Raw genomic sequence first — 144,179 nt, forward strand, 5'->3', positions numbered from 1 at the left:
TTTTAACTTACCTGAATCTTTATATTTAAAATACTATTTTTGTAAGCAGCATTGTTGAGTCTTCCTTTTTAAAAATCCAATCTAACAATCTCTGCTATTTAAATGGGGTATTTAGACATTTATAGTTAATGTAATTAAAGATATAGTTAGCTTTAAGTCTACAATTTTGCTATTTGTTTTCTACTTTTTATATTTGTTCTATATTATTTTCCCCCTCTTTTAGATTGAGTATTTTTAGTATTCTATTCTATCTCCAGTATTGTTTTGTTAACTGTACCTCTTTGGTTTTTTTTTTTAGTGTTTTTTCTAGCATTTACAACATTCATCTATAACTAAGCACAGTCTACCTTCAAATAATATTGTACCACTTCACATATACTGAAGAAACTTATAAGACTACACCTCTGTTTCCTCCCTCTCAATCTTTGTACTATTGCTGTCATATGTTTTACTTTTACATATTATAAACTTCACAATACTATTTTTGCTTCAAAGAGTTAACTGCTTTTAAGGAAAAATTTTTAAAAGAAAATATTATTATATATTTATCCACATATTTAGCTTTTCTGAGTTCCATCTTGTATAATCTTCCTTTCTTATTTCTTGTAATGCAAATTTTCTAATGACGAATTTTTTTCAACTATTGTTTTAAACATTTTTATTTCATTTTTAATTTACTGAAGAACACTTAAATGAATATAGCTTTCTAGGTTGCCTTTTTTTCTTTCAGCATTGTAAAATCCATTTTTTTCTACCTTGAATTGTTTCTAAAGAGGTCTTAAGCTTATTCCTCTATAAGTAATGTGTCTTTTATTCTCTGCCTGCTTTAAAGATTCTTTTCTTTATCACTTGTTTTCAGCAATTTTATCTTTATTATAGCTGCCATCTCTCTCCTCATTATATTCATGTTTTTCTTTAAACTCTTGAGCATATTTAAAGTAGTGCTTGAAAGTACTTATCTGTGAATTCCGTCATTTCTATCATTACTTGATCTTTTTCTATTGATTCATTTGTCTTCTGGTTTATGTATTACCTTTTCCTGCTTCTCTGCATGCCTAGTAATTTTTATTGGATTCTGAACATTATGAATTTTAGGCTTCAAATGTCTGGATTTAAACATTTTTCTTTAAAGAGTGTTGAGTCTTGTTCTGAAGGAAGTTAACTTACTTGCAGGTTAGGTTGATCCTTTTGAATCTTGTTAAGCTTCATTAGAGTCGATCTAGGGTAATTTTTATTCTAGAGCTAGTTTAACCCTACCGTTAAAGAATTATCCTTCTGGGGTCTCCACCAAGTACCTCAATGTTCACCGAAGTCTCTACAGTTTGCTTGGTTGGAAATCAAATGTCTCCCTGCTTTGCATGAGCTCTGGGAACTTTTCAGCTTATTGCTTTTGAGTAGTTTCTTAACCAGCCTTGTGAAGTTTCCCCCTATGGATTTTCATCTTAGTATTCAGAAACAGACTCAAGGAGACTTCTATGAAGAATTCTTGAGCTTTTTTTCCCCCATAATCTTTCTTCTAAGTTCTTTGCTTCACAAATTCCAGCTGCCTCGGCCTCCTCCATCTCTGTCTCCTCAGAGACTACCTTGCTCTGCTTGGATTCCGTCTCCCTACTCCATAGTCAGGAAAATGCCTTCAGAAAAACAGCCAGAGTGATCATTGAGCTTAAATAACTTGTCTCCTTTCTTTTAGGATTTACAAACTTTAACACTTCCTATCATTCAATGTCCTCAAACAGATTTCTTATATTTTGCCCACTTTTCTAGTTGTTTGCAATAGGAGGACAAGTTCGGCACCATTTACTCCATCGTAGCGTCAGAGGAAGTTTCAGTTCCAATAATTATCTACTCATGGCCAACCTTATTTTGTCTATACCTCCACCTCCACTCCCACCCCTCCAATTTTAAGTTGATGGTGGATGGGACAATTCCAACCACAATTATGAGTAACTAAAATAGGATTACCACTTGAAGGTTGATGTTGTGCCACAGATGCTAGAATGTACAGTGTGAACATTGGAACCTTCATCTTGACTTCAAATCCATGGTTCAGCTTATAGTCAATAGAGGTATATTTTGGTTTTTGTTTTTAAGTCATTTGAATTCACAATTCCAATATCAGTTATTGTGAAGCAAATTTATTAAAGTGACATTTATTTAGTTCTTCTTTTAGAAAGCCAGCATACTGGATATGAATTACAGATTCTTAGCACAAGTATCAATTAATGATTATCTAAATGTTATATTCTTGTTACTTATTCATATAGCTTAATTGGTTAAATAGTTTTTAGGCAAGAAAATTTAAAAAGCTAGTAATTCATCATTTTGACATCTGTTCTTTGGATATTACCCAAATTAAGGCATTTATTAGGTAATGTTCCTTCCTTAACCATTTTAATCACCTACAATAAGTGAACTAAACATTTCTACATGTTAAAATTTCCCAGTTTCAGAAGGCTGCAGAATAAATACTGTTAAGTGGCAAAAAGTCTTTAACACCCCAGCCAAAATGCTGACCAATTGTAAACACCTTATAAAAATACAAGAGACTTGTATTTTCTGTCAGTGGAAGTGACATTTTAGTACACTTTTCTTCTAGGAAACAAAAGCAATTTTTTTTTTAATTCTTAGTAAACTCAGGAGGTAGTATAATGTGAGTCCTGGTATTTTATTTTATTTTACTTTATTTTATTTTATTTTAGAGTTGTAATATAGCAATGAATGGAAAAGCTTAAGAATTCACAGCATTCTTCCATTGAAGCACAAAACTAGTGAGGCAGTATGGTGTAGTAAATGTTCACTAGAATTAGTGGCTAGGTTTTAATCCTAACTGCCAGTAACTTGCTGGCTTTGATTGAGCGGTAGTTCATTCATTGTCATGAATCCTATTAAAAAATAACTTATATCTCTCCATATATCTGACACTATTCACAGGAGAGTGATGAGAATGAGTAGGTCAATCACTAGAGATGTGAACTGTGGGAGCATAAATGTCATCAGTGTCTATGGCCTAGTTCAGTGGTTCTCAACACTAAGACCCAACACTACCATTTAAGTTGCTTTATTTTCTGTGTTTCGTTTGTGGGTTTTTTCCCCAAGTTTTTAAACATTTAAAAAATTATATACAGTAAAATTCAATTTTTTTGGTACACATGTCTATAATGTTTGACAAATTCATGCAGTCATATAGTAATCACTACCATAGTCAAGATTCAGAACAGCTAACATTGCCCCCCAAGGAATTCCCTCATGATGCCTTGTTGTAATTAAACCATCCTGGAAACCCACGGCGTTTGGTAACCATTGATGTATTCCCTGATTTTCTAGAATGTCACATAAATGGAATGACATAGTATATAGACTTTACAGACTGACCCAAAGCTGCCTTCTGTTTTTCCCCCTTTATGATCCTTTAATAGAATCCAAATGGATGCTTGCACCTACTTTAATGAAAAGTTTGGTTTCAAGGGAAGTAAGAAGATCAGAAGCTATTATATATAAAAGTACAGGAAAATGAGAAAAGCAGAGGTGTGATGTGATTTTTCCAAAACGTGGATAATTCTTGGTAAAGATCCAAGCAAAACCAAGTACAAACTTACTCTTCGCAGAATCTTACTATTGCCAGTAGTTGCATTTCTGGAAAATTCAGTGTATATTAAAAACTGTATGTTTATATGTAAAATGGAGCTAGGTTTCTAGGTTCATATAATTATAAACAGGTTTTCATCTACATGAATCTCCAATGGGGTCATCAAAAGATGTGTAGACTGTGGGACAATTCATGTGTGGTCCTGTCTCGTGCATAGCAAGACATCTACTATCCCTGCCCACAGCCTGTAAGAGCCCAAAGTGCCCTCTAGTCGTTGTAACAACCAAAAATATCCCCACAAGGCATTTCTAAAATGCTTCCTAACAGGTGGCAGTTGAAACTCACTGGCCAATATGAAGTAACTCTCATGCCATCCAATACTGTCAACTGGGATCAATGTTCACCAATCTTGTGATTACCAAGTGAATTCTGCAAGATACCTTCATACCTTCATAGGAAAGGAAGTCTTGGAATGCTGACTTTTGTATTCTAGTTTCCAAAATAGATTCCGCCTGTTAGAGATTAACAAATTATCATTTTGGTTTATCCCGCTCTCTGTTTTGAGTTTATCCTGAAACAGTCTCTGAGGACCTGATCAACTTGAAAGTGACAAAATTGAGATTTGTCTGCCCCAAATTAATTTCCTATTTTGTGTTAACTCTGCCAAGGAATTTTTCCCTCATTAGGTCTTACTTTCACAATTAGCTGATCTCCCTTGAAATTTTGAATGTGTCCTTTCAAAAATTCACAAGTGCATATTTTTAAAGGTTACTACAGGCCAAATGCTGTTCAGTATTTTACCTAAATGAAGCCAGTCACATAAACTGGCATTGTTTGATTGTGATTATTCCCATGAATGGAAAGAATATGTATCATGTTCAGATGGTCCAGAGAAAAATGCCTCGGGAAACTTGGGTATTCTCAAGAATGAGTGCAAGATAGAAGAATTCAACCCTCATTGTGATTATCAGTTATTAATAAGGCAACTTCCACAATATATTTTATAAAAGGCCTTGGGAAAGTTTTTTAATTATAAAGATAATTTTTTCATATGTGAGAAGAGTTTTTAGAGTCACAGTGTTTTCTAAGATGCTAGTTGATGCTGCTAGGGTTTCACAGATGATGAAGCTAGACCTATGCCCCCCATTGTCTATTAATGGTAGTTTTTATTGCCATAACCAAAGGGCAGAGCAAAATTTCCTCTTGGGCACAAGTTATATGGCTTCATGTAAATTAATGATAAATATTCAAGGCATTTGTGCCATTAGAATAAACTCTGTTAAGAGTAAATTTTTGCAGACAGCCTGTAGTAACTTGGAAGAAGCTAGTAATTTACAAGAGGGAACCAACCATAGCCATGTGGATCCAAATATTGCATTAAGTCTTTCAGTGTATATTTTGCAGACGTTCATGAAGTACCTATTGTATTTCAGACGTGTTAAAGTGCCAGAAGCATTCCTTAAACTAAATCTGAGTTGAAGTAGCTAATCAAACAAAGTGTCCTCAAATATTTAATTGGTGGGGTGTGGAGAAGTGAGGAGGCTGTCTTGTTTCCACAATCCACATTTTTTCCATAGCTCTACATTGCCTCCCAAGTGGCACTGAAAGCCCAAAGGAAAGGTGAAATTTTGTGGGAACTATAAGTATATTGTAAACAAGGCTCCAAACAGCATGTAATCCCTTGGTATTCTTGCATAAATGAGAGTGGTCTTTGTAAAACCTGATTTTAATCAAGATTGTTGATAGCTAACCTCACATAATGCTATGGCAGACTCCAAAACAGTCATCATTCATGGAGGTACATGACATTTTGATTCAATCTCTTTGCTTGAAAAAAAAAGCCATTAAATATTTTTCAAACACAGTGAACTAGCTTTACTACTTTTTCTTATTAATACAGCTTTATTGTAAAAGATTTAGGTAATACAACTAAACAAGATAAAGTGAAAATCTGTAGTAACGTAATCATTTAGAGTTAATCACTGTTAACATAAGTAGTGTCCAGATGTACACAGATATGTTAACATGCATAGACATATTTTAAACCATTCTGTAATTATACTATTGATTATACCATGATCATTCATGCTTTTTTTCATTTAAAATAATGAGGATTTCTTTTAATGTCAACAAATTCCATTTAGAACCCATTTCAACTTACATCGTGGCATTCTACTGTTTGTACTTGTTTGTTCAGTTTTTGATGGGACTTATTTCTAATCTTAATATAGTAAAGTTTGTCAAGAACAGTTCTTGTTCATATACATTTTATGCATATCTATATTATTTCATAAATCTCAGAAGTAACATTTCTGTTAAAAGTATGCATATTGGGACTTCCCTGGTGGTGCAGTAGTTAAGAATACACCTGCCAATGCAGGGGACATGGGGTTCGTGCCCCGGTCCGGGAAGATCCCCACGTGCCGCGGAGCGGCTAGGCCATGAGCCATGCCCGCTGAGCCTGCACGTCTGGAGCCTGTGTTCCGCAACGGGAGAAGCCACAGCAGTGAGAGGCCCGCATACCGCAAAAAAAAAAAAAGCTCTATGTCAAAACTGTCTGCGTGCTTTTTTTGAGGCTCATTCTGAATGTATCCTCCTTCACATAGTATTTCTGTTACCCATAGAATTTTCCATTGCTTTAGGAGTCTGTGTTCTAGGATGTCTGTGTCTGTGATGACTTTCTGGCTGTAGGAATGGGTCAAGGACTGGAACTCAGATTAGCAAATAAGCTGGAGTAGAAGAATCAAGGGAGGAAGGTTCATAGTGTTTCTGGAGACTTCAGAGATCAGTGATCACAACAAGAAAAGCCTCCCACTCTCTGTCCTGAGGACGGCCCTCAGACATAGAGGTGATGCGAGCAGCTCACACCCAGGCCTTGAGTCTTGCCCTATTCAGACCACTGCTGCTGGAGCTCATAAAATACCAGCTACGAGTGGGGCTTTGCAGGTTACAAAGTGCTTTCACGTGAACTATCCAGTTATTGTTGAAACAACATATTTGTATTCTGAGTTCCTTTTCAGCAATTCTGTCTCTTGCCTGAGAAAATTACATTCCTGGATGGGTCCAACCTTTCTGTCCATCTCTCAGTCAACTCCCAGCTCCTACTTCATATCTCAATGCCTTCGTTCCTGACACAATTTCTCATACAGGGAATGTTTTCCTAGACTATCTGGGAGGAATTTTAATTAGGAATTTCATTGGGACCTGACTCTTTAATAATTTAAAAGGCCACAGTCATAAGCTGTATGTGTCATGGACACAGACTTGGAGTTAAACTTGCCTGAGGTATTTCCTTAGCTCTGCGGAGTTTTAGCTGTGTGACCTTATACACAGTTACCTAACCTCATTGAGCCTCTTATATGAATATGCATAGTGACCCCCTGACAGAACTTTTGTGAGGAGTAAATTAATAAAACCAATGCCTCTTATATAGAAGTGACTAATGTGACTGTCAGTGTCCTTCATTCATTTCACAAGAGTCCATATCTACTATTTTAGCAATAATTTTCGATACATAAGTAACTTTTTTGTTATAGAAATGTTAGAAAATAATGACGAGCAAATAAAATTAAAACAAGCAAAAAGAAAGTAAAAATTAGAGGAGAAAATAAAAACTCGAGATAGCTACTATTAATATTTTAAGGTCACATTAAATATTGAAATATTCACATTGTTTTGCAACCAGCACTATCCACGTCCAGAACTTTTCATCACCCCAGACTGAAACTCTGTACCCATTAAACAATAATCCCTCATTCTCCCTCCCTTCCTGGTATCCACTGTTCTACTTTCTGCCTCTATGGATTTGCCTACTCCAGGAATATCATATTAGTGGAATCATACAATATTTGTCCTTTTGTGTCTGTCTTATTTCACTAAACATAGTGTCTTCATGTTTCATCTATGTTGTAACATGCATCAGAATTTAATTCCTTTTAAGAAATTTGTTAATATTCCATTGTATGTTAATACCACTTTGTTTATCCATCGAAGGACATTTGGGATATTTCTACCATTTGACTATTGTGAATAATGCTATAAACACTGGTGTTACTGTTAACATTTTGAAGTATTATCCCTGCAGTCATGTATTTTCACACACACACACACACACACACACACACACACACGTTCTAAGTAGGTTCCCACAGTACATAATATTTTTAATGTGATTATTTTTCATTCAACAATATACCATAGATGTTGTTAAATGTGATTATGTAACTTTCCAATACTCCTAACTGTGCATAGTTTTTTTTAAATTTGTATTTAAACTAAAACTGATGATTGGACGTTTAGGTGGTTTCTAGTTTTTTACTACTATATGTAAAATAGCAGTGAACATTGTAGTTAAGTTTAAACATTTTTCTCTATGCTTTCTGCCTTCAATTCCTCCTTTTCTCAGGTAAATACTAACTCATATTTTTTTCTAGTAATTTTGTTTCCTCTTTTATATTGAAATATATATAAATATTTACATTTATACATAAATATATGTATAACCTATCTGACGCTTATTTTGGAATGTGGTATGAAATAGAGATCTTTTATTTCCCAGCAGAAACCAGTTACCTCAATATCATTTATTCAATATTCCATGGTTTTCCTGCTGATATTCTGAGTGTCTGTCTCTAGTCTGCCTCTCCCTACTATATACGTACAGGATGGTTCTGGTTATTCCATTGGGGCAAGTTTCTCATTTCTCATTAACATTTCAGAGCATTTTTACAATTATTTTTGTGTGTTTATGTTACACATAATATATTACACAGAAACATTCTTTTCTTGGGGTTTTCTCATTCAAAATTATATTATGAGCTATCAGAAAGTATTTGGAAATGTCATTTAAAAAAAACATTTCTTAGACTTTTATTTTTGAAAACAGAAAAGCAAAGAGAAGAAAATTTAAATGGCTCATAGCATGTTACCTAAGTAATTTCTATTAACATTTCAAAAAGTAGAAATCAACTATATGTCTAAAAAATTGCAAATAATAGAGAAAAATAGAATTAAAAAATCCTCTCTCCCCAAACTCTTCCTAAACCATAGTTCTTTTCACTAAAGGAAACTAGCATCAAGTTTCCTATGTATTTTTCCTGCAGATAAATGTATGTGTGTGTGTGGCAGACTGTGTGTGCACGTGATGATGATGTCTGTGTTTTTGTATGTACACGTACATCTGTGCTTAAGTGTTTGTGTGTGTATTAATTTTTTATGTACACTAAGGAACACATACTACAAACACTGCTTTGCATCTTGCTTGCATCTTCCTCACTTCATAATGAATCTTGGAGAATTTTCATAATCAGCACAGAGTTTCTTTTTTCTGGATAATGGCTGCCTGATATTCCACTGAATACTGTACCATAATTTGTTTGACTACTTTCCTATTAATGGATCTTTAGATAGTCTCAAGTTTTTTGTGTCTTTGTCTTTTACCATTACAAAGAGAATATCTTTGTAAATGTATTTTGGTGGTGTTTTTTCCATGTATAGTCATGGAATAAGTTCCTAACAGTGGAATTATTGAGTCAGAGAATATATGCATTTTGAATTTTTGATGGATATTGGAAAATTAGAAATTATTCTCCCAAACGGATAAGTTGATTAACACGTTCGTTAATAATATATGAGAGTTTCTGTTTGCCTATTTCCTTGACTATACTTTATATTCAGTTATTTAAAATTTTATCTAATTTTTAATTTATCTAATTTTATATTTGTCAATTTTTATATTTTTGACATCAGTAAAATAAAACAATATCTCATTGTTTTGGTTTGCACCTCTTCCATTATGAATGAAGTTAAGCACCTTTCAGCCTTTTGTATTTCTATTTCTGTGAAACAGAAATCTATATTGTTGTCCATTTTTCTACTAGCTGATATGGTAGGTATAAGCATTATTGGTAAGGATAAGCATTTTCGAAATTTGAAAATTATCCGTCTGTCTGTCATATATTTGCAGATATTTTCCCCAGTAATCTGTTTATGGTGTAGCTATTTTTATATTAATTGCTACATAGCTATTTAAAACATTTTTTCCGGCCAAATTTATTTATCTTTTCTTTTATAGCTTTCAAGTGTCTTGCTTAGAAAGGTCATTCCCACTCTAAGCTTATACATACATTCACCTATGTGTTCTATCTTTTATAATTTTGGTTTTTATATGATATAATAATTTTTAGTAAATTATTGAAATATACACATAGAAGAGTGAACAAATCATAAATTCGTTCAATGTAACGAATTTTCACAAAATAAACATTCCCATGTAGCAAACATCCAGATCAAGAAACAAAACATCCGGCTTCCCTGGTGGCGCAATGATTGAGAGTCCGCCTGCTGATGCAGGGGACACGGGTTCGTGCCCCGGTCTGGGAGGATCCCCCATGCCGCGGAGCGGCTAGGCCCGTGAGTCATGGCCGCTGAGCCTGCGTGTCCGGAGCCTGTGCTCCGCAATGGGCGGGGCCACAGCAGTGAGAGGCCCGCATACCGCAAAAAAAAAAGAAACAAAACATTTCCAACACCCTGAGGCGCCTTTTACATCCCCTTCCAGTCATTACTCCGCTCCAAAGGTAATCCCTTCATTATCTTAACTTCTAATATTAGTTTTTCCTGTTTGGGGAATTTTAGTAATGGAATCATGCAGTATGTACCCTTTCGGTTTATTTAGCTCATCCTGATGTCTGTGAGAGTCATCTGTGTTGTGTGTAATTGTACTTTGCATATTCTCATTGCCGTGTAGTATTCCATCATACCAATAATAATAATTTATTAATTCATTCCACTGTTGATATTTGAGTTGTTTCCATTTGGAGGCCAAGATAAATAGTGCATGTCTTTGGATGGATAGGTGCACATTTTTTTTTCTTGGGCTTATCCATAGGAGTGCAATCACTGAGCTTTACTAGCTATTTCCAAGCAGTCTAATTTACACTCTTGTCAGCAGTATAGGTTTCACTTCTTCACCACCTTCATATAGTCTTTCTTTTTTAATTTTAAGCATTCTGAATGCAGTGAACTGGTTTCACTGTAGTTTTAGTTCTGATTGCTAATGAAGTTCAGCAGCTTTTCATGTGTTAATTGGCCATTTAGATATGCTCTTTTGTGAAGTGCTTATTCAAGCCTTCTGCCCATTTTTCTACCAGATTGTTTGACCTTTTTCTTATGAATTTATAGAAATTCTTTATATATTCTGGATAAGAGTCCTATATGCCCAAGTATCTTCCCCTACTTTATAGCTTGTCTTTTCATTCTCAATGCTATCTATTGATTTTAAAAAGTCTTAATTTTAATATCACCTAATTTACCAATTTTTTCTTTTATGGTTAGTGTTTCTTGTGTCCTGATGAAACATCAGTATTTTTTATTTCTTAAAAATTTTTTAAACAGATTTAATTAAATGCAGTTGCCATATAATAAACTGCACATATCTAAAGTATATGATTTGTTCAACTTTTGGGAGTGATGGAATGGATTTTATCTTGACTGTGATGATAGTTTCATGGTTGAATACATAGGTCAGAACATTAATTTTAATAGTTCAATAATAATTCATCTTATGAAAGTGTTCTAATTTGTTTTCCATTTCTCTAATATTGGGCAGTACAACTGTTTTCCTTTTATTCCCAATTATAAAAAAATAGTGCTGTTAAATGTCATAGGGATGAAACAGCATGGATGAACAGAAAATAATGGGTATGGTTTGTGGAAGACAAGATATGCTAGGTTGCTTGGCAATGCCATCATGTGAGGAAAGAAGAGCAGAAGTGTTACATGCGCTGATGAGGAACCCTCAAGCTGTGCTGTGCTTCAGTAATGAGCTGTCATGTGTTGTGATGTACAGTTCTTAAGTGATAAAGTATGCAAGCAGCATAGCAAGAAGTGCTGGACTAGGGTGGTGACAGCTGCCTACTTTGAGAGAAACTGACTGAGCAGGAGAGAAACAACCTTTCTTCCTCGAAGTGGTTTTTAATTACAAGAGCATCTGCCCATTAAAAAAAAAAATCAGAAAATATTTATGCATAAAGTGAAAAATAATTCCCTCATCCCAGTCTCACTCCTCATAGGTTACCCTTGGAAATATTTTGGTATGTAACCTTTTAGACATTTTCTCTGCATGGTTTTATATACGTATTAACTAGATAGATAGATAGGCAGATAGATATTGTGTTTGGTTTTTAAAAACAGGGCTGCATTAAAACAATGCTTGGCAAGTTGCTCTCTTTACTTGCTATCTTGTGTCTTGTGTCTCCCTTTCCATACCAGTGTGCTACAGGGCTGCCTGCTCCCCTCTTTCTCCAAACGCAGCTCAGGGTGCCGCTGATATACCCTAGTCTCTGTCCCAACACCTGTCGTCACCAAAATAGCTCTGGCGGAGACCACAAGGCAGAGTGGTCAGCAGGATGGCAGTTTGCTGGGGTGAACGGGTGGCTGGGCAGTGACAAGATCCTCCTCTACAGCAGGCTTTGTCCTTGTTCCCACACAACTGCACTTCCAGGCTAAGGGATGGCTCAGCCCCCTCAGGCACCTTCCCACTCCCTGTCCCATGGCCTCTCCTCCAGGCCATGAGTAGCGAGTAGCAAACTTCTGGGCCTCCAGAAGCCCAGCAAGTCAAGTAAATGAGTGGAGTAGGCTGGAAAGAGGAGTATTGTAACTGTACTTACAGCACTACTCACACACATCCTCTTGGGAGGGAATATTGCCAGATGTCTCAGTTTTACTTGAGTAAGCCCCAAGAAGCCAAAAAAAAGCCTCAAGAACCTGAAAATCCAAATTTTTATGAAAAATCCTTTGATTTTCAAATGTCAGCACTTTAGTATTTTTGTTATTGGAATATAGTTGATATTTATATTCCAATGTTGTGTTAGTTTCAGGTGTACAGCAAAGTGAATCAGTTATACATGTACATATATCCACTTTTTTTTTAAGATTCTTTTCCCATATAGGTCATTACAGAGTATTGAGTAGAGTTCCCTGTGCTATACAGTGGATCCTTATTAGTTATCTATTTTCTATATAGTAGTGTATATATGTCAATCCCAATCTCCCAATTTATCCCCCTTTGCCCCCCAGGAACCATAAGTTTATTTCTACATCTTTGACTCTATTTCTGTTTTGTAAATAAGTTCATTTGCGGTACGCGGGCCTCTCACTGTTGTGGCCTCTCCCGTTGCAGAGCACAGGCTCCGGACGCACAGGCTCAGCGGCCATGGCTCACGGGCCTAGCCGCTCCGCGGCATGTGGGATCTTCCCAGACCGGGACACGAACCCGTGTACCCTGCATTGGCAGGCAGACTCTCAACCACTGCGCCACCAGGGAAGCCCACATGTATCTTTTTGAAATATGTTTTTTTCCAGATATATGGCCAGGAGAAGGATTGCTGGATCACATGGTAATTCTATATTTAGTTTTATAAGGAACCTCCATACTGTTCTCCATAATGGCTGTACGAATTTACATTCCCACTAGCATTGTGAGAGGGTTTCCTTTTCTCCATGCCCTCTCCAGCATTTATTGTTTGTAGATTTTTTTTTTTTTTTTTTTTGTTTTTTTTGTGGTACGCGGGCCTCTCACTGTTGTGGCCTCTCCCGTTGCGGAGCAACAGGCTCCGGAGGCACAGGCTCAGCGGCCATGGCTCACGGGCCCAGCCGCTCCGCGGCATGTGGGATCTTCCCGGAGCGGGGCACGAACCCATGTCCCCTGCATCGGCAGGCGGACTCTCAACCACTGCGCCACCAGGGAAGCCCCCTGTTTGTAGATTTTTTGATGATAGACATTCTGACCAGTGTGAGGTGATACCTCATTGTAGTTTTGTTGCATTTCTCTAATAATGAGTGATGTTGAGCATCTTTTTGTAGTATTTTAGTATTTTTGAATGTATCTAGGTCTACCATTTATTTTTAAAATAAACTTTACTTTTTAATTTTTTTTAATAAACTTTATTTTTTAGAACAGTTTTACATTTACAGAAAAATGGCAACGATAGCACAGAGAGTTCCATAAATCCCGCACCCAGTTTTCCTTCAATTAACATTTTACATTAATATGGTATATTTGTCACAGTTAATGAGCCAATATTGATACATTATTATTAATAGTTTATTCAGATTTCCTTAGTTTTTATCCGATGTCCTTTTTCTGTTCCAGAATCCCATCCAGGATACCTCATTACATTTACTTGTCGTGTGTCCTTGGGCTCCTCCTGGCTGTGACCATTTCTCAGACTTTCCTTGTTTGTGATGACCTTGACAGTTTTAAGGATTACTGGTTAGGTATTTTGTAGAATGTCCTTCAATTGTGTTTTTCTGATATTCTTCTCATGATTAGACAGAAGTTATGGGTTTTTAAGAGAAGACCACAGAGGTGAAGTTACCATTCTCATCACATCTTATCCAGGGTATATACTATCAACATGACTTATCACTGTTGATGTTGACCTTGATCACCTGGACAAGATCACCCATGTCTGTTAGGTCTCTCTGCTGTAAAGTTACTCCTTTTACCTCTTTCCATATGGAACTCTATGAAAGGAAGTCACTATGCATAGCCTACGCTTAAGAGTGGGGACAGCCATAAAAAGAAACGAAATTGAGCTATTTGTAATGAGGTGGATAGACCTAGAGTCTGTCATACAGAGTGAAATAAGTCAGAAAGAGAGAGACAAATAGCATATGCTAACACATATATATATGGAATTTAAGAAAAAAAAATGTCATGAAGAACCTAGGGGTAAGACAGGAATAAAGACACAGACCTACTAGAGAATGGACTTGAGGATATGGGGAGGGGGAAGGGTAAGCTGTGACAAAGCGAGGGAGAGGCATGGACATATATACACTACCAAATGTAAGGTAGATAGCTAGTGGGAAGCAGCCGCATAGCACAGGGAGATCAGCTCCGTGCTTTGTGATCGCCTGGAGGGGTGGGATAGGGAGGGTAGGAGGGAGGGAGATGCAAGAGGGAAGAGATATGGGAACATATGTATATATATAACTGATTCATTTTGTTGTAAAGCAGAAACTAACACACCATTGTAAAGCAATTATACTCCAATAAAGATGTTAAAAAAAAAAAAAGAGTGGGGAGTTATGCTCTACCTCCTTGAGGACAGTGTCTCTCCATAAATTATTGAGAATTCTTCTCAGCACAATTTCTATAACCAACTCCTACTTCCCTTTTTGGCTTCATCCATCCCTCTCTCCCCCACTCCAGGCTCATCACATTGCAGATCAGTACATTCAGGTTCTGGATGGTACCATTCCTTCTCTCATCTCTGTTCTCACTATTGCTGGACATCCCTTGTCTCTCTCCCTTACATGTTCAATTCCCCTTTAACCTTCAGAACTGCTTACTCAAGTACCCTGGCCCCTAGGAAGTCTTACCAGAACCCAGTCTGCATCAGGGGACTTTTCTCCCAGTCCCAAAATACCCTGTGCACATCCCCATCCTGGCATTCATTCTTCTTTATTGTTCATTCTTAACAATCTCCCCTGTTAGACCGAGAGTTCAAGAGCAGGGGCTGTCTTTTTATTTGCCCTCCTATCCCCTGTTCCTGTACAGTGCATACATCAGACACACAGTCAGTGTTTTTTTTAATGAATGAATGAATGAACTATAAAACTTTCAGGATCCCAGATATGAGATTTCTCCTTTGAATTTCCAGTCCTTTTGTCTTATCAACAATCATTGTATTCTGCCTTGAATTACGGTTACTTGGGTACTTATCTTATTCATTTAAATAGCTCCAGTGGTCTTCAAGGGCTGGGATCGTGTTTTGTTTCTCATGTAGTTTCGTGATATTTTTCACTGGCTTTGCCTCTCCTGTTGTTTCTAGGACAGTGTCTTGCACAAAATGGGTGTTTAATAAATATTTGTTGAATGAGTGAATGAGTTAATGAACAAATACATGAAGTTGCCTACAAATGTAATTCACAAGAATTAATTACACAAGGAAAGGAAGGATAATGGACTGGAAAAATAAATGGTCGGATTTTCAACTAAATGAAGTTAACTCCCAACACCTCCTAGCATATTATTTCCAACATTTTATCATGTGCAAATATTGTTGCATTTCTATTTGAGCAGAGAAATTTTAAAACATGACTTTTTTTCTGAATGAAAAAGCCTCTTTGCTCTTTAACAATAGAAGGGAGAGTCCAGCCTGATTCAACTCTTAGGTGGACCTTCCCCCCAAAGATACACCATATTACTCTTGAAAATAGCTGACTGGTTCCTTCCTTCCCTTTAAAAACCAAAAGAGCCCAAATCCAATATTTTTAAATAACACTTTTCTCTATCATAAAATGTAATTTTTCTAAGTGTCCACTGCTGGGGAGAAGTGAACAGAGACCCGTTGTTCTGGAAAGAAAAATTCCTTACAGCACGATATACTACCAGTATCACCAACACCAAATTCAACTGTTGCAGAAAGACCTCACTCAGGGGAAGGTGAATTAGGAGAGAATTTAGTCCCTCTTTTTCTCTACATAAAAAGTAAATTTTATGAAGGCTATTATTTCTCAGTTAGTATTTGATTAGAACAACCTGTAGAGGGCGTCCTTGCATCAAGAGCCGTAGGGGTTTGAACACTACTGAGGGAAAAATATATTTTTAATTAAAACGACAACTTTCTGGAGTAAAGGAAGATGTCCACTGTGTTGCAAAAGGATTATCTTTAACTGGGGGACAACTGGCATTACAATGCTAAAGTGCTTTAAGGGTTTCGGAATGTATATGAATACATTACATAAATGAATATTCACTGAAATAAAAACTCATGAAATCTTTGAAAAGAGGTAAATGTTATTGTAAAGAAGAATGGCTGTGAAGCTTTGGATGCAGACAGACTTAATTATGATTTACTTATCAGTGGAGGTATAGTGGTTAAGAGAATAGGCTTTGAAACCAGAGTGCCTGGAAATTTGAACCCTGACTCTGCCTCTGACCCGGTAAGTAACCATAGTTACCACTGGGTAACCACAGTCAACTAACTTACTGGATCTTTTTGAGCCTTGTTTCCCCATCAATAAAATGGGAATAATAATAGTACCTATTTAAAAGACTTGTGAGGTTTAAGTAAGCACTTTAAAGTACTTTTACAATTAAAACACAAAGTTCAAATCCATTGTAGATTTCGTCTAGTTCTTTCCAAAGATCAACAGTTGCACGGTTGAAAATATTTCATAATTGGAAATACACATATTCTGTTCTCTTTAGTAACTTCTCATGACCCAACGCTTAGCTGAATTCATGCACGTGTTCCGCTTCTCTTCCGTTGTTGCCGGTTTGCTCCCCTCTTGAGGTATCCACTTCTGCAAGGGACTGGGTGAAACAACATGCCCTGCCCCAGATGCTCAATCCTTGGGACATTTGTCCAGCATTCGGATGCCAAAAAATACAGAAGTAAACAACTCTTTTCTGAGTCTGAAATCTAAGTTAAAAAAATTTTAAAAACCTTTGCTTCCGTTTTCATTGCTCATCCAAGGGATTAGGCAGGAGGCAAAACAAATCCTCTCTGCTGGGGTCGAGTCGGTGTGGCTGGGCTGGAGCCCACTGCCAGCCAACTACTCTTCCCACAGGCAAGGCCAGATCCTTGGTCTTGCTCCAAAGTGCCTGCGATTTCAGTACCAGCGCGGCACGCCTCCAAATTTCTTAAAATACCGGCAACTATGAAGATATTCACAACTTTTGGGAGCCCTACCCCAGCAGGTCAGGTAAGCCTGTCATCCAGAGCTCAGGGAACTCTTCCAAGTGCTTCCGGTGATCAGGGAGAAGAGCCTCCACAGCTGTTAAAAAGCATCCTCCATGGTGTCAGGCAAGTGAGCAATGAAACCCCACGCCCCCGCCAACCTGAGCGCCAGCCATCAGGGAACCACTGGACGGTCGAGTCTTGGGTTTTAAATGGATGGGAATGCGCCGTGTCAGCTTAGCGCGGATGGATGAGGATAGGGTTTGCAGGAGGAATGACAGTAGCGGAAAGGGAGAAGTGGAGGAATATGCGCCTTCATTTAGCCCCGGAGTACAAATGGGAGTTATCATCATCATCACCTGCGCTCAGTCAAGCCCTGTGAAGTCAGTTCACCCCACTTCCCTCCATTCATGCCTCGTCTGGCCAGAGGCAGAAGCGAGGGACGTCCCAGAGGCGCCTTTGAGCGCCCTTCTCCGCAGCTCCCTCCACCACGTGCGCCTTTCGTGCGTGCTCCCACGCGGCGCACAGCGGCGTGGACGCTGCCTCCGGGGTCCCGTGCCGCCCCACCCCCGTGCGTCTCCCCAGCGCCGCCCAGTGGCGGCCGACTGGGCCGAGTGCCTCCTCGTTCGTACCGCACTTGCGCCGGCCCTTCCCGCTCTTCCTCTCCCGCTGTATTTAACCCTCTGACTGTTGGCCTCGCTCGGCGGGCTGGCATCTCCTGCTTTGCCAGTCTTGCGTCTCTGCTCTCCCCTGTTCCTCCTGCGCCCCCGCCCCCCACCCCCGTCTTGCCCCGCTCTCGCCGGTTCTTCCACTCCCTTCTCCTCTTCCTCCTCGCGCTCACCCGGGCTCACTCGCATCAGAGCCGAGAGGCTACACGCCTAGCTGACTACGCGGGAACGGCTCCGGTTGAGAGACAGCTTAACGGCTGCAGGTTGGGTAGGTGCGGCAGGAGTTTCAGCTGCGAGAGCCACCAGCCAGGAGGTCCGGAATAGTATGGCCCGGAGAGGCGCCTTCCCTGCCGCCGCGCTCCGATTCTGGAGCATCCTCCCGTGCCTGCTGGTGCTGCGGGCGGAGGTCGGGCAGCCGCCGGAGGAAAGCCTGTACCTGTGGATCGATGCTCACCAGGCGAGAGTGCTCATAGGTAAGGTTTCGCGCCTAACACGGGAGCTTCTGCTTCTTCCCCCTGCCTGGGTCTTCACTCTCTGTCCAGCTTTTCCATTAAAGGAGGAGAGATGCATACATTTAGTATGTTTTCAAAGCTTAATTTCCAAGGAAGATTGGTCTCCCCCTTTTAATTAGCTTTTTTCCATCTAAAAGCGTATAAACTTCTCTCTCAAGAAACCTAAGCTGATATAGTGTTCTGATCATGCTGTTGCTAGTTTCTACAATCCTGCGTTTTTAGGTGGACCCGGCATTTGCTAGCACCAGTTAACTCCACGTCCACTCCTTTTCCCCGAAAGCATGCGTCTTTGGCATCATTCTTATCACCCACAGGAATATCAGTTGGTACGAAGGCAGGTGCCTTGTGAAAAGAAATGACCCATTACTAATTCTTTGGTGTTCTTTTTGCGTGCAAGTTCTCATTTGGATGCTTTTAAGTCCAGCTAGTTTGATAGTTTTATTTGTTTTTTTTAAACCAGGATTTGAAGAAGATATCTTGATTGTTTCAGAGGGGAAAATGGCCCCTTTTACACATGATTTCAGAAGAGCACAACAGAGAATGCCAGCCATTCCTGTCAATATCCATTCCATGAATTTCACTTGGCAAGCTGAAGGGCAGGTGAGTTATGTTAACCAGAAAGGTTGAAGAAAATTACCCTTTAATATTTACAGCACCTGATGGCAGGTAGAAATAATACTACATAGTGTGTAGTCGGCTACATTTTTTTACAATTTTTAAGAGTGATTTCTCATCTAATTTCCAAAGCATATGAAGAGTTAACTCCCATTTATTTAAACATGTCACATAAATTAAAGATTCCCAAAAGAAAGGGGTAGGCAAAGTGCCTAAGATCACTATTTTGATAAGTCTCAATGTCTTCAGGCTGCTGGAAATATAATGACCTCAAATACCAACATTACTTTTTTTTCTGTGTTCACTGACATTGAAATTTAGCATAATATTTAAGACTTTTTTCTGTAATATATACCAACCACCTGTGACATTGTTTACAACAATGTCATTGTTTAGAACAATGTCACAGGTGGTTGGTATATACTACAGAAAAAACAAATTTTAAAGTCGATAAGTATTTTTGACATTGTGCCTTTGAAAAAAATTGGTATGTTGAGTGTTATTCACTGGAATGATGTGAACACTATATATTTCTGGCAAGAATTCACAGACTCAGAAAGTGTCATATAAGAATGTTTGTAACATATTGCAAGCTACTGTTTTTTAAATACTTTCATATGGAAAAAGAAAACTACACTATATTTTTATGAAGTGTTCCTTTTATTTCTTAGAACATCAGCATCTTTTGTATGTTACCTTTTGTAGAGGTTCAGTATTACATAAATGACCTAATTTGGGAAGGAAAGGGAGAATAAACATTATGTGAGTTTAGTTTCTTTTGTGCAGTTGGAGAATTTACTCTAGAGGACAAATGGTAAGTAAATTCTTTTGCTCGTTGGTTGGTAAAGTGCATCTACTTATGAAAATCATTGTAGTTATAATTAAAGTCACATTTTCAGGTCTTTTTATTCTAAAACTGTTTAAATGGATATCTTCATAAAGAATGTGATCCAGAAAACACTTTATAAAAAGTAGCTATTTTGAATTGAGACACCACTAGTGTTCCCTCTAATTACGTGTTGTAGTATGGGCGTGACCATTTTAGCTGCCTTTTTTCCTTCACGTCTGTTCTCTCATTTTTCCTTTCTAAAACAGATCAAATCTAGACCCTTCAAAACTTCCATTGTCATAAAGGGATAGATGTTTTGGATCCACCAAAGTTCCTAACAGGAAGGTCATCTATTCTAATACCCCCATTCTGCAGTTAAGTTCATTGAGGCTCCTGTTGCTCTATAGGGAGAGTATTCCTCTTTTTTTTTTTTTCCTACAGTTTCCTCTTCACAGATACTTTATGGACAACTAATTTTGAAATATTATGAAATCAGTAATAAATCAGCGAATGACCTTTTATTATCTCCTTTTCTTTTTCACCTGAATCTATTGCGTTTGACCACTTGTCAGCTGGGATCAATATTTTTAAAAGGAACATTTTCTTTACTTCTAAAGAAAATGGATTTGTAAGAACCATTAGAAGGTAGTTTGACTTGCACCCCTCCTTAGCTGAAAGGGTTCAGTAACTGCACTTGAAGTAGAAAATGTCAGTAGCTCCGATTGATTGATCAATTTATTTATTTTTCCTTTGAGTTTGTCTTCCGAAGAATGAAATTTGAAGCAAAGACTTAAGTTCCATGCTCTCTCCCCTTTGCAAACGTTGGCATATTGTTCAGTACAAAATGGATTGCATATCAAACAATCTCAGGACTATTTCTTGTAGGGGATTAGAGAAGATGGTAGAACTGGCATGGAGATGAAGCTTCTAGAATCTTTCCCTCTCTTGTTTAGGTGTTGATTACCCATGGGGATTATGCAGGCCAATATTAGCACCTCAGTTATCTTACTCTCTATGTCCAGTCTGCTCTAGATAGGTTACCACAGGTAACTGTGGGAAATCTGGTATGGTTTTTTTGGAGCAGTGTGGCGTACTGGGAAGGGGGAAAGGATCTACACAATGCCAAACAGCAAGATGTTTTAAAATATTATTTAAATTTGACTAATGCCAATAAAGTTCTGTGATTCCAGCACCATAATTTTTGAAATGCATGGAAATTTTGAATATGAGAAAAATGACTTCAGTGTCAATTAAGTATTTTGAAAGGCATCTTTGGCTAAAGCCAAACCACATCAAAATATCTACGTGGAAAATGAAAAGTTCATTCCATTATCTAGTTATTTCATTCAAAAGAATATCAAACATTTAGGGATTTCAACACAAGCAAAATACATAGCTGATTAATGAAATTTTAAACTTAATATTTAAGTGTTTTGGAAACGTGGGAAAAGTTAAAATAACTTTAGGATTAAGATCTAGCAGAGGCAGTAGGTGTTATCTACTTCCAATAAAGTATTGTCCAGTAACCCAAGGGGTCCTTGAAGCCATTTAAAATAACTTTCATGTTCTACTTCAAACAAATGCAAATAAAAAGTACAGTGAGAATCATTTCCTCACATCACATTGGTCAAGTTTTTTAAAAGTGTTTTTAGTATGTGGAGAATTATGCATACTTATTTGTAGCTGATGCGTATGTTAGCCTTTCTGCAGGGCAATTTGACTTTGATGGCAAAAGGCTTGACATAGATCCTTTGACTAGGAAATTTTACTTCCAGAGATTCCTCCTAAGGAAATAATCATGGATATGAATAAAGTTTTTGGTGCAAGCCAGTTCCTGGTCATGCTATTTATAAAAGTGAAAAACGGCAGAACCTAGAGGTCTGTGATAGTGGCAAGAAGCATTAATAAGAATATTCTAGACATCTACTCAATGCTATGGAAGGATGTTCATGACAAATTAAGTCAGTCGTCTATAACAGTATATTCTGTTTGGTTCCATTACAAAATATGTGGGCAGACATAGGAAAACATGTCTGATAAAGGTCTGATCCTCCAAGGTGTTCACATTAGTTATATCTACATGTATTATGTTTTGGTTTTTTCCACAGTGAATGTGTATTGGTTTGTAATTTAAAAAATTATTTTACATGAAACACATGTAAAAAGTTGTACTTTAGAGTTTAAAATTGTATGATGTTCTGTATTGTAAATAGTTTATTTCATTTATTATCCAGTATCATTTATCCACTACATATCACTCACAAAATGGTAAAAGAATTTGATTTCATGGCCGATTGTAACCTATGTAGCCCAAATTTGCTAATGTTTACCTTATTCTTACCTACCAGTTTCTTATGAAATCTTCAAAAATCTGCTTTGCAAAGCTTTCCTGCCTGAAATCCAATTCCCTGGCCTCTTCCTCTTGCTGTAATCCTCATTTTCCATGGACAACCCTGTCTCCTCTTTATCTCCCAAAATCTGCTTTGCAAAGCTTTCCTGCCTGAAATCCGATTCCTTGGCCTCTTCCTCTCCCTGTAATCCTCATTTTCCATGGAAAACCCTGTCTCTACTTTATCTGCAATTTAAAATATTCATTTTCTGACATGCTCCTTCTCAAGGCTTTTTTTTTGGCTGCACTGGGTCTTCGATGTGGCGTGTGGATTCTTTTTTGTTGTGGCGTGCGGGCTTCTCTAGGTGTGTCACATCTCAAGTCTTTTAGATTAGAGAAGAATTTCTACTACAGAGGCTGAGGCTTAAAGGATTTTTGGTAATTAAAGTGAAAATACTCTTTACTACTGTACATAACTTACAATAGTTGATATTTTTCAATGAGGCATTCCTTATTCTAATTTTCCCCTAAATTTGAGACAAACAACAAGGACCTACTGTATAGCACAGGGAACTATATTCAATATCTTGTAGTAACCTATAATGGAAAAGAATCTGAAAAAGAATCTATATATCTGAACCACTTTGCTGTACACCTAAAACTAACACCACTTTGCTGTACACCTAAAACTAACACTATATTGTTTTTTTTAAGTGTGCACTACAGTATTTTATTTTTTTTAACAGCTTTATTGGAGTATAATTGCTTTACAATGGTGTGTTAGTTTCTGCTTTATAACAAAGTGAATCAGCTATACATATACATACATCCCCATATCTCCTCCCTCTTGCGTGTCCCTCCTACCCTCCCTATCCCACCCCTCTAGGTGGTCACAAAGCACTGAGCTGATCTCCCTGTGCTATGTGGCTGCTTCCCACTAGCTATCTACTTTACATTTGGTAGTGTATATATGTCCATGCGACTCTCACTTCATCCCAGCTTTCCCTTCCCTCTCCCCATGTCCTCAAGTCCATTCTCTATGTCTGTGTCTTTATTCCTGTCCTGCTCCAGTTTCCTCAGAACCATTTTTTTTTTAAGATTCCATATATATGTGTTAGCATATGATATTTGTTTTTCTCTTTCAGACTTACTTCACTATGTATGACAGACCCTAGGCCCATCCACCTCACTACAAATAACTCAGTTTCGTTTCTTTTTATAGCTGAGTAATATTCCATTGTATATATTTGCCACATCTTCTTTATGCATTCTTCTGTCGATGGACAGTTAGGTTGTTTCCATGTCCTGGCTATTGTAAACAGAGCTGCAATGAACATTGTGGTACATGACTCTTTTTGAATTATGGTTTTCTCAGGGTAAAGGCCCAGTAGTGGGATTGCTGGGTCGTATGGTAGTTCTATTTTTAGTTTTTAAGGAATCTCCATACTGTTCTCCATAGTGGCTGTATCAATTGACATTCCCACCAACAGGGCAAGAGGGTTCCCTGTTCTCCACACCCAATCCAGCATTTATTGTTTGTAGATTTTTTGATGATGGCCATTCTGACTGGTGTGAGGTGATACCTCATTGTAGTTTTGATTTGCATTTCTCTAATGATTAGTGATGTTGAGTGTCCTTTCATGTGTTTGTTGGCAATCTGTATATCTTCTTTGCAGAAATGTCTATTTAGGTCTTCTGCACATTTTTTGATTGGGTTGTTGGTTTTTTTGATATTGAGCTGCTTATAAATTTTGGAGATTAATCCTTTGTCAGTTGCTTCATTTGCAAATATTTTCTCCCATTCTGAAGGTTGTCTTTTCGTCTCGTTTGTGGTTTCCTTTGCTGTGCAAAAGCTTTTAAGTTACATTAGGTCCCATTTGTTTATTTTTGTTTTTATTTCCATTTCTCTAGGAGGTGGGTCAAAAAGGACCTCGCTGTGATTTATGTCATAATGTTCTGCCTATGTTTTCCTCTAAGAGTTTTAAACTGTCTGGCCTTATATTTAGGTCTTTAATGCATTTTGAGTTTATTTTTGTATATGGTGTTAGGGAGTGTTCTAATTTCATTCTTTTACAGGTAGCTGTCCAGTTTTCCCAGCACCACTTATTGAAGAGGCTCTCTTTTCTCCATTGTATATTCTTGCCTCCTTTATCAAAGATAAGGTGATCATATGTGCATGGGTTTATCTCTGGCCTTTCTATCCTGTTCCATTGACCTATATTTCTGTTTCTGTGCCAGTACCATACTGTCTTGATTACTGTAGCTTTGTAGTATACTGTGAAGTCTGGGAGCCTGATTCCTCCAGCTCTGTTTTTCTTGCTCAAGTTTGCTTTGGCTATTCAGGGTCTTTTGTGTTTGCATACAAATTGTGCAATTTTTTGTTCTAGTTCTGTGAAAAATGCCATTGCTAGTTTGATAGGGATTGCATTGAATCTGTAGATTGCTTTGGGTAGTATAGTCATTTTCACAATGTTGATTCTTCCAATCCAAGAACATGGTATATCTCTTCGTCTGTTTGTATCATCTTTAATTTCTCTCATCAGTGTCTTATAGTTTTCTGCATACAGGTCTTTTGTCTCCTTAGGTAGGTTTATTCCTAGATATTTTATTCTTTTTGTTGCAATGGTAAATGGGAATGTTTCCTTAATTTCTCTTTCAGATTTTTCATCATTAGTGTGCAGGAATGCAAGAGATTTCTGTGGATTAATTTTGTATCCTGCTACTTTACGAAATTCATTGATTAGCTCTAGTAGTTTTCCGGTAGCATCTTTAGGATTCTCTATGTATAGTATCATGTCATCTGCAAACAGTGACAGCTTTACTTCTTCTTCTCTGATTTGGATTCCTTTTATTTCTTTTTCTTCTCTGATTGCTGTGACTAAAACTTCCAAAACTTTGTTGAATAGTAGTGGTGAGAATGGGCAGCTTGTCTTGTTCCTGATCTTAGTAGAAATGGTTTCATTTTCTTCACCATTAAGAACAATGTTGGCTGTGGGATTGTCATACATGGCCTTTATTATGTTGAGGTAAGTTCCCTCTATACCTATGTTCTGGAGGATTTTTATCGTAAATGGGTATTAAATTTTGTCAAAAGCTGTTTCTGCATCTATTGAGGTGATCATATTTTTTTTATCCGTGTTTGTTAATGTGGTGTATCCCATTGATTGATTTGCATATATTGAAGAATCCTTGCACTCCTGGGATAAACCCCACTTGATCATGGTTTATGATCCTTGTAATGTGCTGTTGGATTCTGTTTGTATTTTGTTGAGGATTTTTGCATCTCTGTTCATCAGTGATATTGCCATGTAGTGTTCTTTCTTTGTGACATCTTTGTCTGGTTTTTGTATCAGGGTGATGGTGGCCTCATAGATTGAGTTTGGGAGTGTTCCTCTCTCTGCTCTATTTTGGAAGAGTTTCAGAAGGGTAGGTGTTAGCTCTTCTCTAAGTGTTTGATAGAATTCGCCTGTGAAGCCATCTGGTTCTGGGCTTCTGTTTGTTGGAAGATTTTTAGTCACAGTTTCAATTTCAGTGCTTGTGATTGGTCTGTTCATATTTTCTATTTCTTCCTGGTTCAGTCTCAGAAGGCTGTGCATTTCTAAGAATTTGTCCATTTCTTCCAGGTTGTCCATTTTATTGGCATATAGTTGCTTGTAGTAATCTCCCATGATCCTTTGTATTTCTGCACTGTCAGTTGTTACTTCTCCTTTTTCATTTCTAATTCTATTGATTTGAGTCTTCTCCCTTTTTTTCTTGGTGAGTCTGGCTAATGGTTTATCAATTTTGTTTATCTTCTCAAAGAACCAGCTTTTAATGTTATTGATCTTTGCTATCATTTCCTTCATTTCTTTTACATTTATTTCTGATCTGATCTTTATGATTTCTTTCCTACTGCTAACTTTGGGGGTATTTTTTGTTCTTCTTTCTCTGATTGCTTTAGGTGTAACATTAGGTTGTTTATTTGAGATGTTTCTTGTTTCTTGAGGTAGGATTGTATTGCTATAAACTTCCCTCTTACAACTGCTTTTGCTGCTTCCCATAGGTTTTTGGTCATCGTGTTTTCATTGTCATTTGTTTCTAGGTATTTTTTTATTTCCTCAGTGATCCCTTGGTTATTTAGTAGTGTATTGTTTAGCCTCCATGTGTTTGAATTTTTTACAGATTTTTTCCGGGAATTGATGTCTAGTCTCAGGGCGTTGTGGTAGGAAAAGGTACTTGATACGATTTCAATTTTCTTATATATACCAAGGCTTGATTTGTGACCCAAGATATGATCTATCTTGGAGAATGCTGCGTGAGCGCTTGAGAAGAAAGTGTATTATATTGTTTTTGGATGGAATGTCCTATAAATATCAATTAAGTCCATCTTGTTTAATGTATCATTTAAAGCTTGTGTTTCCTTATTTATTTTCATTTTGGATCTGTCCATTGGTGAAAGTGGGGTGTTAAAGTCCCCTACTATGATTGTGTTACTGTCGATTACCTGTTTTATGGCTGTTAGCATTTGCCTTATGTATTGAGGTGCTCCTATGTTGGGTCGTAAATATTTACAGTTGTTATATCTTCTTGGATTGATCCCTTGATCATTATGTAGTGTCCTTCTTTGTCTCTTGTAATAGTCTTTATTTTAAAGTCTATTTTGTCTGATATGAGAATTGCTATTCCAGCTTTCTTTTGATTTCAATTTGCATGGAGTATCTTTTTCCATCCCCTCACTTTCAGCCTGTATGTGTCCCTAGGTCTGAAGTGGGTCTCTTGCAGACATGATGTATACAGGCCTTGTTTTTGTATCCATTCAGCCAGTCTGTGTCTTTTGGTTGGAGCATTTAATCCATTTACATTTAAGGTAATTATTGATATATACATTCCTATTACCATTTTCTTAATCGTTTTGGGTTTGTTATTGTAGGTCTTTTCCTTCTTTTGTGTTTCCTGCCTCGAGAATTTCCTTTAACATTTTTGTAAAGCTGGTTTGGTAGTGCTGGATTCTCTTAGCTTTTGCTTGTCTGTAAAGGTTTTATTTTCTCTGTCAAATCTGAATGAGACCCTTGCTGGGTAGAGTAATCTTGGTTGTAGGTTTTTCCCGTCATCACTTTAAATATGTTCTGCCACTCCCTTCTGGCTTGCAGAGTTTCTGCTGAAAGATCAGCTGGTAACCTTATGGGGCTTCCCTTGTATGTTATTTGTTGTTTATCCCTTGCTGCTTTTAATATTTTTTCTTTGTCTTTAATTTTTGATAGTTTGATTCATATGTGTCTTGGCCAGGTTCTCCTTGGATTTATCCTGTATGGGACTCTCTGTTCTTCCTGGACTTGATTAACTATTTCCTTTCCCATATTAGGAAAGATTTCAACTATAAGCTCTTCAAATATTTCCTCAGTCCCTTTCTTTTTCTCTTCTTCTAGGACCCCTATAATTCGAATGTTGGTGCATTTAATGTTGTCCCAGAGGTCTCTGAGACTGTCCTCAATTATTTTCATTCTTTTTTCTTTATTGTGCTCTGCAGTAGTTATTTCCACTATTTTATCTTCCAGGTCACTTATCCGTTCTTCTGCCTTAGTTATTCTGCTATTGATTCCTTCTAGAGAATTTAAAATTTCATTTATTGTGTTGTTCATCATTGTTTGCTCTTTAGTTCTTCTAGGTCCTTGTTACATGTTTCTTGTATTTTCTCCATTCTATTTCCAAGATTTTGGATCATCTATCATTACTCTGAATTCTTTTTCAGGTAGATTGCCTATTTCCTCTTCATTTGTTAGGTGTGGTGGGTTTTTGCCTTGCTCCTTCATCTGCTTTGTGTTTCTGTGTCTTCTCATTTTGCTTAACGTACTGTGGTTGGGGGTCTCCTTTTTGCCGGCTGCAGGTTCGTAGTTTCCGTTTTATTTGGTGTCTTCCCCCAGTGGCTTACGTTGGTTCAGTGGGTTGTGTAGGCTTCCTGGTGGAGGGGACTGGTGCCTGTGTTCTGGTGGATGGGGCTGGATCTTGTCATTCTGGTGGGCAGGACCGCATCTGGTGGTGTGTTTTGGGGTGTCTGTGACCTTATTATGATTTTAGGCAGCCTCTCTGCTAATGGGTGGGGTTGTGTTCCTGTCTTGCTAGTTGTTTGGCATAGATTGTCCAGCACTTTAGCTTGCTGGTTGTTGAGTGGAGCTGGGTCTTGGTGTTGAGATGGAGGTCTCTGGGAGATTTTCGCCGTTTGATATTACGTGGAGCTGGGAGGTCTCTTGTGGACCAGTGTCCTGAACTCGGCTCTCCCACCTCAGAGGCACAGGCCTGACACCCGGCCAGAGCACCAAGACCCAGTCAGCCACACAGCTCAGAAGAAAAGGGAGAAAAAAAGAAAGAAAGAAAATAAATAAAATAAAGTTATTAAAATTAAAAATAAAAAAATTAAAAAGCAATAAAAAAGAGAAGAGAGCAGTCAAACCAACAAAAAATCCACCAATGATAACAAGTGCTAAAAATTATGCTAAAAGAAAAAAAAAAAAAACGACAGACAGAACCCTAGGCCAAACGGTAAAATCAAAGCCTATACAGACACAATCACACAAAGAAGCAGACACAAAAAGAGAAAAGGAAAATAATATATATATCTATATGTAAAAAAAAAAAAAGCAACCAAATCAATAAACTAATCTACCAATGATAATAAAGTCTAAATAGTAAACTAAGATAAACATAACACCAGAAACAAATTAGATGCAGAAAGCAAACCCCAAGGCTACAGTTGCTCCCAAAGTCTACTGCCTCAATTTTGGGCTAATTCATTGTCTGTTCAGGTATTCCAGAGATGCAGGGTACCTCAAGTTTATTGTGGAGCTTTAATCCGCTGCTCCTGAGGCTGCTGGGAGAGATTTCCCTTTCTCTTCTTTGTTCACACAGCTGCTGAGGTTCAGCTTTGGATTTGGCCCCGCCTCTGCGTGTAGGTCGCCTGAGGGCGTCTGTTCTTCGCTCAGACAGGAAGAGGTTAAAGGAGCAGCTGATTCAGGGGCTCTGCCTCACTCAGGCCGGGGGGAGGGAGGGGTACGGACGCGGGGCGAGCCTGCAGCCCCATAGGCCGGCGTGACGTTGCACCAGCCTGAGGCGCGCCGTGTGTTCTCCTGGGGAAGTTGTCCCTGGATCATGGGACCCTGGCAGTGGCGGGCTGCACAGGCTCCCGGGAGGGGAGGTATGGACAGTGACCTGTGCTTGCACACAGGCTTCTTGGTGGCGGCAGCAGCAGCCTTAGCGTCTCATGCCCGTCTCTGGGGTCCGTGCTGATAGCCGCGGCTCGCGCCCATCTCTGGAGCTCCTTTAGGTGGTGCTCTGAATCCCCTCTCCTCGCACAGTGGTCTCTGAAACAATGGTCTCTTGCCTCTTTGGCAGCTCCAGACTTTTTCCCAGACTCCCTCCCGGCTAGCCGTGGCGCACTAGCCCCTTAAGGCTGTGTGCATGCCGCCAACCCCAGTCCTCTCCCTGCGCTCCGACCAAAGCCGGAGCCTCAGCTCCCAGCCCCCGCCCGTCGTGGCGGGTGAGCAGACAAGCGTCTCGGACTGCTGAGTGCCTGTCGGCACCGATCCTCTGTGCGGGAATCTCTCTGCTTTGCCCTCCGCACCCCTGTTGCTGCGCTCTCCTCCGTGACTCTGAAGCTTCCCCTCTCCACCCCCCACAGTCTCCACCCGAGAAGGGGCCTCCTAGTGTGTGGAAACCTTTCCTCCTTCATGGCTCCCTCCCACTGGTGCAGGTACTGTCCCTATTCTTTGTCTCTGTTTTTCCTTTTTTCTTTTGCCCTACCCAGGTACGTGGGGAGTTTCTTGCCTTTGGGAAAGTCTGAGGTCTTCTGCCAGCGTTCAGTAGGTGTTCTGTAGGAGTTGTTCCACGTGCAGATGTATTTCTGATGTATCTGTGGGGAGGAAGGTGATCTCCACATCCTACTCCTCCACCATGTTGAAGGTCTCCCCACAATATTGTAAATACACTGCACTTCACATTTTTAAAAAAGCTGAATTTGGGTGCTACTGACTGGAATCATTCACAAGGACACAACTATCCAGGCAAAGTTCTCAGGCTTTCCTTATACTTGATTTTGTATTATTATTGTTGTTATTTCTTTTTTTTTTTAACATCTGTATTGGAGTATAATTGCTTTACAGTGGTTGTTCTTGTTATTTCTGGCACTTTTCAATAATTCAAGAAGTTGTCTTTAATTGATAGGTAGCTAGTAAAGTTTATGAACACATTTAAATTAATCTTACATGTTGGAAAATATTTCACTTTCTACACTGTATCTTCAGTATATCTAATATTTTCTATTTTCAGTGATCACACATCGAACAAAGGAGCACGTTTCTGCAGTTTAACCCAATAAAGTCAATTGTCCACAGTATACATGTGTGTATCTGTATCCAAATTCAGTTTTAAAATGAGGAAATTACCACTGGAAAAAAGAAAAGTTAGAAACAGGCCATTTTGCCGACATCTGACTCACAGTTTTGCTAATTTTAAAAAAAAATAGAATCACTCTACTGACATGTACGTGTAAGATCAACTGGATAATCTAGTTTCGTCGGTCAAATACCCCTAAAGCTCCAGATAGCTTGTTTTTGCAACGTTGTGTTTGGTATGATGTAACACTGGCCCCCTTAAACTAGCTGCAGTGTGAGGTCTCAAATTTCCCCTTGGACTGGTTGAGTTAAGGAGACCTGTATTGAAATGGTTTTTTCCTTCCTTTCTTCCCTTGACAAAAATCAAAGAAAAACAATTGAGAGTGAATTTTCATTCAAGTACTTCCTCTCCGTCTTCAAAAGAACGGCCAAATGCCCTGAAACACCTCCTCCCAACTCTGAAGTTATGGTAACACTTATTATTTAAATCCCTTAATGTGTACTGTCCACATTTTTTCCTAATGGAGTTATGATTGTGTTGGTAGTTACAGCCGAGTAGTTGCATACCTTTGTACTCCTGGGGTTTGCCATCATACCTTTGCAGTGCTTTTATGTCATGAAATGGAGGAAATGCCTCGTTTTTTGACCCCTGTTCCATGGTTTCAAAGTGGGAATGTGAATATGTTTACATACTGTGAGCATGATTTTTTTAAAAGAAGGTACTTATATCAAAAGCACAGCTTTAACAAACCTCCCTTTTTTTTAATATATTTGATGCATTTTATTCCACTCGAATAAATCCATTTTCTACAAAAAAACAAAAGACCACAGCTTTAAACCTTTAGTGTTTAGATTCTGCTATGCTGTAGTATTTTGCATTGTGGTGTTGTGGACATGCCACAAGGGAATCAAAGAGTAATTCTGCAGAGGGCCCATTTCATTTAGCAAAGCAGGCATGTGTCAGCCATCTGTCATATCTGCTGATAGAAAACAGCAGTAAGTTTCTCAAACTTCTGCAAGGAAAAAAAAAAAGGCTTTATAGCTTAGAGGAGATGAGTTACAAGGTACCTTGTAAGCCACATCTGGTTCTAGAGCGATTTACATGGTATAAATGTAAACTGTGCTTTGTCTTCCTTACACAGTGGTGTAAAAGCACGTAAACAAACCATTTACCATTATCCTCTATCTTTATTTCTGATTTTTAAATGCTTGCACCAATAGAAATCTTTTAAATCATTGTGGTGAAGTGGAAAGGAATGATGTTCAATAAAGCATTTTGTTTTGGATTAAACTCATTTAACTTAAATGTCCCTAATGAACAGGATGGGTGTTGTGAGGAAACAACTTTGGGGATTGAGAGTATAGGGAAAATGCTTCTCATCCTTCAGCTGGATCTCTGGAAGAGGTATTGTCAGATCAGGGCTACTTTTGCTGCAGTTTTTTAGCCAGCTTTCTCCATTTGCCAACCTGGGATGAACTTGGTTACATTCCCCTGAACCTTAGTGGATGGGGAGTCATTCTCCCATGCAGGAGAACATGTTCTCTGCCTTCAGTACACAGTCAGTCAACAAACACAGACACTCAGTCAGTCACAGGAGCATACAAAGAGGAGTAAACATGGTCCCTGCCCTCAGGTAGCTTATAGTCTAGGAAACAGATATCCATCACACTCAGGCAAATGAGGTTAGAAAGTCTAGGACTGGCAGAGAACACAAAGAAGGCCATACTTTTCCCTGTCTGGAGGAGGAAAGGAGCCAGGAGCTGAGCATGTGATGTCCGAATTCATTCCTGCAGGATGAGTAAGCTTTCATCAGACCAGCGAGAGAGGAAAATGCCTTCCAAGTGAAGAGCTCAGGATGTTCAAGTGCATGGAGGTCTTAAAGGGAAGGCATGTTCTAGGTGATCATGATGGACCTTGTGTCTCATCTGCAAGGTAAGGGAAATTCAGTCAAGGGGATGTCAAGGTCCAACAACGGAGAAGTGTTTTGGGGGAGGAGAAGAAGGCAGAAACAATTCAGGGAGGTTTCTGTCTTCTCTGCTGTGGAGAATGGACCCAACATTTTGCAGCTTTGTCCCAGGGATGTATTAAGTAAATCTTTGGTTTCTCTGTTGGGTAGACAGTGGCTTTTCTTTTCTTTTTTGAAAATTTGTTCAAGTATAGTTGATTTACAATGTTGTGTTAATTTCTGCTGTACAGCAAAGTGGTTCAGTTATACATATATATATATGTATATACATTCTTTTTCATGTTCTTTTCCATTAGGTTTATCACAGGATCTTGAATGTAGTTCCCTGTGCTATACAGTAGGACCTTGTTGTTTATCCATTCTATATATGATAGTTTGCATCTGCTAATCCCAAACTCCCAAAACATCCCTCCCCCAACCCCCCTCCCCCTTGGCAACCACAAGTCTGTTCTCTCTGTCTGTGAGTCTGTCTCATAGATAAGTTCATTTGTATCATAGTTTAGATTCCATGACAGTGGCTTTTCTACAACCACCATTTAGCTCTTCTTTCTTACTAAACTTTTGGAAGAGTTTGCAATGATTAGTCTCAGCTCCAGGTTACATTTTTTTAGGTGATGAGGGCACAGAACTATAAAAAATCACTTATGTGAGTGCATAGGAAAAATTTTTTCTAATGGAATCTAGAACTTTGAACTTACTGTAAAAGGATGCTTGAGTAAAGAAAGTAATGTTAATTTGAAGAAGAATTGACTTAGCATCTGTTCTCAACTCCCATACTACCTTTCTGATTATCAAGAAAACTTTTTTAAGTATCAAGAAAAGTGTAATAAAGATATAGAAATTACACTTGGCAGGTGATCTTTCAGTTAAAATAATGAGAGGTCGAACACTGGAAATGGGTTAACTCAAACTAAGCCTGCTTCTTCAAGTATATGACTTTCTCTCAAAACCTAATAGTTAAAACTCTAAAGTCATAGGACAGGTTCTCTTCTTCCCTGTTTTCCTCAGGTAGAGATACGGCTGTCTATGCCTCTGCGCTGTACATTTTGTCTTCTTTTTGGATTTTATGGATGAATCTGATTAAAGAATCTTGGAAAATATCAGGCATCTTTTGAAACCCATTCCCCTGAACAGAATCTCACAGGGAAGCAGTGTGTTGTGGGCCTGGGACAACGGGACACATTTGGGGAGTGAGTTCTTACCTGGCAGTGATGAGAGAAAGGACGTGAACCCAGTCCTTGCGTAGCTGCTCTTTGGCCAGAACTCGGATCATGCACTGCGTGCAAAACATGATTAAGAACCAAGTCCGTGCCCTTGAGAAAATTAGAAGCTAACTGGAGAGGCAGCTATATATAAACAGATCATCTTAATAATTCCTGGTAAGTGGTATTGTAGAAGTACTGAGGCATTCCCAGGAATAAGAGTACACAGGAGGGGCTTCCCTGGTGGCGCAGTGGTTGAGAGTCCACCTGCCGATGCAGGGGACACGGGTTCATGCCCCGACCCGGGATGATCCCACATGCCGCGGAGCGGCTGGGCCCGTGAGCCATGGCCGCTGAGCCTGCGCGTCCGGAGCCTGTGCTCCGCAACGGGAGAGGCCACAACAGTGAGATGCCCGCGTACCGCAAAAAAAAAAAAAAAAAAAAAAAAAAAAAAAAAAAAAAAAGTACACAGGAGAAGTAACTCCGGCACTGGGTCTGACTATAGAGTTGGACAAGCACAAACATGGAGGAGGGGATGATTTTTAGGGAGAGGAGACAACGTCAGACAAGGCAGAGAGACCAGAGATACATTATCTGGGGAACTAGTACTTTGGTGTGGCTGGAGTGTATATGCAAGGTAGGGAGTGGAGAGGAAGGCAGGGGGTAGGTCTAGACGACTTTGTCCTTCATGTTAAGGCATCTGAGACTTACTCTATAGGCCGCGTTGAGTCAGTCTGTGAAAAAGTATAAAGCAGAGGACCACAGAGTCAGAGTTACAGTCTTTAGATCATCCTGTCAGCAGAATGGAGGAGAGCTTTGAGGGGAGTTGACAGCAAGGAGAGAAATCAGGGATAATGAGATACAAGATCAAGGATGAAGAGAAGGGAAAATGGATTGGGGAAACATTTAAGAGATAAAAATCTGAAAGTCTTGGTGCTAAGAGTAAGGAGTGCCTCATTTCCTCCACTTTCTGCTTCACTAACTTGGCAGTAGCCCTGTTAGCCTTTCTGTCCCCTACCCCCAAGCTTACCCTTCCTGCCTCAGGGCCTTTGCACATGAAGTTTGCTCTGCCTAGGTGCACTCCTGCCAGATTTCTGTGTGGCTTGTTCCTTCGTCTCCCCCATGTCTGATCAAACGTCACCCCCTCTAAGAAACTTATCCGACTCCCCCCTCTAAAACAAGAGCTACCCACCACCCAGCACTCTGAGTCTTCTGCTCTGCTGCATATTTTTCCATGGCACCTAAAATAATGATAATACTTGATTATATTGGACTTTAATTGTTTGACTCTCCCAATAAATGTAAGTTCATGAGAGCAAGGACTTTGTGTCCTATTCACCATATAACTCCAGGTCCTGGAACATCTCCTGATACACAATAGGTAGGCAATAACTATTTGTTGAATGAATGAATATACTATTGTTCCCATTTGATAGATAAAGCAACTGAGACACAGAGGAGCAAAGGAAACACAGGGAGCAAGGGACAGAGCTGGGATTTAATCCTAGGCAGGTGAGATCCAGAGCCCTTGCTCTGGTAAGTGCTAAATAGGGGTATGAACACACAGCGAGCTCTGGGAACACAGAGGAGGAAGGAGCTAGTTTTGGCTGAAGAAGTAGGGGAAGGCTTCACCAGAGAAGATACAGTAATCGAACTGGGACTTGAAGGATGTGCATGAGGTGGTTTAATCAGCTGAGACGGGAGCAAGGCACAGGAAGGAGGGCTGTCACAGGCAGAGGCAAAGGAGTTGTGCGAGTGCATTCTGGGAGAGGCTGGTGGTGCCTGAGACTGAGGGCTGATGAATGGAAGGGAGAATACTGGGGGCTAGGGATGGGGGGAGATGAGGCAATAAAGCTGGATATTTGGTAAGGGCCAGATGGAGAAACACTAGAACCCACGGAAAGGTCACTTGACCCAATTCTTAAATCTATAAGAAAAGCAGTTTAGATGACCTCTAAATGCCTTCTGAATTCTGAAATGTTGATTCTATGTCTTAAGTAGAACATCTTCAATCATTTAATATTAATGGTAATATATATTTATTTTTTTGCGGTATGCGGGCCTCTCACTGCTGTGGCCTCTCCCGTTGCAGAGCACAGGCTCCGGACGCGCAGGCTCAGCAGCCATGGCTCACGGGCCCAGCCGCTCTGCCGCATGTGGGATCTTCCCGGACCGGGGCACGAACCCGTGTCCCCTGCATCGGCAGGCGGACTCTCAACCGCTGCGCCACCAGGGAAGCCCATAATGGTAATATCTTTATACAAACTGTAACGTCTGTCTCTAGATTTTTTTAAATCAAGGTAGAAAGATTCTTCCTTCAAAATGATCTTGTTGTCAAATTTAAAAAGATTCTTCTGAGAATACTTTCTTTATCCTATGTTAATGATAACAGCCAATACTTACATAAAACATACTCTGAACTGGGCACTCTTCTAAGCACTCTACAGATATTATCAGATCCTCACAACAGTCCTGAGGTAGGTACTATTATTATCCGCAATTCACAGATGAGGAAACTAGGGCATAAGGAAGTCAAATTACTTGCCTAAGACTATACAGCTAAGAATACTTATGTACACATTTATATACTTCACAGATGTTTCTTTGATGATTTTTGGAATATCTTCTCATTCCAAAAAATAGCAATTCATAGAACACTCATCAATATTTACATGTCATAGGTTCTGAGAGTACAAATTTTGATTGATCTAACTGCCTTCTAGGAATTCACCAGCTGGTGGTGAAGACTGTGACATCAAAAAGGCAATCATAGGGCTTCCCTGGTGGCGCAGTGGTTGAGAGTCTGCCTGCCAATGCAGGGGACGCGGGTTCGTGCCCCGGTCCGGGAAGATCCCACATGCCGCGGGGCGGCTGGGCCCATGAGCCATGGCCGCTGAGCCTGCGCATCCGGAGCCTGTGCTCCACAACGGGAGAGGCCACTACAGTGAGAGGCCTGCGTACTGCAAAAAAAAAAAAAAAAAAGGCAATCATAATCATTGTGATAAGTTCTCAGGGCCACCATGTACAGCTGAACAAGGTTTTTCATTGCATGAGGGAACCTGACCAAAGAGGCAGGTTCAACCTGACCAAGCCGAAATCCAGCCCATGTTTCACTTGTCAGGTCTTATAGCCTGACACAAAGCTGCCTCTGCCCGCGGTGGGGGGGGAGGGCACTTATACCTAATTTGCACAGAGCCTTCATGTGGGCTAGCTGTAGCCCCCATTAACTGCCCTAAGAAAAGTGCTACTGGAGCATAAAGCCAGAGGATTTTGCCATTGATCAGGTAAATTTGCAGTTGCTTATATTCTGGAATAGACATCACAGAGGAGGTAACATCTAAACTGGGTCACAAAAAATGTTCGTTCAGTAGGCAGAGAGTGGCCAAGGCGGGTAGGGATTGGATGGGCATTCTAGGTCTGCTGAATGACCTGTGGGGAGGCACACAGGATTGAGAATCATTGGTGTGGTTGGAGAATGACAATTAGCTCAGAATGGTTAGGGTTTATGGAACATACCTGAAGAACATAGATCTAAAAAAGTAAGTTGAGGAACATTATGATGACTTCTGTATGCCACAGTTGTCTTGTAAAAAGTGGGGAGCCATTGAAAGTTTAAAAGTAGATGAAAATGTCGTATCTGTATGGAGGATAACTTCGGTGGCAGATGGAGGATAGATGATGAAGTACCTGGCTGAGGACAGGAGCCAGTTAGGAAGTTACTTAAGACACCACAAGAGGTGACGAGGATGTGAACTAAGGCAGGTAATTGGGGGAGAGAGGGAGGAGAGAGGAAGATACAACTGAGAGGTCTCTCTCAGTGTAATTGACAGGACTTATTGAATGTGGGTATTACGGAGATGGGGGAATAGAGGATGACTCAGATGGTTGGGCAGGTAATTATGTCTTAACTGAGAAATTAATTACAGGGGCAAAAGCAGAACAGTTTGAGGTACAGAGACAGTAGGGTCCATTTGAAAATTGCTGAACATGAAATTTCTGCTGAACCTTTCAGATGGCAAAGTCTGGTGTACATTTGAAAACTGGAGTCTAGAGCTAAGACTTCAGGAGTAGAATAGAAATACTGATTTTGGAGACTTTGGAACCTTCTATTCTTCCTCCCTTTCTTCCTTCTTTTGACCTCAACTCAATAAATATTTATTGAGGGCCTACCTAATGCCAAACATGTGTTGAATGCTTAAAAAAAAAAAGAGAAGAAAATGTGAATTGTATGTGATGCTTGCCTTCAAGGCGACTACAATCTGGTACAGAAACAGATACGAACCAAAATAACAATAATACAATATCAACCATGTAATAATGCAATATGAACAAGATTCTATGAAAGTACTGAAGAAGGGAGCATTACCTCTGTTGGGAGATGAGTGAATTACCCGCATAGGGTCCCCAGTGTTCTTCAGGGCATAGCCTGAGACCTGTGAAACTAAGATATGCACATTTGGAACAACTTCTTTGCTTAACTTCATGGCTTTTATGTACCTGAGATAATTTGGCCTAATGTATTCTGCCTTCCACTTGCCATATATATATATATTTTTTTTTTTTTTGAAATGACTACAACAAATGTCACTATACTGCAAGGTGATAGAGTAAGTCAGCTCTCCCAAATTAAACATTTAAAACTACTTTTAGGAAACTATCTGTGGGAGCTGAAGATACACCTGAATAAACCTCCAATGTAGGACTTGTTAGGATGCCTCATTTCAAAGGGTTATTTCAGTACTGGTCATGGATGCACCACTGGGAGGATTCACAAGTCCAAGTAGGACATCGCCTAATCAAGGCAATAACCAGACGGATCTCCAATAGACTTGTAAAAGTACTCTGGTATTTATTTGGCTTTTGAGTACTTAGTGAAGTCATCTGATCTCTATCATTTGTAAATTCAATCAATATTCCTATTTCCAGTTGGAATCTGATTAGGATTTGAGAGTGTATTATGTTGCCGTCACTTATAGCAGTAGCCAGTAGCCAGCAGATGGCGATGTAAAGGTTACTCCTTTGTGGAATTTTCCACCCCAATACTTTTAAAGGCTGTAAGGGTGCTCTCTATAACAGAGACCCATTTTGAGTAACTATGATCTTTATGTAACTCATTTCAGTAGATCTTTAATATATTCAGCAAGTGAGAAAACACCTTGCTCAAATTCAGTGCCCCTGAAAACATTAAAACTCATCCTATGTTTGAGAACTCATCCTAAATAACTAAAAATGTGCATGATTTCGTTATACACTGATTACCCATTTCTTCCTTTTAAACAGTTGCTCAATTTCAGGCAGGAGTCAAGCTTTGAGTTACGTGTCCGTGTTCATCCAATTTTTTCTTTGCTTTCTCTGGCTGTATCTTTAGATGTCACAGAATAGAGTTGGAAGAGATCTCAGAACTCATCCATCCCATGAATCCCACCCTTTCGTTGAAGCATCCAGGAATCGTGATCGCTCAACCTCTAGTTGAACGTGCTCAGTGGCAAGAAACTTATTAAGGCAGATTTTATTTAGTAAATTTGATTGTGTTAATTATAGAAAGTTGTTCTTCGTAATAGGCCAAAACTTGTCTTCCTGTTGTAACTTGAATATACCAAGACTCTACCAGTCTATGGACTCACATTTGGTGAGTCCTACTTTGCATTTACACCCTAAAATTTACTGACTTGTCCCCTCCGTTGCTGATGTAAGGCCTCTGGTTCATTTACTCCTACTTCTTCCCCAGCAAAGACCAACTATTTCTGTGAGTTCTTGGAAAGGCTCTACCCATGCCATCCTGGAGGGGAATGTCTTGACCTCTGCTACAGCAGGGCGGCACTGAGAGAAGTCTGCTTCTCAGGTCTAGGTTCAGCCTCTCCCTGCTCCCCAAGCTATACAGATTCAAGGGGTCAAGCTGGGCTATATTCTCCACAAGGCTTACAGCCTCAGAGCAGCTTGGTGTTCTGTGCAAAACTGAGGAATCTACCCCTGTCCACAGTTTGGCATTGAACTTTGTCACTTGCTACTTAATGCAGCACAACTTAAGACCCTGACATCAACTGAAGCCACCAATATCGAGTTCCCGCAGCCCATGTCATTTAGAGGGTCCTACTTTACAAGGCAAATAACAAATCATCTAAGTCAAGATCTGGTTCAGATGCCAAATAGCACTTGACTCCAGACTGGCTGAATGTCTTTGGTTCCCAAAGTTTGATCATTAAACTTATCTGATTTCTTGGATATCTGCAGCCTTGAGTGTGGAGAGTTACCATTGCATGTCCTATGTTGTCCATGGTTTGAGGAAACATTACTTGTTAACTGAGGGAGAGTGTATGAACTGATACAGCTCTCCTGAATTGAGGTAAGAGGTTGTTCTATCATTCTGCTAATAGTAGTGACACTTTTCTATATTGCACTTAATAGTTTAAAACATGTTTTCATTTATATGATCTCATTAGGTTCATTCAGTCCTCCCATAACTGTGAAAAAATCATGTATCAGTGAAACTGTAGATAACCAAATGTGAGGAATAACTATGATAATTTGCAATGAGTGGTCTTTAGCCAAAAGTAAAATAATTCAAACCTAATCTTCAATAGCTATGCATTTTTCTATAATACACAGAAGACTTGTGTGTTTGTGATTTTGTAGAAAGGCTTCTGCCTTTCAATAAAAATAAATGAGGCCCCATGCAATAAATACTATTTAAATTATAAGGAAACATTTTCAATGGAAAATGTAAGTGAGTTATCATTCCATTCCATAGTAAGTGTAGAAATAATTACCCTTCTTCTGTTTCCTTATTTGGTATTTCAGATATTTTTTGCTATCAATTCCTTGAGAAACTCTGCATACCCAAGACTTTTCTAGAATGGTATTTACGTGATTGTAGAAAGTTGTTCCCCAGTATAAAACACTTCAGTTTAAAAAAAGTAATCAAATCTGCCCTTTTGAGTGGAACATGGGGCCAGGACCGGGGCGAGAGAAGTAAGGCACCCAGGGTGCTTGTTGAACTTGGGTGAGTGCCTCCATAAATTTGTGCTCTGGGTGCCTTGCTTACCCGCCCCCTAGTCCAGGTCCTCAACATACTGAAGAATACGATGGATGATGGTTACTTTGATGTGTCAACTTGACTGGGCCACAGGGTGCCCAGACATTTGGTCAAACATTATCCTTGATAGATCTGTGAGGGCGTTTTGGATGAGACTGACATTTGAATCAGTAGACTGAGAGTGTGTGGCCCACATACATTGGGCCCATGTGTGTGGGCCCCATCCAGTCAGCTGAAGGTCTGAATAGAACAAAAAGGTTGACCCTCGTGAAGGAGTAAGGGGTAGGGGGAACACCTCCTACCTGCAGCCTTCAAATGCAAAGATCGACTCTTCTTGGGCCTTGAGCCCGCCTTCTTTCAGACTGGAGACATTGGCTGTCCTCATTCTCAGGCCTTTGGACTCTGGCTGGAAGAACACCACTGTCTCTCCTCGGTCTCCAGCTTGCTAAGTGTCAGCCTCCAAAATCATATGTACCATCTATCTAACTATTTATCCTTTTGGTTCCTTTTCTCTGGAGAACTCTAACACATCAGTTTTCTGTGTTAGCTGCCTAACAGTGGGAGAAGTTACCATCAAAGAGAGGCAAATGGCAGCCCGGGCCAAGTCTTGATCCCTTAAACTCCTGGGGCCTTGGTTTCTTCAAGTACTAAAAGAAAAGAATTAATTTACTTCGTACAGTGGCAGCAAAATGCAGTTACATAATGTGTACAAAGTACTTGACACATAGTAGACACTGAAAAAGTAAGGTCTTTTCTTTCCTTTATATTAATGAGCTGTTAGTGTGAAATGGGAGCCATGAGGCCAAAGGAAGGTAGTCGGTCAGATCCCAGGCAAGGGAGTGTACTGGCAGGATGCCCAAATGCCACTCCAAGTGATGGCGTCCAACTCTCTGAACCCAGAGTGTCACACTGAGCTAGACTTGGGAGGCCTGGCTTCCTGCCTGGCTCCTACACCATTTCTCTGGGACCTCAGACAAGTATTTCATTTTCTTTCTCATCTGTAAAATAGGAGGGTTCCTTTCAGTTCTGAAATGTCTGTGATTTATTATTTGTCATTACCATTTCCGCATTGTTCTTGGTTTTGTGTCTGAATTCAAATCCCAGGAAGAAAAACAGTTTGGACAGTATGGTTTATTGTATCAGAAAAATAAACTTTGAGCAGAATTAACTTTTCAAAATCCTGTTTGCCTTCATAAGGCTGATCAAATCTCCTAAAATTGACTTTAGACAATTTTTCTCTGGTTTTCTTATTAGCTTGGTTTCAGTCCATTCAGTTTGACCGACTTTTGGAGTTAAACTCTGAGGCAGGTAAGGCAGGACAGCTATGTTACTAATATTTATCCTTTAAGACCTTCTCCTAATTGTAGCTCCTTTCTGGATATTCATAACATTTATTCCTGCCTTGGCTCTTCACAAAGAAGCGAGGAATCAGCTCTGAGATCTTGTCTCTCTGTTACAAACTGAGATTTTTTTAAATTGCAAACTGTCTTTGTAGTGATTATAACTTGCGAAACCCACTACTCACTCAGGAGCATAAACTGAACTTCGTTAGAGTTTGTAGTACTTAATTTCCTGGGTATAACTGTTTCATTTTATGAATCCTTACAGAGTTTTATTTTAAGTTCATTACTTTTTTTCCATCATAAACCAGAATACCCTCTAAAAATCTTTGGAAAATACAGAAAAAGAGAAAGAAGAATGGGGAAGTCATGTATAGTTAAGAAATGTTAATATTTTGGTGTTTTTTCATCTAGTTGTTTGCATTGAAGTAATGATTTGTGTCCTTTTCTGTTTGTTGTTTGCTTAAGGACAGTGGGGCAGTTCCTCATGTTATTACGTTTATCCTCTGGTTTATTTAAACATTCTCCTATTTTTGATTATGTCTTTAGATAATTTTTCACTATATAAATAATACTGTGAAGAGCAACTTGATGAATAAAAGTTTTTCCATATTAGGATTAATAATATTAATAATAGTTCCTTAGGACTGAGTTCCACAAGTGGAATTTCTGAGTCGGAGTACCTGGGATCGTTGTACAGGCTCTCGGCACATACACTATTGCCGAACGGCTTGCACTGGCTACTCCATACTTCCAACAGAATTATGCAAGGGTGTCCTTTTCAGTATTCTTTTGTGGCTTATTTCTAAACCTCCAAATGAAGCTTTCCCAACGGTACTGATGGTTGTTGATTTGTGCCTGCATTTTGCTAAGTTCTGACTAGTTCATCTAGTGGGAATTTCATACTGTAGGGGGCAGTGGGGGACCAGTAAGTGGCTCTCGCTTCCCATACAGGGATGTTAAGGCCACCAAGGTAAAAAGCTCTACCTAGGGATGATTATTAATTGTGAAAATAGGACTCTTCAAATATATATTAATTATAAATTATACTTCTAGTCTACAAATACAACTGGTGGGCGATTTCTAAAGAATAAAACAGGTAATTCCTTTTTAACATAGCAACAAAACACATTTTCTACTAATTTTAAGTGAATGTGGATAAATATTTATGTTTCTCTTCGTGTTTCGTATACACATTTAGACATACCTACCCAGAAGTCTTTTGAAATAACAGTGATTGGAACATTTATTTTTGCATGTATACTCTTTAAAATTTTTTTAACATATTAAGTAATTTATTCTCCCAACACTCAGCAGTATAATTTTCTCACTCTTGACAGGAACAAGGCAAAGAGGGGATTAGCAAGTAGATCCACTTCAAAGCCTAGAGAGTTATTGTCATCAGTGGCTAGAAGATAGCACTTCTAAGTGCTATCTTTCTAAGAGGAAGAATGTTGTATTTTGCTACATTTATCACAATAAGGGAATTCTTATGGGTGTTCTGTAAAAGGGAGGACCTATTACTTTGTAATCAGAGCTGAACATCCAAGGGGGTAGAAGGGGAGAGTGGAGAAGGGGAGTATTTAAGAGAAAGTCCTCGAGCAGCTAAAGAGCTGGTTTCACTTGGTCCAGCAGTCTTGATATCTGAGTAAATACTCTGCATTTTAGCCTTTGAAGTGGCCGTTAACTTCCGCTGAATTTGCTCTCTGTGGAATAAAACGTTCAGGGGGGAACTAAAGCCTGGTGGGTAGACTCAAATTATTGTTTATAAACTGCTGACTTCTCTGCTGCTGAACATCTTCTGCAGCCACTTCAAAGGCAGGGCCCTCACGTGCTTCTTTGAGCGAGATCTTCTGCCGTGAACACGTGGTGAACAGAACGGAAATGGGCAGGTCTGATGGAGGTAAATCATTCTCAGCCATCCCACTGGCTTGCCCTAAGGAATCTCATCAATTCCTTCTCAAAACGTATCTCTGCACTTTGAAAACATCAGATATCGATAAAGACAAAAGTGTCATCCGAGGATGTCGCTGCGAATGTCCAGGTTTTCATATGCTTCTGAGATTACTCTAATAAGTAACGAGTCTCAGATCACTAAGAGCACAGATCTAATATGCCAAGACTTTAATATTGAGAACCAACTCTTTATTGAGCCCAGTTTTCCACCTGGTCATCTATGCAGAATGAACTCTGTTCTTCCCAAATGCTCAGACTCTATGTTAAACCTTAGAAGAATTTGTCAAGGGCTGCCTCCACTTAGAATTATAAACTCTTAAAAGGGAGGGAGTCTTAAAGATTCCTTCAGACACCTTCCTTTTCAGATAAGAAAACCAGAGATGATGACTGACTTTCTGAATATCACAGAGAAACCTGGCCACAGAACTGGCAAAAGAGCACGTATCTTCTGACAGCCAGAGCAGAGCTTTCCACTTTGTTTTAGTCTGAATGTTTAAGCTGTGAGAAGGTGTAGCATCACCAGATCACAATTCAACGGTCCCATAAAATGTGGAAGTAAAGAATTGCCTACAGTGTTTCTCCTGGAATGGAGCTGAGGAAGTCTGTTGATCTGTTCTTGTGTTTTCCAGTCCCATAAGCACGTGCGCGCCCACACACACACACACACACACACACACACACGCACTTTAATGTTCGATCTGGGGGCAATAGCTGGATGGGATGCTTATAGGCACCACTCAGTTCTGGCCATGGCATTTTTTACCCAGCACAGTGCCTAGGACATGGTAGATATTTAACAATGGTAGTCCCCCAAATCTCAGGCTAACGTCAGTGTGGGGTTTTCCCCTTTAATTTCGACATTAGGATAATGGAAATGGTTGGTAGGAAGGCAATGTGGTATTATGGAAAGCATGCTGGGCCAGACCTGCCTGGATGGGCCTTAGAACTATAACTTAACCTCCATGGCCTTCAGTTTCCCCATATGATCTCCTAGAATTTTCCAGCTCGAGAATGTCACCTTCTACCATTTTACCTTAGAGGGGCTTTGTGAAGCCTGATCTGTTTACAAAGCTCTCTGAGATCCCGAATTGTGGAAATCCCAACAGCATCAAAAGGAACTACAGAGACAGCTTTTTCAATGAGAGTTGAAAAGTGTTTAATAGTCAGATAATATATATCTTTAAAAATAGCACTGTTTTTACATGACTTTGAAAATTTGGCCTGGGTTCATAAATTGGCTTTGTCTTTTGTCCACTACCTAAGAAGGAGGAAAGACATTATGTTAGCACAACTTGTACTGACCCTTATGTTCTGTTGTCCTCTCAATTCATTTTAGAATGTTGGCTCTTTTTTGGGTTTAGTTCTTTCCCCTAGAATCCACTGATCTTAGAATTACAGCTTCTCTCCCTTTCCTTCCCTCTTCCATTTAATAAACATGATTTTTCCTCATGGTTTTAGAACTTCTATTACTTTAATTTCCTCTAATAGTATGAACCAAAGTGATATGGCACAACCAGAGAAAATTGAGGGAAAACACTAGAGATAGAAATACATAAGAGATAATGCCAAGGTGATTCTTTAAAAAAAAAAAAAAACTTGCTGATGGAAAGAGTTCTGTGGGAGGGAGATAACTCAGAAATAAATGTTATGGAAGGTTTGATTTTTTTTTTTTTTTTTAGAACAAAGCAATTTTGGAGGAATTAGAGTGATACAGAGTAGCATGAACAAATGATAAAGTTTGGGAGTGGAAAAAGTCGAAACAAGAAGTAGGCAAAGCACCAGTCCAGAGCATGAGGAGTGGGGAGGAAATGTTGACAGGGAGGCTGCTTGTGAATGAAGAGACTTTCAAGGTCAACTGTAGATTAGTAGAGCTGGAAGGAATCTCAGCCTCTCATAGGAAGCATGTAGGGCAGATTTTTAAGTGCCTTGTGTAAGAACTCACCTGTCAGTTTAGCTATCCAGACTTTCATCATGTTGATGGCCCTCACTTTCTATCCATCCAGAATCTTACTTGCTACAGTAAAATCTCATTCCTTTTTGTTGTTCCTTAAAGGACTTGAGAACAGCCATGTAGCAAAAATTCACTGAAATCAGAGACTGGTTTTCCAGACTGATATGTAAAACAAAAACAAAGAACAAAAGCAAATAAACAACAACAAAAACCTGCCAAGAATTAAAGACAAAAACGAAATTAGAAAAGTAATCAATCTGGATACTTAATTTTCAAAAACAGTCCTTCATAAGCCATTTTAAATGGTTTTAATAAGCTTTTGGTATGCTTCTCTGAATCCTTGGGATTCATTCATATCATTTAAAATAAATACTAGTATTATATCTAATACATGGCATGAAGGAAGGATTTTACACACAATAAGTTTCATAATCAAGTTGACTTTTTTCAGATAGCATAAAATTGCTTACTCAAATCCAGGTTATGATAAACTATGGTTTTCTAGATTGATTTGCCTAGTTTCAGTTGCCCCAGTATGCTTCAGTGGTTGGCATATTTTTTTTTAGTTTTAATAGTGTTGTATTTTAATTGGTTAAGATTTGGATATTTCTGTCTTCTAGTGTATTAAAATCTACTTAATTTAAGAAAGTCTACAGCTTTTGTGAGCAACTTCACATTTTGTTTATAAAAGTCACTAATAAGAATATCTAATAGGTTGGGTTTCCAAGACCATTCTGAATGAAACACCATCCAGTATGTAGACAAGGCTGACATAGGTTTATGCTTTGGGTGTGGCTCCTAATTTGATTGTTTCGTCATCCCGTAGAATGGTAGAAAGGCTGGACGTCCCATTGTGGGAAGGACTCAATAGTAATTTTGAAATAGAGGTGGACTCACTCCGTTGCTTCTTGTCCTGTCTTTTGAGGAAGGATGTCAATTTAGTCAGGCCCTGTTTGTGTCATGTGACTCTGTGTTGATGTTATTCTTTTAGGTATTAAAAGAGATATCGATGCTGACCAGTCTATAATTTCCAGAGCCATCCTTTTTTTCCCTCCTGAATACCGGAGACCCATTTCTTAGTGCTTTTTAATTTCCACATATTCACACAAATCATGATTGAGATCATATCAGCTCTGCTGACTTGCATCCATACAGTTTTCCCATTGGCCTATTCCTTTGCCTCTTTATGTAACGTGTTATTCTCTGTCACAACTGGGGACAAAACTAGCTCACTGATACTTTCTTAAAAAACAGTCAAGCTGAAGATGTTAATAACAAAAAAGCCTGATCCTTCTTCCCTCTGATGTTACTGGTCTTCTTTGGTCATCCCTTTGTGTGTGTGTGTGTGTGTGTGTGTGTGTGTGTGTGTGTGTGTGTGTACGCATGCACAGATATTTGAATTTACTTTTATAAAATGACATTGGACCATTGAAAAGAGATTGGTAAATAGTTATGGTCTCAGCCTCTAGGAATTATCATCAAATAGATATGAAGCCAAATATCACATTTCTCTGTAGATGGGTACAATGAATGCATTGTGAGTCAGTAATTCAAATTTTAATTTGAAAGCTGGTAACATATTTGCAAGTGGAGAAGTTCTATATGGTAACAGTAGAGTTACAAAGATTTAGCAGTGCTATTTTGAACTAAGGACTCTAAAGGCATATACATTTGCTGGAAATTAGGTTTCCAACTTTCAAATGTGTTCCAAAAGAAAAAAATCGTGACAACAGGTAACAAAACTGAATAGGTGACACAGGGGCAGGGGTAGTAACAGGTGTGAGGGAGGGGATCAAGATGCCAAAATAATTCCTTTGATGTGTCCTCTCTTTACTTTATATACTTATCTCTCTTTAAAGGTCTGGTATTTAGTACAAAAGGATGGGGCTAATCTTTCTGTGGATATCTTTTATTCTGTCATTAGGTGTTCCTTCAATTTAGACTTCTTCTTTGTCCCTTACAAAGATCAGAAAACTCTGTTTGGGTTTTTGTTTGTTTGTTTGTTTTTAGCTGCCATGGCCCTGGATTAGGTACTTTTCTTCCCAAATCTTCTCTTTTCTTGTGTGCTTACTGCCCTCCCTCCCAAAGTGAAGCTAATTAAGCTACACTCAACACCCACATTTTAAATTTAGTAAAAATGTAATTTAGTTCAACGAGAGAGAGAGAGAGAGAGAGAGAGAGAGAAGTAAATATAAATCTTAGATAATGACATAATGGCTTCCTAGCCCGGTCCCAGTCATTTGAGAACTTCACATGAGAGCATGCCTTTTGCTAAATGAATATATTTTCCGTTTATATTTTAACGGTGATTTGTTGGAAAAGTCTTTTATTCCCCTGATATATATTTTTAAAGCACACAAGTCATGCAATTAAGTAAAACGTTACTGGCTCTGATTAAATTGCTTTGCACAAATGAGTGTCTATTGGATTTGCGGGAAATATCCTTTTAAGCTTTCCAAAAAACCCTGCCGGTTAGGTACCCACACACTAGCTTAAGGGCCTGAAGAGTTCAAGGCTGAACTCTTTTCAGTAGCTGTGAAAAGTTTCATGGCCTTTTAAGAAAGTTCAATGGCTATGTTTGGGGAAGAGATATATGTATTATGCAAGACTGATAGCTAATGCAGAGATTGTAACATATGGAATTCATAAAGGTCCAATTACAGGACCATCACTGTTTGCCATGGTTTTAACTTATGTAAGTTATTGATTATACTTTCATGAGATCATAATCAAAAGGTTATTCTTTGGTAATGGTGTGTTAGAAGAGCTTTATCCTGAACTTCAAAGCCATCCTCTGAGCCCCAAGAACAAAGGCTTAGAAGTTTGAACCAGGCCCAGAATCAGTCTGTATGAGTTAACGATGTCCCAGACCATCCGGGAGCAGAATCGACCCATCCACGTGCGCGAACTTTCTCTCATCACATCAGATCAACAGTCATCACTAAAAGATGACAGTTGATTCAGCTTTAATGTGCCTTTTTTTTTTTTTTCAAATGAATCAGCTTGACTAACCGTGGTGTCTGCTCACATCCGCCTCAAACTGCTTAACTGTAAAGCACTGTCATTCACTGTGCCTTTGGAAAAGAGTGATTATCATTAAGTAGGTTTACCTCTAGGAAGAGGAAATGCAAGTACTAAATAAATAATCTACAGGAAATAATTTCTAGAAACGAGAAAGCGAATATGTAACGTAACCATTAAAGAGTAACAAGGGAAGGTTCAGATTGGCCCTAATATTCTGACATGTTTTAAGTGGGCAAAATAGAGAGGCCATGAGGTTGGCTAATATTCAGATGGAAAATATGCTGCCCTGTCTTTGGTTCTTAAAAATCCTCCTGTAAGAGTCTAAGGGCTTAAAACTATTCCACTAAATAAGCAAAACGCCACAGAACTATCTTTTTCACAACAGCACCTCCAAACTTACTATGCAGGCTTCTTTCTCCTGAGCCTTTGGATGAATCCTCAGGCAGATCCTGGAATTTCACTAGTCAGCCAGAGATATAAAATGTCCTCTGAGTATTTTCGTGCTAAGACTATTCTCATTTCAGTAATTAAAATATCCATTTCTGTATAGTAGTAAAAATTCTGATCTTTATTCACAGTTAAAACTCCTCTCCTCCCTTAGCTGTGACCTGGAAGGCACCATGGCTGACTCTTCTCACTAGACCACTTCCCACGCCTCCAAGGCTAGATTGGGGCAAGCGGGTACAGGCTGGGGCTGGGGGAGCATGAAGAAGTGAGAGGAGATAAGCAGCAGGGTGTGACGTCACCCACAGTGTTTAACTCTGGCCCCAGAGGATGTTTAGAGCTGATCTTGTTCTTACGAGCAGCTTTCCTGGGTTCCTCCACTGGGAGGATCTGACCCCTTTGCCTGTGACAGGGCAATGCTTCCCCTCCAGCCAGGTGCTCATAATCACAGTGCCCTATCCACTCTGGTCCTGCCACACTGGCCTCCGTGCTGTTTCCTGATTGTCCCCGGTACCATCCCACCTGAGGGACTTGGCACTAACTATTCCTTCTGCTGACTTGCTCTTCCCCCTAATATTTGTTCAATTATTTACAAGTTTTCCTCACACTCATATTCACCTACTTGTATTGATATAGAACCTTTTCTGACAAAAACAACAGATAAATTTTTTTTTAAGTACTGGTTTAAGTCAGTAGTATTTATTGCCTATATTGTCTAGTGTATAGTACAGTGTTAAACAAGGCAAGAGCTACAGAAGACTTAATTCTTGTCTTAGAGAAACTCTGATAGTAATACTATTTGCCTGAACTTACTTAAGAATATAAGAGTACCGTCATCCCTCGGTATCCACAGGGTATTGGTTCCAAAAGCCCACACAAATACCCAAATCCGAGAATGCTCCATCCCTTAGTATATAAAGTGGCTCAGTGCAGTGAATACAGTCGACCCTCTGTATCTGCGGTTTCGCATCGGCAGTTTCATCCAATTTGAATCCATGGTTGGTTGACCGACTGTATTTTCTTCTGCTTAAATTAAATTCAGTGTTTTATCCCATACAACCAATTTCCTCTATTACAGTTTGAATGGAAAGAAATCAGACAATAGGTAAAATGTTACTGTGGTTAAATTATACTGTGCTTATATTTCCAAAAGTATGTTTGATTTTCCTATATCTTGCCTTTTATCCTAGGGCTCAATTTCAGCCAACAGCTCTGATGATGGCAAAGGTTTTAAAGTAAATTAATTCCAATTAATTAATAAAAACGTTTCCAAATTGAAACATGGACAGAAGAATAGGTCATTGTATTTAGTGGATCTTTCTTTAGTTATTCCTTCTTTCATTTATCCTATGAATATTGATTGAGCACTTTCCATGTGGCAGGCACGGCTCTAGGTGCCAGGGATGCAGCAGTGAACAAAAGAGGTAAAGTGCTGGCCCTCATAGAGCTTACTTTCCATGTGGTGAATAGGAGACATAATTTTAAAAAGTTTAAATGGACATATATCAAGTGATGATAAGTGCTATGTGGAAAATTAAAGCAGAAAATAAGAATATGCATGGTGGGTGTTGCTATTTCAGAGACGATGAATGAGCGAGGCTGCTTGGATGACATTTTACTTGAAACCGGAATAAAATTCAGGGAGCAAGCTGTGCAGATATCTGGGGCAAGAGCATCACAGCAGAAAGAATAGTTAGTGCCAAGCTCCTCAGGTGGGAATATACCTGGCATGTTAAGGCAACAGCAGGAAGCTAGTGTGTCTGGAGCAGGTGGGGAGCCTTAGTTACAAGCATCCGGCCAGAGGGGAAGCATTGCCGTATGGCTTGGGATGTGTTATTCTCTGTGAATTGAAGGTTATCCAGTCAACATAGATGCCAGTGTGAGACTTCATTTGCTTTTTTTTTTTTTTTTTAAACATCTTTATTGGGGTATAATTGCTTTACAATGGTGTGTTAGTTTCTGCTTTACAACAAAGTGAATCAGCTATACATATACATATGTTCCCATATGTCTTCCCTCTTGCGTCTCCCTCCCTCCCACTCTCCCCATCCCACCCTTCCAGGCTGTCCCAAAGCACCGAGCTAATATCCCTGTGCCTTGCGGCTGCTTCCCCCCAGCTATCTACCTTACTACGTTTGTTAGTGTGTATATGTCCATGACTCTCTCTCGCCCTGTCAAAACTCACCCTTCCCCCTCCCCATATCCTTAAGTCCGTTCTCCAGTAGGTCTGCGTCTTTATTCCTATCTTACCCCTAGGTTCTTCATGACATTTTTTTCCCTTAAATTCCATATATATGTGTTAGCATACGGTATTTGTCTTTGTCTTTCTGACTTACTTCACTCTGTATGACAGCTTCTAGGTCTATCCATCTCATTACAAATAGCTCAATTTCATTTCTTTTTAAGGCTGAGTAATATTCCATTGTGTATATGTGCCACATCTTCTTTATCCATTCATCCGATGATGGGCGCTTAGGTTGTTTCCATGTCCTGGCTATTGTAAATAGAGCTGCAATGAACATTTTGGTACATGACTCTCTTTGAATTTTGGTTTTCTCAGGGTATATTCCAAGTAGTGGGATTGCTGGGTCATATGGTAATTCTATTTGTAGTTTTTTAAGGAACCTCCATACTGTTCTCCACAGTGGCTGAACCAATTCACATTCCCACCAGCAGTGCAAGAGTGTCCCCTTTTCTCCACACCCTCTCCAGCATTTATTGTTTCTAGATTTTTTGATGATGGCCATTCTGACTGGTGTGAGATGATATCTCATTGTAGTTTTGATTTGCATTTCTCTAATGATTAATGATGTTGAGCATTCTTTCATGTGTTTGTTGGCATTCTGTATATCTTCTTTGGAGAAATGTCTATTTAGGTCTTCTGCCCATTTTTGGATGGGGTTGTTTGTTTTTTTGTTATTGAGCTGCAAGAGCTGCTTGTAAATTTTGGAGATTAATCCTTTGTCAGTTGCTTCATTTGCAAATGTTTTCTCCCATTCTGAGGGTTGTCTTTTGGTCTTGGTTATGGTTTCCTTTGCTGTGCAAAAGCTTTGAAGTTTCATTAGGTCCCATTTGTTTATTTTTGTTTTTATTTCCATTACTCTAGGAGGTGGGTCAGAAAGGATCTTGCTGTGATTTATGTCATAGAGTGTTCTTCCTATGTTTTCTTCTAAGAGTTTGATAGTTTCTGGCCTTACATTTAGGTCTTTAATCCATTTTGAGCTTATTTTTGTGTATGGTGTTAGGGAGTGATCTAATCTCATACTTTTACATGTACCTGTCCAGTTTTCCCAGCACCATTTATTGAAGAGGCTGTCCTTTCTCCACTGTACATTCCTGCCTCCTTTATCAAAGATAAGGTGTCCATATGTGCGTGGGTTTATCTCTGGGCTTTCTATCCTGTTCCACTGATCTATCTTTCTGTTTTTGTGCCAGTACCATACTGTCTTGATTACTGTTGCTTTGTAATATAGTCTGAAGTCAGGGAGCCTGATTCCTCCAGCTCCTTTTTTCGTTCTAAAGATTGCTTTGGCTATTCGGGGTCTTTTGTGTTTCCATACAAATTGCGAAATTTTTTGTTCTAGTTCTGTGAAAAATGCCAGTGGTAGTTTGATAGGGATTGCATTGAATCTGTAGATTGCTTTGGGTAGTAGAGTCATTTTCACAATGTTGATTCTTCCCATCCAAGAACATGGTATATCTCTCCATCTGTTTGTATCATCTTTAATTTCTTTCATCAGTGTCTTATAATTTTCTGCATACAGGTCTTTCGTATCCTTAGGTAGGTTTATTCCTAGATATTTTATTCTTTTTGTTGCAATGGTAAATGGGAGTGTTTTCTTGATTTCACTTTCAGATTTTTCATCATTAGTATATAGGAATGCCAGAGATTTCTGTGCATTAATTTTGTATCCTGCTACTTTACCAAATTCATTGATTAGCTCTAGTAGTTTTCTGGTAGCATCTTTAGGATTCTCTATGTATAGTATCATGTCATCTGCAAACAGTGACAGCTTTACTTCTTCTTTTCCGATTTGGATTCCTTTTATTTCCTTTTCTTCTCTGATTGCTGTGGCTAAAACTTCCAAAACTATGTTGAATAAGAGTGGTGAGAGTGGGCAACCTTGTCTTGTTCCTGATCTTAGTGGAAATGCTTTCAGTTTTTCACCATTGAGGATGATGTTTGCTGTGGGCTTGTCATATATGGCTTTTATTATGTTTAGGAAAGTTCCCTCTATGCCTACTTTCTGGAGGGTTTTTATCATAAATGGGTGTTGAATTTTGTCGAAAGCTTTCTCTGCATCTATTGAGATGATCATATGGTTTTTCTCCTTCAATTTGTTAATATAGTTTATCACATTGATAGATTTGCGTATATTGAAGAATCCTTGCATTCCTGGAATAAACCCCACTTGATCATGGTGTATGATCCTTTTAATGTGCTGTTGGATTCTGTTTGCTAGTATTTTGTTGAGGATTTTTGCATCTATGTTCATCAGTGATATTGGCCTGTAGTTTTCTTTCTTTGTGACATCCTTGTCTGGTTTTGGTATCAAGGTGATGGTGGCTTCGTAGAAGGAATTTGGGAGTGTTCCTCCCTCTGCTATATTTTGGAAGAGTTTGAGAAGGATAGGTGTTAGCTCTTCTCTAAACGTTTGATAGAATTCACCTGTGAAGCCATCTGGTCCTGGGCTTTTGTTTGTTGGAAGGTTTTTAATCACAGTTTCAATTTCAGTGCTTGTGATTGGTCTGTTCATATTTTCTATTTCTTCCTGATTCAGTCTTGGCAGGTTGTGCATTTCTAAGAATTTGTCCATTTCTTCCAGATTGTCCATTTTATTGGCATAGAGTTGCTTGTAGTAATCTCTCATGATTTTTTTTATTTCTGCAGTGTCAGTTGTTACTTCTCCTTTTTCATTTCTAATTCTATTGATTTGAGTCTTCTCCCTTTTTTTCTTGATGAGTCTGGCTAGTGGTTTATCTATTTTGTTTATCTTCTCAAGGAACCAGCTTTTAGTTTTATTGATCTTTGCTATTGTTTCCTTCATTTCTTTTTCATTTATTTCTGATCTGATTTTTATGATTTCTTTCCTTCTGCTAGCTTTGGGGTTTTTTTGTTCTTCTTTCTCTAATTGCTTGAGGTGCAAGGTTAGGTTGTTTATTCGAGATGTTTCCTGCTTCTTAAGGTGGGCTTGTATTGCTATAAACTTCCCCCTTAGAACTGCTTTTGCTGCATCCCATAGGTTTTGGGTCGTTGTGTCTCCATTGTCATTTGTTTCTAGGTATTTTTTTATTTCCTCTTTGATTTTTTCAGTGATCACTTCATTATTAAGTAGTGTATTGTTTAGCCTCCATGTGTTTGTATTTTTTACAGATCTTTTCCTGTAATTGATATCTAGTCTCATGGCGTTGTGGTCGGAAAAGATACTTGATACAATTTCAGTTTTCTTAAATTTACCAAGGCTTGATTTGTGACCCAAGATATGATCTATCCTGGAGAATGTTCCATGAGCACTTGAGAAAAATGTGTATTCTGTTGTTTTTGGATGGAGTGTCCTATAAATATCAATTAAGTCCATCTTGTTTAATGTATCATTTAAAGCTTGTGTTTCCTTATTTATTTTCATTTTGGATGATCTGTCCATGGGTGAAAGTGGGGTGTTAAAGTCCCCTACTATGAATGTGTTACTGTCGATCTCCCCTTTTATGGTTGTTAGTATTTGCCTTATGTATTAAGGTGCTCCTATGTTGGGTGCATAAATATTTACAATTGTTATATCTTCTTCTTGGATCGATCCCTTGATCATTATGTAGTGTCCTTCTTTGTCCCTTTTAATAGTCCTTATTTTAAAGTCTATTTTGTCTGATATGAGAATTGCTACTCCAGCTTTCTTTTGGTTTCCATTTGCATGGAATATCTTTTTCCATCCCCTTACTTTCAGTCTGTATGTGTCTCTAGTTCTGAAGTGGGTCTCTTGTAGACAGCATATATAAGGGTCTTGTTTTTGTATCCATTCAGCCAATCTGTGTCTTTTGGTGGGAGCATTTAGTCCATTTACATTTAAGGTAATTATTGATATGTATGTTCCTATTTCCATTTTATATATTGTTTTGGGTTCGCTACTATAGGTCATTTCCTTCTCTTGTGTTTCGTGTCTAGAGAAGTTCCTTTAGCATTTGTTGTAAAGCTGGTTTGGTGGTGCTGAACTCTCTCAGCTTTTGCTTGTCTGTAAAGGTTTTAATTTCTCCATCAAATGTGAATGAGATCCTTGCTGGGTAGAGTAGTCTTGGTTTCAGGCTATTCTCCTTCATCACTTTCAGTATGTCCTGCCACTCCCTTCTGGCTTGTAGGGTTTCTGCTGAGAGATCAGCTGTTAACCTTATGGGGATTCCCTTGTGTGTTATTTGTTGTTTTTCCCTTGCTGCTTTTAATATGCTTTCTTTGTATTTAATTTTTGACAGTTTGATTAATATGTGTCTTGGCGTGTTTCTCCTTGTATTTATCCTGTATGGGACCCTCTGTGCTTCCTGGACTTGATTAACTATTTCCTTTCCCATATTAGGGAAGTTTTCAACTATAATCTCTTCAAATATTTTCTCAGTCCCTTTCTTTCTTTCTTCTTCTTCTGGAACCCCTATAATTCGAATGTTGGTGCGTTTCATGTTGTCCCAGAGGTCTCTGAGACTGTCCTCAGTTCTTTTCATTCTTTTTTCTTTATTCTGCTCTGCAGTAGTTATTTCCACTACTTTATCTTCCAGGTCACTTATCCGTTCTTCTGCCTCAGTTATTCTGCTACTGATCCTATCTAGAGTGATTTTAATTTCATTTATTGCATTGTTCATCGTTGCTTGTTTCATCTTTAGTTCTTGTAGGTCCTTGTTAACTGTTTCTTGCATTTTGTCCATTCTACTTCCAAGATTTCGGATCATCCTTACTATCATTATTCTGAATTCTTTTTCAGGTAGATTGCCTATTTCCTCTTCATTTTTTAGGTCTGGTGGGTTTTTATCTTGCTCCTTCATCTGCTGTGTGTTTTTCTGTCTTCTCATTTTGCTTATCTTACTGTGTTTGGGGTCTCCTTTTTGCAGGCTGCAGGTTCGTAGTTCCCGTTGTTTTTGATGTCTGTCTCCAGTGGCTAAGGTTGTTTCAGTGGGTTGTGTAGGCTTCCTGGTGGAGGGGACTAGTGCCTGTGTTGTGCTGGATGAGGCTGGATCTTGTCTCTCTAGTGGGCAGGTTCACGTCTGGTGGTGTGTTTTGGGGTGTCTGTGGCCTTATTATGATTTTAGGCAGCCTCTCTGCTAATGGGTGGGGTTGTGTTCCTGTTTTGCTAGTTGTTTGGCATAGGTTGTCCAGCACTATGGCTTGCTGGTCGTTGAGTGAAGCTGGGTGCTGGTGTTAAGATGGAGGTCTCTGGGATATTTCCACCGTTTAATATTATGTGGAGCTGGGAGGTCTCTTGTTGACCAGTGTCCTGAAGTTGGCTCTCCTACCTCAGAGGCAGAGCCCTGACTCCTGGCTGGAGCACCAAGAGCCTTTCATCCACACAGCTCAGAATAAAAGGGAGAAAAAGTAGGGAGAATTAGTAGAAGTATGAGTAAAGAAAGAGGGAAAGGAGGAAAGGAAGGAAGGAAGAAAGAAGCAAAGAAGGAAGGAAAGGAGGGAGGGAGGGAGGAAGGAAGGAAGGAGGGAAAGAAGGAAAAAAAGACAGAAAGAAAGATGATACAGTAAAAATAAAATAAAGTATAATATAGTTATTGAATTAAAAAATATTTAGAAAAAAAAAAAAAAGGGACGGATAGAACCTTAGGACAAATGTTGGAAGCAAAGCTATACAGAGAAAATCTTACACAGAAGCATACACATACACCTTCACAAAAAGAGGTAAAGGGGGAAAAATCATAAATCCTGCTCCCTGAGACCACCTCCTCAATTTGGGGTGATTCGTTGTCTAAAGGAGGGAGGGAAGGAAGGAAAGAAAGAAAGAACGAAGGTAAAGTATAATAAAGTTATTACAATTAAACTTAATTATTAAGAAAAAGAATTTTTAAAAAAAAGTCATGGACGGATATAGCCCTAGGACAAATGGTGGAAGCTAGAGTATACAGACTAGATGTCACACAGAAGCATACACGTACACCTTCACAAAAAGAGGAAAAGGGAAAAAAATCATAGATCTCGCTCCTAAATTCCACCTCTTCAATTTGGGATCATTCCTTGTCTATTCAGGTATTCCACAGATGCAGGGTATATCAAGTTGATTGTGGAGCTTTAATCCGCTGCTTCTGTGGCTGCTGGGAGAGATTTCCCTTTCTCTTCTTTGTTCTCACAGCTCACAGGAGCTCAGCTTTGGATTTGGCCCTGCCTCTTGCGTGTAGGTCGCTGGAGGGCGTCTGTTTTTTCGCTCAGACAGGACGGGGTTAAAGGAGCCGCTGATTCGGGGCCTCCGGCTCACTCAGGCCGGGGGTTGGGGGATGGGGGAAGGAGGGGCACTGCGTGCGGGGCCGGCCTGCGGCGGCAGAGGCAGCGTGACGTTGCGGCAGAGGCCGGCGTGACGTTGCACCAGCCTGAGGCCCGCCGTGCGCTGTCCCGGGGAAGTTGTCCCTGGATCCCGGGAACCTGGCAGTGGCGGGCTGCACAGGCTCCGCGGAAGAGGGGTGTGGAGAGTGACCTGTGCTCGCACACAGGCCCCTTGGTGGCGGCAGCAGCAGCCTTAGCGTCTCCCGCCCGTCTCTGGGGTCCGCGGTTTTAGCCGCGGTTCGCGCCCGTCTCTGGGGTTTGCGCTTTCAGCCGCGGCTCGCGCCCGTCTCGGGGGCTTGCGCCCTCAGCCGCGGCTCGCACCCGTCTCTGGAGTTCCTTTAAGCAGCGCTCTTAAACCCCTCTCCTCGCGCACCAGGAAACAAAGAGGGAAGAAAAAGTCTCTTGCCTCTTCGGCCGGTGCAGGCTTTTCCCCGAACTCCCTCCCGGCTAGTCGTGGTGCACTAACCCCTTCAGGCTATGTTCAAGCCGCCAACCCCAGTCCTCTCCCTGAGCTCCGTCCAAAACCAAAACCCGAGCCTCAGCTCGCAGCCCCGCCCGCCCCGGTGGGTGAGCAGCAAGCCTCTTGGATTGGTGAGTGCTGGTCGGCACCGATCGTCTGTGCAGGAATCTCCCCGCTTTGCCCTCCGCACCCGTCGCTGTGCACTACTCCGCGGTCCCGAAACTCCCCCCTCTGCCTCCCGCAGTCTCCGCCCGCGGAGGGGCTTCCTAGTGTGTGGAAACTTTTCCTCCTTCACAGCTCCCTCCCACTGGTGCAGGTGCCGTCCTTATTCTTTTGTCTCTGTTTTTTCTTTTGCCCTACCCAGTTACGTGGGGAGTTTCTTGCCTTTTGGGAGGTCTGAGGTCTTCTGCCAGCCTTCAGTAGGAGTTCTGTAGGAGTTGTTCCACGTGTGGATGTATTTCTGGTGTATCCGTGGGGAGGAAGGCGATCTCCGCGTCTTACTCTTCCGCCATCTTCAAGGTCCCCCTCCATTTGCTTTTTTAAAAAGCTTTTATTATGGAAAATGTAAAGAAAAATACAAATATAGACAGAATAGAAAAATGAACACCCATGTATCTGTCACCCAAATTCAAGAATTATTAACTCATGGCCAGTCTTGTTTCATCTGTACTCCCCAACTACTTCCCCTTCCCATAGTATTTTGAAACAATTTCAGGTATCGTATCATTTCATCCACAAATATATTTAGTCTGTATCTATAAAGATAACTTTAAAAAAACCCACACTATTAAATTATTAAAAATAATTCTCTAATACAAACAAATATCCAGTTAGTGTTTAAGTTTCCAACTATCTCTCATAAACATCATACTTTTTTTTTTAACATCTTTATTGGAGTATAATTGCTTTACAATGGTGTGTTAGTTTCTGCTTTACAACAAAATGAATCAGTTATATATATACATATGTTCCCATATCTCTTCCCTCTTGCATCTCCCTCCCTCCCACCCTCCCTATCCCACCCCTGCAGGCGGTCACAAAGCACCAAGCTGATCTCCCTGTGCTATGTGGCTGCTTCCCACTAGCTGTCTACCTTACGTTTGGTAGTGTATATATGTCCATGCCTCTCTCTCGCTTTGTCACAGCTTACCCTTCCCCCTCCCCATATCCTCAAGTCCATTCTCTAGTAGGTCTGTGTCTTTATTCCTGTCTTACCCCTAGGTTCTTCATGACATTTTTTACTTTTCTTAAATTCCATATATATGTGTTAGCATACGGTATTTGTCTCTCTCTTTCTGACTTACTTCACTCTGTATGACAGACTCTAGGTCTATCCACCTCATTACAAATAGCTCAATTTCGTTTCTTTTTATGGTTGAGTAATATTCCATTGTATGTATGTGCCACATCTTCTTTATCCATTCATCCGATGATGGACACTTGGGTTGTTTCCATTTCCGGGCTATTGTAAATAGAGCTGCAATTAACATTTTGGTACATGACTCTTTTTGAATTATGGTTTTCTCAGGGTATATGCCCAGTAGTGGGATTGCTGGGTCATATGGTAGTTCTATTTGTAGTTTTTTTTTTTTTTTTTTTTTGTAGTTTTTTAAGGAACCTCCATACTGTTCTCCACAGTGGTTGTATCAATCTACACTCCCACCAACAGTTCAAGAGGGTTCCCCTTTCTCCACACCCTCTCCAGCATTTATTGTTTGTAGATTTTTTGATGATGGCCATTCTGACTGGTGTGAGGTGATAACTCATTGTAGTTTTGATTTGCATTTCTCTAATGATTAGTGATGTTGAGCATTCTTTCATGTGTTTGTTGGCAATCTGTATATCTTTGGAGAAATGTCTGTTTAGGTCTTCTGCCCATTTTTGGATTGGGTTGTTTGTTTTTCTGTTATTGAGCTGCATGAGCTGCTTATAAATTTTGGAGATTAATCCTTTGTCAGTTGCTTCATTTGCAAATATTTTCTCCCATTCTGAGGGTTGTCTTTTGGTCTTGTTTATGGTTTTCTTTGCTGTGCAAAAGCTTTGAAGTTTCATTAGGTCCCATTTGTTTATTTTTGTTTTTATTTCCATTTCTCTAGGAGGTGGGTCAAAAAGGATCTTGCTGTGATTTATGTCATAGAGTGTCCTGCCTATATTTTCCTCTAAGAGTTTGATAGTTTCTGGCCTTACATTTAGGTCTTTAATCCATTTTGAGTTTAATTTTGTATATGGTGTTAGGGAGTGATCTAATCTCATACTTTTACATGTACTTGTCCAGTTTGCCCAGCACCACTTATTGAAGAGGCTGTCCTTCCTCCACTGCCTCCTTTGTCAAAGATAAGGTGACCATATGTGCGTGGGTTTATCTCTGGGCTTTCTATCCTGTTCCATTGATCTATCTTTCTGTTTTTGTGCCAGTACCATACTGTCTTGATTACTGTAGCTTTGTAGTATAGTCTGAAGTCAGGGAGCCTGATTCCTCCAGTCCGCTTTTCGTTCTCAAGATTGCTTTGGCTATTCAGGGTCTTTTGTGTTTCCATACAAATTGTGAAATATTTTGTTCTAGTTCTGTGAAAAATGCCACTGGTAGTTTGATAGGGATTGCATTAAATCTGTAGATTGCTTTGGGTAGTAGAGTCATTTTCACAATGTTGATTCTTCCAATCCAAGAACATGGTATATCTCTCCGTCTATTTGTATCATCTTTAATTTCTTTCATCAGTGTCTTATAATTTTCTGCATACAGGTCTTTTGTCTCCTTAGGTAGGTTTATTTCTAGATATTTTATTCTTTTTGTTGCAATGGTAAATGGGAGTGTTTTGATTTCACTTTCAGATTTTTCATCATTAGTGTATAGGAATGCCAGAGATTTCCGTGCATTAATTTTGTATCCTGCTACTTTACCAAATTCATTGATTAGCTCTAGTAGTTATCTGGTAGCATCTTTAGGATTCTCTATGTAGAGTATCATGTCATCTGCAAACAGTGACAGCTTTACTTCTTCTTTTCCGATTTGGATTCCTTTTATTTCCTTTTCTTCTCTGATTGCTGTGGCTAAAACTTCCAAAACTATGTTGAATAAGAGTGGTGAGAGTGGGCAACCTTGTCTTGTTCCTGATCTTAGTGGAAATGCTTTCAGTTTTTCACCATTGAGGACGATGTTGGCTGTAGGTTTGTCATATATGGCCTTTATTATGTTGAGGAAAGTTCCCTCTATGCCTACTTTCTGCAGAGTTTTTTTATCATAAATCGGTGTTGAATTTTGTCGAAAGCTTTCTCTGCATCTATTGAGATGATCATATGGTTTTTCTCCTTCAATTTGTTAATATGGTGTATCACATTGATTGATTTGCGTATTTTGAAGAATCCTTGCATTCCTGGAATAAACCCCACTTGATCATGGTGTATAACATCATACATTTTTAAAGGTTTGTTTATTTGAATGAGGATCCAAAAGTAAGGTCCACATATTGTGATTGGTTGCTAAGTCTTTTAGGTCTCTTTTAATCTGTGTTTCCCCTCCATTGCTCTCATTTTTAAATTTCTTCAAATTTTTGTTGAGGAGACTAGGTTTTTGGCATATAGAGTTTCCCATAGCCTAGATATTTCTGATTACATCTCTGTGGTGTAGTCATACTTGTTCTTCTATCCTCTAAATTAATAGTTTGAAAAGACATTTCTAACTTGTTTTGAAGCTAAAGAAATAAGGTAATTGCAATTTTGCCTACACAGGATAACCTGAACTATAAACCCACGTCTGCAATAAGCAGAAAAGGAAAAGGCTTTTAGACTATTTTTACAGCCACTGCTCTCCTTTTGAACTCTTCTCCCTGTAACCACAGCACATGGCTGATGTCCTTCAGGACTGTGAGAACCCTCTTGATCACACTCCTCCAGCCCCAAACACCCAGAAATCCTCAGACTGCTTCCTTCTACCCATGGGTTCTCCCACTGTCTAGAAACTGCTGCCACATGCCATCAGTAAGGGATTCACATATTAATCCTACTGTTAGTTGAATGCTTACTGTGTGCCAACATTGGCTATCTGCTCTACACACATAATTTATCTTAATCCTTGCAACAGTGCTAGGAACCCTTCGGTTCCTCATGCTTGCCAAAGTCCTGTCAGAGCTTACACACCTGATCTTTCCTCTGCCGAAAATGCTGCTCCCTCTTTCACCTGTGTAACTTCCGTGCATTCAGCAGACCTCAGGCGAGCCTTTCTTGACCCCAAGCTAAGTCAAATTATATATTCGCAAAGCTCTACATCTCCTCTGAAGTACTTTATCACAGTTTTAATTATTTGATTAATGATCAACCCCCTTCCAGCCTGCAAACTCCATAAGGACAAAAACCAGATCTGTTTTTACTCATCCTTGGCATTGTAGGCATACAGAAAGCCTAGCGTCTGGCACACTCAGTACATATGTGTTGAATGAATAAGAGGCTAAGATTTTGCCCAAGGCCAGCTAGTAAGTCGTGGAATTAGAATTCGAGCCAAGTTGGTCTGACTGTAGCCTGAGTCTCACCCAGATTCACCCCAGAGTCTGGATGGTGTTATTTGGACTGCTAGCTGTCTCAGCGGAGGGCCAGCTCAGAGGCAGCTTAGTTTTCTTGTGTGTGGCCTCATTGTCACCCGTTTCCTGCTGACTTGTGACTGGAATTCCAGTCTACCTCCCTCGATCAAAGCTTCACAATATACTGGGGCTTCTGTTTCGTTGAAAGTCAGAAATTTCATGACTTGGACTAGACATGGTAAGACATGATTTACCTGTTATTTTTAAGGAGATGACTAACTGGACTTAAAGCTTGTATCGGTTTTTTTATAATCATTTTTGAGCCACAAAAAATATATTAGTCATCGGGGATGCAAATAAGAACAGACAAGATCCTCTGCCTAGAGGAGAGTGGGAAGACAAGTAAATAGATTGTTAGCATAAATACAATAGTAAAGATAAGGAAGAGTACAGGAAAGAAGCATCTGGAGTGGAAGAGTTTTACCAAAGAGGTGACATTTCACCTGAGTCTGGAGAGGTAAGTCAAGGTGGACCTTGCCTGGTGGACAAGGGCAGGGCTAGACATTCCAAGTGTAGAGGAGGGTTCATGAGAGAGCATGGCAGCTCAGTGGATTCAAAGCTTGCTGTGACCGGGTCAATGCCTCGTGAGGAAAGACATGAGAGAAGAGGCTGGTGTGCAGAGCCCAGTGCAAAGCTGTAGCTGAACTCCTCCTTGTGGTTAGAAATTATTAAGGGTTTTAAGTGGGGGCGGTGATGTGGTCCAGCTGGCATTCAGGAGGAAAAACTGGATGATAATGTGGATTGGAGGGCATACATCTGGAGGTCATTCATTAATAGGAACATTTGTTGAGGGACAATTACAGGAGCATGAGTGAGAAATGTCTGAATTTTGGTCATAACAATGGGAAGGAAAGAAGGAAATAGATTTGAGAAATCAGTGAAAGTTTGTAGAGGTGGTTGTTGAAAGAATAGTCTAAAAAGACTGCCACGTTTAGAGCTTGGGCCACTGGTTATAGGGCGCTTGCTGTCTAAAGACATATAAGTGAACAGGTTCATTGGGAAGATAATGAGTTTGGTTCAAGCATGTTAAGTCCAAGGGTAGATGTCTGGTAGACAGCTGTCGATATGAATCTAGAGCTCAGAAGAAGGGTGAAAACTGGAGATAAAAATTTGGAGATCATGGAAATGTAGGTGTAAATCGAAGACATAGAAACGATTAAGACACCCCAAGAAGAGAGCAGAAGCAAGAAGAGCAGACCAGAAGTAAACATCAACCTTGAAGGCAGTGGTTCTTAACCTTTTTTTTTTTTTTTTTTTTTTTTGAGTCATGGACTCCTTTAAGAATGTGATAAAAGCTAGGGTCTACTCTCCCCCCAGAATAGTCATATACATATAAACACAAAAGCTATGGATTCTCTAATGGTGTATGGGCCCACATTCCAAACTCGTTGTAAGGTGCAGTTATAAAAAGAGAAGCATGTGAAGGTCATAGAGAAAGACTGATCAGAGAAGGAGACAGAAAACCCAAATTGTTTTTATGTATAGGTCAAAGAGAGAGAGAAGCTGATTGTGTTAAAAAATTTAAGAGAATACAGGAGAGATTAAGGCGGAAAAGTGCTCAATGGATTTAACAACTTGGAAGTCATCCGTGACCTTTTAGGAAAACATTTTAATAGTAATGAGAGAAAAAAGCCATACTCTAATGAGCTGAAGACCGATGGGCAAGAAAACCAAGGCCACAAGTATAGCCTCCTCTGGAAACATCATAATAATAGGAAGGAAGAAAGATAGCCTGGTAGGCACAGGGTTGGGTTTTTAACCTTTTCATCACATTATTATAGATGAGAGAAGATGACATTATTGATGGAGCCAGTCTCAGAGGATGTGGGAAGGAAGCAGGATGGAATGTGGATGTGGCCTATTTGTAGGTAGACGGAGGAAAGTTGAGAGAATTCCTATCTAGCAGTCTCTGTTTTCACTGTGGATAAGATATTGTCGTCAGTTGAGTGAAGACAGCAGGAATGGGGCAGAGGACTTGGGGGAATCTATGGAATTGTGTGTAGGAGAAGGGAGAAACTAGGGATGTTTAAAAGAATTGCTCAGGGGTCCTCGGAGACGACTGGAGTTAGCCACATAGATTTAGCCAGTCCTCAGCTTATGGGTTTTCAGCATCAGTAGTCTCCAGGAAATTGCTTCAGTGCTGTTTCTCTTTCTCTTAAAGAGGGACGATTGGTGTATGGATGACTAATAATTTTATAGCAGCAAATATCCAGAGGAGCTTAGACGATTTAAAAGGCTAACTGTGCTGTATGTTGGAGGCAGTGGCTTTTTCTGAAGCGTAAAAAACTGTATAGTGGTGACTGTTATTTGAATCTTTCGCTAGTAAGACTAGTTCTCTAAATTTTGGACTTTGCAAATCTAATTATGAGGTTACAGATTCTTTTTCTCTTTGGCTCTTAGGTAGGAACAGAACAACTGGCCATTGGAGGATATCTTGTCACATAGTATTCTGATATATGAAATTGACATGATATGAACAAAGAAGTCAAATTAAGGCATCTCTCATAACCATTAACAAGTTAGTTTAATGCATTTTTTTAAAACAAAGTTAAGGGAGAAAGTGTTTTTTCTGGGTTTTATCAGAGAAGTTAATACTGTCCATGTGGATTCAATAAAAAAAATAATAATAAAGAATTGCAGAAGCAATTCTTTACCTGAAGCTTAAACTAAGAAAAATATGACCTAATATTAAATATTTTAAAAGCCATCACTGAGACTATCTCCTGACATTTCTAAGTCCATTAAAAATTTCAAACAATTTTTATCAATAGAATGTAATAAATATGTACCTCTAGAGATAAATTATAAAGAACTCTGAAAGAAATGGAATATTAACTTTGCCTCTTTTGAGCTACTTATATGTACTACCCAAATTTATTGGTACACTTTATAAGTGTCATTCTGCCCCCCAAAAATGTGATATGCTGAAATATACCACCAAGTGAATTATGTGAAAGAGAATAAGGGGATGAGACACTGATGAAGAATAAACGAGGTGTTAAGGGTACTTGCGCGGTTTCTAAATTATTATTAGATAAATAGCTCTTAGCACATTCTCTCCCACACACCACCTCCGTTAAGTGAATATCCAATGACTGCTTCTGAAGCTTTAAGAAAAGAAATATTCAAATGTAAATCTTGAGATGTGAAGGAAAAAAATAGAAAAAGTATTCCTATTCCTTTGTCAGAACTGAACTCTCCCTCTCCCATCTCCTCTAGAACACTTGCATTCATACTGCTGCTTTATTAGCCCTTCCATGGTCTCCAAGAATTATTCTTAGTGTCCAGGAGACATTGTAGCTGTACTCCTGAGTTCCTCCACAGTTTTTTTCCCCATACCTCCTGTATAGACTGTCCCTAGCCCTCAAAGTGCCAGCTGCACCACTTGTAATGATGTTTTCTTTCCTCAGTCCCTTACCTTACCCCACGCAATATTGCCCAATATGGTCCTCCTTCCTACTGCCCAGTTTTTAGGTTGGCACTGACCCGTAACTTTACAAATGCTTGAATTAGGGCAGGCTTATTCTGAGAAGGAGGTACTTGTCCCAGAAGCCTTGAGGAATAAAAAGAAATGAAGCTTTCAGGAACCCCACTGCTGTCGATGATCTCAGAGAGGCAGCAGTGAGCGGTCCTGAAGAGAGATCTTAGTTCCGTGCCCAGGAATTGAACCCGGGTAGCCTGGATGAAAAAAGCCAGGAATCCTAGCCGCTGGACCACCAGGAGCTAGAGGCTAAAGACAAAGTTTCCCTGGCTCTTATCCCCATTTGAAAGCAAGAATGTTTCAAGGAGGTAAAAACAGGTACAAAGTTTATTATCAGAGACACAGCATAACATGTAGGAGAGCACACAGATAAGGAGTCTGTTTACTTAAGACAGAAGCAAGGCAGAAATACACACCCAGAGAGAAAGGGTACGGAAGTCCTCTCTAATGAGGGGAGGAGCACAGTAAAGAGGTGATTTAAATCACTTATATAGGACAGTCCTTCCGGGTCTTTGTTTACCTTTGGACAATTATCTTGTTCTATTTTCCACACTTGACTGGTCCTAGGATCCTCCCCAACGTGTGTGCACAAATTTTTGCTAAGACGGATCCCACCACAGAGGCCTGTGGGGCATATGTCCACACTTACTATGGGGTGGCGCACCCTCCCTTTTTCACCCCCAAGGAGCTTTCCTGTGCATGTGCAGACAGGGAAGTTTTCCTTGACCTCAGCAGTGGTCATCTTATCTCTTTACTTCAGCAGAGCTCAGCTTCTGGAGTGTCTGGTGAGAACAAAGCTTCAATTTTACTCCACCTGACAAACACCAGCCATCCAGCCCAGGGGCCCATCTATCTCCTACCCTACCAACATCGCTCTTTCCAAGGAAAATTTTGGCAGTCTGGTGAATGTGTGCTGCTGAACGGGGACTGTATTTTGTTCAGAGCCTACGTGGTCTTTATACTGATACCCTTTTTTTCAGTCTTCAAAAGAATTTTTAAAAAACCTTTTCCATTCTCTAATGCTTTGCTTTTCTGCTGCCTTGTTATACCCCTCCCTCAAAAAAATTAAAAAGAAAACAAAACCTAACTTTTCGTTTTATCTAATACAAAATAGCAATATAGCTCTCTTGCATTGCTTTCCTATCTTTAGGAATCTTAAAAGAGAGTGGCTAGCCAGGGATTTGTCAGATAACCGGGTCTGTTTCTGGTTTGCATGAGCGATGATGGTTCCAAACCCTAGGAGGAAAAAATGGAAAATGTCTTAGATATTTCAGATTCATGTGAAGCCAAACTGTGTGATCTCCTGCCAGTTTTAGTTTACAAAACTCTTGTGGTCCCGGGTGTGTTTACTTGGACTTTAAGTTTTACTATTACCATTATATTCCAATAACTTCACTCCCTCAACCAGCCCACTGACTGTGGTCTACTCTAGTGTGTATAAAAACAGTTACTAGAACAGAAGAACTAGGCTGATTGAAATTGTCTCCTTAAAAATGTTAATTTCAATGTCAATTTAATCCAAGCCAGCAACATAATTAAATAACTACTCTGCATGAGAAGGTGCGTTTTCTTTTTGTTGTTGAAACAAGTTCCTTTTAGGGCCAGTTTCAAAAGAAAGCAGGAAAAAAGTCATTGTTGATATTTCAGTGACATTGGCAATTGCATATTGTAACTTACAGAATGCAAAATTTATGTAAATTTATACAATTTTACAAAATTTATAAACTTTTAAAATTATATAAATTGCATGTCCTTATAAGTATATCTATGTAACTTATAGGAGAGATGCAAGTGGGAAATATGAACCAGAGGAGCACTGGACAGTCATGATTCAGAACTGGACCTTGTTTACACGATTTGCTTATATTCCTTCTGGGAGCCTGATTGCCAAGGTTTTGTCCCCAAACAAGCATAAAACGGTTACAAACTATGCCCAGATTGGCTGGCTATCAAATGTCAATGTTTGTTTGACTGTTTTTTTCTTCTAAAATGTTCTCTATTCTCTATGTATGCTGCGGGGACTGCCACACAGCAAAGTAAAAGAGAATCTTTTGACCCATAAAAGTAATTGAGCAATTGCCAAAACAGAGAAGCTGCTGCCTATCAGTAGAATCAGAGGCTAACGCCACTTCACCACAACCATGTGTTCTGGAACGCAGTGGGCTTACACATCTGGATGTTCCTTGGTAGGTCATTCATTCATTCAGCAAATATTTATTAAATACCTCGTGCTGTGCACAAGGCTGAGTGAATCTCCAGTAGAGTTCTGGAAAAAAATATATAATCCCATCCTCAACACAAAGAATCCAAAATGTATATGAGAATACATGATATACACATGTGAAAAGTTTCATAATAATACATGGCGGTACATGTTTAAGGGCCAGGCTGGTTTAAGTCCTATCACAGGTCAGTATAGGCCAAAACACTGGGATACAGGTGTGGCTCCGGTAGGTACAGAGCAGGCCAGTTGAGCTCCATCAGTGTATCCCTGTTGGGGAGTAGTAAGAAATAAAGGAAATGTGGACCCAAATTGTGGAAGGACATTCAGACAGGCTAAAGGCCTTATCCTGGAGATAAAGAGAGACAGGAAAGGATTGTGATGTGGCGAAAGTGATACTAATTCAAAAAGATACATGTTTACAATAGCCAAGACATGGAAACAACCCAAGTGCCCAACAGATGATTGGATTAAGAAGATGTGGTTTATACATACAATGGAGTATTACTCCACCGTAAAAAAGAATGAAATACTGCCATCTGCAGCAGTGTGGATGAACCTAGAGAATATTATGCTTATTGAAGTAAGTCAGACAAAGAAAAATACTTGGTATCACTTATATGTGGAATCTACAAAATAACACAGGGACTTCCCTGGCGGTCCAGTGGTTGCGATTTCGCCTCCCAGTGCAGGGGGGTGTGTGGGTTCAACCCCTGGTTGGGGAGCTGGGATCCCACATGGCCTCTCTGCCAAGAAGCCAAAACACAAAACAGAAGCAATATTGTAACAAATTCAATAAAAACTTAAAAAATGGTCCACATCAAAAAAAATAAAAAATAATACAAATAAATGTATATACAAAACAGAAACAGACTCACAGATACAGAATACAAGCTTGTGGTTACCAAAGGGGCGAGGGAAGGGGGGAGAGGCAAATTAAGAGGATAGGATTAAGAAATACAAACTACTATATATAAAATAGATAAGCAACAAGTATATACTGTGTAGCACCAGGAATTATACCCATTATCTTGTAATAACCTATCATGGAATATAATCTGCAAAAATACTGAATCACTATGTGGTGCACCTGAAACTAACACAATATTGTAAATCAGCTGTACTTCAACGAAAAAGGGATGTTTTCATTAGCTATATTGGCTTATGTTATGGCAGATATTTTAAAGAGGCAGAGAGGAAGGATAGTTCAGAAATGTTACAGTAATGCCACCTTGAAGAAATAAAGGTTGGGTTAGGGTGAGCAGTGGGAATGAAAGGAAGAGACGGAATTGATGTGGCACATATATACAATGGAATATTACTCAGCCATAAAAAGAAATGAAATTTAGTTATTTGTAGTGAGGTGGATGGACCTAGAGTCTGTCATACAGAGTGAATGAAGTAAGTCAGAAAGAGAAAAACAAATACCGTATGCTAACACATATATGGAATCTAAGAAAAAAAAAAGGTCATGAAGAACCTAGGGTTAAGACAGGAATAAAGACACAGACCTACTAGAGAATGGACTTGAGGATATGGGGAGGGGGAAGGGTAAGCTGGGACAAAGCGAGAGAGTGGCATCGACATATATACACTACCAAACGTAAAATAGATAGCTAGTGGGAAGCAGCCGCATAGCACAGGGAGATCAGCTCGGTGCTTTGTGACCACCTAGAGGGGTGGGATAGGGAGGGTGGGAGGGAGGGAGACGCAAGAGGGAGGAGATATGGAGACATACATATATGTATAGCTGATTCACTTTGTTATAAAGCAGAAACTAACACACCATTGTAAAGCAATTATACTCCAATAAAGATGTTTTTAAAAAAAAGATTACAAAAAGAGAAAGGATAAGATTTTTGCGTCTGGCTATCGGGAGAGGCAAGAAATAACTCTAAGGTTTGGTGCCTTTATTATAGAAAAATGATAATACTGTCGACAGATGCAAAGAAATCAGGTGGGGATGGTGCTTTGTGAATGAGGCTCCATGCTGAAACAGCACGCCATGACGTGGTGTAAATGTTTCACGCTGAGCATCTCATTGCTCAGAAGGAAATATTCAGTACTTCAGTCTGTGAAAGTGCAGGAGTTTTACGGCAGAATGTAACGAATGAAGAGCTGAGGCTTGAGTCCGAATGATTTTCTGAGACTGTGAGCTGAAAGGAGACTTAATAAGGACATGCAGGAAAGTCAAGATGTGGGACAAGAATCAGTGGACTGTCACAGAATCCAAGGATAAGGAGTTGTGAGTTTGAAGGATGAAATTTTGCAGAGAGGTAACAAGAAGAATGCCGAGGAAGAACGTGAGATCTGGCATTTTTGGTCTAGACATTCAGGTGTCAGATTATTTTAAGCATTGGGCATGCTTATTCGTTTTGTTTGGGACTTCAGCATTGAACTATTTTCCTTTCTTGCTTATTTTAGTAGATTTCTTCTTGCATTTCACATACCGTGTAGGAGCTATTTTATATCCCTTTAGTAATTCTCAGGCTCAGGGCCTGGCTAATCTGAACATACTTGTATGCTGTAATAGTAGGCTGTTGTGACAATTAAATGAACAGTGACTAGAGTATAATGAACACTCAACAAAAATTATTGGTAAAATTTCAAACTTTATGGCAGTATGTTCTGTATTTTTTAAATAAATTTATTTATTTATTTATATTTTTTATTTTTGGCTGCATGAAGAAATGAAGACCTCTTCATTTCTGCGCGTGGGCTTTCTCTAACTGTGGTGCGTGGGGGCTCCTCTTCATTGTGGTGCGCAGGCTTCTCATTGGGTGGCTTCTCTTGTTGCGGAGCACGGGCTCTAGGCGCCTGGGCTTCAGTAGTTGTGGCTCGCGGGCTCTAGAGCGCAGGCTCAGTAGTTGTGACGCACGGGCTTAGTTGTCTGTGGCACGTGGGATCTTCCCAGACCAGGGCTCGAACCCGTGTCCCCTGCATTGGCAGGAGGATTCTTACCCACTGCGCCACCAGGGAAGTCCTGTTCTGTATTTTTAAATCACCTGAAAATTTTGGAGGGACAAATACGATACCTTTAATGTTTAAGTTTTCCCATGAATACTTAGGCCAACATCGTAATATATGAAGTTAAAAGAGGTTTGAGAGCCATGGTTTTATGAAGAACCTTTGATTCTTAACTCAGAGGTTCCTGCAATTATTGTGCTTATTAGATTAAGTGTATACCATAAACTCAGAACTTCAAAGGTGGAAAAGAAATACTGGATTCTCTCCATTCCTTCCAATGGTTAATGCAATTCTCTGCTTCCTTTCTCCATGTCTACCCCAAAATGAGTGCCAGAGCAAAGGCCTTATGAGTTATCCCATTTTGCTGTTTAAATGATGTCTTCATCTCTTCTGGAAGGAACAACTCTTAAGATTCAGCCAAGTTGCTTGGAAGCAAGTTAAATGGCTTCCAGCCCTCCTTTCTTGATAATATTTGGGTGTCTTTTATACCCCTCTATGAAAAGAAAATTTACTGCGTGGCAAGCCAGGCCAGCAAGATTTCTCAGCAACTTAATTTAGAAGTGAATTATTCTTCTGAATAGACCCATTCTTTGTTTGAATACAAGGCAGTCCTTTCATGTGTTTCCCAAATAAGCATCCTAGTTACCGCTACCTGAGTTTCCACTAGTGTCATTTAATGTAACAGAATGTACTTTTTCCTAATAGAGGTTTTATGCTCTCCCTGTTGCAGCTCATGCTCTGAGTTACTTTTATCTCAATAATAAATGTGCAATTTGTGAAACTTGTTCCCAAACTTTAAAGCTAGCTCTCTGTTCTCTTTGGCATAGAATTTAGGTTTTATTTGCCCCCAAATAAGTTTTTCCAGGACAGAGTTTTGGGACTAAGAATGTTTATTATAAATAAAGTAAGAACAGAAAGTCCTGTCTAGGAGTTATAATATGACATTAATAAATCTATCACCTCTTCCATCAGCCATTTTCTGATTTTGAGGGAAATATTTAAGCCCTTAAGCTAAATGAGGAATATATTTCATCTCTACCTCATGGTGATGATAATTTATTTGTAAAAATATTTATATGGTATTGGTTGATTTTGATAGATTGCTTTATAATGACAAAGTGAAACTGAAAGAAGTCAGTGTTGAGATCAGACAAAGGGTTGGTCAATTTCTAAGTGGTTTTCAAGTTGGAGTTTGTAAGAAGGCAGTGGACATGAACATGGACAAAGTCCTTTTGAAAAATACCTACCAGGTGTGAAGAAAATTATATACTTTAGAGATTATAGCATCATCATCTCTAAAAAGAAAGCCAAATAAGTAAAAAGGTTTTCTCTGGTAGCTGCCTTTTGCTGATAAGATCCGAAGAAGAAACTGTTTTGACCAGTTCCTTGTGATAGTCTTAGAACTGTAGTAGAAAAGCCATGATGCTGACTGATTCGCAAAGAAATCAAACGGACATCCTAAAACCTGTAGTGTAAAATCTGTGATTGATAAGATCAGAGTATTGGCTTGCCAGAGATGTTTATTAAACCTAGCTGCATGCTGTGGCGAGGCCATGCCAATGCTAATTATAAACTCTCTGGAACTGAATATAGCGCATTCGTGCTTCCCAACCTACTTTACGTGACCACGCTCAAAAGCAACAGCAGGAGACCCAGAGGTTCTATGAAGTTATATGTCTGGACTGAGTGAAATTCTTTCAGCCCCACGTTCTGTGAACATCATCAAAAGCTTTTGAAAGAGACATTCAGAATCTGCTTAAATACCGAGTGTTGTTTTCTGGAAGCACACTTTCAGGGAGACTGCAAGAGATTAAATACATTGTTACGTGAGCGTGGCCCCACTCAATAGAAGCCCAAGAAGAATATTTCAACTCTGATCAGAGATTTATACAAATAGAGCCAATGATTATCATCAGCCACACAGAAGTGAAAGCAGGGTAAATGATTAATGCCTGTTGTTAAATAAGTGTATTTATTTCACTATAAAAGTCATGGAACCACATGTGGAAAATTTGGAAAAGAGACAAAAAAGGAAAAAAATCAGTTACTATCAATCCTACACAGTCATGCAGGGCGGGAAAAGAGACGCAGACGTAGAGAAGGGATTTGTGGACACAGGGTGGGACGAAGTGAGAGAGTAGCATTGACATATATACACTACCATGTGTAAAACAGACAGCTAGTGGGAAGCAGCCACATAGCACAGGGAGCTCAGCTCAGTGCTCTGTTATGACCTAGAGGGGTGGGATATAGCTGATTCACATAGTTGTACAACAGAAACTAACACAACATTGTAAAGCAATTACACTCCAATTTAAAAAACAACTCCTACACAGTCATTGTTTTAATCTTGGTGTCTAGTCTTTCATCCTTTTTCTTATTAATGCAAAAAATGATCTTAAAAACTTACTGAAATTATATTAGTTTTTATAAATGCATTTTTAAAATACATCATCCATATAAACACAGATTTAATTTATAACGTGAAAGGTATAATGATGGAGCAGCAAATGATAACATTATGTGTTATTTGAAGCAATATAGCTACTGAAGTGTTTTATTTTCAACATATTTGCACTCTGTCCACTCAGCTCTTTTCTATTGTTAAATGTACTATAAATACAAATATTTCGAATATTTTGGCATGTGGAATTTCACAAGTGGTTGTTGTGTTATTGTTGCTAGCTGATATTACTGTACTTGGTAATATAAGTAACCAAAAGTTATTAATTACAAGGGCATACAGTGCTAAATCCCTTCATCATACCTACCATGATATGCTTTAGAACAAAAAGGGGAAGGACAAAGATTATCTAGTAAAGTATAGAGGGAAGCACAGCCGGTAGAAGTCATTTAAAACACCTAGATTCACGAAACGCCGTCTAAGAAGTAGCCCACTTTTAATAGTCGTTGGTTTTCCTGAAGGGACATAAATAATGTTTTCTTTTTCAAAGGAATTCATTCCAATTGAATGACCTTTCCTGATGACACTCTTTTCATCAGAATTTTTGCAATCCTTCCCTTAGACAGGGTAGGAATGAACTGTCTTATGACCCTTTATCCTCAGGGCCCTCCTAGTGAACGAATTGAGTAAAATTAATTCACACAACTCTTTTTACCCACCCAGGGAACCTTTCACAGTGGTCTTCTGGAACCACCGCCACAATTCAAAGAAGCGGTTGCAGTGGGAACTTGGTCAGTGAAGGTGCCCCTTTTGACCTAGTGAAAGCTGCAAGTGCTTTTCAACTCACTCCAGGCATGGACAGTGTCCCTATAGCTGCTGAGATTACCCTTTTGCATGATCACCCTCATGGTAAAGCCCTTAATGCCTAATACATTGATATTGTGACTTAAGGCAGAAGGTTGTGTCAATGTCTACCATATATCTCTTATATCTTCCACATTGGAAAATAAATTTTATACTGCATATAAATTTTTATACTGCGTATAAGATAGGCTGTATTCTTTTTTAAACCTCTTCCTAGCCCATGTTTATGTAATCAACTTAATTAACCCATCCAAATTCTGGATATCCTACAGATAACTGCAGAACCTCTCAATCTGCCTATCTTTCATTTCAGAATCTGTGCTATTTATTGATTGTTCTTTAGTCTTAAGCAAGAACACATTGTTTCCATCACAAACCGTTTTAATAATCCAGCTGAGGATCAGTTAAGCATCAAAGCTCTACAGTGAGATTATACATCACTACTTTCAGTATTTCATGGCCATTCAAGTAGCAAGAATCATTTTCTCAACTGACTCAGTGGGAAAATGAAAATGTTTACAATATAAAGCTTTACGGCTTGTTGTCATTATTGAAGAGGTGGTTTTCACATTTTTAGACTTTTCTCTCCATAATTAAATTGAGATGTTAAATATAAACCTTCCAAAGGGAATGATACTGAAAAATAAACATTCACACCAAGAAAATTAAATTTTGGACTTTCATGTCTTCTTTTGCCAATAGGTTGCTGCTTTCATTATCACTTATTTATTACATCTTTCCAAATTCTGGTCAAAGACTCACGTCAGATTTGAAAAGAATTAAAGAATGACCCAAGAAGCTCAGATGGATTTTCTAAGGGCTAGTTGAAGATTGTTTTGACATCACCTGTTTCCTTAAGAGAAGTTTTCTCAATCCTTTTAAGCTAAAAGGCTACCTTGTGAATATCGTGGATATGTGTTATTAATATTTTTAAAGAATCACTTCTCTCCAAGCAGAATCTAATTCTAGAGTTCTAAAACCCAGAAGAGAGAGTTATGCCTACACAATATTTTAAGTGCCGTATGCTCCAGAATTCCTGTAGTGAAAAATGTCAGTCTTCCATCAGAGAGATGATGAATTGAGAAGTGCCTTCCCACTCTCTGTGGTTTCCATGGTGCTGATTGTCAATGCCTTTTGTTGTAGGCAGAATACTTCTATGAATTCCTGTCCTTGCGCTCCCTGGATAAAGGCATCATGGCAGACCCAACCGTCAATGTCCCTCTGCTGGGAACAGTGCCTCACAAGGCATCAGGTGGGTGGTCTTCGCCTCAGAGAAAGGTTTACACTTAAAATATAATAGCGATGGGAATAATATTTTAGATCCAGATGTCACCCATCAGAGACATTACAGAATGTTTTCCTGAAGAGATCTATTGATTTTAGGGCAAAGCAGTTGTTATGTCCCTATTTCCTTTGGGCAAAAGATTAGGATAGGCATGAAGAAATGGAAGTTTTAGAATTTTCTAAAAACTCAGTTCATAAATGATTCCAGATTAGAAAAAGAAAAGTCACTATGTGAGATATACTTGGCCAACAAGTGTGAATTAATGTAGTACATATAAATGTGGCAAAGATGCAAAGTAAGTGATCGAGTGAGAATGGGACAAGTCAAGAAAAACTTCCCCTAAATGAACATTGTATTGAATAGGAATTTTTTTTTTTTTTTTTTTTTTTGCGGTACGCGGGCCTCTCACTGTTGTGGCCTCTCCCATTGTGGAGCACAGGCTCCGGACGCGCAGGTTCAGCGGCCATGGCTCACGGGCCCAGCCGCTCCGCGGCATGTGGGATCTTCCCGGACCGGGGCGCGAACCCACGTCCCCTGCATCATCAGGCGGACACTTAACCACTGCGCCACCAGGGAAGCCCTGAATAGGAATTTGAAGTAGAGAGGAGACATAGAAAAGTAGGAGAAAGGGGTTCAGTCTTTCAGATCTAATCATCCTTCTCTACTAAGAAAATCCAGTATGCAGTTATTTGTTTAGAACTTTTCAACTTACAAAACACCAGTTCATGCATTATCTAATTTGTGTTCTGGGAGGGCGTCAAGGCCTGAATTAACAGCTCCATTTTACAAATTAGAAAATTGAGGCTTGTGAAGTTTAACTGACTTTCCCATAGTCATGTAATAAGCAGTGAAGCTGAGACTAGAGCCCAGGTTTTATGACTTTTAGAAAAATACAGAGATCACTTATGTAACCTATGTTACATTGAGTATATATATATTTTTACATAATTGTAGTAATATTATATATTTGGTCTTGCATAATGATTTTTTGGCTTTTAACATTTTAACATAAGCATTTTCCCATGTCACTACACATTTTTCCAAAAGTTATTTTTAATGCCCTTATAATATTGTTTTATGAACATACCATAATTTATTTACTCATTCCCTTATTGTGTTACTTAGATTGTTTTTAGGGTTGGCATACTAGAAATATCACAGTAAACATCATTTTTAAAATAACAGATGGTCAGTAGCCCTGTTTGTCTTATTCACCATGACTGCCAACACAGGGCCCAGCATAGAACAGGCTCTCAGAAAATACTTGTTGGATTCATGTGTGTAGCAAAATCTTAAAGTTCATCTCATTATTTTGTTAAGAATAGATTCTTAGATGTAAAATTATTGTGTCAAAGGATATGAGCTATGAACTTTTTAAAAGGCTCTTAAATTGCCAAAATGCCAAATTACTTTCCACAAAGGCTGTGCCTATTTGCACCCTGGCTAGCAGTGTTGGAGAGTGCCTGGCTTACTAACTTCATCAACATGTGTTATTAATCATGTTAGCTATTTTGCTGACTTAAAAAGTGAAAAGTGGTCCCTCAGTGTTCTTTCAATTTGATTTTTTAAATTCCTATTATGAGGTAGGAAGTTGTTTTCTTGTATCTGTTAGACAGTGTAAATGTCTGTGTGCCGTGCTCATTTTTATATTGAAATACTGTGGTTCTTATTAATTTGCAAAGCTCACTATAAAGTACTGACTGTTGATTGCAATTTTTTCAATTTATGTTTTATTTTATTTTTTTGAGGAGGGATATGCAGAGGCTTTAAAATCCTGTGTGGTCAAAACTATCTTTTCCTTTGTGATGTTTTTCCTATTACTTTTATGCTTGGAAATTAATTCCTATTCCAGAGAACCATTAGGTGATAATTTACACATGCTTCTAATATTTTATAAAAATTTATTTTGGCAGTAGTATGAGGTAGGGCTCAACCTGAATTATTTTTCTGAATTGTTGACTTTTCCAGTGTAAGAGGTTGGACTGACTCAAGATATGCTCTTTATTTTACAATAAGTTTTTTATAGATAAGAGTTGGTTTTAGAGACTACTGTTTGTTCTAATATTATAATATTTATAGTTTTATATTAAAATAATTGATAGCAGAATCCTGTCTCTTAAAAAAGAAGATTAGTCTTGTTCTTTTAGAGGAACATTAGAATAATTTGTCAGACATCAAATGAAGATCTCGTTAGGAGCTAATTTTTTTCTTTTCCATTAGGGTTTATTATAGGATATTGAATATAGTTCCCTGAGCTATGCAATAGGACATTGTTGTTTATACATTCTATATATAATAGTTTGTATCTGCTAGTCCCAAACTCCCCATCCATCACTCCCCCACACCCCTCCCCCTTGGCAACTACAAGTCTGTTCTCTATGTGAGTCTGTTTCGTATGTAAGTTCATTTGTGTCATGTTTTAGGTTCCACAGATAAGTGATATCATATGGTATTTGTCCTTCTGACTTACTTCACTTAGTATGATCATCTCTAGGTCCATCCATGTAGCTGCAAATGGCATTATTTCATTCTTTTTTATGGCTGAGTAATATTCCACTGTATGTATATATATGTGTGTGTGTGTGTATATATATATATATATATATATATATATATATATATATACACCATATCTTCCTTCTCCATGCATCTGTTGATGGACATTTAGGTTGTTTCCATGACTTGGCTATTGTAAATAGTGCTGCTATGAACAAAGGGGTGCTTGTATCTTTTCAAATTAGAATTTTCTCTGGATATATGCCCAGGAGTGGAATTGCTGAATCATATGGTAGATCTATTTTTAGTTTTCTGAGTAACCTCCATACTGTTTTCCATAGTGGCCGCACCAACTTACATTCCCACCAACAGTGTAGGAAGGCTTCCCTTTTCTGCACACCCTCCCCAGCATTTGTTATTTGTAGACGTTTTAATGATGGCCATTCTGACTGGTGTGAGGTGGTACGTCATTTTAATTTTGATTTGCATTTCTCTAATGATTAGTGATGTTGGCCATCTGTATGCCTTATTTGGAGAAATGTCTATTTAGATCTTCTGCCCATTTTTTGATTGTTTTTTTTTTAATATTGAGCTGTATGAGATGTTAGTATATTTTGAAAATTAACCCCTTGTCGGTTGCATCATTTGCAAATATTTTCTCCCAGTCTGCAGGTTGTCTTTTCATTTTGTTTATGGTTTCCTTTGCTGAGGAGCTAATTTAAATTGATGAAATAATCAGGAAATCAGGCACCCTTACAGAGTCCATTTTCAGGTTGTAGTCATCTACTACTTCCAATGTATCTGTATTGCCACATCCCAGCACTGTAAGAGTTGGGGACTAAATAAGCACAGAGTTTCTCTAATTTCCTGGCATAGGTGCCCATGTGGGTATAGACAGGAAGAGTGTGAATCTGAGTTTCTCTTGGGTCATCCCAGTGCTGCCGATATGACTCACAGCCCTCCCAGAGGATTTACTTCCAATCCAGATGGGTTTAGGTTCTAGGAAGCTCCTATGAAGGAAAAAGGCCTTGGGTTCTGGAGATACACTCACCTGAGATTTGTAGCCTCAAGGATATGAATATCCCATTCCAGATACATGGGTACCCCAGTTCCGCTCAGATGATAATGCTAGTATTATTGCATACTGCTACATCATGGAGACAAGAAAGTTCTTAGAATATGACCACCAAATTCTTGGAATAGGGCATTACTCAGTCTCATGCCACGTCACTTGGTGTTCCTTTTGAGTTGAAGATAATTTTCTATGAAATTTTTCTTGAGCACATTTGTTCTTTTTCTTAAGAAGTGGTCAGGAGTAAGATAAATACATAATATGTCTCTCAATTTCCATTTCATGTTTTTGAATTTTTCTTTCGTCTTTTTCTGATTATTAAAGACGTACAAACTCATTCAGCCCATTAAAAGGTGTTCATTAATTGCACAGTTATACCTCCTCAACTTAAAATAAATCTTGAATCTTTGGATTTCTAATCAAATGCTTATATCCAAAATCTTCCCGGTTTTATCAGTTTTTTGTGTCTAGTAAAAAAAAAAAAGTTTACTGAAGTTCTGCTTCTTACGATATTGAAGCAGTAAGGTTTTGAATATATGATATGAGAACACTTTAATAGATCATGTTTAGAGAAAACATCATTTGCTAATTAGAATCTTTAATAAAATGTAGAAGAAAAAGTGGATGATACTTTGGGCAAGGTGAGACTAAAAAGAACAAGCCTGGGATGAGGTGACTCATGCACATGTGTGCGCATTTATACACACACACACACACACACATTTTACACGGACAACCCCCCCTCTCCCCATAGAGATTTTTGGAGGCAGATGTAGGATTTGTTTGCAGAAATGCAGGTGCAAGAAGTTTATGGGAATTGTAGTTCATTTCAGGGCAGTTACTCATTAGCCTCATTAAGCTCAGTCCCCCCAGCATGAGCAGTGAGGGTAACTTGAATTATTAAAAAGTAACCAAATCAGTGTGTCTTGCTCCTAAGCATCCAGGTAGCGTTCATTACTCTGCTGGTCTATTTAATACCCTCAAGCTGCTAAGGTGTCCTTTTATCCTACAGACTCCTATATGCCTAAGCGTTGCACAAAAAAGAAAACTCTTGATCTTTAACAGTTATGAAGTGCCTGCTTTCTGGCATCTGAAGAGAACAAGAACAGGAAATACAAACTGCAGGGTGGTTCAGTAAAATTCCCGAGTTGGATAACGAAAAACAGTTTCCATCAAGCCAAGGCTTTACCTGTTGGAACACTCTTTCTCTGTCATCCCATGAAACCAACAGAGCAGGGGTGTTTCTCAACCAAGACCATCAGGAATCCAATGTGTAGAAATTGTCAAATAGGTGTTAATGCTGGGAGGACCATCTTCTTCCCGGTGACCCCCATCCTTAGAAAGTGAAGCCCAGAGTAGGTACTCAGTAAGTATTTGCTGAGAGAATGAATGGATGACTATTTGTGTTGGATGATTTATATTCATGGAACAGCTTATAATCATGTGGTGTTGAGGATGAGATCTCGCGCACCTTATTCATCTCTTCCCTTGTTGTGAGGTAGTGGTTTGCATGACCGAGGCTGAGGCTGTATGAGCACCATACTGGTCTCAGTGTGGAAGAGGTCTTTTTTTTTAAGACATCTTTATTGGAGTATAATTGCTTTACAGTTAGTTTCTGCTGTATAACAAAGTGAATCAGCTATAAATATACATTTATGCCCATTTCTCCTCCCTCTTGCGTCTCCCTTCTACCTTCCCTATCCCACCCCTCTAGGTGGACACAAAGCACCGAACTGATCTCCCTGTGCTATGTGGCTGCTTCCCACTAGCTATCTGTTTTACATTTGGTAGTGTATATGTGTCCATGCCACTCTCTCACTTCGTCCCAGCTTACCCTTCCCTCACCCCGTGTCCTCAAGTCCATTCCCTACGTCTACGTCTTTATTCCTGTCCTGCCCCTAGGTGATTCACAACCTTTTTTTTTTTTTGACTCCTTATATATGTGTTAGCATATGGTCTTTGTTTTTCTCTTTCTGAGTTACTTCACTCTGTATGACAGTCTCTAGGTCCATCCACCTCACTGCAAATAACTCAGTTTTGATTCGTTTTATGGCTGAGTAATATTCCATTGTATATATGTGCCACATCTTCTTTATCCATTCATCTGTCAACGGACACTTAGGTTGCTTCCATATCCTGGCTACTGTAAATACTGCTGCAATGAACATTGTCGTATATGACTCTTTTTGAATTATGGTTTTCTCAGGGTATATGTCCAGTAATGGGATTGCTGGGTCATATGGTAGTTCTATTTTTAGTTTTTTAAGGAAACACCATACTGTTCTCCATAGTGGCTGTATCAATTTACATTCTCACCAACAGTGCAAGAGGATTCCCTTTTCTCCACACCCTCTCCAGCATTTATTGTTTCTGGATTTTTGTTTGAGTATGGCCGTTCTGACTGGTGTGAGGTGATACCTCATTATAGTTTTGATTTGCATTTCTCTAATGATTAGTGATGTTGAGCATCCTTTCATGTGTTTCTTGGCAACCTGTATATCTTCTTTGGAGAAATGTCTATTTAGGTCTTCTGCCCATGTTTGGACTGTTTTTTTTTTGTTTTTTTTAATATTGAGATGCTTGTAAATTTTGGAGATTAATCCTTTGTCAGTTGCTTTGTTTGCAAATATTTTCTCCCATTCTGAGGGCTGTCTTTTCATCTAGTTTATAGTTTCCTTTGCTGTGCAAAAGCTTTAAAGTTTCATTAGGTCCCATTTGTTTATTTTTATTTTTATTTCCATTTCTCTAGGAGGTGGGTCAAAAAGGATCTTGCTGTGATTTATGTCATAATGTTCTGCCTATGTTTTCCTCTCAGAGTTTTATAGTGTCTGGCCTTACATTTAGGTCTTTAATCCATTTTGAGTTTATTTTAGTTTATGGTGTTAGGGAGTATTATAATTTCATTCTTTTACATGTAGCTGTCCAGTTTTCCCAGCACCACTTATTGAAGAGGCTGTCTTTTTTCCAGGCTGTCTTATTGAAGAGGGTGCCTCCTTTATCAAAGATAAGGTGACCATATGTGTGTGCGTTTATCTCTGGGCTTTCTATCCTGTTCCATTGACCTATATTTCTGTTTTTGTGCAAGTACCATACTGTCTTGATTACTGTAGCTTTGTAGTATAGTCTAAAATCAAGGAGCCTGATTCCTCCACCTCCATTTTTCTTTCTCAAGGTTGCTTTGGCTACTCAGGGTCTTTTGTGTTTCCATAAAAATTGTGCAATGTTTTATTCTAGTTCTGTGAAAAATGCCATTGGTACTTTGATAGGGATTGCATTGAAACTGTAGATTGCTTTGGGTAGTAGAGTCATTTTCACAATGTTGATTCTTCCAATCCAAGAACACGGTATATGTTTCCATCTATTTGTATCATCTTTAATTTCTTTCATCAGTGTCTTAAAATTTTCTGCATACAGGTTTTTTGTCTCCTTAGGTAGGTTTATTCATAGATATTGCATTCTTTTGGTTGCAATGGTAAATGGGAGTGTTTTCTTAATTTCACTTTCAGATTTTTCATCATTAGTGTATAGGAATGCCAGAGATTTCTGTGCATTAATTTTGTATCCTGCTACTTTACCAAATTCATTGATTAGCTCTAGTAGTTAGCTGGTAGCATCTTTAGGATTCTCTATGTATAGTATCATGTCATCTGCAAACAGTGACAGTTTTACTTCTTCTTTTCAGATTTGGATTCCTTTTATTTATTTTTCTTCTCTGATTGCTGTGGCTAAAACTTCAAAAACTATGATGAATAATAGTGGTGAGAGTGGGCAACCTTGCCTTGTTCCTGAACTTAGTGGAAATGGTTTCTCTTTTTCACCATTGGGGACGATGTTGGCTGTGGTTTTGTCATATATGGTCTTTATTATGTTGAGGAAAGTTCCCCCTATGCCCACATTCTGGAGGGTTTTTATCATAAATGGGTGTTGAATTTTGTCAAAAGCTTTCCCTGCATCTGTAGAGATGATCATATGGTTTTTCTCTTTCAATTTGTTAATATGGTGTATCACATTGATTGATTTGCATATACTGAAGAATCCTTGCATTCCTGGGTTAAACCCCATTTGATCATGGTGTATGATCCTTTTAATGGGCTGTTGGATTCTGTTTGCTAGGATTTTGTTGAGGATTTTTGCATCTGTATTCATCAGTGATATTGGCCGGTAATTTTCTTTCTTTGTGACATCTTTGTCTGGTTTTGGTATCAGGGTGATGGTGGCCTCATAGAATGAGTTTGGGAGTATTCCTAACTCTGCTATATTTTGGAAGAGTTTGAGAAGGATAGGTGTTAGCTCTTCTCTAAATGTTTGATAGAATTCGCCTGTGAAGCCATCTGGTCCTGGGCTTCTGTTTGTTGGAAGATTTTTAATCACAGTTTCAATTTCAGTGCTTGTGATTGGTCTGTTCATATTTTCTATTTCTTCCTGGTTCAGTCTCAGAAGGCTGTGCATTTCTAAGAATTTGTCCATTTCTTCCAGGTTGTCCATTTTATTGGCATATAGTTGCTTGTAGTAATCTCTCATGATCCTTTGTATTTCTGCAGTGTCAGTTGTTACTCCTCCTTTTTCATTTCTAATTCTATTGATTTGAGTCTTCTCCCTTTTTTTCTTGATAAGTCTGGCTAATGGTTTAACAATTTTATTTATTTTCTCAAAGAACCAGCTTTTAGTGTTATTGATCTTTGCTATTGTTTCCTTCATTCCTTTCTGATCTGATTTTTATGATTTCTTTCCTTCTGCTAACTTTGGGATATTTTTGTTCTACTTTCTCTAATTGCTTTAGGTGTAAGGTTAGGTTGTTTATTTGAGATGTTTCTTGTTTCTTAAGGTAGGATTGTATTGCTATAAACTTGCCTCTTAGAACTGCTTTTGCTGCATCCCATAGGTTTTGGGTCATCGTGTTTTCATTGTCATTTATTTCTAGGTATTTTTTGATTTCCTCTTTGATTTCTTCAGTGGGTATTAAGTAGTGTATTGTTTAGCCTCCATGTGTGTGTATTTTTTACAGATTTTTTCCTGTAATTGATATCTAGTCTCATAGCGTTGTGGTCAGAAAAGATACTTGAAATGATTTCAGTTTTCTTAAATTTACCAAGGCTTGATTTGTGAACCAAGTTATGATCTATCCTGGAGAATGTTCCATGAGCACTTGAGAAGAATGTGTATTCTGTTGTTTTTGGATGGAATGTCCTATAAATATCATTTAAGTCCATCTTGTTTAATGTATCATTTAAAGCTTGTGTTTCCTTATTTATTTTCAGTTTGGATGATCTGTCCATTGGTGAAAGTGGGGTGTTAAAGTCCCCTACTATGATTGTGTTACTGTCGATTTCCCCTTTTATGGCTGTTAGCATTTGCCTTATGTACCGAGGTGCTCCTATGTTGGGTGCATAAATATTTACAATTGTTATATCTTCTTCTTGGATTGATCCCTTGATCATTATGTAGTGTCCTTCTTTGTCTCTTGTAATAGTCTATATTTTAAAGTCTATTTTCTCTGATACGAGAATTGATACTCCGGCTTTCTTTTGATTTCCATTTGCAAGGAATATCTTATTCCATCCCCTCACTTTCAGTCTGTATGTGTCCCTAGGTCTGAAGTGGGTATACTGTAGACAGCACATATATGGGTCTTGTTTTTGTGTCCATTCAGCCAGTCTGTGTCTTTTGGTTGGAGCATTTAATCCATTTACATTTAAGGTAATTATCGATATGTATGTTCCTATTACCATTTTCTTAATTGTTTTGGGTTTGTTATTGTAGGTCTTTTCCTTCTCTTGTGTTTCCTGCCTAGAGAAGTTCCTTTAGCATTTGTTGTAAAGCTGGTTTGGTGGTGCTGAATTCTCTTAGCTTTGCTTGTCTGTAAAGCTTTTAATTTCTCTGTCAAATCTGAATGAGATCCCTGCTGGGTAGGGTAATCTTGGTTGTAGGTTTTTCTGCTTCATCACTTTAAATATGTCCTGCCAGTCCCTTCTGGCTTGCAGAGTTTCTGCTGAAAGATCAGCTGTTAACTTTATGGGGCTTCCCTTGTGTGTTATTTGTTGTTTTTCCCTTGCTGCTTTTATTATTTTTTCTTTGTATTTAATTTTTGATAGTTTAATTAACATGTGTCTTGACATGTTTCTCTTGGATTTATACTGTATGGGACTCTCTGTGCTTCCTGGACTTGATTAACTGTTTCCTTTCCCATATTAGGGAAGTTTTTAACTATAAGGTCTTCAAATATTTTCTCAGTCCCTTTCTTTTTCTCTTCTTCTTCTGGGACTCCTATTATTCGAATGTTGGTGCATTTAATGTTGTCCCAGAGGTCTCTGAGACTGTCCTCAATTATTTTCATTCTTTTTTCTTTATTCTGCTCTGCAGTAGTTATTTCCACTATTTTATCTTCCAGGTCACTTATCTGTTTTTCTGCCTCAGTTATTCTGCTATTGATCCCTTCTAGAGATTTTTTCTTTTTTTTTCTTTTTTTGGCGGTACGTGGGCCTCTCATTGTTGTGGCCTCTCTCGTTGCAGAGCACAGGCTCTAGACGCGCAGGCTCAACCGCCATGGCTCATGGACCCAGCCGCTCCGCGGCATGTGGGATCTTCCCGGACCGGGGCACAAACCCGTGTCCCTTGCATCAGCAGGCAGACTCTCGGCCACTGCGCCACCAGGGAAGCCCGTAGAGAATTTTTAATTTCATTTATTGTGCTGTTTATCACTGTTTGTTTGCTCTTTAGTTCTTCTAAGTCCTTGTTAAATGTTTCTTGTATTTTCTCCATTCTATTTCCAAGATTTTGGTTCATCTTTACTATCATTCTGAATCCTTTTTGAGGTAGACTGCCTATTTCCTCTTCTTTTGTTAGGTCTGGTGGGTTTTTATCTTGCTCTTTCATCTGCTGTGTGTTTCTCTGTCTTCTCATTTTGCTTAACTTACTGTGTTTGGGGTCTCCTTTTCGCCAGCTGCAGGTTCGTAGTTCCCGCTGTTTTTGGTGTTTGTCCCCAGTGGCTAAGGTTGGTTCAGTGGGTTGTGTAGGCTTCCTGCTGGAGGGAACTAGTGCCTGTGTTCTGGTGGATGAGGCTGGATCTTGTCTTTCTGGTGGGCAGGTCCACATCTGGTGGTGTGTTTTGGGGTGTCTTTGGACTTTTTATGATTTTAGGCAGCCTCTCTGCTAATGGATGGGGTTGTGTTCCTGTCTTGCTAGTTGTTTGGCATAGGGTGTCCAGCACTGTAGCTTGCTGGTCGTTGAGTGGAGCTGGGTCTTGGTGTTGAGATGGAGATCTCGGGGAGATTTTCGCCATTTGATATTACGTGGAGCTGGGAGATTTTCGCCGTTTGATATTACGTGGAGCTGGGAGGTCTCTTGTGGACCAGTGTCCTGAACTTGGCTCTCCCACCTCAAAGGCACAGCCCTGATGCCTGGCTGGAGCACCAAGAGCCTGTCTTCCACATGGACAGAAGAATCTTCCAAATTATTTTCCTCTGGATATCAGTCGGTAAGGTAACTGCTGGTCATCACAATGCGTATTCAGAAAAATCCACGTTTTACTCCTGTGCTCTTTTTCTTGTTTTTGCTAGCAATTAATATCGTGAACAGGATACCCATTCACAAATGCCAAGTTCACCATAAAAGCAGATAATTCCATACAGCTCTTCCCTACAAGACTGCTTCCAGTTAGTTCTCAAAGTGCCCGATTGTTCAGTGAAGATACAATCCAGGTGCAGAGCAGGGGAAAAAAAAGAAAACTGGGAGAAAAAAGAAGAGGCAGAGATAGAAAAGTAGAGACTGATAGAGGAGAGGGCAGAAAAAAAGGGAAGACATTTGTTACAAACAAGGAAAGAAAAGGCCAGTAAGTGAGGAAGTCTGTGAACTCTACGACAAGAACTGGAGTCTTGCTTTTTGCAAATCATCTCTATCCATGTAGCCTTTCAGATTCCCTTGGTCCCCAAGTAAAATTTCCAGATCCGGGATGCAGCCATAGGAAAAAATCCTATGTATATTTCACAACTATCCCGCAATAACAGATCCAACGCGGTTTTCCTTGTACAGTCCTTTGCTTCCTTTTGAAATGGAAATCCCTACTATGGATTTTTGTATTTTGTAAGTTTGCATTTCCATATATACAATTTCATTAAACCAAGGTTTTCAGTGGGGACAATTATACTTTGGGACTTCAGAAACAAGTTTGTTTTTTTTCTCTCTTTTTATTTCTGTTAAAATATCTGGGTTTTTTCCATCATTTAATTATTTACAATGCTCAGATCTCAAGATTCAGGAGAACTGGAAACCCGTGTTATTTGGAGAAGAGCACAGTAATGAACACTGACAATGCCAAAGCCTTGAGAGTGGTTTCTGGTTGCCAAGCACGTTAAGATTGTATGACCAACTGGTGTGCAGTGCATTATGGAAAAGAGCACACTGACTTCTAGCTCACTTCTTCTTGTACAACTAGGGGAAAGGTTTATGAAAACTCTGAAGGGAAAGGATTTTTCCTGGCATGGTACGATTTTCCCAAGCTTGGCAGTAACCGTAACCTGCCATACAGAAACAAAAAAACAGAATTTCATATGTATACCTCTTAGCAATATTTGTTCTATTCATAAGGAAGAACTGGAGTCTAGTGGATCAGCTAGATCAGTCTTCTCCAGTGGATATGTTAGGATAATCCAGTGGATTTCAGAAATTTATGAAATCGGCCTCTCAGCCAATGACTTGAGCCAATTTCCACCCAATGATTTGTGGGTATTTCACAGCTGAAGTTGTGGACAACTCCTCGCCATCTCTGTACAGCAACACTATTAGTTCCCACTCTCTGCTTAGTCTACACCTACATACCCCAAGTGATCATCAGTTTCACTAAAAAGAAGTGTCTCCTCTTTAGGAACCTAAACCATTAGACATGTCTATTGTGAGATTACTTCATCACAGCAAACTCTCTTCTAGATCCCCAAGATATGGACACTTCTCAATATTAACAAATAGCCTGAGAAAATATTACGTTTATTAACTCAGTCCAATGTTTGGGGTCTAGTCTGAGTTGTAGAATATTTCCAAAGAAGATATTTTGTCACTTTCAAGCATACAGAGTAAAAGTAAACCAGTGGGGTGTTGCTTATGGGGCTTTATTTAATAGATTCTGCAGTGCTGACTTTTAGCTCTTTTTGAATTATATGGAGGCTGGTGAAGGTGTTCACAAAGTTTCTTCTCCTAATTAATCTATGCTACCTATTTGCACCTTTACTTCTTAGAGAACATTTTACCATCTTTTTTTTCCAAGATGGTACAAGTTCAGACTATGAACAAAATATCCCCAGTTTCATATTAGTAGGGTACAAATTAATGAGGGTCATTAATTCTCCACTCAGCATGACGTACACGTTCTGTGGAGAATGCCCAGATAATCAAAATACAGTCCGTACTCTAGTGGAGATACAAGCATGTCTGATAACAAAATGTGAACATTTTTGCTTTGTTCTTTGTCTCTCTTACCAAGATTTCTGTAAAACTGGGATCAACTAGATAAACTGTTTCTCCATACCTTCTTTTTCTTTAGTTGTTCAAGTTGGTTTTCCATGTCTCGGCAAACAAGATGGAGTGGCAGCATTTGAAGTGAATGTGATTGTAATGAATTCTGAAGGCAACACCATCCTGCAGACACCTCAGAATGCCATCTTCTTTAAAACATGTCAACAAGGTAATCAGTGATGGTGATTCCAGAGAAGGCTCATAAGGCTTCCAGGTGTGATTTGGGCCAAACATTGTAGCTAGCTAGCTAGATAATTATTTTGTATAATTAAAACCACACCAGTGGGAGGAGGGGTAAACGCAGGGTCCACTAATAGTACTAAGACAGACTTTCTCTGCTTTGACTGCACTCATAAGTTTAGGAACTCCAGTGCCCTTCAAAATGCCCTGTCTTCCACCTCTCTTCTTTCCCTCCTCCAACACAATCTTTGGGAGTCCCCACCCTCATAGCAAGGGTTCCAGTCATCACCAGCAACTACTACAAACCATACGCCCTGCCAAAAGCTTGGTGCTTTTGACTTCCAAAGATCACGCCAGTGATCTCTGCCAGGCAAAGGCACCTCTCCATCACAGCCCGGATTCCCAGTTAAGCTTGAAGGCTTTCCCATGCTGTCTCCTTTCCCATCCTGATACAAGCTCTTCCAACACAGAATTTAAGCTCTGGAGGCTTTCAGTGCCCTAAAGATGTACCGAAAGGTCATTCCCCCCTCTGAAAATGAATATTGAGGGCAATATCCATCATTCTGTTTCAGTGTGAATTTAAGGAAATGCAGTAGATTGATGGGTGGGAGGAAGGCAGAACATAAGCTCGCTTTGCCTTCTTCCACGAGCTCCCTACTGTTGGAAGTAGGACTGAGAGGCAGTATCTTACTTTCATGAAGACTTAGTGAAGTACAGGCAGTGTACAGAGAATGAAGTGGAAGTACTGGTATTCAATAAATTATGATAATTGGTGTGCTGGGGAAAAAGTGACCGTTAGCCTCTTCATGCCCCTGTAATTCACTCAACATGATTTGAAAGCTGTCTATATAAACCTTGTTTCTCTTTGGTGAAGCTGAGTGCCCAGGAGGGTGCCGAAATGGAGGCTTTTGTAATGAAAGGCGGGTCTGCCAGTGTCCTGATGGATTCTATGGACCTCACTGTGAGAAAGGTAAGAACAGAGACAGCCAGTTTCCCTGCTTGCTTCCTAATGAAATGGGTGTTACACAGGAGCCCCACATGTATTTTTAACACATCACCTGAAATTATCTTTCTGGTCACATTATAAGGATTTGTGCAGTTTTAAAAAGCCACAGAAAAGCTATTGGAAAGTATTCTTCTAGGAGTGGTTTTCTGTTAAATCCAATATGTGGTGACAGGAGCAGAAAACTGGCACAATGTCTACATTCTTTGTGGCCACTTTCACTCTCTTCTACCCCCCTCCACAATTCACTATTATATATACTATGCTTTAGCATAATCTTATGAAAGTTTTGAGTTTTTTTCCCTCCACTAAAATGGTTTTTAAAAGCTAGTATTATGAGTGATTTGAAAGTATCTACTCCAATTAAAAGTAGCTTGTTTCACAATTAGGTCTACACCTGAGTTATGAAGGTGCTCTAGGAAAAAAAAAAAAGGATGAAAATCATTTGTGTAGTAAATATATATATTTCGGTGAAATTACTACTAAGAAAGCTATATGAAAAAAGAGATGAACATGAAAATGTTTATTAACCACAAAGGTGTCTAAACCACAAGCTCACATATACTGAGCTTATTTGACCAGAGTAAGCAAAATATTTTTCATCTTCAAAAAATAGACTTTTTTCTTGTCTGCATTGATTTTTTTTCTTTATTTTATTTTCTTAATTGAAATATAGTTGGTTTACAGCGTTGTTAGTTTCAGGTGTACAACAAAGTCATTCAGTTATATATATTTTTTTTTCAGATTTTTTCCCATATAGGTTATTACAAAATATTGAGTATAGTTCTCTGTGCTATACAGTAGGTTCTTGGTTATCTAGTAGTGTGTGTATCTGTTAATCCCAACCTCCTAATTTATCCCTCCCCCACCTTCCCTTTCTCCTTTGGTAACCATAAGTTTGCTTTCTATGCCTATGGGTCTTTTTCTGTTTTGTATATAAGTTCATTTGTATCTTTTTTTTTAGATTCCAAATATAAGTGGTATCATATGATATTTGTCTGTCTAGCTCACTTCATTCAGTATAATTATCCCTAGGTCCATCCATGTTGCTGCAAATGGCATTATTTTATTCTTTTTATGGCTAATATTCCAGTGTGTGTGTGTGTGTGTGTGTGTGTATCCGTCTCACATCTTCTTTATCCATTCATCTGTCGATGCACATTTAAGTTACTTCCATGTCTTGGCTATTGTAAATAGTGCTGCAATGGACACTGGGTGCAATTTACATTCCCACCAACAGTGTAGGAGGGTTCCTTTTTCTCCACACCCTCTCCGGCATTATTTGTAGAATTTTTGATGATGGCCATTCTGACCAGTGTGAGGTGGTACCTCATTGTAGTTCTGATTTGCATTTCTCTAATAATTAGTGATGCTGAGTAGCTTTTCATGTGCCTCTTGGCCATCTGTATGTCTTCTTTGGAGAAAAGTCTATTTAGGTCTTCTGCCCATTTTTTGATTGGGTTGTTTGTTTTTTTGTTATTGAGCTGCATGAGCTGCTTGTATATTTTGGAGATTAATCCTTTGTCAGTTGCTTTGTTTGAAAATATTTTCTCCCATTCTGAGGGTTGTCTTTTCTTCTTGTTTATGGGTTCCTTTGCTGTGCAAAAGCTTTTAAGTTTAATTAGGTCCCATTTGTTTATTTTTTAATTTCCATTACTCTAGGGGATGGATATAAAAAGATACTGCTGCAATTTATCTCAAAGAGTGTTCTGCCTATGTCTTCCTCTACGAGTATTATAGTATCTGGTCTTACATTTAGGTCTTTATAACATTTTGAGCGTTTTTGGTGTATGGTGTTAGAGAATGTTCTAATTTCATTCTTTTACATGTAGCTGTCCAGTTTTCCCAGCACCACTTATTGAAGAGACAGTCTTTTCTCCATTGTATAGTATTTCCTCCCTTGTCAGAGATGAATTGACCATAGGTACATGGATTTATTTCTGGGCTTTCCATCCTGTTCCATTGATCTATGTGTCTGTTTTTTGTGCCAGTACCATACTGTTTTGATTACTGTAGGTTTGTAGTATAGTCTGAAGTCAGGGAACCTGATTCCTCCAGCTCCATTTTTCTTTCTCAAGATTGCTTTGGCTATTCGGGATCTTTTGTGTTTCCATACATATTTTAAAATTTTTGCTCTAGCTCTGTGAAAAATGCCATTCGTGATTTGATAGGGATGACACTGAATTTGTAGATTGCCTTGGGTAGTATGGTCATTTTAACAATATTGATTCTTCCAACCCAAGAACACAGTACATCTTTCCATCTGTTTGGGTCATCTTCAGTTTCTTCCATCAGCATCTTATAGTTTTCAGAGTACAGGTCTTCTGCCTCCTTAGGTAGGTTAATTACTAGGTATTTCATTCCTTTTGATGCAATGGTAAGTAGGATTGTTTCCTTAATTTCATTAATTTCTTTCTGATCTTTCGTTGTTAGTGTATAGAAATGCAATGGATTTCTGTGTATGAATTTTGTATCCTGTAAATTTACTGAATTCATTGATGAGCTGAGTAGTTTTCTGGTAGCGTCTTGAGGATTTTCTATATATAGCATCATGTCATCTGCAGACAGTGACAGTTTTACTACTGCTTTTCCAATTTGGATCCCTTTTATTTCTTTTTCTTCTCTGATTGCTGTGGTTAGGACTTCCAAAACTATGTTGAATAAAAGTGGCAAGAATACACATCCTTGTCTTCTTCCTGATCTTAGAGGAAATGCTTTCAGCTTTGCACTGTTGAGTATGATGTTAGTTGTGCATTTGTCATATATGGCTTGTATTATGTTGAGGTATGTTCCTTCTATGCCCACTTTCTGGAGAGTTTTTATAATAAATGGATGTTGAATTTTATCAAAAGCTTTTTCTGCATCTACTGAGATGATCATGTGATTGTTATTCTTCAATTTGTTAATGTGGTGTATCACACAGATTGATTTGCAGATATTGAAAAATCCTTGCATGACTGGGATAAATCCCACTTGATCACTGGGTATGATCCTTTTAATGTATCGTTGGATTCAGTTTGCTTGTATTTTGTTGAGGATTTTAGCGTCTCTGTTCATCAGTGATATTGGCCTCTAATTTTTTGTGTGCGTGTGGTATCTTTGTCTGGTTTTGGTATCAGGGTGATGGTGGGCACATAGAATGAATTTTGGAGTGATCCTTTCTCTGTAATTTTTTGGAATAGCTTCAGAAGGATAGGTGTTAACTCTTCTCTAAACGTTTGTTAGAATTCACCTGTGAAGCCATCTGGTCCTGGACTTTTGTTTGTTTGGAGCTTTTGCATCACAGATTCAATTTCAGTACTGGTAATTGGTCTGTTCATATTTTCTGTTTCTTCTTGGTTCAATCTTGGGAGATTGTACCTTTCTAAGAATTTGTCCATGTCTTCTAGGTTGTCCATTTTATTGGTATATAGTTGCTTAGTCTCTTATGGTCCTTTGTATTTGTGGTGTCAGTTGTAACTTCTCCTTTGTCGTTTCTAATTTTATTGATTTGGGCCCTCTCCCTTTTTTTCTTGATGAGTCTGGCTAAAGGCTTATCAATTATATTCATCTTTTCAAAGAACTAGCTTTTAGTTTTATTGATCTTTTTTATTGTTTTCTTTGTCTCTATTTCATTATTTCTGCTCTGATGTTTATGATTTCTTTCCTTCTACTAACTTTGGGTTTTATTTGTTCTTCTTTCTCTAGTTGCTTTAGGTGTAATGTTAGGTTGTTTATTTGAGATTTTTCTTGTTTCCTGAGGTAAGCTTGTATCATTATAAACTTCACTCTTACAGCTGCTTTTGCTGCATCCCATAGCATTTGGAACATCGTGTTTCCATTTTCATTTGTCTCTAGGTATTTTTTGATTTCCTCTTTGATTTTTTCAGTGATCTATTGGTTATTTAATAGCATGCGTTTTTTGCAGTTTTCTTTTTTTAGTTGATTTCTAATCTCATGCATTGTGGTCAGAAAAGATGCTTGATATGATTTCAATTTTCTTATATTTACTGAGGCTTGATTTGTGACCCAGTATGTGATCTATCCTGGAGAATGTTCATGTGTACTTGAAAAGAATGTGTATTCTAAGGCTTTCAGATGGAATGCTTTATAAATATCAATTAAGTCCATCTGGTCTAATGTGTCATTTGAGACCTGTGTTTCCTTATTGATTTTCTGTCTGGATGATCTGTCCATTGATGTAAGTGGGGTGTTAAAATCCCCCACTATTACTATGTTACTATCAATTTCTCCATTTATGTCTGTTAATGTTTGCCTTATTATTGAGGTGCTCCTATGTTGGGTGCATATATATTTACAATTGTTATTATCTTCTTCTTGGGTTGATCCCTTGCTCATTATATAGTGTCCTTCTTTATCTCTTGCAACAGTCTTTATTTTAAAGTCTACTTTGTCTAATATGAGTATTGCTACTCCAGCTTTCTTTTGATTTCCATTTGCATGCAATACCTTTTTCCATCTCCTCACTTTCAGTCTGTATGTGTTTCTAGATCTGAAGTGGGTCTTTTATAGACAGCATACACACAGGTCTTGTTTTTGTATCCATTTAGCCAGTCTGTGTCTTTTGGTTGGAGCATTTAATCTATTTACACTTAAGGTAATTATCAATATGTATGTTCCTATTGCCATTTTGTTAACTGTTTTGGATTTGTTTTTGTAGGTCTTTTTTCTTCCTTTCCTCTTTTGTTCTCTTCTCTTGTGATTTGATGACTATCTTCAGTGTTGTGTTTGGATTCCTTTTTCTTTTTTGTATGTATATATATTATAGATTTTTGGTTTGCAGTTACCATGAGGTTTTGATATATCAGTCTATACATATACACAATTGTTTTAAGTTACTGATCTCTTAATTTCAAATGCATTTCTAATATCCTGCATTTGTACTCTCCTGTTCTCACGATTGCTGGTTTTGATATTGTATTTGTGTGCAGATGATTTCCTACCTTTACTGTATGTTTGCCTTTACTGTTCACCTTTCCCATTTCATAATTTTCTTATTTCTAGTTGTGGCCTTTTCTTTTCCACCTAGAGAAGTTCCTTTAGCATTTGTTGTAAAGCTAATTTGGTGCTGCTGAATTCTTATAGGTTTTGCTTGTCTGTAAAGCTTTTAATTTCTCCATCAAATCTGAATGAGAGCCTTGCTAGGTAGAGTATTCTTGGTTGTAGGTTTTTCCCTTTCATTACTTTAAGTATACCATGCTACTTTCTTCTGGCCTGCAGAATTTCTGCTGAAAAATCAGTTGATAACCTTATGGGGATTCCCTTCTTTGTTATTTATCACTTTTCCCTTGTTGCTTTTAATATTTTATCTTTATCTTTAATTTTTGTCAATTTGATTAGTAGATGTCTTGGTGTGTTCCTCCTTGGTTTAATCCTGTATGGCTCTCTCTGCACTTTCTGGAGTTGGGTGACTGCTTCCTTTCCCATGTTAGGGAATTTTTCAGCTATTATCTCTTCAAATATTTTCTCAGGCCTTTTCTCTCTCTTTTCTCCTTCTGGGACCCATATAATGCAAATACTGGTGCATTTGGTATTGTCCCAGAGGTCTCTTAAACTGTCCTCATTTCTTTTCATTCTTTTTTCTTTATTCTGTTCCACAGCAGTGATTTCCACCACTCTGTCTTCCAGCTTACTTGTACATTCTTCTGCCTCATTCATTCTGCTGTTGATTCTTTCTAGTGTATTTTTTCATTTCAATTATTGTATTCTTCAACTGTGTGGTTGTTTTTTGTATTTTTGAACTCTTTGTTAAAAAACTCTTGTAACTTCTCGCTCTGTGCATCCATTGTTTTCCTGAGTTCTTGGATCATCTTTATGATCATTACTCTGAACTCTTTCTTGGGTAGATTGCCTATCTCCACTTAGTTGGTCTTCTGGGGTTTTATCTTGTTCTTTTGTCTGGAATATATTCTTCTGCCATCTCATTTTGTCTAAACTTCTATTTGAATTTTTATGTATGTGGTAGGTTAGTTATGTTTCTTGACCTTGGAGAAATGGCCCTCTGTAGGGGATGTCCTGTGTGTCCCAGAAGTACACTCCCCTCTCATTGCCCAGGAGCCAGGGACCAGCTGGTAGATTCTGACCTGTGTTTGTGGACTCAGTTCTGCAGCCTGCTGGATCATAGTATTCTTGCTTCTGGTGTCTGCCCCCTGGTGGGTGAGGCTGGTCTAGAGGCTTGTGTAGGCTTCCTGGTGGGAAGCTCACTGGTGAGTGCAGCTGGGTCTTGGCCCTCTGTTGGGGAGGGCCATGTTAAGGGGTATGTCTAGAGGTGGCTGTGGGCTCAGGAAGTCTTTAGGCAGCCTGTCTGCTGATGGATGGGGCTGCGTTCCTACCCTGTTTGTTGTTTGGCCTGAGGTGTCCCAGCACTGGAGCCTACAGGCCATTGGGTGGGGCCAGGTCTTGGTGGCAAAGTGTCGGCCTCCAGGAGAGCTCGTACCAATGAATACTCTCCGATACCTCTGCCACCAGTGTCCTTGTCCCCAGAGTGAGCCACAGCTGCCCCCCACCCCTGGAGACCCTTCAAAACTAGATGAGTCTGGCCTAGGCTCCTATGAAGTCATTACTTTTGCCCTGGGTCCCAGTTACACAAGACCTGGTGTGCACCCTCCAAGAGTGGAGTGTCTGTTTCCCCGAGTCCTGTGGAGCTCCTGCATTCAAGCCCCGCTGGCCTTCAAAACCAACTGCTCTGGGGGTTCCTCTTCCCAATGTCAGACCTCCAGGCTGGGGAGCCTGATGTGGGACTCAGAACTCTCACTCCTGTGGGAGAACTTCTGCAATATAACTATTCTTCAGCTTATGGGTCACGCACCTGAGGGCTATGGGATTTGATTATATCACGAGTATGCTCTTACTACTGTCTTGTTGTGGTTTCTTCTTTATGTCTCTGGATGTAGAATATCTTTTTTGGTAGGTTCCAGTCTTTTTATCGATGATTGTTTAGCACTTAGTTGTGATTCTGGTGTGCTCGTGAGAGAAGGTGAGGTCAAGGTCCTACTCCGCCATCTTGTCCTGACCTTCATCTGCACTGATTTTGAAATTGGAAGATTGAGGAAATAAGGCAAGAAAAAATATTTACAGTCTTAAGAAGACCACATCTTAGTTAAAATAATGATTCTGGGCAAATTTTAATTCTCTTCTATGAAATTGGTTGAAAAATAGCCTTATTTACTGCATAAAAATAATTTTTAATATAGCAAACTTGTATCTCTAAAGAGTGACTACTTTAATGTCAACTACAAAGCTTGAAAATACAGACCTGTTGTATTATTGACATTTCCAAAATGGTCCTGCTCGCAAAACCCTATTTGGTCTTAATCAGAATTCTCTCTCCCCATTAGCCCTTTGTACACCACAATGCATGAACGGCGGGCTTTGTGTTACTCCCGGTTTCTGCATCTGTCCACCTGGATTCTATGGAGTCAATTGTGATAAAGGTAACTTTCTAAGAACAAGGTTCTTTTTACTTTTTAAATGTTTGATTAAAAGACGTATATTTACTATATCATCACTCTTCATAACAGCTCTGTAAATAGGATGTATCGCTTCACCAGCTGCTATAACTTTTTTGTTGTTTTTTTTTAATGTAAATTTATTTATTGCTGCATTGTGTCTTCATTGCTGTGCACAGGCTTTCTCTGGTTGTGGCGAGCGGGGGCTCTCTTCGTTGCTGTGTGCAGGCTTCTCATTGCGGTGGCTTGTCTTGTTGCGGAGCACGGGCTCTAGGCGTGCACGGGCTTCAGTAGTTGTGCCGCGCCGGCTCAGTTGGCTGCTATAACTTTAACCCCAAATTTTATTGTAGCTTAACACAGTACAAGTTTACATTTGCTCACAGAATGCTCCAGGGCAGGAATACTTGGTCGGTGGGCAGGGCAGTTCTTCTCCATGCAGTGATTTAGGGTCCCAGGTGCCTTCCATCAGTGGTTCTGCCTAGAGCTCTGGAGCTCTCCAGATCCAGCCAATAAGCAGAGAAAGAAAGACTGGAGTAGGTGCTGCTTAAAAAACAAACAAAAAACAAAACAAAACAAAAGCTCAGAAGTGACCTACAAAACATCAACACCTATTCCATGGATAGGAATTAGCTCCATGATCCTACCTGGATGTAGGCAGGAGAAATGTCATCCCTGGTTGGACAACCATCTCCCCGTGACAACTTTATGGGAGGGGAGCGTGGATTTTTGTGAACAATTAACTTCTCCTTCCCCACTGGGGTTTTGGTATGTCCCAAATTAGTTTTAGGGGTGAGTTTCAAAGACTGAAATCAAACAGTCTCTTCCAAATTGCCTGACCTAGAAGTTCACTGATCCCGAATTTCATTCTCTGCTCACAGATCACATCCCTGAGGGATCAGGGTCCTCCTTCCTATGATGCTACATCATAGCCAGATTTGACTCTCAAAAAGTGGATTCAAATGTGGCTCTAGGGCTTCCCTGGTGGCGCAGTGGTTGAGAGTCCGCCTGCCGATGCAGGGGACACGGGTTCGTGCCTCGGTCCGGGAAGATCCCACATGCTGCGGAGCGGCTGGGCCCGTGAGCCATGGCCGCTGAGCCTGCGCGTCCGGAGCCTGTGCTCCACAACGGGAGAGGCCACAGCAGTGAGAGGCCCGCGTACCGCAAAAAAAAAAAAAAATGTGACTCTAAAATAGTACTGAGTGATTCATACTCTTTACAGGACACCTATCTATTTTGCCCAGTTCCCATCTTTTATGGAAAAAAAGTTAAATTATATCCTTAAAGTGTATGTATTTAATGAAATTATCCTTGTGTCCAAAATGCTAATTGCATGAGTAGGGCACTGTTTCTTTTCAATAACTACTTGCCTCAAAATAAAATGATGTGTTATTTTAGAGAAGTGCCTCTTCAGTGATAATGCAGATAGCACCAGTTACGATTGAGCAGCTTTTTAAAAAAGAAGGAAAAGCTAAAGGAAAGAGCCCTTAATGTGAGTCAGAATAGTCATTTACGGTTGTCTGTTATTTTATGATATACAAAGTACCTTCATACAATTACCTAACTTTACTCTCAACAAGCTTTTGAGATATGTAAAGCATCATCCATCTCAATCTCAGCTAAGCAAAATGAGGTTTATAGAGCTTGAGAAGCTTGGCCGAAATTCACACCCTCCACCGTACCATGTTGCCACTCAGGCTACCTGTTTCACATCTTAGTTCCTCTACCAGTGACTGCTTCTGGGCAGAGAACCTCATCTCTGTGGGCGATGCTTTTCCCAACTCTAAACTGTAAATTAAGCCATTGACCCCTGGTTCCCCCACCTCTATGCTAAATGAGATCATGTCTGAGAGCAACTCTACCTTTTAGTTGTAAGTGATCTTCTAAAACTATAGCATTGGAGTGAAAATAATTTTAAAATTTTATGTTCATAAAGATTAAGCACTAATGACACTGATAATAATAGCCAGTGAGTAAAACTCTTTCTTGTGAAGCTTCTTTGCATTTGTCTGAATGTAGCCTTCAGCATCTCTGCTACTTCAAACCTGGGCAGAAGTTAATTCTTGAAGCAGAATTAAACATATTATCTCAAAACTATTAGGAAATAGAGCAAATCCTTCAGAGATCTGGATGAAGAATGAATGTATTATCAGGTTTAGAAAGACCATTTGTGAGGCCTGCTCACATAGATGAGGCTGTTATTGGTGTATCTGCACAGTGGACTGTCAGTTGTAATGTTTTTCTTACGCTATGGTGTCACAAATGCTGCATGGTCCCTGTTGAAGGAAAAGATCTATGTGTATTCCAGTTTCTTCTACATTTGTAATACTTTACCTTTCAGATGAAAGATTTTCTTACTTGTTAGACTCCAGTAACTTTTTTTTATTCTTTTGGAAAGTCTGTTGAAATTCCACTTGGTTTCCCCAGAGATCTGGGAACATTAAAAACTAATGTTTTTTACTCCCTCAACAAAAAGATGCATTTATTAACCAGGAGGGAGTGTAGCGCTTCTGAAAAATGGTTTAATTACTGGAACGGAGCTAAACCTTAGCCCTACATATTTGAAGAAACAGTAAAGATTAACTTTTATTGGCTCTTGGGACATCTGTTGCAAACTTTAACAGTTGAGTAGTTCAACACTGGCCTAGCAAACCCTCAGCCCCAGTGAAAGTTACTTGGTGTCTCTGGCTCATTTTCTGAGTCGAGAATCATGGCACGGGCTTCCCTGGTGGCGCAGTGGTTGAGAGTCCGCCTGCCGATGCAGGGGACACGGGTTCATGCCCCGGTCCAGGAAGATCCCACATGCCGCGGAGCGGCTGGGCCCGTGAGCCATGGCCATTGAGCCTGCACGTCCGGAGCCTGTGCTCCGCAACGGGAGAGGCCACACCACAACAGTGAGAGGCCCACATACTGCCAAAAAAAAAAAAAGAATCACGGCACAACAGAAATGTAGAGAAGCTTGGTCCAGATGGTAAAGTATTATGCAAATACTAAGGGTGTGGCCAAATTCAGTAATCAGCTTTGTCATATTCTGTAACTTTTGATTATACTCCCAGGTTCACTGCATTCTACACATTAGTAAGGGATAGTGCCCAGAGGGCTCCAGCCAAGTGGACACAGGTCCTGATGTTTTCTCATCTCTTCTTCTTATCCCCAGGAGAAACAGGACACGCTCACAAAAACACCGTCTTGTGCTCGCTTCAGCAGCACGTATACTAAAATTGGAATGATACAGAGAAGGTTAGCATGGCCCCTGCATAAGGATGACATGCAAATTCGTGGAACATTCCACAATTAAAAAAAAAAAACTGTCCAGCCCTAACAATACTAGCAGCAAGTAGCAAAGAGGAAGTCCAAGAGCTGATTCTCCTAAATCCTAAATTCTGTACCCCAATGCTTTTGCTCTCCTCTACATCAGGAGGCTTGATTTTGCCAAAGCAAGTACAGCAATGGCCTTAAGCTGAGAGGTACTTATGATTTTTAACAAAAAGCCTTATCATTTAAGAAGCATGATATTCATAGAATATTCCAGGTGCACTTCTTTTCCACAAAGAAAGCATACACTTAGAACTTTTGGATTTCCTTTCTGATTTTCTTACTGAAAGCTTATTCCAGCTTTTGTTCATCTACAGCCAATTCTGGCCTGTTTTATATAGGACAAGAACAAATAGGCCATAAAACTGGAATAGCTGAGAATCGAGTTCTTATTTTCATCTCCTTTACAGAATGAGCCAACTTGTCTATTTTTAGATATTTGCTCTCCCCCGTCCCCATTTCTGTCCTCCCTCTATTTTAGGTGCCAGTGAGCAGTAAAATTTCAGAAGCTGACTCTAAGAGAGAGGGTTTAGTATGAATCACAGACAGTATGATTATTACCTGGAAAATATAGTTAATTGGACTCCCACAATAATATACCCACATTCTTCATCCCTCCAGCTCATGCTGCCACCACTTCCCTGCCTGTGGGACCCGCAAGGGGCAACAGTCTGTCTTTTCCTGAATATAATTACTCCTTCCTGCAAATGTCAAAAAAGTCTATTTTTTAAAAATTCCTGTTATATAAGATGCATCTCTGTTCCTCTTATTCAGAAAAGAAGTTGCTTTCTCCTTTGTCTGATCCCAGTACTTATGACTTCTCTCCCTTTTATCTATTCCAAAGAAAGTTTTCTCCTTTTATTCTTCCCTCATCTTAAAAAATATTTTCTTGGGTTCATAGAGTTCTTCTCCTTTAAGAGCATAGATATTTATAAGAAAATAAAAAATTTTTTTTTTTTTTTTTTTTTACACATGATGCCTTTTTTCACTAAGAAGTAAACCCCTAGAGGTGGGCCCTGTGTAATGTGTGTGGTATCCTGTTACGTTGCTGGAATCTGCAAATGGTCAAGCAATTGCTTACAAGTCCTGTATGTGTAAAGTGGCTTGTTTTGTTAAATAAGTAAATGGGCAAGTAGCAGATGCCTAAGAAGAATCACTTAGCCTTAATGAAATGTTGTTGTTGTTAGATTTAAGCTACTATCTAATGCAATACCCTGTTTTCATTCTAACAGCAAACTGCTCAGCCACCTGCTTTAACGGAGGGACGTGTTTCTACCCTGGAAAGTGTATTTGCCCTCCAGGACTTGAGGGGGAACAGTGTGAAATAAGTGAGTATTGACCTGCATTGTCTTTTTTCGTGGGGGGGAAACTTAGAAGCTCCATCTAACCCCTTCGTCTTATTGATGAGGAATCTGAAGCCCAGAGACAATGAATACCTTGTCTAAGGACTCAGGCCAGTGGTTTCTTTTTACTAGATTGAGCCGCCATCTGTTTTGGCTAAAGGTGGGCAAAGAGTGACATAGCTCAGCACAGATGACTCAGAGCCAATGCTTTCTGACTCAGTTATCTGGGTTCGAGTTATTCACCATGTTGCGTTGTCTCTGGCTAGTGATTTTTGTCCCCTTCTCATTGTGCAGAGCCCATAGTTTCAGCCTGGAAATGTAGATCAGAGCTTTAGGACAGCTGGAATTTGTTCACCTACCTGCAGGCATAGAGAATTTTTCCTCTGGCACTCACTGCCACATTTCCTAACCAGACGGAGCCTCGTAACTTATCTCAGAGAAAAGGATAGACTCAAGAAAAAAGATGGGGAAAGAAGGTGCAGAGCAATAAAAACAAACAAACAAAAACCTAATAGCACATGCAACAACATGAATGAATTGCATAGACGTTATGCTAGGTAAAAGCTAGACACAAGAAAGTGCATGCTGCGTGATTCCATTTTTATGAAGTTCAAGAACAGGCAAAAGTAATGGATGATCATAGAAACAAGAATAGTGATTGAGGGCACAAAGGAACTTTATGGGGTGCCCAAAATGCTCTATATCTTGATTGACGAAGTGTCCCGTGAGTATTTATGTAAAAAAAAAAAAAAAAAAAAAAAAAAGAGTTGAGCCATAAACTTAAAATCAGTGCACATTATGCCTTCACTAGATGTTTGTCATGCTTTGATACAAAAAAAAAAAAAAAAGTAATGGTGGAATGTGGTAGGTAATCGTTGTTTTGGGAATCAGGATACCAAACCGCTTGCCCTGGCCCTGTCACCTCCCAGTCACGTCACTGAAAGCTCTCTGCTCAACTCAGAAGTGAGCCAGCCCCGCTCTCAATTACTCTATGACCCAGAAGACAGATAACACCGAAGCCCTGCTCAGGAAGGAGCAAAAGGAGTGTGAGTGAGCACATCTGCTAAAGGGGCTCCGTCCCCGCCTTTCTGGAAGTTCTGGAATGTGGCATTTTCACCTCCAGCTGTATTGTATCCATAAAACACCACTGTGTTTGGTACAGCCATAGTTTCTGAAGTTGTACTGGGTTCAGAATTCAATACTACTGACTTCCTATTTTAACTTTCAACCTCTAATTTATTTGTGGGTTTTTGTAGTTCAATAAGTAGTAGCTGAAGTGACGGTTTTTTATACAGTTCAAATGAAGTACCTCTACGGTTTCCATGGGACATGTAATTAATCGTCAGGATGTGGTTTCTGCTCTTCCTGCCCTGATACAGATATCTCTGAGCTCACTCCCCTCACTTTTCTTCCCATACTTACTCTCAAACTCCGCATATTTAGTTGGTTCATGTTTATGAATCTTTGTTCATGGGTTCATTTCTCTTCATGTAGACATCTGTTTCATGCCCTTAAACTTATGACCTTTCCATTGGCAGAAACTGTTTTCTATTCTTTTTTTTTTTTAACTGCACCAAAAATGTGGGCCTTTTGAAAGCTCCTGACTATCCCCATCACAAGTTATACTCAAATCCTTTTAGGAAATTTTTTGTTTCTATTACAGGAACCAAATTACCAGGAAAAAAATAAAATGGGTCTTGAGTTGAAAAGTGCCTCTAGTGTAATAGAGACAAAAAGTTGAAGTATGTATCCTATTTTTAAATTGAGATGCAACTCACATACCGTAAAATTCACCATTTTAAAGTATATAATTGAATAAGGTCACGAAATTGTGCAGCATCTCTTCTCTCTAATTCCAGAACATGTCATCATCCCCCAGAGAAACCCTGTACCGATCGGCAGTCACTCCTCATTGCCTCTCCCCAAGCCCCTGGAATCCACTAATCCACTTCCTGTCTCTCTAGATTTGCCTATTCTAGACATTTCATATAAATAGAATCATCCAATATATGGCCTTTTATGTCTGACTTCTTTCACTTAGCATGTTTTCGAGGTTCACCTACGTTGTAGCATATATCATTACTTCCTTTTACTTGCTAAATAACATTGCGTTGTGTGGATATACCAGCCACATTTTGTTTATCCATTCATCAGTTGATGGGCATTTGGGCTGTTCCCACTTTAGGACTCAACGAATAATAGTGCTGCTACAAACATTTGTGTACAAGTTTTTGTGTGAACATATTTTCAGTTCTCTTGGGTATATACCTAGGAGTAAAATTGCTAGACCACATGTTAACTCTTTAATTTTCTGAGGAACTGCTGAACTGTTTTCCAAAGTGGCTGTACCATTTTACATTCCCACCAGCAATGTACAAGGGTTCCAATTTCTCCATATCCTTACCAACACTTGTTATTGTCTGTTTTTTTAATGAAATATGTATTCTGATGCTATTTATATCTTCATTTCTCCTGGCCTCTATCAGAATTGATATCTTCTCAAACTTCACTCTGACCTGACTGTGAGATATACTTGCAGTTTAACAAATAAGACCATGGTTAGAAGTATCTAGATGTATGTACCTATGTTTATCTTGTTCTTTAAGGTTCACAGACTTTACAAGAATCTTTAATGAGCCGTCAGTTAAAAAGACCAAATTATTTATACTGTACTATAAATGTTTTTTAATACCTTAATGGGTTCTTATTATTATAAAACTTATCTGTGTAAAATGCTCTCCATAAAATATTAGAATATTGGATAAAATAATTAAAAATCACTCATAATTCTAAGACCCAGAGATGACAGTTATTGGCGCTTATTGTAAACTATTTTTATCTTTTTTTCTATGTGAAGGATAGTCACAAATTTAAGTTACCTCACAATCTGATGGGCAGAGGAAGTTTAATATCTTTATTTTGTCAATACCTTATCTCACTGTTCTCACTGGTTAGAGTTAAAATTCAAATTGTTTAGAATTAGTCAAATCTGTTTGTCTTCAGGCAATATTTAGTCTCATTTGGGTAAAAATGTGTAATCGCTCAAGTTGACTCAGTTTACCACTGTCCAATGGATAGACTGGTTGCAAAATATTTTCAGGAAAAGGAAGTTAATGTTACAGACACTTATAGAATTTGTAATTTTAAAACAATCAATCATCTCTTCATGATGTTTCGGCTCCATGAGGCTTGATCTAGGAATGGCCTTCTAACCGTCACCAGCAATCATATTTCTGTGGTGAGATAACTGGAAGAGAACGTCCTCCTTCCTGGCTGCAGTGATCCTAAGGGTCCTCACTTCCCTCTTGCCAAGAAAACAAAAAGGTCCTTGTAGTCATTGAAAAGATTCTCTCCATCAGTCATTCTCTGCATTATCCCTGGATACCAAGTTCACATCTCATAGAATATGGGGAAACTTGGGCTCACCAAGTATTTCGCAATAACTCCTCCATCTTTTCTGCCATATAGTTATTGTCCCACATCTTTACTTACTTGAAAAAACCCAGTGCATTGCAGAATACTGTGATATGATCCAATTTTGTGCATATGATGGGGACAGATGTTTCTTTGATGCAAATGGAAATTCAGAATTAGGTATTCCTTTCCTTAAATTAGAGTTGGGATCTTGACCAAATAGTAAATGCTATTATTTGTATCCAAACCTATCAAAAAGTACACTTTTGGATTTTTAATGGTCAATAAAAAGGTGGCATTCTAATATTAAGATTGTTTTAATACATGTTTCTAGAACATCCCTGCATCAGAAGAACCTACAGGTCTAATGGCATTCCAGGTTCTTGAGAGACTCTAACATCTCAATATTATGTCTCTATTATCTCCACAATGACTAAATGCTGCTTTAGTTGATTTATATATGAAGAAAGTCATTTTTGGAGAAATAAAAAGAGAAGAAAGTGTTTTTAGCAAAATTACTTTCATATGGGATTCACTCTGTTTGTCAAGCATAATGCTTGCCAGGAAAAAAACTTCAGCCTTAGGATGGCAAATTCTAGATTGCAGAGGGAGAATAAATAGCTTCAAAAGTAAGAGAAAAGAAGAATATTATATAATTCTTACATCTAAGGCCCTATTCCAGCTCTAAAATCCTGTGATTCAAAGATCTGTGAAAAGACTAGCAATACTCATTTGGCACAGAGATAAAAGAAAGAATGATGTATCATTAGGATCTAAGACATTCCAGAAGAATGCACAGGTGTGGAATCAGGCCCCTTTTGTGCCCCACCTCATATCCTTCTCAGCCAGCCTTTCACTCCAGCCACTGCTATGACCTATTTTGCACAGACATAGCCTAATGGCACCTTAGCTGTGTCACACTTTTCTTGCTTTCCACCCGGAGACTCCTGAGTACTAAAAAAAAAAAAAATAGAATCTGCACTCACACAGTCACAGGATGGGAACGCAAGAAAGTTATTCCATGGGGTGACCTCTGATCAGTGGGAGACAAGTACAGATGGATAAACGCTGCCCTCTTCCTTCCTTCAGTCACCTTGAAGGTACAGTCAGTCTACCTGGCTCCTCAGAAAGACGCTGCAGGATACAGCCCAGTAGCCCATAGTGATGACCAACCCACAAACATATTATACTTTTGCGTTGGCTTTCCCTCCTTCGCCGTTTTCCTCTCCCCACCCGCCATGCCTGACCCCTAGGACCACTTCCCAAATAAACTCTGCACGCAGGCCCTGCTTTCTGGAGAATCCGAGGCTAAGACAGAAGTCATCATGTCCAAGCATAGGCCTGCTTTCAGAAAAAGTGACACAGAAAAATCAGAGCTCAGAAAAGATCAGTTAGGGCGTCAGTCATATCTTCATTTTTAGTATACCTTAAATTACAAGCGTTTATGAATCAGTTAAAACATTATTCTGGGTTTTTTTAAAGTAATATAAATACATTTGAACATATTCATTGTAGAAGATACATATCCAGAATCATAAGTAAAAAGACTAGCCTGTTTCTTCCAAAAACGAGACTCAGACAGTAACAAAGCCAGGATAGATCAGAAATAAGTGGAAATAACTGCTACTTAAAAGGCCTGATCCTCTCAAAGCCTTGCAGTTCCTCTGAAAAAAATGTAATTGCCTCTGAATGAAGCAGAGTTCCTTGCTTATTTGCATTCTTCTCTATTTGAGGCAAATGCCCGCAGCCCTGTCGAAATGGAGGTAAATGCGTTGGCAAAAGTAAATGCAAGTGCTCCAAAGGTTACCAAGGAGACCTCTGTTCAAAGCGTAAGTACCCCGAACACATAGTCGATCTTGTGTTACAGGATAATTAAACTAGTAGGAGTCTCTTCTCTCTTCACAACTTCTGAACCTACTGCATGTTGCTTGGGCATCACAGTTAACCTTTCTTCACTGACATATGTTTCCTTGAAGTAGACCAAAGACGTTGTATGAAATCCATGCATGTAAAAAAAACCTTAGACACATTCGCACATACAACCAAACTTTTTAACTCTTAGGAGTTTTCTTAAGGAAGATGAACTTCCATTGCCCAGCAGTTTCAGAGCCCTCCTGAGCATCTATTGTGAATGAGAAGCACCAAGTCTAGTTTAAGATTACTCTCAGGACTGTTTCGCAATGTCCAAAACTGACTTCTAGCTGGAGATTGACTTAGAAAGAAAGAAAGAAAAAAAAAAACTAAGGGATGAAGCCAAAACTAACACACTCTAAAGAACTGCAGGAAAAGCAGCTGCGTAATTCTGTTGACAAATGAAAGCTCAGGAAACATTCTCTCTATCTCCTTTGACTCTAGCTGTCTGCGAGCCTGGCTGTGGTACGCACGGAACCTGCCACGAACCCAACAAATGCCAATGTCAGGAAGGCTGGCATGGAAGACACTGCAATAAAAGTGAGTGCGAGCCGTCCGGGGAGCCAGCCTTTTGCATGTCTGTTTCCTGGCTCCAAAGGCGGATGGACAAGCCTAACTCAGCCCTGCTTACCTTTTCAGGAAAGCAACTTCTCCTCCGCTGCCTATTCTCCCCCGTGCTTCTCTGCATGCCACACCCCGCCCCACCCCCACTCTAAACTGTAGAGCCTCAGCTTTAGAGTATAAAGAGGAAAGAAAGCATCACTGTAAAATAACACCACAAATATCTTCCAGGCTGAATTAGTACTACGTGGTGATTTGGTAATACGGTATGTTAACTGAGAGAAATAAGTAAGATTTTAAATCGAATGTAGATCGGTATCTACATGGTTCTGATTTTATCATTCAGGATTGATCAGTCAGCGTATAGAACATGAAGAGTTCTGCTCTGTAAAATCTTTAAACTGTATTGGTTATGGTATGCTTTAAATGGGTTCTTTTGTGGGACAGTCAAGGTCTGTGAAGTACGGGAGAGGTGGTATCATGGAGTTGTGTTTTTTCAAATGTACTGAGTACCAAAAATGAACTAGCTATAGGCTAATAAACCACTGACCTATTTTATACACAAGATGAAAGTTGCTAAATTCAATCATTCCGTTTTGATTGCTATGCAAGGCATGAATCCGGGCACTGGAGACATACCCGTGGACTGACAGAAAAGGCCCTTGCTGGCAGCACCCAGGTTCAAGAGGGAGGGTCAATCAGCAAGGGAAGGAAATAAAGAATGCAGTTTCTGCAGGTTCATCCCGCAGCCTGAACTCAGTCTCCTGAGTATGGGCCCACTGGCCACTTTCCTTTGAGGAAAGAAAGGCTTCATTCAGTCATACAGCTCCCTTGATTAACAGACATCCAGGTTGTGTCTACCAAATTGTGTCTCCAAAATAATGTACACAAATTGAACAGATCACTTTCACATCAGATGTTTTTCTAAATCAGCGGTCTCCAAAGGGTGATGCATGTAGCCCAGTGAGTGTGGAATGATCAGCTGGATGCTGAGGGAAAATATAGTTTGAAAACATTTTTTGTATTCTTTTATTACATTTATGTATAAATTTTATATGTATATATAGCTATGTATCTCAATCTCTAATTATTTCTAATTTTTGTGCATGTTTTATAACTCACATTATATTATTCTGATATGTATATATACCATTTATGTGTAGGTATACACGTTTATTTGTTTATTTTAAAGTATACTGGTGTCTGGTCTAGGCTAAGCCATTGCTTTGAGTCTTTTGCACCCACTGAATTGGCTGGATGGTAGATTGAATTGGCTTCAGGTGGGCATAGCTTAACAAGAAGTGGAGCTCCTCTGGAAAAGCGTTCCTTTACCGAGGTGGGAATGATTGAATGGTATCCCTGTTAGGACATACTTGGTGGGGGGGACCTTCGTGGGAGTAAAAGACCTATAGAAAACTAACCATTTCTGGAGCCGCTTTGGAAAAGAGTTAAACCAAACCCTTTACGCCACCTTTAACTCAGGATACAAACTGTGCAGTTTGTCCCCAAATCAGAGTAAGTTTCCAGAAGTCCTTGGGCCTAGGGATGACCTGAAGTGAGACCATACGTCCCAGGACTCAATTACAAAGGTCTTCTGGGACTCACATTTGGGGCCTGGTGACCGCCAACGATGATGGGAGGGGAGTACAAGAGGCACTGTTCCTGCTGTTACACCCGGTCGCTCTTCTAGGAAGAAGGCAAGTTAGGGGCCCTCATGCATGTAGTTTAGATGAGCAATTCTGACAGGTCTGCCAGCCACCAAATAGCACTCCCACTTGCTGAAAGCTTTTGTCATCTGTTGCTCCTTCAGATCCAGGCACTGCATGTCAAGAAGATGCCTTGGTGTTTCATTCAAATGCAAACGTGTTTTCTAGGAGAGGCCACCCAGCCATTCTGTACATTGGCTGAGAGAATCAGGCTGAAAGAATGAGGTTTATGTTGATTAACGGGAGGGGACAAGGAAGCCCTGAGGCACAGAGTTCTGCTAAGAACAGACCCCCAGCAGGGTGACATGCTGAGAGGTCCCAGGCACCCAGACATTCCTACTTGGGAGGAGGATACTGGAGACAGACTCCCCAGCTTAGGCTCCCCTCACCAGGGAGGTGTGGGCTTCATGGGTTGCAGGGTGAGCAGCAGGGCAGGGATTTACTCCAGCGAATTGTTGGCTCATTGTTTTGGCTGTGCCATGAGCTACTAGCCTACGTACCGACAATTCAAAGAGACACATTCAGGAACAAAGTATTCTGTTCTCAGTGGTTACTTAAGGGCATGCTTGCATTTATTTATTTATTTGGCTGCACCAGGTCTTCTTTGCAGCATGTGGGATCTAGTTCCCTGGCCAGGGATCGAACCCGGGCCCCTGCATTGGGAGTGTGGAGTCTTAGCCACTGGACCACCAGGGAAGTCCCCCCATGCTTGCATTTAAAAACCACAAGGAAGGGACGTCTCTGGTGGCGCAGTGGTTAAGAATCCGCCTGCTAGTACAGGGGACACGGGTTTGAGCCCTGGTCCGGGAAGATCCCACGTGCTGCGGAGCAACTAAGCCCGTGTGCCACAACTACTGAGCCTGCGCTCTAGAGCCCGCGAGCCACAACTACTGAGCCCACGTGCCACAACTACTGAAGCCCATGCACCTAGAGCCCGTGCTCTGCAACAAGAGAAGCCACCGCAATGAGAGGCCTGTGTGCAACCAAGAGTAGCCCCCGCTCACCGCAACTAGAGAAAGCCCGCGCACAGCAACGAAGACCCAACACAGCCTAATTAATTAAAATAAATTTTAGAAAAAACCACAAGGAACAAATGAAATGCCAGACTTGACTCTAATGCACAGGAAGATGGAGGCAGATTTTTAAAGTGTGATTGCTGTTTTGGATCCGTTTTAGGAAATCAGTAGAAGTGAGTCAGTGCCCGGAAGCATCTCCAGAAGTTCACAAGTAATAAGAAAAGAGGCTTCAAGTTGTGTAACTCAGTGTTACACTCCATTTATAATGAGCTGGAAATGCTATCGATAGATGCCCACCTTCACCGAAACTCACAAATCCCCATTGATAAGGAGTCCGTTCAAATCACAACCTTTCTCTAACATGTGTACTGGAGCCCTTAATTCTTATAAAATTCCTATTTTGTGTAAACGCAATAGCCACGCCTAATCATGTGATCTGTATGAAGAACGGGGGTTATTACATTGAACTAGATCAACGTAGTCTGGTTTTACAAGGCAGTGAAAGGATCAATGACCAAGTCCTCTGCAGAAGCATCCCTGCTATTGAGACCTCAGTGCTAGATCCTTACCAACTCTTGGGTGGAGAACATCCTTCCATTCAATCACATTCATCCAAAGTTTGCATCAAGAGTATCTGCATGGCCAAAAATACATAGTGAATCAGAGATTCAGTGGAAGCCAGATTTGACGGAGTTAGTAAAATGGGTTTCTTTTAACAGAGATCTTGAACCTGTAACATCTCTTCATTCAGGTAGCTTTTTGTGACTGCTGTGGTCTTTCACTCTGGGTTGAAAAGGGAAAATGGATTTCATTTGAATGATTAATAATGAATCTGAAGAGCCTGTTTTTGTAGTTTCTTTCCTTCTAAGCTGTGAATAATTTTGCAGGGTACGGAGCCAGCCTCACGCATGCCCTGAGGCCAGCAGGCGCCGGGCTCAGGCAGCACACGCCTTCACTTAAAAAGGCCGAGGAACGGCAGGACCCACCTGAATCCAATTACATCTGGTGAACTCCGACATCTGAAACGTTTTAAGTAACACCAAGTTCATAGCCTTTGTTAACCTTTTATGTGTTGAATGTTCAAATAATGTTCATTACAGTTAAGAATACTGGCCTGAATTTTATTAGCTTCATTATAAATCACCAAGCTGATATTTACTCTGCCTTTTAAGTTTTCTAAGTACATCTGTAGCGTGATGGTATAGATTTTCTTGTTTCAATGCTTTGGGACCGATTTTATGTTATGTAAGTTGTTCAGGTTAAATTTTTGTCTTTTCAATGTGTAGCTGGCAGATAATTTCCAAAAGTACAATGCATTCATGATGTCGAGGGGCTGGGCAACATTAGAGAAGATAAATGGAACAAAAATGCATAAATCACAAGGGTCTGGATGAAGCAGTTATAAAAGTGCAGAAGTTATAGCATTTCAAATTATATTGTCATGTATTTAGACATTTATCACATTTTTAAAATTCCCCTTATTTCTAAACTCACAATACAATATATTTTGACCTTACCATGATTCCAGAGAATTCAGTATTTAAAAAAAAAAAAAAAAAAGAGAGAGAAAGAAACAACACTGTGGTAGTGGCATTAAACGATATAATATATTGTAAACACAATAAAATAGGGAATGTAATGTATGAACTTTTGGCATTGGCTTGAAGCAATATAATATATTGTAAACAAACACAGCTCTTACATAAACATTTTATACTGTTTGTGTGTATAAAATAAAGGCGCTGCTTTAGTTTTCTGAGTGTTGTATGGAGTGGTCTTTGCATGTGTTATTTTATGAAAATAAAGTTGGTTGCAACTGAGTGGAAGTTAAAACTTTGCAGTATCACAAAAAACCAGAAGATATTCTTTCCCCGACTATGTCCTAGCTCTCCAGCCTCATCTCTCCCTCCCAGTTCTGTCTCTACTCCAGCCATGTCACACTACGCTCTGTTGTCAGAGCCTGCAGCACTCCTATTTATGTCAGCTCCCAGCTTAGTTGTCATTTCTTTCAAAAAGTCTTTTCTAACTAGGATGTGTTAAATATCCCTTAGTGAAGACTTTCTAAAGGTGTGAAATCGTTGCAAATAAAAGTGCTACCAGTTGGGAATGTATTCAATAAATTGGTGCAGCCACTATGGAAAACCTTAAACAACTAAAAATGGAGTTACCATATGATTGAGCAATCCCATGGGCATATATCTGGAGAAAATCATAGTTCAAAAAGATACGTGCACATTCTTAACAGCACTATTTATCAATACAATAGCCAAGACATGGAAACAACCTAAATGTCCATCAACAGATGAATGGATAAAGAAGATGTGTGTGTGTGTACACACACACACACACACACACACACACACACACACACAGTGGAATATTACTCAGCCATAAAAAAGAATGAAATAACGTCATTTGCAGCTACATGGATGGACCTAGAGGTTGTCATACTGAGTGAAGTAAGTCAGACAAAGGTATGATATTGCTTATATGTAGAATCTAAAAACAATGATACAACTGAGCTTATTTACAAAACAGAAACAGACTCCCAGACTTAGAGAACAAACTTATGGTTACTAGTGGGGGAAGGGTGGGGGGAGGTATAGACTGGGAGTTTGGGATTGACATGTACACACTGCTATATTTAAAATAGATAACCAACAGAGAAAGACAAATAGCATGTGATAGCGCTTATACGTGGAATCTAAAAAAATGGTACAAACGAACTTATTTACAAAACAGAAATAGAGTCACTGATATAGAAAATAAACTTATGGTTACCAAGGGGGTAAGGTGGGGGGATAAATTGGAAGAATGGGATTGACATATATACACTACTATATATAAAATAGATAACTAATAGGGGCCTACTGTATAGCACAGGGAACTCTACATAATACTCTGTACTGACCTATATGGGAAAAGAATCTAAAAAAGAGTGGATGTATGTATATGTATAGCTGGTTTGCTTTCTGTGCAGCAGAAACTGGTACAACATTATAAATCAACTATACTCCAATACAAATTAATTTAAAAATAAAAAAGATAACCAACAAGGACCTACTGTATAGCACAGGGAACGCTGCTCAATATTCTGTAATAACCTAAATGGGAAAAGAATTTGAAAAAGAATAGATACATGTATATGTATAACTGAATCACTTTGCTGTACACCTGAAACTAACACAACATTGTTAATCAAATATGCTCCAATATAAAATAAAAAATTTTAAATGATGTGATATATATATACAATAGAATATTAGCCATAAAAAAAGAACGAAATAGTGCCATTTGCAGCAACATGGATGGACCTAGAGATTATCATACTAAGCGAAGTCAGAGAAAGACAAATGTGATATCACTTATATGTGGAATCTAAAATATGATGCAAATGAACTTATTTACAAAACAGAAACAGATTCACAGACATAAAAAACAAACGGTTACCACAGGGGAAAGGGGGTGGGGGAGGGATAAATTAGGAGTTTGGGATTAGCAGATAAACACTACTATACATAAAACAGATAAACGACAAGGTCCTACTATATAGCACAGGGAACTATATTCAATATCCTGTAATAAACCATAAAGGAAAATAGTCTGAAAAAGAATATATATATATATATATATATATAAAATATCTGAATCACTTTGCTATACATCAGACACTAAGACACACTGTAAATCAACTATACTTCAATTTTTTTAATAAGTGCTACCATTTATTAAGAACCTATTGGTTCTCAAGAAAAATATATGTTACCTTACAACCCTACGGGGCAAGTATCATTACGCCCTTTTACATATAAGAAAACTGAGTCATGGAGATAGGAAGCAGTTTACCCACGATCACACATGAGAGGGACAGGTTTGAATCCATGTCATCTGCCTCTGAAGCCTTAACACTATGCTGTTCTTCCTCCCTTCCTTTTCTCAGCAAACACAGCAGAACACAAAACTCTACAAATCCTAGGTAGCAACTTTCCAACATATTTTATTCTCCTCTCTCCCAGGGGAATGTGGACCTTATTTTATAGATAGTCTAAAGTCCACAAGTTCTCTTACACCAGGCAGTGGCACAATCAGTTGTGAGATTTAGGGAAGTGACATGTGTTATGGGAAGAAATCAAGGGAGAGGCTGGAAGCAGAGTGACCGCATCTTGTTACGGTGCTAGACCACAGCGATCTTTCTCCTCTAGCCAGAGCCCAGGGTGTCAGCCTGTGCTCACAAAGACTTGGCAAAGCAGGCCAGGAGCCAGGGGGCTAACCCTGAGAATTCTAATATGAGAACTGACTTATTTATTAAAGACTTTTAAATAAAAAGTCCAGATGCATGATTATGAGGATCTAAAAGGTGGCAGAATGTTAAGTTTGGGGACAGGATAATAATAATAATAGTTGACACTTAGGTAGTGCTTAGTTTATTCTGAACACATTACTTGTATTAACTCATAATGAATAACAGAATAGAGGGGAAGTTAGACCGAAGGCATGGTGACAAACTGCAGTGGTCTAGGTTGGTCATCTCCAAACGATTTTGATCGCACACTCCAGTAGAAAATTTTGAACACATAGTCCTATATATGACTACTATTTATTTACATATATAACTGTTCCAATATGTACATCATAAAAGCCAGAAATGTTAAAAGGAAGAGGTAAATTCTACACTGTTGGTGGGAATATAAGTTGGTGCAGCCACTGTGGAAAACAGTATGGAGGTTGCTCAGAAAAGTAAAAATAGAGTTACCATATAATCCAACAATCCCACTGCTGGGCATATAACCAGACAAAACTATAATTCAAAAAGATACATGCACCCCTATGTTCATAGCAGCACTATTCACAATACCCAAGACATGGAAACAACCTAAAATGTCCATCGACAGATGAACGGATAAAGAAGATGTGGTACATACATACAATGGAATACTACTCAGCCATAAAAAAGAATGAAATAATGCCATTTGCAGCAACATGGCTGCAACTAGAGATTATCATACTAAATGAAGTAAGTCAGAAAGAGACAAATACCATGTGATATCACTTATATGTGGAAGCTAAAATATGACACAAATGAACCTAACTATGAAACAGAAACAGAATCAGACATAGAGAACAGACTGGTGGTTGCCAAGGGAAAGGGGGTTGAGGTGGGGATGGATTGGGAGGCTGGGGTTAGCAGATGTAAGCTATTACATATAGAATGGATAAACAACAAGGTCCTACTGTATAGCACAGAGAATTACATTCAATATCCTATGATAAGTCATAATGGAAAAGAACATAAAAAAAAGACTACGTAGGGACTTCCTTGGTGGTCCAGTGGTTATGACTCCACACTGCCAATGCAGGGGGTGTGGGTTCGATCTCTGGTTGGGGAACTGAGATCCTGCATGCTGCATGGCACGGCCAAAAAAAAAAGAATGTGTGTGTATATATATACATATATATGTATTAGTGAATCACTTTGCTGTACAGCAGTTATTAACACAACATTGTAAATCAAATACAGTTCAATAAAAAACAAATTTAAAAAGGAAGAGGTAAAAATATATGTAACAGCTCTAATACTTTCTTCACTTACCCCAAAAGATAGCTTTATGTACACCTGGAGTACACACACAGCCCCAGGAGACTTCAGGTAAAGGGGAGAGATAACAGGATCTGAAATGTCTTTAGTGTCAGAGAGGAGAGTTTGGACTCAAGAGAAATTTCAAATCTAAGCAGGGGACTGGATGACTGATCAGATGTAAGGGTTAAGAAAAGAGAGGAATCTGGACAGTGACGCTAATGAGTAAGGAGGAACAAGTGTGAGCAGGGGTGAGGGTTTCCAGACATACTGAGTTTGGTTTTGAAGATGCTGAGTTTAATGTGCCTTTAGGACATCTTGGTGGAAATGTCTGCTACGGCATTTGGAAATACAGTTAGGAGGTTAAGCCAAAAATTTGTTGACTATTAGTCATATTATAAATGAATAATACTAGTCATATATTGAATTACTTTTAATAAAAATATACATAATGGCTTTATTTGGTGAGGTGCAGTATGATTCACTGGTATTTTATTGTGTTTTTAGATTCTACATACAGTTAACATCCTTTGCTGCTTACCTATGTATATGTTTACTGATATAACAGTAAGGCCTTTACTATTTGGCAAATTGATTGAGCCCTTCCTTCATCCTTCCCTCCACCATATGTATTATGAATCTTCATCCTTTGGTCACTTTGTCGATTTATGTAGAATCACAACAATGGAGGCCAGCTCTTGAAACGAAGGCCAATAATACAGGGTATGAAATAATTGTTGTTACTCTTATGAAGTTACCACAGAAGAGGAGGAGGGGGAGGAAGAAGACAAAGAAGGAAGAGCAGAGAATATTAATATACCTAAAAAATAATTTAGAAGTTGAAGTAGGGACTTTCCTGGTGGCACAGTGGTTGAGAGTCCGCCTGCCGATGCGGGGGACGCGGGTTCGTGCCCCGGTCCGGGAGGATCCCACATGCCGCGGAGTGGCTGGGCCCGTGAGCCATGGCCGCTGAGCCTGTGCATCCGGAGCCTGTGCTCCACAACGGGAGAGGCCACAACAGTGAGAGGCCCGCGTACCGCAAAAAAAAAAAAAAGTTGAAGTAGGAGGGAGTGAAGGCAGCCTGAGAAGATGTACACCATTTGGCAAGATTAAATAAGTAGGAGAAATGAGGCAAGAGGAAATAAAAGTTACACAGTGAAACGGATCCAGGAGTGAGCTTAGGACAAAGGCGTACAGGGACTTCTTCACACTTGGGAGAGATGGACTGCATACTTAGCGCTAAGCTCTACTCCAGCACCTCAAAGAGGAAACCATGGCTGGTTATGAGTCCCAAACACCATAAACACAGAAACGAAATAGTTGCTCAGGGGAAGTTAAACTATACAAGGAATTCACATTAGGACTTGATCAAGACATGTAGGTCTGTGGGCATCCCTTCAAGCTGATAGTCTTTAAAATATCTCTTCCACATTTATTTACAGAGGAGCTGCATGAATAAAAGGTTTCTATGTGGGCTTCCCTGGTGGCGCAGTGGTTGAGAGTCCACCTGCCGATGCAGGGGACGCGGGTTCGTGCCCCGGTCCGGGAAGATCCCACATGCCGCGGAGTGGCTGGGCCCGTGAGCCATGGCCGCTGAGCCTGTGCGTCCGGAGCCTGTGCTCCGCAACGGGAGAGGCCACAGCAGTGAGAGGCCCGCGTACTGCAAAAAAACAAACAAACAAACAAAAAAACTCTCCAGCTAAATCCAGCCAAACTACTCAGAGGGAAGATTATTGGGCATACTGTTACTTGATCCCACCCCTTGAAATTCTTAACACCTCTGCAAGTAGCTTCTCAAAGTATTCCCTTCAATCATATACAGTACTCCTCCTAAAAGGAGTTTCTTTGTTTTTGTTTTTTGATGCTTTTTATTTCATTTGGCAGTGCCATGCGGGATCTTAGTTCCCTGACCAAGGATTGAACCCACACCCTCTGCAGTGGAAGCGCGGAGTCTTAACCACTGGACTGCCAGGGAAGTCCCAAAGAAGTTTTATTAACTAGATTTTTTTTCTCATCTCATTCCATGTCCAGTGAGCCTAATGACACAACCTGAGCTTGATACACTAGGCATAGCCCCAGATGAGCCAGGCCTTATACCAACTCCAACTGAGAGCAGAGAGCAATGTCTCCTGTGGGTTCTCGTAATGAGGTCAGAGTGTCACGTAATACAAAATGCTCTCAGTAATACAGACAAACAACAGATAGGCCTGTTCCTTTCCATATTCTTCAAGAAGGCACAGATCACCACAATAAGGTACAGTGTAATGAAAACTTTTCTACCAAAGTAGGAGAGAGGAAGGGGCTATTGGAGGAGAGCAGTTTTTAAATTGGGTAAATGAGAAACATGGCCCTTTCAGAAGAATTTCCTGAGGCAATGAAAAAGAAAAACAGAAAAGGAAAGAAAACAAATGCCTATCCAAAGACAGGAGTTTCATCATCATAATTTTAGGCAGTTTATGCAAGTGGTGCAAATATACAAGTTTAATAAGCATATTGAATAAATGTCCTCCATATGGCTCAACATAAAGAAACAGAAACCATGTATAGGAAACTGACATCATAAAACAAAGTATTCAGGTGTTCAGTAAGATTTTTTTTAATTCTAATGTAAACTCCAAATGTAAATTGATTTTGCACCTGTTTACTGGTTTATTATCAGTGAGAGTATAAAAATTACAAATGAGGGCTTCCCTGGTGGCACAGTGGTTGAGAGTCCGCCTGCTGATGCAGGGGACACGGGTTCGTGCCCCGGTCTGGGAGGATCCCACATGCCGCGGAGTGGCTGGGCCCGTAAGCCATGGCTGCTGAGCCTGCGGGTCCGGAGCCTGTGCTCCGCAACGGGAGAGGCCACAACAGTGAGAGGCCCGCGTACCGCAAAAAAAAAAGAAAGAAAATTACAAATGAAAAATAATTTGCATTAAGCATTGGCATTATGGTATTGTTCCTTGGTAACACATTTCCCTTCCTAATCATGATTGGCTTGCACAACTGTTGAAATTACCTGGTATGTTTTGAAAATTCAAACGAAGAAGAGCTACTCTGAGATGACAAATAATCTAAAAAAGCCACAGGAGAATCATTGAAAGTTGGTTCACTGCAGGGTGAATCCTTAGCTTCCTGCTCCAGTGGACAGGACACTGGACAGTCCAGCCTTGAGCATGGTCTTGAGGCTGGATCTGGGGCCATGGGTGGGAGAAAGGAGCAAGAGGAGAGCAGAGAGCCTTAATCAACTGTAATCCAGGGGAAGGACCAGCTAGGAAATTTGAGGGGCTCAGAGCAGAGTGAAAATGTGGGGTCTCTTGTTCAAAAAGTATTAAGACTATCAAGATGGTGACAACAGGGCACTGAACCAAGCCTGGGATCCTTCTTTGTGCGGGGCCCCATGCAACTGCACATTTCACACATCCAGGAGCAAGGTCTTAGGTCCATGGACAAGGAGGTTTAGATAAAATGCAGAACATCAGCCCCTCCTTAGACACTGGCCAAATGAGCTCTTCCATTTCCTGTCCTTCTCTTGACTCCAGAACCCAAGCCTCGAGAACGAAGGACTCAGTAGTTATCAAATCAAAGTCAGTGACCATTTACTGAATTTCTCCTGTATTAATATCACAAACACAAAAACAGGAAAGAAATTAGAGGGCAAATTAAGGGACAAATATTTAGTGCTCTGTGCTTCAGTCCAGTCAAGTTCTTTGAACTTCAGTTCCTGCTTGAGAAAGAGTTTGTAGCTTTAAGTTTACAGCTCACGAGGGAAAGATATATTTCAGAATTCTGTGAATAATCCATTTTAACCAAAAAGATAATCTCGGGTTTTTCCAATTTATAACTAGTGGTCTTTATTAGGAGACAGAAAGGCAGAAACCTGGCTGGAGTTGGGATCTTAAGCCTTGCGATAGAAATTAAGCTCATCTCCACCCATGGAAGCTTGATTCAATGAAAAGCCTGTATGACACTCTCCAGAAACTCCAAAGACAAATGTCCCCAAAGTCCAAATTAGTCTTGCCTCACTTCAAGGAAACACCCAAAAACTAAAAAGCAAATCTGTCATTTTTTTTCCTACTCTGTAAAGATCAATATTTATTCAGAGTTTGCATTTGAGCCTAAAGCATAACACACTTTGCATTTGAGCCTAAAGCATAACACACTTTGGAAAGAAGCAAATGTTGCCTCTGCAGAAGCAAGCCAGCCACGGGCACCTAGTCCACTGGGCACCTCGTTGAATAATGAATCCTTGGCTAGTGTCACAAGAGCCAAACCCCCAGTATCCTATTGGAGTTTTTTTTGTTTCGTTTTGTTTTGTTTTTGCGTTACGCCGGCCTCTCACTGTTGTGGCCTCTCCCGCTGTGGAGCACAGGCTTCGGACGCACAGGCTCAGCGGCCATGGCTCACGGGCCCAGCCGCTCCGCGGCATGTGGGATCTTCCCGGACCAGGACACGAACCCGTGTCCCCTGCATCGGCAGGCGGACTCTCAACCACTGCGCCATCAGGGAAGCCCCCTACTGGAGTTTTAAAGCTGCTTTGCTTTTTAGTCATTTGTATCTTCTGCCCTGGCGTATTTGGATTACGTACTACCTTGTTTCTAAACCAAAACCAGACTGAGAAAGCAGCTTCAGAGTAACCAGCCGAGGTGAGCCTTAAGGCTGCAGCCATCCTGGCTCCACATTTAAGCCACCCTTGAAATGAGGATGTGAACACAGGTTATTCCATGACAATTTGTCTCGATATAGGTGGCTAAAAATATACTAAAGGAAATTACTGCAGCGCTTTCGCCTTTAGAAGAAAAAAAATGACCCTTAAAACAGACCATCAGGTTGAAATATAAGCAAGTCGTAGCTTCCTTGGCTTTGCCGAGCGTCCACACTTTTATGCGCGTGCCAACCGGAGACGGACATTCCACGGAGGGGTATTACTGAGAGTTCTGGCAGAATGGGGTAATAGAAGAACTAACAGGGTGTCTTTCTGGTAAATGAACATCAGCCCAAGACAGAAGTAGTATGCCAAAGTTTTCAGGGGACCTTTCCGTGGAACTTTTGGTTCACGGCATCTCTGTGAGGGGGTTATTAGTTCAAAGGCGAAACTGAGGCTAAGGTTTGCTGAAGATCATAAAACTATTTAGAAGCAATAATAATAATCCTAGTTGTGGGGATTACAAAATCGTGTCCTGGAGGACACTGGTTGCTTGAGATGTTTGTAGGAGTTACATGAAAACAGGATTCTAGGGTCAAATAAGTCTAAGAGATGGGGAGTGACACTAAATTAGGGAGTTGTCTTTACAATAGCCCTGCTCAGAGCTTGTACTGCTGAGCCTCGTACATCTCCGAGAGGGGATTAAATGCAGCATTCTGCAAGTTTATTTGATCAGAGAACTTTTTCCCCTAAAGCATTTTTCAGGAATAAAATTCCACACAGCACACTTCGGGGAGCAAAGCCATGAAGTTTCTGGAGGCAGGTCTTTACCACACCCTTTTTTTCTTCAGAAGTTTTTATGTTATCCTATCTGTTTGAAGATAATCCAAGGAAAACTGAAATTTGTAGCTCGCAATACAAATAACTTTCAATTTAAATTGTGAATTAGTTGGTTTTAGGTAATTTGCTTATTTTCTCCCTATGTATTCCAGAATAAATTGATCTGTTATATTCTAGTTTTACTCATTTAAAGGAGTACTAGAAAACACTTTCATTGCTGTAACTACTTTTAAACTTTCTTTTTTTATTGGAGTATAGTTGCTTTACAATACTGTGTTAGTTTCTACTGTACAGCAAAGTGAATCAGCTATACGTATACATATATCCCCTCTTTTTTGGATTTCCTTCTCTTTAGGTCACCACAGAGCACTGAGTAGAGTTCTCTGTGCTATACAGTAGGTTCTCATTAGTTATCTATTTTATACATAGTATCAATAGTGTATATATGTCAATCCCAATCTCCCAATTCGTCCCACCCCTCCCCTTTCCCCATTGGTATCCATACGTTTGTTCTGTACGTCTGTGTCTCTATTTCTGTTTTGTAAATGAGATTGTCTACACCAATTTTTTCAGATTCCACATATATGCGCTGATATACGATATTTGTTTTTCTCTTTCTGACTTACTTCACTCTGTATGACAGTGTCTAGGTCCATCCATGTCTCTACAAATGACCCAATTTCGTTCCTTTTTATGGCTGAGTAATATTCCACTGTATATATGTACATATACATGTACTGTGTACATATGTACATACACATGTACTTGTGTACATATACATGTACTTGTGTACATATACATGTACTTGTGTGCATATGTACATATACATGTACTTATGTACATTTACATGTAGTTATGTACATATGTATATATAGATTTAAGTTTACAATTCATGGAACTAGTTTCATCAGCAAAAGGATAAATGGATACTTATCATGAATTACTTTTCTAAGTATTTAAGTAACATCCAACATTTAGGGAGCCCACGTGAGTTACCTAGCTAAAGCACTTTAAGTCAGCTGCCTTTGGACTGTGTTTATGGTGATTCATCAATTCCTGATCTACACATTGCTTTTTTTTTTTTTAATAGATCTTTACTGGAGTATAATTGCTTCACAATCCTGTGTTAGCATACATATATCCCCATATACCCCTCCTCTTGAGCCTCCCTCCCACCCTCCCTATCCCACCCCTCTAGGTCATCACAAAGCACCGAGCTGATCTCCCTGTGCTATGCTGCTGCTACCCACTAGCTAGCTATTTCACATTTGGTAATATGTATCTGTTGATGCTACTCTCACTTCGCCCCAGCTTCCCCCTCCCCACACCGTGTCCGCAAGTCCATTCTCTATATCTGCGTCTTTATTCCTGCCCTGCCACTAGGTTCGCCAGTACTCTTTTTTTTTTTTTTTTTAGATTCCATATATATGTGTTAGCATACGGTATTTGTTTTTCTCTTTCTGACTTACTTTACTCTGTACGACAGACTTTAGGTCCATCCACCTCACTACAAATAACTCAATTTCATTTCTTTTTATGGCTGAGTAGTTCAAAACTACAATGAGGTATCACCTCACACCGGTCAGAATGGCCATCATCAAAAAATCTAGAAACAATAAATGCTGGAGAGGTGTGGAGAAAAGGGAACCCTCTTGCACTGTTGGTGGGAATGTAAATTGATACAGCCACTATGGAGAACAGTACGGAGGTTCCTTAAAAAACTAAAAATAGGGGCTTCCCTGGTGGCGCAGAGGTTGAGAGTCCGCCTGCTGATGCAGGGGACACGGGTTCGTGCCCTGGTCCGGGAAGATCCCACATGCCGCGGAGCGGCTGGGCCCGTGAGCCATGGCTGCTGGGCCTGCGCGTCTGGAGCCTGTGCTCCGCGACGGGAGAGGCCACAGCAGTGAGAGGCCTGTGTACCGCAAAAAAAAAAAAAAAAAAACTAAAAATAGAACTACCATACAACCCAGCAATCCCACTACTGGGCATATAGCCAGAGAAAACCATAATTCAAAAGAGACATACACCACAATGTTCATTGCAGCACATCGCTTCTTAAAAACTAGTCAACTTTAAATCAGAGATGGAGGTGGTGGGAAGAGAACAAAAGGTCGCCATCTAAAGACTAACAGAGAGACAGACTGGGGATAAAGAGCTCCAACTCTGCCACTCTCTAGCTAGGCTTCTTACCCAAGACCCCAACTATGCTACATCTTAAGCTAGATGTTGCCCTATGCATTCCCCTCTCTGGGCCCTTTCTTTATTCTTAAAGGGCCCTCAAGCCCAAAGTGGTCTGAATGCATCAAGCACTCTGATAAAGAGATCGAGAAGCTACCATTTCCTTCATTTTGCTACCAATTCAGTGCTGTTCTTGGGCGCTCACATCCTTAAATTTAGGTCTCTCCTAACAGCGATTAATCATCTGTGGGGACAAGACAGGATCCTAGGCTAGTGCCAGGGCTTTTCCAGGATAATAAAGAAAAATACCTAACTTCAGCCTTTATAGTTCTTTACATACATTAATTTAGGTGAGCTAGAGTCAGTTTATACCAGTTCCCGAGGGAGTGTCAATTGTTAAATTTTTAAGAAATTTATGAGCCAGTTGTTAAACCCAGCCCATTATTAAAAATTAAATTATATAAATACAATTAAATAAATTATTTAAAAAACAAGGTTAACAAATACTTAAAACTAATGTCTTCCTAACTTACTGCATTTTACTATTGTCTACATTCTTGGGTTTAGGTATCTATTGCACCTGTATTAGAGGAAATATTACATCATGGTGTGCTACAGTGCATCTCTTCCAATTTCTACCTTCAGTGATGCTACTTTGATACCTTAAGATTGTTCATGGAGGGAGTACTTATACCACAGAAACTGGCAAATATTACAAATCGAGAGAGCTGGTTGTTAAACTGTTACTGTTTAATCCTCACACAAACCTTATGAGTTATGTGCACTTATCATTCCAATTATACAGATGACATGCCTAGAGCCACACAGCTAGTTAGTGGTGGAGCCAGTATTCGAACACAGGTGGTCTGGTTCCAGAATCTTGCTCTCCCGATGGTTACAGGCAGTAACACTGGTTTGGACACAACATAAAAGAAAGTATATCAAGCAATGGCAGATATGTAATTTCATTCCAGATGGAAAGAAAAACATATCCACTCTAAAGGAGAGTCAGTCAAATAAAGCTACTAGAAATTCAATGGTTGAAAATTAATGACTAAATGAGTAGATGAATGCATTTCATTCATAATAAAGGCTTACCCCAAAGGAAATGGAAAACTCTTTGCCTCCTACATCCAAGACTATGTTTACGATCTCCAGATATGCTGTGTTTCAGCTTTTACTCCTGCTCCATTCAGCTACTATTTTTAGCAAATTGTATTAGTTTCCTGCAGCTGCTATAACAAACTACCAAAGCAACAGAAATTTATTCTCACAGTTCTGGAGGCCAGAAGTCCAAAACCAGTTTCAGTGAGCTGAAACTGGATGTCATCAGAGCCTCACTCCTTCTGGAAGATCTAGGAGAGAAGCTGTTCTCTGCCTCTTCCAGCTTCTGGTAGCTGTCAGCATTCCTTGGCTTGTGGCCCCTTATCTCTCTGCTCTGTGTTCACATGGCCTTCTCCTCTGTGTGCCTGTGTGCAATCTCCCTCTGCCTCTGTCCTCTTACAACAATACTTGTGATGGTATTTAGGATACACCCAGATATTCCAGGAGGAGCCCCTCCTTTCAAGACCATTAACTTAATCACATCTTTTGTCATATAAGGTAATATTCACAGGTTCCAGGAATTACAATGTGGCTATATCTTTGGAATCACCATTCAGCCCACTACAGCAATCATCATTAATGACCACAGACCTACTCTATGCTGAGAGTTATGGTTACACAGAGCTACAGGCAGGAGTGCTGTCCCCTAGAAGCCTATAGCCTGTAAAGGGAGACAGAACTCATATGAAAAAGTCAATCACAGAGAACATAAAGTGGTACAGCTGATGTGAAAACAGTTTGGTAGTTTCTTAAAAAGTTAGACATAGACTTAATCATATGATGCAGCAATTCCACTCTTATGTACACGCCCGAGAGAAATGGAAACACAGGCTTATTCAAGGACTTACACATGAATGTCCATAGCAGCCTTATTCATAACGGCCCCAAAGTGTAAACAGCCCAAATGTCCATCAACTGGCAAGTGACAAACACAATGTGGTGTGTCCAAACAATAGAACACCACTCAGCAATCAAAAGAAATGAAAAACTGATACATGCTACAACATGGATGAACTTCGTGCTAATTGAAAGAAGCCAAACACAAAAGACCAACTTTGCATGATTCCATTTATATGAAATATCCAGAAAAGGCAAATCTATAAGAGATGGAAGGCAGACGACTGGTTGCTCTGGGCCTGGAGGGTAGGAAACAGGAGTCAACTTCCAATGGACATGAAGGGTTTTATTGGGGTAACAGAACTGTTGCAAAACTAGATTTTGGTGATGGTTGCCAAATTCAGTAAACTTACCAAAAACAAAACAACAACAACAAAAACATTGAATTGTACAGTTAAAATGGGTAACTTTCATGGTATGCAAAATTATACTTCAATAAAATTATTTGTTTAAAGTGAATATAGCACAAGGCCACATACAGTAAAGGTAAAGTGAGTGATGGAAAGGTTGAGAAAAGGATATGAGTGTGGAATATGTGTGTGTGTATGTGCTGTATGTGTTATCTTGGGCTGGCAGACAAGCACAGATGAACCCAACCAGAGGTGCAACGGGAAGATCAGGTTCAGGTCTGGCCTCATGGCCCACAGTGTCATTCTTTCCTCTGCCCATTTCTTGACCTCCTGCTTGCTCACCCCTTCTCAGGTTGCCTGGAGACCCAGTGGTCTGTGGCCCAGTGGGCTTCCTGAGCCTAGTTTGACCCACAGGCAAGTGTCAGCAAAGCATGTCACCCCTCTCCACTCCCACATACCTAGCTCTCCATCAGGCTGGCTGGGGCCTCCTCCATCAGAGAGGGGACTCTGGGAGTGAAGACCTGCTTAGCCTGCAATGGTCTAGCCCTAGCCTTCCAAAGCACAATGATAACACCTTCCATGCCCCCTTAGATCCATCCCACATTACTTCCTATGGGTTTTCTCACAGGGAGATTGACAGGAAGCTCTGGGCTGGTTGTTTACCTCTGATATACTATTAATATTGTTGAAAACGTTTCTTAAAATGATGGCTTTCCATGTATTTAGGGATCAATCAGGCCCCCTAACCTAATCTTGGATTAACCATCACACACCAGGGGTACACATAAATGACAGAAAATAAATAAAAATGAATGAATTCTATTTTTGAGAGTTTGAAACCTTCCAACTTAACAGGAAACAGAGTGGAAATGGGAATGATATCCTCTTGTTCTTTCAAACATCTCTGTGTCTTAGGGTCTTACAGAAAGCAGATTCAAAATAGATGCTTATTGGATTGATTAGTTCAAAAGAAACAATAACAACATTCCCTTTTTCTAAAATTCCAGACTCGATTTTGGAACCAGCCAACTCCCCTTTGTAAATCCAACAGAAAAAAAGGTAATTCATTGAAAAAATAATAATAGGTTCCTGCAGGAGACAACTCCTCTGAGAGGAGGCATGTATCTTGCTCCAGCTGGTACTTCCACATGTATGTGATTTCTTAAATCATTCAAGATATAATGACAAAAACGCCATTGACCTTTTCCTTTCTGCTAAGGTAACAAGAAAATGGCCTTGGAGATAAACTCTAGAAATTTTTCTCTCATACGACTATTAGTGTTCTTTTTTTTTCATCTCTGAAAGACCTAGGACAGACTTTAGAAATTAGATACATTCTGTCAAATTGCAGTCTAACAAGATTACACGTTAGTCTTGGGTCTCAAGTCACATGTTATAAAGATGTGAAGGTCATCATTTGGAAGAAATACAGTTTGTAATATGTACTCTGATAGTAATCTCCCTGGGGCCCCAACATATGATGGTAACTACTTCATAGGGTTGGTGAGTGGATGATGCAATGTGCAGGGATTGGCACACAATGTAGTACCCAATCAATGACTGTGGTGACAGTGGTTATCACCCTTTAAATATAAATAAAAAGAAGAGGAAAGGTAAATCGCCAATAATCATTTGAAAGGTAAATGCAGATTTAAACCAAAATTAGATACCACTTTTCAGCCACTCCAGAATAGTACTAAGAGTTAGAAAAATTGTGAAGCAATGGGAAAGCCCATCCACTGCTAGTAGGAATATAAATTAATACAACCAAATTGGAAAGGAGTTTTACATTATCTTGAAAAGTTGAACATACACATCCTCAATGACCCAGAAATGCCACTCCTAGGTACATACCCTACAGAGATTTTGTGTATAACGCCTCAGCGATCATGAGTAAGAATGTTTGTAGCAGTGTCATTTATCATACCAAAGAGTTAGAAACAATCCTACTGCCCACTGAGCTTAGATAAATAAACAGTGGTATATATACACAAGAGCATAGCATATAGCAGTAAAAGCAAATGAACTGTAGCTGTTGAATTCTCATTTAATTTTACTTTATTTTTTTAATTGTTTAAAGTTTTTAATTTCTAGTAGGAAAACATTATCTGAATGAATACCCTAATGGCAAACCACTGTAAAATATTTCAGCTGCATTTGGGGCAGAGGGGTAGGGATTATCCTCAAGGCACCCCAGCTTTCTTCATGAGAAGGTCAGAGGTACACGGTTTGTATTACTGCGACATCCATTAGGTGATCTAAGTTGCTTTACCTTCAGCAGGGGCTTTATTTGTCAGAGGGCATTATGCTTGACCTCCAAATTTGGCCAACAATTTACTGATGAGATTCATAACCTTCGGGTTGCTCTGATATGTTGACATGTTTGCTGGGTTCTGAGCCACATCCTGGAAGGCCACCATAACTTCTGGATCCCGCATGGCTGCAAGAACCTCTGGATCACTAAGAATTTCATTGAGCCCAGGCATTCCTGCCATTCCAGGCATGCCCCCTGCCATTCCAGGCATGCCCCCTCCCATTCCAGGCATTCCTCCAGGAAAATTACCAGGATTCCACCAAGAAACCACCTGGAAAGGAGCCACACTGAGCTCCTGACTGTCGTCTGGCTTCTTCCTCCCTCTGGGCTCTCTCATGTTCTTCCCGAGCCTTCTTGACACCTTCTGTTCTTTCTTTGATCTCTCTCCCTTCACGTTTTTGCTCATACTTTCTCCGACGTTCAGCAATTTTCTGGGCCCTTGGTTGAACTTCTTTCATAATTGCAGTATCTTCATCATAATCCAGCTTACAGGCAAGGGCAAGATCACGAGCAGCTTCTTCCCAATGGCCCAAAAGTCTGTGCGCTTTCCCTCGCCATTTGTATGAGCTGAATCAGGATTTATTTCAATAGCTCTGTCACAGTCTCGGATGGCAGCATTTGGCGTCTGTAATTTGATGAAGACGCTGGCTCTCTTGGCATACAGAATGGCCAAACGAGGATTTAGCTTGATGGCATCTATGAACAAGTCATGGCTCTCTGTAGTTCACCATCATTTAGGGCATCAACGGCAGCCACTTTTTTATCATTTGCCTAATCCATCATCTCCTCAGTTATCTCTACATTTTCATTTCCCATTTCTGGAGGAGCATCAGTGTCTGGTTCATTCACACTTTTGTTGTCAATTTCTAGATCACTTTCCTCACTTGATGGTTCATCTGTCTTTATGTTTTCCTCCACCTTCTTACTATCTGTTTTTTCTTCCTTGGTATTTGCTTCCAATTTAGTTTTATGAGTAGCAGGTGGTATTTTACCCCTCCCCGTGCTCACCACCCACTCCCTCAGGAAGCACATTTCCTCGGTGTGCAGAACACTCGGGTCCTGCTTGCACATTTTCACGAAGGCTCAAGGCTCGCTCCCTTTGTGCAGGTCCGGAGGCGGCGGGAGGCAGCGGGTGCGGCAGAGGCTGCGGCCAGATTCCAGCAATCAAACATTTTAGAAACACAATGTTGAACTGCAGTATGACTCCATTTTCAAAACAGACAAACCTAAACAGTATGCCACTGGGGACACACAAAAAAGCAATGGTTTCTCTGTGAAGATGTTGAGGAATGGGGCTGGGAGGCATTCACTGGGACATTAGGATTTCAAAAGAACTGACGATGTCCTATTTCTTAAACTGGGCAGTGGGTTCAAGAGTATTTTTTTTTTTCTCTAAATATATTCTCTTGTGTGCACAAATTATTCCTAATAAACATGAAAATAAATCTTAATATTCACTACAAAAAAATCAGTAAGGAATGTGATCAGGTGATCCCCCAAAGAAATCAATGACTAATAAGCTGATTTTTAAATCTTCAAACTTACTAGTAGTCAAGTAGTTGTAAAATTTTTTAACATAAAATTTTAAAATGAGTAGTGTTCTTCAGAACTCAGGTTAACGAAGGTATTTTTTAAATATAATAATATAATAATAGTTAATAATAATACTTAATAATACTTAAAATAATAATAATACTTAATGCCTGTGTTAATGCAATGAGATGGGCATAGTTATACTCTGCTGGAAGCGTAAATCAGCACAAGTTTTCTAAAAAGCTGTTTGATGACATATATCAGAAAGCCTTAAAAGTTGTTCCTTGGATTCAGTAATTCCATGAAATCTCAGAAAAATCACAAGAGATTGATTCAAAGATTTAGACTCTATATAGCATTGTACACAAGTAGCCAAACATGCAAAAACAGTTATACATTCATGCAACAAATATTTATTGAGCACCTACTACGTGCCAAGTAGTGTTTGGGGCACCTGCAATACATTGGTGAACAAAATTGACAAAAATCTCTACCCTCATGGAATTTACATTACAGTGGGAGGAGTAGATAATAAATGGTAAACTTAGTAAATAAAGTATAATAGTACATGAGAAAATAATAGACGCTGTGAAAAAAAAAAAGACAAAGCAGAGCAAGATAAGAGCAATCAGGAGTGGCTGGAGGCAAGACAAAAAGGAACAGTTTGCTTCATTAAGAAGATGACGCCTGAGCACAAGATTCTGAGGAGGTGAGAAATCTGGGTAGTGGGTCTTTGGGCATTCCAGGCAGAGGGAACGGCTAGTGCAAAGGCCCAGGGGCACAGCTTGTCTGACAATTAGAAAAACAGTAGGGAGTCCAGTGGGGCTGGTGTGGCCTGGGCAAGGAGAAGAATAGGAGATGAAGCCAGAGAGGTAAGAGTTGGGGGCAACCTTGAAGGGCCTCAAAGGCCATCATAAGGATGTAAGCTTTTACTCTTAGCAAAATGGGGAGCTCTTGCAATGTTTGGAGCAGAGAGCTATGATGTGACTTATATTTTTAAAAGTTCAAACAATGTTCAAACAATAGATCAATGACTAAATAAATTACAGTAAGTCTTTGCTTGTTCAGAGTAGGAGCTCAGAAAATATTTGGAGAACAAATGTATATACTAATATATTACACAACCATTAAAGATTATAACTGCAATGAATATTCAGGGACATGGAAAAATTCTTATCATGCATATTAAATGAAAAAAATATGGTTGAAAAATTATGGCTCCAATTTTGAATAGATAGATAGGTATGTAGATAATTGATAGATAATGGAAAGAGAAATAGATTTTTTAAAAAAAACTATAGGGAGATACCATCTAATACAAAATGGTTTTAAGTAAATGGTGAAATTACAGGCGTTTTTATAGTATTTGTTGTATTTGGGGTATTTCTGGATTTTTTTTTTTTTTAAGCAGAGGTCTTCCTAGAAGCCCATATGATTTAAATTTATTTATTTATGGCTGTGTTGGGTCTTTGTTTCTGTGCGAGGGCTTTCTCTAGTTGTGGCAAGCAGGGGCCACTCTTCATCACGGTGCACGGGCCTCTCACTATCGAGGCCTCTCTTGTTGCGGAGCATAGGCTCCAGACACGCAGGCTCAGTAATTGTAGCTCACGGGCCCAGTTGCTCCGTGGCATGTAGGATCTTCCCAGACCAGGGCTCGAACCCATGTCCCCTACATTAGCAGGCAGATTCTCAACCACTGCGCCACCAGGGAAGCCCTATTTCTGGATTTTTTAAGAATAATAATGTATTACTTTCATAATCATAAAAAAATAAATTTATATTTTTAAAACCTACCATAAGCATATGGTATTCTTTGTAATTTCTATGTTGAATGTCAGGAAACATATCCATCGATCAAAATTATTAGATTTTTTTCTGGGTTCCTGGGAAAATGGAAGGTATTTGATATTCATTGGCTGAATTTAAAGGCAGGCAGCCTGCAGTTCATCAGTGAGGCTGTCACCAGTAGTTCAATAAATCCATTGGAATCACTACAGAAGAATTCTAATGGGATCATGGAAACAATTTGGCTGGTAGAAAACAAATGATTAAAAAGTCATTACATTATCTACACAGGCAGGAGAATTGCCTAATTTAACCACGAAAGTCACTACAAAAGACCAAAATAATTACACTGTAAATGGATACCCCAAATAAGGGAATCATTTGATTTTAATGATATCCAGAGAGAAAATTATAGGTGCAGGGTGAGTTTGACAGAGCTGCGTAGAACAGCTCATTAGCGCCTTCACTGGATTCAAGCGACTGCTCATTTGAATCTGAGGCGCCCAGTCCCCCTCATGGGAGCCCCTTCTTGTTAATTTCATTTTGGTGTCTGGGTCTGATGTCTTCAGATGCCTGAGTCTCACTGAAGGCATGCCAGAGGACAGATGAGAAGCATCTCCTTTTAAGTTCCTACCAGGCTCAGTTTGTAGCAGGATATCAGCCTCTGTGGCCAAGAACATGTTGAACCACCAGAAACATGTAGTAATTTGGTCCATGAGGCATATGGAGTGATGAACCAAAAAAGAGTCCTTAAGAGAACCAAAAGTGGGATTCCCATGAAACATTTGCAAAGCTCCCAGAAACATGCTTTCTCTCCCTCAAGGGAAGGTTCCATGTCCACTATTTCTGGAGGAGCTGGAGGGTGTCCCTTGTTCAATAGAATCTTCAGATCCAAAGTGTCTTACCCAGCAAAGGTGGCTGCAGAATTAAATTGTTGCTCATTTATTTAATCATCTGACAGATATTCACTGAATTCCTACCAGGTATCATTTGAGGATGAATAAGTCCCTGCATTAAAAAGCGAATCATTGGGGGCTTCCCTGGTGGCGCAGTGGTTGAGAGTCTGCCTGCCGATACAGGGGATGTGGGTTCGTGCCCCGGTCCGGGAGGATCCCACGTGCCGCAGAGCGGCTCGGCCCGTGAGCCATGGCTGCTGAGTCTGCACGTCTGGAGCCTGTGCTCTGTAGCGGGAGAGGCCACAGCAGTGAGAGGCCCGCATACCAACAACAACAAAAAAAAAGTTTGGAAAAAAGAAAAAAAAGCGAATCATTCAGGGACTTCCCTGGTGGTGCAGTGGCTAAGAATCCACCTGCCAATGGAGGGGACACGGGTTCAAGCCCTGGTCCAGGAAGATCCCACATGCCGCAGAGCTACTAAGCCCATGCACCACAACTACTGAGCCTGCACTCTAGAGCCCGTGAGCCACAACTACTGAGCCCGTGCCCACAACAACTGAAGCCCGCGCACCTAGAGCCCATGCTCCACAACACGAGAAGCCGTCACAGTAAGAAGCCCACGCACCTCAATGAGGAGTAGCCCCCGTTTGCTGCAACTAGAGAAAGCCTGCGTGCAGCAAGGCCCAATGCAGCCAAAAATAAATAAACAATTTTTTTTAAGTGAATCGTTTAGAAAGGAAAGCAGACAATAGCAAAGATCAATAAAACTAGAAGCTGGTTCTTTGAGAGGATAAACAAAATTGATAAGCCAGACTCATCAAGAAAAAAAGGGAGAAGACCCAAATCAATACAATTAGAAATGAAAAAGGAGAAGTAACAACTGACACTGCAGAAATACAAAGGATCAGGAGAGACTACTACAAGCAACTATATGCCAATAAAATGGACAACCTGGAAGAAATGGACAAATTCTTAGAAATGCACAACCTTCCGAGACTGAACCAGGAAGAAATAGAAAATATGAGCAGACCAATCACAAGCACTGAAATTGAAACTGTGATTAAAAATCTTCCAGCAAACAAAAGCCCAGGACCAGATGGCTTCACAGGTGAATTCTATGAAACAGTTAGAGAAGAGCTAACACCTATCCTTCTCAAACTCTTCCAAAATATAGCAGAGAAGGAACACTCACACTCATTCTACGAGGTCACCATCACCCTACCTGGGTTTGGGATGATCTCACACATTGCACCTTACTACTCAGGAAAAAAAGAGCCTTTCAGATATATGGGTATGGTATGAGCTATAATATCAATTGGGTTCTTAGGTTTTATTGTATAGGCCCATCACATATTCACAGTAGGTATGGGTATTGATACGCGAGCATACTTTACATCAGCTACTATAATTATTGCCATCCCTACAGGGGGAAAAGTATTTAGCTGATTGGCAACATTCCACGGAGGCAATATTAAATGATCACCGGCCCTGATGTGAGCCTTGGGTTTCATTTTCCTTTTCAGAGTCGGTGGACTAACAGGTATTGTCCTAGCTATTCATCATTAGACACTGTACTTCATGATACCTACTATGTAGTCGCACACTTTCACTATGTGCTCTCAATGGGAGCTGTTTTTGCTATTATAGGAGGATTTGTACACTGATTTCCACTATTCTCAGGGTATACACTCAACTTGACATGAGCAAAAATTCACTTTGTGATCATATTCGTGGGTGTCAACATAACCTTCTTCCCACAACATTTCCTAGGCTAATCCGGCATGCCTCGATGATACTCTGACTATCCAGACGCCTGTACAACATGGAATACCATCTCATCAATAGGCTCATTCATCTCATTAACAGCGGTCATACTGAGTCTTCATTATCTGAGAAGCATTCACATCCAAACGAGAAGTATTAGCAGTAGAGCTTACCATCACAAATTTAGAACGACTAAATGGATGTCCTCCACCATATCATACATTCGAAGAACCAACCTACATAAATCTAAAATAGTCAAGAAAAGAAGGAATCAAACCCTCTCTTATCGGTTTCAAGCCAACATCATAGCCACTATGTCTTTCTTCATGAACTAGGTATTAGTAAAATTTTATATAACTTTGTCGAAGTTAAGTCACAAGTGAAAATACTGTATATCTCTATGGCATACCCCTTCCAACTAGGTTTTCAAGATGCAACATCACCCATCATAGAAGAACTGCTACATTTTCACGACCAAACACTAATAATTGTTTTCCTAATTAGCTCCTTAGTCCTCTATATCATTACACTAATACTTACAACTAAGTTAACACATACTAGCACAATAGATGCCCAAGAGGTGGAGACTATTTGGACTATCCTGCCGGCCATTATCTTAATCTTAATCGCCCTGCCATCATTACGAATTCTTTATATGATAGATGAAATCAACAGCCCATCTCTTACTGTAAAAACTATAGGCCATGAATGATACTGAAGCTATGAATACACTGACTACAAAGACCTAAACTTTGATTCTTATATAATCCCAACACCAGACCTAAAACCAGGAGAACTACGACTACTAGGAGTAGATACCGAGTAATTTTACCTATAGAGATAACAATCCGAGTACTAATTTCCTCCGAAGACGTACTACACTCATGAGCTGTACCCTCCTTGGGCCTAAAGACAGACGCAATCCCAGGGCACCTACGCCAAACAACTCTAATATCAACATGACCAAGCTTGTTCTACGGACAGTGTTCAGAGATCTGTGGGTCAAACCACAGCTTCATGCCAATTGTTCTTGAACTAGTGCCCCTAAAGTACTTCAAGAAATGATCAGCGTCTATACTATAAACTCATTAAGATGCTAGATTAGCGTTAACCTTTTAAGTTAAAAATTGAGAGCCAAAGTTCTCCTTGATGACATGCCACAACTAGATATATCAACATGATTTGTTACTATTTCATCTATATTTCTAACATTATTTATTATATTTCAACTAAAAATCTCAAAGCACATCTACTACCCCAACCCAAAATCAACACTCACTAAAATACAAAAACAACATGCCCCTTGAGAAACAGTATGAACGAAAATCTATTTGCCCCTTTCGTAACCCCAGTAACAGGCATCCCTGTAGTCATCCTGATCGTTATATTCCCAAGTATTCTATCCCCAACATCAAAATGACTAATTAATAATCACAGAATCTCCCTTCAACAGTGATTAATTCAACTCACATCAAAGCAAATAATAGGTATTCATAATCATAAAGGACAAAACTGATCGCTAATACTAATATCACTCATTCTAGTTATCGGCTCAACCAATCTCCTCGGACTATTACCCCACTCATTTATACCCACCACACAGCTCCCAGTAAATGTAGGAATAGCCATCCCTCTATGAGCCGGTGCCATCATTACGGGCCTCTGTAGTAAAACAAAAGCATCCCTAGCCCACTTCTTACCACAAGGCACACCCACTTTCCTCATCCCTACGCTAGTAATTATCAAAATTATTAGCCTATTCATCCAGCCAGTAGCACTGGCAGTACGACTAACAGCCAATATTACGGCAGGCCACTTACTAATACACCCAATCGGGGAGACAACCCTCGTGCTAGTAAGCACCAGCACATTCACAGCTCTCATCACATTTACTATTCTCACCCTACTCACCATCCTTGAATTTGCTGTCGCTATAATTCAAGCCTATGTATTTACCCTCTTAGTAAGCTTATACCTGCACGACAACACATAATGACCCACCAAACCCACACGTATCACATAGTAAGCCCCAGTCCCTGACCCCTCACGGAGCTCTTTCAGCACTTCTCATAACATGAGGTCTAATCATGTGATTCCACTTCAACTCAATAGTTCTTCTAATACTGGACCTACTAACTAATATTCTAACGGTATATCAATGATGACAAGACGTCATTCGAGAAAGCACTTTCCAAGGCCACCGCACACCAACCGTCCAAAAGGGACTTTGATATGGAATAATCTTATTTATCGTCTCAGAAGTCCTACTTTTAACCAGCTTTTTTTGAGCCTTCTACCACTCAAGCCTCGCCCCCCCACGCCTGAACTAGGTGGATGCTGGCCACCAACAGGCAGTCACCCCTTAAACCCCCTAGAAGTACCACTCCTTAACACTTCTGTGCTATTAGCCTCTGGCGTATCCATTGCCTGAGTCCATCATAGCCTTATAGAAGGAAATCGCAAGCACATACTCCAAGCCCTTTTTATTACAATCGCCCTCGGTGTTTATTTTACACTCCTAGGAATGTCAAGAGTATTACGAAGCCCCCTTTACAATCTCAGATGGAGTCTATAGATCAACTTTCTTCGAAGCCACAGAATTCCACGGACTGCAGGTAATTATTGGATCTACTTTTCTTATTGTTTGTTTCCTATGCCAACTAAACTTCCACTTCACATCCACCCACCACTTCGGCTTCGAAGGTGCTGCTTGATACTGACATTCTGTAGATGTTGTATGACTATTTCTTTACGTATCTATCTATTGATGAGGCTCAGAGTCCTTTTAGTATTAATTAGTACAACTGACTTCCAATCTGCTAGTTTCGGTACACCCCGAAAAAGAACAATAAACCTAATACTGACCTTATTAACAGACACAATACTAGCCTCATTACTCCTACTTATCGCCTTCTGACTTCCTCAACTAAACCCTACGCAGAAAAGACAAGTCCCTACGAATGCGGATTTGACCCTATAGGATCCGCCTGCTTACCCTTTCCATAAAATTTTTCCTAGTAGCAATCACTTTCCTTCTTTTTGACCTAGAAATTGCCCTCCTACCACCCCTCCCCTGAGCAACCCAAGCAACCTAAAAACAATACTTATCATAGCCCTATTTTTAATTTCATTAATAGCAATTAGCCTGGCCTACGAATGAACTCAAAAGGGGTTGGAATGAGCTGAATACAATATTTAGTTTAAAATAAAACAGTGATTTTGACTCCTTAGATTACGGCTAAACTCATAACTACCAAGTGTCCCTAGTACATCTAAACATTATTGTAGCTTTCACTATATCCCTTGTAGGGTTACTAATATACCGGTCCCACCTAATATCCTCACTACTTTGCCTGGAGGGCATGATACTATCACCATTTATCCTAGCAGCCCTGACAATCTTAAACTCACATTTCACCTTAGCCAGCATAATACCAATCATCCTACTGGTACTGGCGACCTGCAAAGCAGCCCTCGGAGGAGCCCAATTAGTAATAGTATCAAACACATGTGGGACCGATTACGTACAAAACCTCAACCTTCTCCAATGCTAAAGTTTATTATCCCCACAATCATATTCATACCTCTAAATTGGCTATCAAAAAGCAACATAATGTGAATTACCTCCACAACCCACAGCCTATTAATTAGCCTTACAAGCCTACTTCTTCTTAACCAGTTCAACGACAATAGCCTCAACTACTCATTAATATTCTTCTCTGGCTCCCTCTCTGCACCATTACTAATCCTAACGATATGACTCCTCCCACTAATATTAATAGCCAGCCACTCCCACTTACTCAAAGAATCACTCATCTGAAAAAAACTGTACATCACAAAACTAATCATGTTACAGACACTTCTAATCAGAATCCACCGCCACAGAGCTAATCCTATTTTACATTATATTTGAAGCCACGCTAGTCCCTACCCTTATTACCATTATCCGCTGGGATAACCAAACAGAACGACTGAAGGCAGGGGTTTACTTTCTATTCTACACATTAATTGGGTCACTCCCATTGCGAGTGGCATTAACATACGTACAAAACATCATAGGCTCCCTAAATTTCCTAGTACTTCGATATTGGACCCAACCACTATCCAACTCCTGATCCAACATCTTTATATGATTGGCCTGCATAATAACCTTTATAGTAAAAATGCCCCAAAAAAAAAAAAAATGCCCCTCTACGGCCTCCACCTTTGACTACCCAAAGCACATGTAGAAGCCCCCATCGCAGGCTCCACAGTCCTTGCAGCCGTACTACTAAAACTCAGGGGCTATGGCATGCTACGAATCACGTCAATACTCAATCCCCTAACAGAATACATAGCATACCCTTTCCTTATGCTTTCCTTAGGGAATAATCATAACTAGCTCTATTTGTCTACGTCAAACAGACCTAAAATCCCTCACTGCCTACTCCTCAGTCAGCCATATAGCACTCGTTATTGCAGCTATCCTCATTCAAACCCCTTGAAGTTACAAAGGGGCTACCGCCCTAATAATTGCTCACGGCCTCACGTCGTCTATATTATTTTGCCTAGCAACCTCAAATTACGAGCGAACCCATAGCCGAACTATAGTCTTAGCCCGAGGCCTGCAAATTCTCCTCCCACTAATAACCATTTGATGACTATTAGCAAGCCTAACAAACCTGGCCTACCCCCCAACTATTAATCTAATTGAAGAACAGTTCATAGTTATATCAACTTTCTCATGGTCAAATCTCATTATTATCCTAATAGGAACCAATATTGTAATTACAGCCCTATGCTCCATGTATATACTAATCACAACACAATGTGGCAAATGTACACACCATATTGATAACATTATACCTTCCTTCACAAGAGAACACGCTCTTATAGCCCTCCATATCCTACCACTTCTACTCCTGTCCCTAAACCCTAAAATCATCTTGGGCCCCCTATACAGTAAATATAGTTTAAAAAAAAACACTAGATTGTGGATCTAGCAACAGAAGACTAAGACTTCTTATTTACCAAGAAATATTGCAGGAACTGCTAATTCATGCCCCCATACCTAATAGTATGGCTTTTTCAAACTTTTAAAGGACGGTAGTTATCCACTGGTCTTAAGAACCAAAAAACTGGTGCAACTCCAAATAAAAGTAATTAACCTATTCCCTTCTTTTGCCTAATCACACTACTAGTACTAATTATTCCAATCATGATAACTAGTACAAACTTCTACAAAAATGATAAATATCCATCATATGTAAAAAATACCATCTTATGTGCTTTCATTACCAGTCTAATCCCAACAATAATATTCCTTCACACAGGCCAAGAAATACTCATTTCAAACTGACACTGAATTACTGTCCAAACACTTAAGTTGACACTTAGCTTCAAAATAGGTTATTTCTCAATTATATTCATACCAGTGGCATTGTTTATCACATGATCTATCACAGAATTCTCAATATGATATATATATTCAGATCCTTACATCAACCAGTTCTTCAAGTATCTACTCTTCTTCATCACCATACTAATCCTTGTTAGAGCCAACAACCTCGTCCAACTTTTTATTGGATGAGAAGGGGTAGGAATCATATCCTTCCTGCTCATCGGACGATGACATGGACGAACAGACGCAAACACAGCTGCTCTTCAAGCAATCTTATATAACCGCATAGGAGATATCGGATTCATTATATCAATGGCATGATTTTTATCCAACATAAATGCATGAGACCTACAACAAATTTTCATACTCGACCTAAGCCCTTTAAACTTCCCCCTCACAGGACTCCTACTAGCCACAGCCGGAAAATCAGCCCAATTTGGACTTCACCCCTGACTCCCCTCAGCAATGGAAGGTCCTACCCCAGTCTTGGCCCTACTCCACTCAAGTACGATAGTTGTAGCAGGAATTTTCCTACTTAGCCAATTTTACCCTTTAACAGAAAACAAAAAACTCATTCAAACAATAACGCTTTGCCTAGGAGCCCTTACCACCCTATTCACAGCCATATGTGCTCTCACCCAAAATGACATTAAAAAAATTATTGCCTTCTCTACCTCAAGCCAATTAGGTCTAATGGTAGTAACAATCGGTATTAACCAACCTCATCTAGCAGTTTTACATATTTGCACACATGCTTTCTTTAAAGCCATACTATTAATGTGCTCTGGATCCATTATTCACAACCTAAACAATGAGCAGGACATTCGAAAAATAGGAGGCTTATTCAAGACCTTACCCATCACTGCAACAGCCGTTATCACTGGATGTCTAGCGCTAACGGGAATACCTTTTCTCACCGGTTTTTACTCTAAAGACCTAATTATCGAAACCGCCACCACGTCTTATACCGACGCCTGAGCCCTATTAATAACTAACCGCTACCTCCCTCACAGCCATCTATAGCACTCGCAATACCTTCTTCACACCACTGGGACAGCCCCGCTTCTCTCCTTCAGCTCTTATCAATGAAAACAACCCCCTCTTAGTTAACTCCATCAAACGCCTGTTAATCGCAGGTATTTTTGCTGGCTTCGTCATCTCCAACAAACATCCCTCCAACAACCATCCCCCTAATAACTATGCCTTTGCACTTAAACCTAACTGCCCTTGGGCTTCCCTGGTGGTGCAGCGGTTGGGGGTCCGCCCGCCGATTCAGGAGAGGCGGGTTCGTGACCCGGTCCGGGAGGATCCCTCATGCCGCGGAGAGGCTGGGCCCGTGGGCCGTGGGCGCTTGGCTTACGCGTCCGGAGCCTGTGCTCCTCAACGGGAGAGGCCGCGGCAGTGAGAGGCCCGCGTACCGCAAAAAAAAAACCCAAAAAACTAACTGTCCTTATTCTAACAGCTATGGGCTTCGTACTAGCATTGAAAATCTATCTTAACACACAAAACTTAAAATATACTCACCCCTCAAACTCCTCTAAATTCTCCACTCTCCTAGGATATTTCCCCACCATCATACACCGCCTACCTCCCCATCTAAACCTATTAATAAGCCAAAACTTAGCAACCTCCTTACTAGACTTGATCTGACTAGAAACTGTCCTACCAAAGACAACAGCCTTCATTCAACTAAAATCCTCCACACTAATCTCAAACCAAAAAGGCCTTATTAAACTATACTTTCTATCATTTCTCATTACCGTCACCCTCAATATACTCCTAATTTAATTACCCCGAGTAATCTCCATAATAACCACAACACCAATAAATAACGACCAACCAGTAACAATCACCAACCAAGTACCACAGCTGTATAACGCACAATCCCCATAGCCTCCTCACTAAAAAACCCAGAGTCACCAGTATTGTAAATAACCCAGTCCCCCAACCCATTAAACTTAAACACAATTTCTACATCCTCATCCTTCAAAATATAATACACCATTAAAAACTCTACTATCAACCCTAAAAGAAATGCCCCCAGTACAACCATATTAGAAACCCAAACCTCAGGATATTGTTCAGTGGCTATAGCCATTGTATAACCAAACACAACCAATATCCCCCCAAAACAGATAAAAAATACTATCAGACCCAAAAATGAACCACCAAAATTTAACACAATCCCACACCCAACACCACCACCCACAATCAACCCTGAACCCCCATAAATAGGCGAAGGTTCTGAAGAAACCCCCGCAAAACTAATCACAAAAATAATACTTAAAATGAATACAATATATGTCATCATTATTCTCACATAGACTCCAACCATGACCAATGACATGAAAAATCATCGTTGTCATTCAACTGTAAGAACACCAATGACCAACACCCGAAAAACCCACCCACTGATAAAAATCCTCAACAACACATTCACTGACCTCCCTACCCCATCAAATATCTCATCATGATGAAATTTCGTTTCCTTACCAGGCATCTGCCTAATCCTACAAATCCTAACAGGCTTATTTCTAGCAATACACTACACACAACAACTGACTTCTCATCAGTAACGCATTTGCTGAGGCATCAACTATGGCCGAATCATTCGATATATACACGCAAATGGAGCTTCCATATTCTTTATCTGCCCTTTTGCCCACGTAGGACGTGGTCTATACTATGGCTCCTACACCTTTCAGGAAACATGAAATGTTGGAATTATCCCACTACTTATAGTCACAGCCACCACATTCATAGGCTATGTCCTACCTCGAGGACAAATATCATTCTGAGATGCAACTGTCATCACAAACCTCCTCTCAGCAATCCCTCGTTGAATGAATCTAAGGTGACTTTTCTGTAGACAACACTAACACAATTCTTCACCTTCCACTTCATTCTCCCTTTCATCATCACAGCCGTCCACCTATTATTCCTTCACGAAACAGGATCCAACAACCCCACAGGAATCCCAGCCGATATAGACAAAATCCCATTCCACCCTTACTATACAATGAAGGATATCCTGGGCGCCTTACTATTAATCTGAGCTTCCCTAATGTTAGTCCTATTCTCACCTGACCTGCTAGGAGACCCCGACAACTACACCCTGGCAAACCCACTCAGCACACCACCACATATCAAGCCAAAATGATATTTTCTATTCACGTATGCAATTCTATGATCAATCCCCAACAAGCTAGGAGGAGTCCTGGCCCTGCTGCTCTCAATCCTAGCCCTGGCATTTATTCCAATACTCCACACATCCAAACAACGAAGCATGATATTTCGGCCCTTCAGCCAATTCTTATTTTGAGTACTCGTGTCAGATTTACTAACACTAACATGGATCGGAGGACAGCCCGTGGAACACCCATACATAATTACTGGACAACTTGCATCCATTTTATACTTTCTTTTAATCCTAGCGTTAATACCAGTAACTAGTCTCATTGAAAACAAGTTCCTAAAATGAAGAGCCTTTGTAGTATAACACAATACCCTGGTCTTGTAAACCGGAAAAGGAGAACAACGTATCTCCCCAAGACTCAAGGAAGAAGCACTAAACTTCACCGCCAGCACCCAAAGCTGAAATTCTATATAAACTATTCCCTGAAAAAAGTATATTATAAGACATCCATAAAACTACAGTACTATGTCAGTACTAAAAATAATTCATT

The 144,179-nt window shown here is 39.6% G+C and overlaps 1 protein-coding gene, 1 long non-coding RNA gene, 1 other non-coding gene and 3 pseudogenes across 3 annotated transcripts in view; 5 read left to right on the top strand and 1 right to left on the bottom strand.

Moving 5' to 3' along the window:
• The first annotated feature begins 17,915 nt into the window (after positions 1-17,915).
• WIF1 (WNT inhibitory factor 1) lies at positions 17,916-113,006 on the top strand. Its single transcript, XM_032644295.1, has 10 exons — positions 17,916-18,418; positions 18,918-19,057; positions 76,143-76,251; positions 89,385-89,525; positions 90,411-90,506; positions 97,877-97,972; positions 102,532-102,627; positions 107,790-107,885; positions 108,412-108,507; positions 112,138-113,006. Exons 1-10 carry the CDS (start codon positions 18,271-18,273, stop codon positions 112,257-112,259), a joined length of 1,140 nt encoding a protein of 379 aa, XP_032500186.1. The 5' UTR covers positions 17,916-18,270; the 3' UTR covers positions 112,260-113,006.
• On the top strand, positions 101,176-101,282 carry LOC116761458. The gene has a single exon (XR_004352024.1). It is a non-coding gene; the product is annotated as a U6 spliceosomal RNA (small nuclear RNA).
• Positions 113,007-129,124: 16,118 nt separating the features above from the next.
• LOC116761160 lies at positions 129,125-133,133 on the bottom strand (annotated as a pseudogene).
• Positions 133,134-136,428: 3,295 nt separating this feature from the next.
• On the top strand, positions 136,429-137,106 carry LOC116760055 (annotated as a pseudogene).
• LOC116761161 lies at positions 137,106-142,281 on the top strand (annotated as a pseudogene).
• A 1,447-nt stretch (positions 142,282-143,728) lies between these two features.
• Positions 143,729-144,179, top strand: part of LOC116760057 — a 6,401-nt gene continuing 5,950 nt past the window's right edge. The window contains exon 1 of the long non-coding RNA XR_004351631.1: positions 143,729-143,815. This is a non-coding gene — a long non-coding RNA (uncharacterized LOC116760057). The remainder of the gene's footprint in view (positions 143,816-144,179) is intronic.

This window comes from Phocoena sinus, chromosome 10 (genome assembly GCF_008692025.1).
Source record: "Phocoena sinus isolate mPhoSin1 chromosome 10, mPhoSin1.pri, whole genome shotgun sequence".
Classification (NCBI taxonomy): Eukaryota; Metazoa; Chordata; class Mammalia; order Artiodactyla; family Phocoenidae; genus Phocoena; species Phocoena sinus.

Bases quoted from the DNA above. Each gene is read 5' to 3' on its own strand.
- WIF1 (XM_032644295.1), top strand. From the start codon at position 18,271: ATGGCCCGGAGAGGCGCCTTCCCTGCCGCCGCGCTCCGATTCTGGAGC. The intron at 76,252-89,384 runs GTGGGTGGTCTT...CTTTTTCTTTAG, and splicing joins AGTGCCTCACAAGGCATCAG to TTGTTCAAGTTGGTTTTCCA. The intron at 107,886-108,411 runs GTAAGTACCCCG...CTTTGACTCTAG, and splicing joins AGGAGACCTCTGTTCAAAGC to CTGTCTGCGAGCCTGGCTGT.